This window comes from Leptodactylus fuscus, chromosome 1 (assembly GCF_031893055.1).
Source record: "Leptodactylus fuscus isolate aLepFus1 chromosome 1, aLepFus1.hap2, whole genome shotgun sequence".
Classification (NCBI taxonomy): domain Eukaryota; kingdom Metazoa; phylum Chordata; class Amphibia; order Anura; family Leptodactylidae; genus Leptodactylus; species Leptodactylus fuscus.
In genome coordinates this window covers 200,476,885-200,600,541 of record NC_134265.1, presented here as the reverse complement: position 1 = coordinate 200,600,541, position 123,657 = coordinate 200,476,885, and the positions used below count along the sequence as shown (strand labels likewise).

General features: G+C 42.2%; 4 protein-coding genes and 1 pseudogene across 6 annotated transcripts in view; 1 reads left to right on the top strand and 4 right to left on the bottom strand.

The window, feature by feature from the left end:
• Positions 1-7,616: 7,616 nt before the first annotated feature.
• FAM32A (family with sequence similarity 32 member A) lies at positions 7,617-13,640 on the bottom strand. Its single transcript, XM_075264390.1, has 4 exons — positions 13,455-13,640; positions 11,988-12,129; positions 9,514-9,567; positions 7,617-7,744 (listed from the first exon to the last, which is right to left on the bottom strand). The coding sequence occupies exons 1-4, from the start codon at positions 13,526-13,528 to the stop codon at positions 7,676-7,678; spliced, it is 339 nt and encodes a 112-aa protein (XP_075120491.1). The 5' UTR covers positions 13,529-13,640; the 3' UTR covers positions 7,617-7,675.
• An 11,065-nt stretch (positions 13,641-24,705) lies between these two features.
• Positions 24,706-71,241, top strand: CIB3 (calcium and integrin binding family member 3). The gene is made up of 6 exons (XM_075282395.1): positions 24,706-24,960; positions 29,082-29,116; positions 50,667-50,778; positions 55,631-55,778; positions 58,212-58,407; positions 67,021-71,241. Exons 1-6 carry the CDS (start codon positions 24,910-24,912, stop codon positions 67,040-67,042), a joined length of 564 nt encoding a protein of 187 aa, XP_075138496.1. The 5' UTR covers positions 24,706-24,909; the 3' UTR covers positions 67,043-71,241.
• Positions 37,850-37,968, bottom strand: LOC142190984 (small nucleolar RNA SNORA17; annotated as a pseudogene).
• A 1,388-nt stretch (positions 71,242-72,629) lies between the features above and the next one.
• Positions 72,630-95,741, bottom strand: HSH2D (hematopoietic SH2 domain containing). Of its 2 annotated transcripts, none has more exons than XM_075282282.1 (6): positions 95,704-95,741; positions 79,949-80,085; positions 77,577-77,666; positions 76,391-76,556; positions 74,671-74,937; positions 72,630-73,043 (listed from the first exon to the last, which is right to left on the bottom strand). In XM_075282282.1, exons 2-6 carry the CDS (start codon positions 80,050-80,052, stop codon positions 72,663-72,665), a joined length of 1,008 nt encoding a protein of 335 aa, XP_075138383.1. In that variant the 5' UTR covers positions 80,053-80,085; positions 95,704-95,741; the 3' UTR covers positions 72,630-72,662. The 2 variants fall into 2 exon arrangements, with proteins under 2 accessions (XP_075138383.1, XP_075138375.1); XM_075282274.1 differs by lacking the exon at positions 95,704-95,741 and adding an exon at positions 95,043-95,108.
• Positions 95,742-117,535: 21,794 nt separating this feature from the next.
• RAB8A (RAB8A, member RAS oncogene family) overlaps positions 117,536-123,657 on the bottom strand; it is a 24,912-nt gene continuing 18,790 nt past the window's right edge. For both annotated transcript variants that reach the window (XM_075281899.1, XM_075281907.1), the window contains 2 exons: positions 120,490-120,540; positions 117,536-118,734 (listed from right to left, as the gene is read on the bottom strand). In XM_075281899.1, coding sequence (XP_075138000.1) covers positions 118,642-118,734; positions 120,490-120,540 — 144 coding nt within the window. In that variant the 3' untranslated portion in view covers positions 117,536-118,641. The remainder of the gene's footprint in view (positions 118,735-120,489; positions 120,541-123,657) is intronic.

Below are 123,657 nucleotides of genomic sequence, written 5' to 3'. Positions count from 1 at the left end.
GGATCAGTAAGTAAATAGCATCCATTACCTACTGTAGTTGCTCCAGTAGGTAATGGCCTAGTAAAACAAAAAACATCAGGGACCCGCTGGGCCCCCTAATGTCTTGGGCCCTGTGGTAGCGGGACAATCTAATGTGGATTACTTATCTGTACATTTATCTGTGGAACATCTAACTGAAGAGTTCTGTATCAAGTATTAAAGGGGCTCTATCATTGGGAAAAGTCATTTTTAGCTAAGCACATACTTACATAGCCTTTAAAAAGGCTATTTCACACATAACTTTTGTATATACGGTAAATTGCCTCAAAAGTTTTTAATAAGTCTGTTTTTATTCATATGCTAATTAGCCTTCTCTGTGCATCGGAAGTTCTCACCAGCACTCCTCTCCCTGCTGTATATACAGCACAGGCTGCTGCTGCCTCCTCCTTGCTCTCACACACAGCAGCCTGTGCTGTACATACAGCAGGGAGAGGAGTGCTGGTGAGAACTTCCGGTGCACAGAGAAGGCTAATTAGCATCTGAATAAAAACAGACTTATTCAAAAACTACTGAGGTAATTTACATACAAAATAAGTGTGGTAAGTGTGGAATAGCTTTTCTAAAGGCTATACAAGTATATGCTTAGCTAAAAATGACTTTTCCCAATGATAGAGCCCCTTTAATACTTGATACAGAACTCTTCTACAGATAAATGTATAGGTAAGTAATCCACATTAGCATTTAAGTGATTCGGAAATAATGCAGAAATTGCCAATAATCCACAGAGAATACAGTGGTTGTAGGGGTAAATAATCCCAGACAATACAGTAGTAACATTTCAGTTCTTCGGGTCTTCATCAAACTCTATATCAGTAATGTATGCCTGGAGGTGCAATGTGGAGCAGTGATCTGCTCTTGTAGGTCACCTACTATAAGCATCCAGAATTAGAGTGACGTAAACATCTATCTACACAGGCTTTATAATTCTCCTCACAAAGCGTGTGAGAAAAGGGAGCACTGGTCTGCTATGTCACTTCACTTTTTACTACTGTGAGTGTACATTTCATGGGCTGTTGGACCGAGGACTTATATAGTGAACAAATTGTTGGCGGTTTACTCTGATGGTGTTACATGGACCTGGGTGAGCATACTCTATATCTGGTCTTTTCATGCCCTTCTTTCCATAGATTCTTCCGATGAGTCCTGTTATAGGACAAAACATGATTGGGATAGGGACCTATAGTGTACCATTATAGGGATAGTATTTGAGTATTGCACTTGTTGGGGTGGGAATCAATTCTCTGGGGCCATTATTTAGCAGCATTAAAGAACTTTCTTAACCCTTTCAGTATTTCACATACCTTAACCCCTGGCATTTTTCAAATTTAGATTTTCGTTTTTGACTCCGTCTTCCAAATCCCATAATTTTGGGTTTTTTTCTGTTCACAGAGCCATATGAGGGCTTAATGTTTTTGGAACATTGTACTTTGTAATGGAACCACTTAAAGAGATTCTACCATTAAAATTGATTTTTTTTCTAGTTGACACATAGCCTTTCTTAAGGCTATTCCTATTCTTCTCCTACTTTTAGATGTCTTCTTTGCGCCGCCGTTCGATTGAAATCCCGGTTTTCGTCAGTATGCAAATGAGTTCTTTTGCAGCACTGGGGGCGGGCCCCAGCGCTCAAACAGCACTGGAGGAGTCCCCAAAGCTGCGAGAGAACTCTTTCCAGTGCCGCCTCCATCTTCTTCAGCAACGGTCTCTTCACACGTCTTCTTCCGGCACAGGCGGTCAAACTTCTAGGCCTCAGGCAGAGCCGACTGCGCATGCCCATAGGCCACAAGAAAATGGCCGCTTACTTACTGTGTGAACGGCCATTTTTCTAGTGGCCGCGGGCATGTGCAGTCGGCTCTGCCCGAGGCCTAGAAGTTTGACCACCTGCGCCGGAAGAAGACGTGTGAAGAGGCCGTTCCTGAAGAAGATGGAAGTGTCACTGGAGAGTTCTCTCACAGCATTGGTGACGCCCCCAGTGCTGTTTGAGCGCTGGGGCCCGCCCCCAGTGCTGCAAAAGAACTCATTTGCATACCGACGAAAACCAAGATTTCAACCGAACGGCGGCGCAGAGAAGACATCTAAAGGTAGGAGAAGAATAGCCTTTCTTAAAGCTATTCCTACGTGTCAACGAGAAAAAAATTTGATTTTAATGGTAGAATCCCTTTAATATTCTATACAATCAACTGGGAATCAGAACAGAGTGGAAATGGAGAAAAACTGCAACATTTTTACGGCATTCAATGTGCAGCCAAAATGACATGTCACTTGTATTCTGTGGGTCAGTATGTTACCAACTACCAAATGTATGTAATTTTTAACCTCGTCATATCTCTTCTCCAGAGTCATTAGTTGGGTATTTGTGTTTGATGTGCTCTTGTTGGTATTACATCATATGGTGCGTCATTCAATTTGTACTATCACCAAATGATTGGCTTGTCATATGCAAATTCCCCTCCATCATGTATATATCCTGGTGGGTTCCTATTGTATTTGGATGGTCTTACACCTGTCCCTTATTTATATCTTTATGATTGTATGTCCTAATAAAAATTGAGTACTTTCTTATATACTTTTATGTGCTTTAATGTTTGCTGTTGCATCATTTTAACGTTAAAATAAGAGCAATAACAATTATCACTAGAGATGAACAAATCACCGGAGTTAGACTTACCGGTAACTTTGTTTCCATGAGTTCACCATGACAGCTACACAAGGAGGTTGACCTCTGACCCTCTGTAGGGACAGGAACTGAGAGATTCGTTAAATACATCACTCCCACCACCATACACCAGTGCTTACCAAATTACAGAGGAAAGGTGTTTAAAAATATAAACTACAGCATGCTGTCTTACTTATAAATATTTAACTAGGGAGGGTAATTAGACGCCGTTATGGTAGACTCACAGAAAGAGAGTTACTGGTAAGTCTAACTCCGGCTTTCTATTACATCCACCAAGACAGCTACACAAGGAGATATACCAAATTACAGACTCCTAGGGTGGGACTACCGCCGAAAAGGACCTTACGTCCAAAGGCTAAATCACTTACAGAACCTAAATCTAACCTGTAGTGTTTAGCAAAGGTCAGCGAACTAGCCCAAGTGGCAGCCTCGCATATCTGCTTTATCCGAACAGGCAAACTGAGTAATAACATACACCTTTATCAGAACAGGTAGAATGTATAACAACATACACCTTTATCTGAACAGGCGGACTGTGTAATAATCACATACACCTTTATCTGAACAGGCAGAATGTGTAATAACATACACTATTATCAGAACATGGGAAGAATATGTAAATACATTTCCCAGGATGTAAATAGGAAAACACTGCCTCTGTATGCTGCCCTCTATTGGCATGATGTTCAAGGGATCTGTTTCCAATAGAGGGCAGCATACAGAGGCAGTGTTTTCCTATTTATATCCTGGGAAACATATTTGCATATTATTCACATAATCCCCCACAGTGGAGTGAAAATGGCTTTATAAGACTCCACACACCTACATGGTGGTCTCTCCCTAAGGAGTGACAATATCCCCATAATCTGGTCTACAAGTCTCTCACCTCTGCCAAGTCAGTTCTCCCTAGACTGTGCTGATGAGATCCAATCAGATCAAAACGGCTCCGTCCACAGTTGGGATGATACTGACTTGACAAAATCCCACATCATTGCAATTAAAGGCTTGTTGGAAAGTCAGGCATGATGTTCAAGGGATCTGCTTCCAATAGAGGGCAGCATACAGAGGTAGTGTTTTACTATTTACATCCTGGGAAACATATTTGCATATTCTTCCCATAATCCCCACAGTGGAGCGAAAATGGCTTTATAAGACTCCACACACCTACAGTGTTGGCCAAAAGTATTGGCACCCCTGCAATTCTGTCAGATAATACTCAGCTTCCTCCAGAAAATGATTGCAAGCACAAACTCTTTGGTATTAATATCTTCATTTATTTTCCTTGCAATCAAAAAACACAAAAGAGAATGAAAAAAAAAAGTTAAATCATTCATTATTTTACACAAAACTCCAAAAATGGGCCGGACAAAAGTATTGGCACCCTCAGCCTAATACTTGGTAGCACAACCTTTAGACAAAATAACTGCGAACAACCGCTTCCGGTAACCATCAATGAGTTTCTTACAATGCTCTGCTGGAATTTTAGACCATTCTTCTTTGGCAAACTGCTCCAGGTCCCTGAGATTTGAAGGGGGCCTTCTCCAAACTGCCATTTTGAGATCTCTCCACAGGTGTTCTATGAGATTCAGGTCTGGACTCATTGATGGCCACTCTAGAAGTCTCCAGTGCTTTCTCTCAAACCATTTTCTAGTGTTTTTTGAAGTGTGTTTTGGGTCATTGTCCTGCTGGGAGACCCATGACCTCTGAGGGAGACCCAGCTTTCTCACACTGGGCCCTACATTATGCTGCAAAATTTGTTGGTAGTCTTCAGACTTCATAATGTCTCCCATGTCTGCTTCCAGTTTCATGTCCCCCCCCCCCATCTCTACTTTCAGTGTCATGTACCCCCATGTCTGCTCCCAGTGTCATGTCCCCCCCCCCCCATGTCTTCTTCCAGTTTCATGTCCCCCCATCTCTGCCTCCAGTTTTGTGCCCCAGTGTCATGCTGTTCTCTTTCCTGCTCTTTTATCTGCCTCCAGTTTCTTAGGCTCCTTAGATTATGTCCCCTTTGGATGTGTAACACAAGTAAATAGTTGTACTGACCTTCCCACGCTCGCTCGCTCCACTGACGCCGACACCCGGAGGAGTCTCCGGGGCCAGCAACAGGTTGCTACGACAGCCGGAAGCCTTGCGCTGGCTCCCCGACCTGTCAGTGTTTCGCTTTGATTGCAGACTATGGCAGGTAGACTGCAATTGAAGTGCCTGTTTCATGCAATGCACTGCATAATACCGGCGCCTCTATTGCAGGCTACGCAGCCAAGGTTGCAATAGAAGTGAAAGACTGACAGGCCAGGGAGCCAGCGCAAGGCTTCCGGCTGGCATATCAACCTGACGCCGGCCCCGGAGACGAGACATGGTTGCGCCGACAGATGACGTGTTCAGGGGGAATGTGGCTGATCCCTGGGGACACCGACCTGGGGACAGCACCCCTTCCCCCCGGAGACCACCCCCCTCCCCCAACCCACTGACCTGTTATGTGGTGTGTCGGGTGCAGCAGCCTCCTCTTTAGCCGTCTGCAAAGTGAGTGTGTAGGCGGTGTGGGATAGTTGCGGCGCCGGGACCATGTGGGCTGCCGCCATCTTCCTCACTGTGTCCCTGCTCAATCGGCACACCCACATGCAGCCCCCAACGTATGGTGCCGCAGCCCTGGCTCCATAGCCCGCCCACACCCAGCCATGCACCAATAGGAGGTGCATGGACAGACCAGCGCTGGCGGAATGCCAGCTGCTACAGCCAAGCCGGAAGGTTCTTTGAAGGGTGACGGTGGTGATTTGGGGTGAGTGACCCACATTTAAAGTAGCCCATTTCCTTTTCCTGGGCAGTGTGTGTGTGTGAAATTTCAACAAAATCTATTCAGCCGTTTGGCTGACTCACAAACTTTCACCTTTATAATATTAATAGGATCATTCAGAACTGACATAATGCATCCATTATATACCATTCACCCACGGCGATATGCATGCTATATGCATATATATACCCATCATTATATACTGTTCAACGATATAATGGATGCAGTACTAGTGTAATGCATCCATTATATACCATTCAACAATGGTGTTATGCATGCTATATACATATATATCCATATATACTGTTCAGTAATGGTGATAGACATGCTATACCTATTTATGGTGATCAGTACTCTATCAGTATAAACCATTCAGCAAAGGGGTTTATACCTGTCAAATGAAGCTATACAGGCAGAAATGGAGCTTCTCATCCTAACCCTGTGTAGGGACAGGAAACAATGGAGTATGGTGGTGGAAGTGGTGTATTTAACAAGTGTCTCAGTTCCTGTCAGAGGTCAACCTGCTTGTGTAGCCGTCACGATGGACGTCATGGAATAAAAACCATTTCTGACAAGTGGAAAAGTTCTATTGGTCAGATAACACATTTTCACTCATTGAACATCACAATATAAAATCCCAGTTTTTGGCAGCTTTCAGGTGAGTAACGGTACATAAAAAACACCTAGACTTCCAGTAGATCATCTGATGTAGAATTATGGTTCTCTAACTGCAGTAATGATGAGCCACATGCACTTCTGAGGTTGCGTCCTGAATATGTGAACAAAAATGCACCGATGTTATATCAATCTGAAACCGGCCCTAATTATCACATTAGTTAGAAATACAGATTATAATTATTCATTAGAGTTACAATTTTTATAGAGGGCTGAAAAATTATATTCTTTTGAAAGCTCCTATTTAATTTGCATGCACAAAATCAGTTGGTGAATTTCCATAACACCTGCAACTGTAAAAATATAGTGTGTGCTTGTGATATGTTTGAATTCTTCACATTTTGCAGATTTTTTTTGAAAAGTACATTTTGTTTGCAGGAAGGTGTTGCTTAAGCAGGAACTTTAGTGGCAAATCTTAATTTTGTGCAAATTTTCCTTGTAATCCGTTTGCTGAAAGTTGCATGAAGGTGGTTATATATATGAAACATTAAGGGCTCATTCACATCTGCTCATCACAGTTTCCAGCCATGAGCGCCGATGAGCGTTTTGAGCTCTCCGCAGCAAAATTGGCTTTTTTAAACCAGACACAAAGTCCTGCATGTTCAACTTTGTGTCCAGTTAAAAAAAAAACAAAAACCCCAGAAAACTGTTTCGCTGCGGAGTGCACAAAACGCTCACCGGCGCTCATGGCTGGACACTTTTCAAACCCATTCAAATAAATGGGTTTGAAATATAACTGCAGGTTTCTGTCTCCTGTCCCGTTTCGTGAAGGAAACGGAAACCTGCATAACGAAGGCCAGGATGCAGGTGTGAACCCGGCATAAGTTCTCAAAAAAGTAAGATTTTGGTATCACAGTCAGTTTGTAATGTGCAGTATAGATTTTTAACATTAGTGAATGACATTAAAATATTGCTCGTGTTCTGTATCAGTGTTTTTTTGATAGAACGAGCTTTTGTTGTAGTTGAGGTTTGTAGTATATATACATTGTGTACACCATTATTATTTTTTATGTGTTTTTGCGTGAATGTAAAATTTAATATGAATTTTAATAGGCAAATATATGTTTTAGTACATTTTTTAAATTTATGTTTGTCACAAAGTTACATGAAGGTGGACATGGCTTTTGATAACCCATTGAGACACATGTAATCCTCAGGTTTTTACTTTCAAGAAATAAATGGATTTTTGTACTCATCGTAAAATCCTTTTATCGTTGCATTTATCAATGGCGGACACAGCACCATGTGTATAGACCTGGCCACTAGGAGGCTGACACTGCGTTTTGGTATTCGTTCAGGGGGTCCCCAAGCAGACTCCCTGAATGGAATCCTGAACGCAGATGTGAACCAGGCCTAAGACAAAAGAGAAAAAATAAATAAATTTCACATAAAGCAACAAAACATTTGCAAAAGTTTATTTACACAACAAATTAGTAAAGAAAAGAACATACAGCTCAATAAAAAAGTACAGTTTCATAAATTTACTTTGCATAGTATTATTTGGTCCAGCTGACTTTAGGAATATCATAATGCTCAGTAAGGGTGTCTAAATGTCGATTGAAATCCTGAAAAAAAAAAAATAAAATAAAATTATTTACTTCCAGTATATTAAAAATAGTCTGATAATTAAGTGAAATAACCCATTAAAAGCAGAACAAATTATATATTTTATTAATAATAGTCCAAGTTACTCCCATCCAGAGAACAGAAGGAAACTCACTGAGCAGTGTCCCAACCCTGGCACCCCCACTTATCTCAAAAGCTGGGGAGTTTTGAGTGCCTGGTTGTACATTTATTTGTATAAAGATCGCCAAATGCTTACGCTTCTGTTTCCAACAGTCCCCATTATGAATGGAGCAGCTGTACGACCAGGCACAAAACACATCTAGATGGGTGGCTCAAGGGCAATCAAAACAGGAGATGTACTCCAAAATAATGAGGAAAAAAAAAGCCTTGGCATTAAGCAAGTTTTTATTTGGATGGACACCCCATTCATAGGCAGCATAATATCAGGAGAGATCATCTTTACAGGATGACAAACTTTTCTTAATTTGCAGAAAATCCTGACAATTTACACTAGGTTCACACTAGCACTCAAGTTTCCATTCTTGGGGACCACTTGGGGACCCGTAAAACAGAAACTCTACCTGCTTAAAAAACCATTACCCACATGAACCCCATAAGTTATAATGGGGTCCGTGGGTTTCCGTCGGAAATTGGTGGAGAGAAAAGTCCTGTGTGAATAGTTTAAGCGGAAAGAGAGACAGAGTCCCTGAACAGTCACAAACGCTAGTTTCACCGTAGCCTTACATGACTTAAAGAAAATGGACATTTTCTGTTTGCATTGATTAGTCAATTCCCTTTTTTTAGGGAGAATTCACACATGGTGAATTTCTTGCACAAGTTTCTCCAACTGAAAATCAGGAGAATTCACACATGGTGAATTTCTTGCACAAGTTTCTCCAACTGAAAATCAGTTTTATACATCTCCATTTTAATTTCATTCTGGAGACAAGCATGTGAATTTTTGGAAGCCCCATTCAAATGAATTGTACAATCACATGAATTTGTGCAACAAGTCTTAAACATTTGAACTGACCTTTAGGCCCCTTGCAGACAACCGTGATGTGGGTCAGTGTGCTATCCGTGTATTTCACAGATAGCACACTGACCCATTCTTTTCTATGGGCCCGTGCACACAACTGTGACTTTCACAATCCCGTGTGCTGGCTGACAGTCCAGGCTGCATCAGATCCGGTTCCATTTTGCGGCCCATGCTTTCATGGCTCCTATTCATTTAAAGAAAGGAGCCGCAGAAGCACGGACCATGCGGCACAGGGGGACATCCCCATGTCCCACCTATGCAGCCCGTTCTTTTAATTCAAGGCAGCCCGCTGCAGCACAGTCACTTGCAACGAGCCTTAGGAGGCTACAGCCCCATCTTGCTGCTTTTTAAAGTCAAAGCCAGGATTGGTTTGAGAAGAAAATAGAAGCAGAAGTTTTTCTTATGCATTTCCCATTCCATTTGTATCCACACTCAAAATTCCACAGCAAAATCTGCACCAAAAGAAAAATAAAAAAAATAAAAGCTCCTTTTCCGCAATATGGGACATTAGGGTATGTCTGAAGGGGCAAAAAAAATACTCATTGGTTAAGACTCTTCCTTCTGCAAAGTTTGTATTTTGTGGTTTGTATGCAGAAACAGATTTGTGGAGACAGACGATGTGCCTCATTTTCCATGCCAAGTACTTAAAAAAAAACAAACACATACACTACAAGACACATGCACCCTCTGACACAAATTTGTATTCAATTGAATTAACATGGTACTAACCTCAACTCTCTGTTTGTGTGTTTTTGAAGCCTTCTTCAAGATTCTTTCCATTTGCTAAAATAAAAAACACATAACAGTCATTATTTCATCACAAGCAATGTGACTTTAATCAAAATACTAAGTTACTAAATGAAGGCCTTTTCTCCCATGGTTAGTTTCTCATGATCCATTGTGCCAAGGATAATAGATTAAGATTAAGATTAATTTGCAAATCCAAAAAAGAATAATCAACAAAACATAACTTTTAATGCATGCCGATAAAAACACATGAACCAATAAATATTTAATAAATAATTAGAAATGGCTTCAACAGGTGAACAAACAATTCCATTGAACCAACAAAATTGAGACTCGGCGGTCTCCAAGAAATAAAACCACGTCACTCACCAATTTGTTGACATCAAGTGCGTAGGATCCGTTGTTATGTGGTTCAAGAATTGTAATCACAATAGGATAAGAAAGTGATTATGATATATCACTTGTAATTGATTATTCTTTTTTGGATTTGCATGATCCATTGTGCCCCCCACAACCCCTAGCTATCCTAATTATACCTCCCGATTGAAGGGGATAATCCATGGCAGTATAATTTTAGATTTGGTCAGTCTCTGATGTTAGTATATGGTCTATACTCCTAGAGAATGGGCCAATTGATACATTATAGAATTGCGATTATCGGGTAGTTACATGTTCAACATGAGTTAGCTTAGGGTCCCAGAGTAATTAGTTAATAATCTTAATTACTTACAGGTAGTGTTACATCTCCCCAAATACATAGCCACAATATAATATAATCATATTATATATATATATATATATATATATATATATATATATATATATAAATATAATCATATCAATATAATAAAATCAAATAACTCTGGGTTATCACCCTCCAAGAGAGAAGTGTCTTTTCAATTAAAATCAATGAAGTAATATAACTGTTGGACGGTTCTGATTTCTTGCCAGGCTAAACCCCCTTATGATTATTATTGTTTATTTATTTAATTCCATGGTGCTTTACATTTGGGGGTTACATACAGTACACAAATTATACAGGTAGATATAAAACTAACAGCGATTATTCAGTTAAGACCACTGTCTATGGTCTTTTCAACTATTTTGTATTGATTTTTATTGATATCCTTTTTTAATCATACCTCAAATTTATTGGATGTTCAAAGTTTAGAAGTGTAAGGCTGCATGCACACAGAGTTACGCCGGGCTTGTAAAAATACTCATTCACGGCCGTACACGGGAGCGCAGTGGACGGCTCCCAAACACTTTCCATTCACTTCAATGGGAGCGCTCGTAACGCCGGCGTTAGAAACCCCCATAAAGCACCTTGTTTTCAAAACAGCATTTAGGAAGTTTGTTAACCCTTTGAGGCCAAGGGCCCATGTAGCAGGCCCAGATGAATGGACCTAATCAGGAGGGAGTCTTGAGCCGCAGACCCCGCGGGCCAATCCACAGCAAGATCGAGCAGGACGCTTCTTTTCCTCTGTGTGCACTGACCCATAAAGGCCTTTCCCACAGTATTTTTCACAGAAACTTTGATTGTTTGATAAACAGGACAGTATGAAGTATCCCAATATAGACTGCCTTTACCATGAAAGATTATTTATTATAACTAGAGATCTAATATAAATACAGATAAAAAAATATGTACAGCATGTATATACATTACACAGGTTAGTACAGAGGACTTAGGGTATATTCACACGACGAAAAATGGATTCCACGTGTGAACATACCATGCGGCTAGCTGCGACGGAATGCAGGGCATGGCATCCTGTCGCGGAATTCTGCTCCAGATTAGGCTTGAATGAATGTGCCTAATTGGGAGGGAGTCTCATGCCGCGGCCGAGTCAGCCATGGAATCCACGGCAAGATAGGTCATCTGAAGTCATTGGGAAGCGTTTTGGCAGGCGGATTTTGAGGCGGCTTCCGCGTCAAAATCCTCTGCTAAAAAACTCCATCTGAACTAGCCCTTAAGTAGCCCAAGTACTCCTCCTAGGTTAAGTAAGACTGAATAATACAGTGTCTGACGAGTATAGCCTGGAGGTGGAACTGACCATCTTTAAATATTCTTAGTGTCAGCCTCGTAGTGGCTAGGTCTATACCCATAAGCAAGAAATTTAGATATTCACAAGGGGTTAAAAGAGAAAATGCATCCCATAGATTGTTACACATTTTCTCGAGCACAGAAATGAACCACATGTGGATGTAAACTGCTGTTTGGGCAGTGCACTAAAGGAGCACCAATGAGTATTTGCAAAGCTCCTACAGTTCAATGGAAACGCCATCCCTCACAGAATTTATCAAGGGGTATAATGAACATTTTGACCCTATGGCTGTTTCACAGATTTTATTGTCATTGGAATGTGAAAATGAAAAACGACTTTTTACCAATAAACTGTCCATTTAGCCCCAAATTTTTGAAGTTTGAATTATTGAATGTTCATTTTTCTTACCCTTTTCTCCTGCATCTTTTCAAATGCAATCTGTGCAGGTGTTCTTTTATCTAAACCAGGTTTCTTCTTTTCCTCTTCATTTTTCTTACTGGTCATAATCTGTTGCATCATCTTACTTGCATCTTTATCTTTCTTTTTTTTTCTGAAACACAATAAATAATGATGAAAAGTTTAACAAAGCAAAAAAAATCAGCAAGAATGAACATTTAATGTAGTACTGCATATCTATTCACCTCTACCACCAATTCCACATTGCTAAAATTTACTCCTGAAGTAAAATAGGAGTAACAAAAAGTTTGAATCTTCTGAATAATGTATAAATTCAATGACATGAAGACCTAAGCCTGGCATTACTTCACCACTGGAACTGATCCTGTGTACTGTACTGAAGAGGAAATAGGGTCAGACTGTATGGATGCTGAATAGGGACATGCTCTGCCAATGATCTCTTGAACTGCAAATATAGATAACTAGCATCTGCGACTTCATCTGCAGGGTGTTTGCGTCGATAATCCGCCTATATTTATCAAATTGCTGCCGTTGATGATCCGCCTGCTCTGGCATTTCGGCAGCTGTGAAGCTGTCCTGCTGCTGAACTTGTTCCGGCATCTCAGCAGCTCGCTGAGACACCATATTAATGAGGGTGTTCTTGGCGTTGATGATCCACATGCTCCGACGTTTTGGCAGCTCTCTTCCAGGGGCCCACCCCCAGTGCTGCGAGAGAACTCATTTGCATACCAACAAAAACCGGGATTTCTACGGAACGGCGGTGCGGAGAAGACATCTAAAGGTAGGAGAAGAATAGCCTTTCTTAAGGCTATTCCTACGTATCAACCAGAAAAAAATAATTGTGTTTTAATGACAGATCTAACTTTATATAACTTATTAGTTGGCTTAATTTCTAGAAAATTGGTGCAAAAAACTGCATAAGCTCCCTCTACTTTTTAACAAGCACCACCCAGTTGTCAGACAAGGCACAAGAACCTGTTACAAAGTGGCTATAACACATATCTGCCAGTTTTTTGTTACAAATTACAGCAGAATTCTTGTGCATATTGGTTTATTTGCCCCAGTGTTCCAGTCACAGCAGCTAAAGACACGGGGGTTAGCCAGGACAGAGTGAAAATGAACAGAGGGAATAATCTGGCAGATGTATAACTTTACCAATAGGAGTGTGGTATGGGCAGAGGGCCACATTTATTAGCACTTAGGCGACTTTACTGGTCTAAAATACCCCAAAATGGACACCAGCTCATAGCATGGTCCTACTAAGTGTGCGCCTGCTTCATGAGGAGGAGGAGAGAGGGGTTAGGGGTGAAAAACTACCCTGAGGAAACCCCTTAACACCTGTCAGATTGTCATTGGATTACACCAATCTAAATCCCCCCTCAGCTCTGGAAATACCTGGGGATAGGTAGCGGTAATGGCTGCGTAATAAACGGTATATTACTGGAAACCTTCACTTACTTTTTCCCTGCGCTGACATCGCCGATCCCTTTGAGTCGCAAGGCTCCTTTCTGAGCACTCTCGTACTCCGACATGTCTCTGCCTTCTCCTTCTGTGGCTGCCCTCACTTTACGACTAGTAACGACAAAATTAACAGCTGCTTACCCTTCTCGTGAAAAATCCGTTTACGTCACAAAGTCACGTGACACTACAAAGTCACGAGGTACGGGATCATAAGGAAAGACTACACGTTTCGTTAGCTAGAATCTCACAAAATGGCGCTCTTAGGAAACCGGAAGTGCGTATGTAAACAAAGATGTGTCGAGAACGCACCAAACCGAGGCTGAGCTGCGGATGCTACAGCCGTTGTAAGGATAGGAGCTACGAGCTCCTCAGCGCTAGAAATACACGAGAGAGCATAGACGACTGTTTGTGGGCATGGTTTAAATAATAGAGTCGTCATGTTCATTTAAAGGACCAACTGCCTAGTGATGTGTTTGGACTGACAAATTGTCACCCCAGTACAAGGACAGAGGCATACCACCCATCCTTCAAAAGACCGAAAAAGGGACGAAAAGCGCCCTGTGGAAAATTTAGCTCCACCCACTTCTGTGTTGACCGTCAATTCTCATATAGTTCTCTTTGTGCCCCCACACCGTGTAATGCTCCTGCTGTCCCACATCATAAAGTTCCCCTCCAATTGCCCCCACAGTATAATGTCCCTCTCCATCTGCCCCCACTTAAATGTCCTCCTCCAGCTTCCTCAAGTTTAATGTTCCCCTCCAATTTGTGCCCCGTTTAATGTCCCTCTTCATCTGTCAATCACAGTTTATAGAGGACCTTTCACCTCCTGGGGCACATGCAGTGTAATACACCGCTAGAAAGCCAACAGTGCGCTGAATTTAACGCACTATCGGTTTTCCCGTTCTGTGCCCCTGGTGAAAAGCTATTGGTGCCAGTAGGGTATTTCTGACAGTCAGTCAGGAACGCCATTCCTAACAGTAGAGTCTATTGCGCTGTACTGTAAGAGGGGCGTTCCTTACCGCTCAGTGTCATCCCTGGGGGGTAAGGAATGCTGCCTCTTGATTTGCCCCCCCCCCCCCCAACTTAATGCCTTCACTCTATGTTCCCCAAAGTTTAATGTCCCCCTCCATCTGCTCCCCAAGTCTAAGGGCTAGTTCACACGTGAAAACCGTGTGGCGAATTTTGGTCCGGAAAAAAACGCTTCCTAGTTAGGACACTTTTTTTTGACCTTGAGGAGTTTTTTGGAACATTTTCTAAAGCGGTTTCAAAAACCGCTTCAGAAAACGCCAGGCGGTTTTTCCCTGCCGGGCAGTGAATGGACCTTAATAAATTGTGTTGCGGTTTTTAGTCGCAAAAAAAAAAAAAAAAAAACGCGCCAAAAACCGCAACATACGACACGGTTTCCACCTCCCATTCATTTCTTTTGCCTTCCTGAGGCGCACTCCGCCTCAAGAAAGGTCATGTCGCTTCTTTTTTCCGCTAGCGGCAACATGTCGCTAGCTGAAAAAAGAACGCTAGCGGTTTGTATAGACCACCATTGTGAGGGGGTGGATTATGACGTGGATTCCGCGCCATAATCTGCCCCCTCTGTGCCCGTGTGAACGGGCCCTAATGTCATTTTGCATTTGACTTTCTATATATTTCTGTGTATGTTTCTCCAATGTCGTAAGTTCATTGTTTTTTTTTTCTTTTATAAACTTGTGAAAATTTTATAAAAATTACAGTTGAAAAAAAAAGAAAGAGAAGTGTATAATTTGTCTGAATTGTTATATGTTTACCGGTAAACAGCCGAGAAAAAACTGACAAAAAAAAGAGCTGACATACACGTCCACAACTCCAGAAGAGGCAAGATGTTCGCCTGCTTCGTGGACTTTAAGAAGGCGTTCGACTCAGTATACAGTCTTATTATGGGAAAAAGGAAAAATACTCAGCCCGCCATGGGAGACGATATCATATGGAATTTTCACTCCCGGGTTGATTCCAATTTAAATCATTGGCTTATACTCGAGTCAATAAGTTTTCATAGTTTTTTGTGGTAAAATTAGGGGTCTCGGCTTATATTCGGGTCGGCTTATACTCGAGTATATACGGTACTGTGAAATCGCATCACCGTGGAAATCCAAAGATCTCCAATGGATAACCAAAAGAAGTTAAAACTTTACTTTTATTTAGAAACAGATAAAAATAGTGAAATGCGAATGTAAACAAACAAGGTGCTCCAACAAACTCCCTCTGGGTCAAACCCCTTACAAGGGAGATAGAGGGGAACAAGGGAAATTGTGCCCTAAACACTGTATCTATCTCCCTGATATTTACAAGATATATAGTGCAACCACAAAACTCCACAGCCATAAAATAAATTCACAAGCACCAATACAATAATACCAGCAGCCGGACAGAAAGCCTTCCTGTGAGGCTACTGGCCTAATACCACACCAACACAGGAAAAGACTAAAGCCAAACTATGGGATGGCTGAAAGAGCAGAGTTCACACTACAATTAATGTTCCTACGCTTTTCATCCTGTAAGGATTCATCAGGGGCAACATCAAACAATAACAATTGTCAGTGGTCGCTGACAATTTGGCGGACCTGCCCGCGGTCAGACTGTATCACCGCTGTATTATCTTGACTAACAGCAGTTTTTACTGAAAAGTTAAAATAAAATTAATAAAATAATTATTCAATAACACACCCTTATTACAGGTTATAACCCCACCCCCGACATCACCATACAAAATTAGAATTATTGTAATGGAGAGGAAAAACTATTTTAGGCTAAGGCCCCCCACACTGTGGAAACGCAGCTTCTTTTGTTGCAGATTTTGTTGCGTTTTTTTTTTTTTTTTTTGAGCCAAAGCTAGGAGTGGAATGAGCAGAAGGGAGAAGTATAAGAACTCCCTGTATATTCTCTACTAACATTACCCGTGACTTCATCCGTGCCACCCTCACTCCCTGCACCAATGATCACTTACACAGGCCCACATTCCCCCGCACCCGTCCGCCTTCCCCGCGCATGCGCGGCATCGCCGAGCCAGTTTCTTCACCGTACCGCACCGAAGCCTGCCACTCCCATCCACGCACAGCATCCAGTTCCCGGCCGTGTCACGCAACAATGCCAGTGCTACACATACCAACTCCCCCGGGTGGCCTCACTACCTATTCCCTTCCCCCATCCCCATTCCCCCCTAACGCCCTCCTCCCAAAGCACCCCCCTGGACCCCCTGCCTAACCCCCACCCCCAGAACCCCCCCAAACCACTTCCCCCCTCCCCCCCTGCCTTAAAGTAGCCTATGTTTTCTTCCTGACTAATATGTAGCCCTGTGTGAAATTTCCCAAAAATCTGTTCAGCCGTTTGGCTGTGATTGATCCGCAAACATCCAAACCCACAAACATTCACATTTATAATATTAGTAGGATTCCCTCTTTAGCCATTTTTAGCTTTGGCTAAAAAAAAAAAAACTACAAAAAAAGTGTGTTTCTGCAATGTGGGGCCTCAACCCTTAAAGGGGCTCTATCAGTAAAATCCTGCAGATAGAGCCCCACATATGCGTGCATAGCCTTTAAAAAGGCTATTCAGGCACCGTAAATGTTAAATTAAACTACCCCCCCCCCCCCCCCCGTTTTAAAATAATAACTTAAAAAAGAATGTGATTTACTTACGGAACGTGCACGCTGGGCAGGCATTCAGGGCGTGTCTTCATCTTCCCCGCCTCTTCTTCCTCTGACGTCTTCGGGTCCCGTCCTCCTCCAGCGCTTGCTCGTGGACACTGATAAAAAAATATAGCCCGGGCGCATGCGCAGTAGCCGTAGTAGAAGCCGCGTGCTACTGCGCATGCGCCCGGGCTATTTTTTTTTATCAGTGTCCGCGAGCAAGCGCCGGAGGAGGACGGGACCCGAAGACGTCAGAGGAAGAAGAGGCGGGGAAGAAGAAGACGGCGCACCCTGAATGCCCGCCCAGGGTGCACGTTCCGTAAGTAGAGAACATTCTTATATAAGTTATTATTTTAAAACGGGGGGGTAGTTTAATTTAACTTTTACAGTGCCTGAATAGCATTTTTAAAGGCTATGCACGCATATGTGGGGCTCTATCAGCATGATTTTGCTGATAGAGCCCCTTTAAAAGGTTTTTTAGTACTTTGTGCTATTAAAGTGATTCTACCATTAAACTACTTTTTTTTTCTAATTACCACGTCGGAATAGCCTTAAGAAAGGCTATTCGTCTCCTACCTTTAGACGTGGTCTCCGCCGCGCCATTCCATAGAAATACCGGTTTTAACCGGTATGCAAATGAGCTCTCCGCAGCAATGAGAGCGGGCCCCAGCGCTGAAAGGCCGATGAGCGCATCCCCATTGCTGCCGAGAGCCGGCCGGCGGCCATTTTGGGGTGGACTCTCTATGCTCCTGTATAGAAGCTTACAAGTATACAACATCTGCAAAGTGTTTATATGTTCTCCCCACGTTTGCATGGATTTCCTCCCATTCTACAAAGACATGCTTAAATGAAAAATAATACAAAAAAAGTACATTGTGATCCCTATATGTGGCTCACAATCTACATTTAACCCCCCCCCCAAAAAAAAAAACAAAAAAAAAAAAACGGAACATAGAAAAAAAACGAAAATGTGTCTGATCCTGAACCACAAATCGGTCCAGTACTAAAGTTATTTATGTATTTGGGTGGTATGATTATCTTTCTGAAAAGCAGAGCATTTCCCACTTTGAAAATTGGGTTTTTTTCCCCCAAATTTCCATCCAATTTCCCTTTTTTTTTTTTTTTACAATAAATAAATACAAAATTATTGATCAATGTTTACCACTAACATGAAGTACAATGTGTCCAAGTTATTGCCATATAAAGTGACACATATTTCAGTTTTGAAAAATGAGGCCTTAGGCTGTGTCCTGAAGGGTTTAAAACAAAATGTGCTGAACACAAACTACCATCAGAATTGTATGGGGGTGAGGGATTCTCTTTACATGTCCCACACCTATAAAACATCATGTTAGATGAGAGACAGTCAGAAATCCAAGGCACAAGGATGGCTTCCAAAGCTATCTTTGTGTTTATCATATTTTATGGAATAAGTTGTTTGATCGTGCAGGAAAGTGACTGTAGACAGAACTAGACTACTAGTGATATGGATAGGTTAACATATAAATGGGACTGATGACACTGAGGAGGACATCAATGAGTGTTTTGTGTTCCATGTCTATGTAATGCTAGTCAGGAAAAAGGCATCTGTAAACCAGCTATGGTCTGCTGAGCACCATTAGTCTGACCTCTCCTCATTCCTTCCTGATGTCTGGCATTCTGCTCCTAACCTTTGGTTCACTTTTTCCCTACAATAATGCTATCAATTATTAATGCCCTATGCCATTTGTATTGATGGTCCTTTTGCTTTTTCTTTATTTGAAACATTTGACTAAGGTGTTTAAGGTACTGTGCATTAGGTGAGAGCCCCAAATAAAATCCTTTATTCAGAATATATTTACCTATATTGTTTGATTTCACAGATCTTCCAATAAATTTGAGTCTATGAGGAATATGAGAAAATGCAAGCCCCCGTCCCCGAAAAGCCATGAAAGCAACAGACTTTGCATGCGATTTTTAACATATGTGTTTTTAATGTTAATGTGCCTAAGTTTTTTAATATTTAGTTTTGTATATAGTACATTCAGCGCCTATACCTTAGCGCCCACACGTTGCTGCTGTATTTACTGTATGTATTTGTTAGCTTACTCATTGCAGTCAAAACAAGCAGGCGCCTGCACATTTATTTTAGGAATAGACTACTGACTGCAATAACAATGTCAAGTCCAAAAGAAAATGATCTGGTGAAGTTTATAATTTGAGATGAGGAGTTAATAATGAGACTATGAGAGGGTAGAGGTGTAGGTAGGGGTCCAGCATAGTCCGCTCTGCCCAGAGCGGTATTGTGCATGCCCAAGATTTTCACTTGAACGACACGGCGTAGGAGGCCACTACCCGACCCAATTTCCGGGAAGGAGGAGGAGAGATGGAGCACAAGCATCAAAGGGACGGTTTACAAGGCATGACGCAAGCGGTGCTTGGGGCGCTGGGGGAGCGCAGTGCTCCATGGTGCTCATTTGCATAAGAAAAGTAAGTGTTTTTAGAAGAAATGGTAGGGAGAAAAAAAAGAAGGATCTAATGGTGACTTCTCTCTTCTTATTGTTTTGGACCTTTCTGCAGCATTTGATACTGTTGACCATCAACTCCCCCTCACTATGCTCCACTCAGTCGGCATCAAGGACAGTGCACTATCCTGGTTTTCCTCTTATCTTTCAGACCGCACTTTCAGTGTATCATTTGCGGGCTCTGTTTCTTCCCCTCTTTACCTTGCTGTTGGGGTTACTCAGGGCTCGGTCCTAGACCCCCTGCTCTTCTCTCTCTACACAGCCCCCATTGGACAATCGATAATCAGATTTGGTTTCTGGTCCCATCTTTATGCTGATGACACCCAATTTTACGCATCTTCCCATGACGTCACCCTTGCACTAATACAGAGCACCAGTGACTGTCTGCTGTCTCAAATATCATTTCTTTGCACTATCTGAAACTAGACTGAAGACTGAACTACTACTGTTTCCACCATCTAATAGATCTGTCCCTGATATATCCATCGCAGTCTCAGGCCTTACTATAACTCCTAGGCAGCATACCCGCTGCCTCGGGGTTGTGTATGACTCAGACCTTTCCTTCACTCCCCCATATCCAATCACTCGCACGCTCATGTCATCTCCACCTCAAAAATATCTCCAGAATACGCTCTTTCCTTACCAGAGATACATTAAAGACACTTATTGTCTCTCTAATTTATTCTCGCCTTCACTATTGTAACCCGATTTGTAACTTGCAAATCGGTCTTCCCCTTACTAAACTCTCCCCTCTTCAATCTATTCTGAATGCAGTGGCCAGGCTCATCTATCAGTCTAGACGCTACAGCGATGCCTCTAGTCTGTGCCAGTCACTACACTGGCTGCCTATTCATTATAGAATAAAATATAAAGTTATCACTCTCATCCACAAGGCTCTCCATAATGTTGCACCTCCCTACATTTCCTCCCTCATCTCTGTCTACCGCCCAACCCGTGTTCTCCGCTCACTCAATGACCTAACACTTACATCCTCTATTATCAGAAACTCCCACGCTCGTATACAAGACTTCTCCCGAGCTGCACCACTTCTCTGGAATGCTCTATCCTGGACAATCAGATTAACTCCCAATTTCTACAGCTTCAGGTGCAAACTAAAGACACATCTTTTCAGACAGGCCTATCACAATTCCTAATGTAAACCCTTCTGTACCATAATTAGAATCCCTAAAATGAACCCTTCTTTGTTGCAGCTCCAACATTACCCCATATGATATGATGCCATTTCAGGCTAACTTTATATATCCAGGCACCATCCACATGTTAAAGGACACGACTGGTGACGGCTCATAAAGTTTTATGTTTGTGTAAAGACAGTAACCTCTATTACAAAAGTGTCTGACCTCTGTATAAGCAATGTTATCTCCGATGTCACCCCTACTACCTCTTGTGTCACCCTCTCTACCATATAGATTGTAAGCTCTTGTGAGCAAGGCCCTCAGTCCCATTGTGTGAAGTGACTATCTCTTTGTAATGTTTCTTTTTGTCTCTACTTGAACCCTACAAATTGTACAGTGCTGCGGAATATGTTGGCGCTATATAAATAAATTGTATTATTATTATTATTAATTATTATTAAGGAAAGGTAGGAGTAGAATAGCCCTTTTAAAGGCTATTCCAACGTGTGTTTGGGTAAACATGACTTTTGTCAATGATAGATTCCCTTTAAGTACAACATGTTGCACCTAGTAAAGAGAGAAGGGATATGATTGATTGAAATAGTTGTATCTAGTGTTAACTTCCAAGATTAACTCACCAGCAAGCAGCTGCACCTTGCCTAGTATTTAGCCACTTCCGGACCGCTCATAGACTATATACGTCCGGGAAGTGGTTGCCTAGTTCTGACAGGACGTACCTGTACGTCCAGCCAGAACACAGCAGCTGCACGGAGATCGTCTAGCTGCTTTCACTAGGAGCCGGCTGTAACTTCAGCCGGAGCTCCTAGAGAGATAGCAGGGAAGATTTATTACCTCCTCTGCTATGAGCGCTGTATACACGGCTATGGACACTGCCATAAATCAGCTGCCCTCTGACCCGGCAGACACGTGATCCGCTGGGAGCAGTGTCCTGCCAGAGCTGCGGGGTCCTACAGGACCCAGATCAGCTCTGCATACTGTATATACAGCGTGCAGGAGGCTGGATTCCTCCTGCAACTGAGGCTAAATGTAGCAGCCCCAGTTATAGGAGAAATCAGCCTCAAGTACAAAAAAAAAAAAGTGATCAGATGTCCCCAAAGGTCTCTTATCACCTTATGGGGACACAATCTGGAAAAAAAAAAAAAAAAATATAATAAAAAAGTTTTAAAAAATGTAAATAAAATAATAATAAAAAATAAATAAATAATACGCTAATAAAACCTCGTTATTAAAGGTTATAGCGCCACCCCCGACGACACCATACAAAATAAAAATTACCGTAACGGAGACGAAAAACTATTTTATAAAGTTTTTCGTGACACTTTGTGTTATTAAATAAAAAAAAAAAAATTATAAATTGAAAACCAGACACAATTTTCCTCCTATTTTGTTTATATTTTCCTGGATATAAAAAAAATTAAAACACATTTGAAAATAAAAATAACATAAAAATAAAGCCCAATGCGTCCCCAAAAAAAGACGCAAAAATTAGTTGACTAAGACATACGAGAAAAATTTTACAGACCTCAAAACCGCACATACAAAATAAACCTAAAATGTGTCTGGTCTTGGACCACAAATTGGCCCGGTACTGAAGTAGTTAAGTACAAAGCCAGGGCATTAATCTTAATATTCATCCCTGGTGAAGAAAAAACCTAGCAACACAACTGTGAAATGCCCTGGTTGGGAAGTATGGTTATGGAGGGCATAGAATTGTAGGTGTACATGGGGGTACCTTTTAACTCTTATTCATTTATAGTACACCGTCAAATACAGATCCTCAACTGTAGTTAATTAAGGCTCTAGGGCAGTGGTGGCAAACCTAAGACATTTTGGGTAACACACATTGTCCGATCCAAGTGGCAGGCACAGGGGTGCACCTTCCATGAGACAACCTGAGGTGATGGCCTCAGGTGGCGCCTCATGGTATAAACTTGGAAGGCAGGATTTTCTTTAATCGGCAGCTACATATTATATTATTATTAAGCAGCTGCCGATGTTTACTCACCTGTCCATTTACTGTACTGGCCGCCCTCCTCTGCTTCCTCTAGGCATTGCTACACTTGTGTCATGACACTGACGTACACAGGGAGGCTATGTACAGTGTCCCGCCGTTCTTTAGTGTCAACTACAGTACACCCTGGAGGTGGCAGCGGAGATTGCCCAGGACTGGGGCATGGACAAGTGAGTTAAAATTATCAGTCGCTACTCTGTGTGGGGGGTGGGTCATATACTGTGTGGGGACCATAAATAGAGGGATCATATGCTGTGTGGAGGTACAAAAGGGGGAGGGTCATATACAGTCTGGAGGGCATAAAAAGGGTTCAGATACAGTGTGGGGCCATAAAAAAGATGTGACACAGCACCCGAATTAAGCTAGGTTTTGTTTAAGAATTCTGACACACCGAGCAATAACTGCTCTTGGGCCTAGGATCCAACCTGCCATACTTGTACTCCAGGGTATGCAACACAGAATACTCACAATGTCATCATGCTGTCGTTTTAGTAGGCCAGTTACAAAGATAAAATGTTCGAATCAAACAGGGTTTGTATTAAGGATCAGCAATGGGAGTCTAGTGGGTGGATGGTAAAATTTTTAATAGTTTACGCTTAGTGTACGCTCCGGCATGAGCAGAGCTTGCCGTATACGCCGGCACTCCCCATTCACTTCAATGGGACTGCACGGAGTGAAAGAAGCAGCCCATTCATTTCTATGGGGAGCGCTCGTATCCCCGCTCCCATAGAAATGAATGGAGCTGCTTTAGACGCCGCTTATTCTGAACGTGTTTTACGTTCAGAATAAGCTAGCGTTTACTCAGTGTGAATTCACCCTAACTGCTGGTGTCCGTATGTGGCCTTTCCGCCTGGAAATCATTTTTTTTTTGCACAGACACAAAGTCCTCCATGTACAACTTTGTGTCCATGCCAACAAAAATGGTTCCAGGCGGAAAGGCCGCATACGGACAATGGCGGGTACCATTAAAGGGGCTCCATCAGCAAAATTATGCCGTATGAGCCTCACATATGCCTGAATAGCCTTTAAAAAGGCTATTCAGGCACCACTAATCTTATTTTTAAAGCTCCCCTGTTTTTAAATAATACCCTAAGAACAATTATAAAATGATACTTACCCTTGCACGGTGGGCGGTTCGTGCACTGGTGGACATCATCTTGCTGTCACGCCTTCTTCTTTCTTCTTCCAGTGACGTCCTCCTGTCCTCGCTGTTCCACGCCTTGATCTTCTTTTCTTCCAGCGGGTTGTGTTCAAATCCTGCTTGTGCACAGTATTGCTTCCTACTGCGGCGCCATTTTTGTCGTAGTTCTAAGTTCCCCTTTTAAAATAAGATTAGCGGTGCCTGAATAGCCTTTTTAAAGACAATTCAGGCACATGTGGGGCTCATACGGCATAATTTTGCTGATAGAGTCCCTTTAAGAACCCATTCAAATGAATGGGTATTAAAGCTGACCACTGGCAAGCCGTCCCTTGTCCAGTTTGCCCGTAGTTTAGGACGGAAACCCCTGGGCGGACAATGGCGGTAGTGTGAACGTCCCTTTATATGACATCACATATCCTATTTGAGCAAAAAGTGTCATGCTCCAGTAGCTTAAGACTTCAAAGCTGTTTTTCTCCAAATCTACAAAAGTGACATATATAATAGAAGCATGTTGTTTATCGCTGTAAGGTGCTCTATAATGCAGTTCTAGCAGTTAAATATGCTTAGAAAAGGTGGTAGACTCCTGTTAGAAACATTTCTTTTTGTAAATGTAAACATGTAACTCATTGCCTTATTTGCTTGTAGCTCAGCTTTAGATATAAATGACTTGTTTAGCAGTAGACATGCTAAATGGTGTAATATGAGTATATGTTGGACATGAAACAAGTGGTGTAATTATAGCAGCTTATTTATATGCTCATGAATGATGCTGGATGGAAGCCGTATGTGCCAGACTTCTTTATTCAGATCAAAGATTTGATGAAATGCTCCTATTATGAATCCGAAATGCTGGAAGAATGAGGTGGTGACATGTGATCCTCCCCTGTGCCTGACCCTGATGTTCCTGTAGCTTTTAATATCGCAATATTCAGAGTTGGTATAAAAGCTCGGAAACAAAAGGATGTCAGAGAGAGACACCTACAACCATGGGAAACAAGCAAACAATCTTTACTCCTGAACAGCTTGATACATATCAAGTAAGTTGTAAGTCATTGTCATATTTATTCATATGACAGCCTCTATATAATGTATTGCTGTATTTTGTAGTTTTAGCTCATCTAGATTATGTACACAATAATACAACTCTGCTTTGGGTCTATAGCATAGTAATGCATTGAAACTTGGATTTGTGTGTATTTTGCTCATCTGATTCTGTTCAGCAAAAACAAAAAGACTTTCTGAGCTGTTTTATTGGCAATCTGAATATCTTGATGCAGTAAATAAGATGAACACAAACGCTCTCACAAAAACTGGGTATGTAGAAACGCTTTCACTTTTATATGGGAGTACATCAAATATTTTTTTTCATTTTTTATATTTTCAGTTTTTTATACTTAGTAACCAAAATGCATCCTTGCAGTTTATAAGAGAGAATCTTGTACAAAATGTTAAAATGTTATTGTCATTGTACATTTTATAATATTTATTATCGGCATATGTTTTCTATGGTATGTTAAACTTTTGTGATAACTTAATGGTACAAGTGAAGTCAAGGACTTATGTGTTTGGTTTTAATGTAGTACAAACATACAATGATATGACGACAAGGATATGGTTAGATGAACCTTCATATTTACTATAATCTTCATTTTTAATTCCATTTACAAGTGTTTTTGCTTTTCCAAAAAAAGCTACGAGTTATTACTTAACAATGGGCCAAGATTTACTGTAAATAACTGAGATAAAGGGATCAAGAACTGTAAATAATATGAATTCATTACCTGCTTTAATCCAATCACATATAACCTTACTTGCTTGGCCACCTCTTCTGTAAATACAGAGGACACAGCACATGGACCCATCTAATAAAAAAGTTACACAAGAACTTATTGACTTGACAAACTTTTGTTGTAGAAAGCTATTTAAGGCAGATTTAGAGTTGATGTATTTTGCTACTTTGCAGTACATCTCTGTACACAATTTAATTTACAAGTGCTACGTATAAAATCAGTGTGTACACACTTTCTAGTGAGTATACATAGAACAATTGTTATGTTTTAGCATTTCAAATGTCTACGTTTGAATAATGTTGGCTGTATAGAATGGAAATGTAAAATTTAGGAACTGTTATGCTGTTTTCAGTTATTTTTGAGTTCATTGTTAGTCTGTGTCAATAGGCGGGCTAGCTGCTGCAAGTTGGTTTTTGATGAACGATTCCATTTACCAGTTTGGATATGGATATTCCTGTATTATCGAAGCAGTTAGAGTCAAAGCATAACAGTATTCCAAAGTGCTCTTACAAATGCAAACAATAATTGGAATTATAATAAAATCATACTAGGTTCTGCCACCAACTATCCTGTTTTTTTGTTTGTTTTGTTTGCAACTTTTCGCAATGACTGACTGTAAAACTGGCCACAGTCTACAATTTGGAAGTTAAAGTGCCCACCACATTGAATGAATATCAGCTGAACCTTACAATTTTGGGGATGGGGATTTCTGGCCAGTGTAGTAAGGAATAGCCATGATAGATATCAATACACCTGATCCTTTGTTCTCACAGAATTAGCTGTCTGTCAGCAACTTTTTCCCATATCTCCATACATACATAGTCGACCAGGTGAGCATGTATGTATGGAGAGATGGGAAAAGAGGTGGTGAGTGGAACAAACCATTTAGTCGACAGCAGACTACGGTGTATGGCCACCTTTTGGCTAAGTACAAATCAGCATTTTTGTCCATTGTTGAATAAGAAGAATGGACTGAGAAACTTACATAATAACGGATGCAGACGGAGCACATTTTATCTGCATATGTCATTATTTACTTTAATGTAAAAAACAAGACGGAAGCATAATTCTGTCTGTGAAAAGTAAACAAACAAGACAGGAGAAAATTTCTGTCTTGTTTTTCACATTAGATTGAATGATATCGGACGCAGATAGAATGTATTCTGTCTAGGTCTCTCATTCTCTTAGTTTCTCAGTCCAACACTGGAAGTGAAGACTGCAAGTGCAGACATTTTGGTTGTTACATTTGAATAGATAAAGCAACAATTTCCCGATAAGCTAGTTATATGTAAATCTATAGCCCACCGTTACTAAAATCGCAACTGACACCAATAAGAAAGTGCATTACAAAGCTTGTTTAAAGTTAGCTTTTCTTTGTTTCGCCAGAAATATGTCTTTAGTTAAATCAATTCCCAACAAATGTAAAATGCATAGACTACACGTTCAACTTGTAGCATAGAAATGTATATATCGCAGGCTTAGTTATGAACAATTAAAGTCATAAGACCATTGAGCGTTACCTAAGAGTAGCAGGCAACAGAATTAACTTATACGTTGTTGGACAAGATTCTGGACATAATAGTACATTATGAATGTTGTGAACACTGGGGAAAAGCAAGATGGTGCTGAAACTAAGCAAACTGAAAATGCCTAAGCGGTTATACAGGCCTTATGGTATTGATCTTTATATAGCAACAATGTATTCCGCAGCAGTGTACAATTCATAAAAATATTCCTCAATATTTTTATAGTGTTTGTCATTAGTTGTTTGATTGGTTTGTGATCTGATAACATTTACTCTCATGAGGGGAATCGAACACTTTTCTCCTCCAGTACCCCGCAGTTCTGACGTGGTATATCCTTCATTGTGATCCCACATTAGGGATATAATAGGGACATTTATTGTACAGTCTTATCATGGTTGAAAAGCAATGTCTGACTTTCATTTGTTTATTTTCATAAAATGTTTATGTATTATTACTTTTGTCAGATTCAAGTTATTTCTGTGACCATTGTGGGTTTTTCTTTTATTAAACGAGCGGTAACAACAATTTTGTCCACATGGGTAACTACTTGACTGCCCCTCCTTGGTTATGTGTAGTCTGGTTATTTGTTGCTTTTCAGAGTTGCTGATCAGCTATAGGGTAAGAAAAGGATAGGGACTAAGCTGGTTTACTTGGTTGGAGTTTATCAACCTTCCTATTCCAATTTTTTGGCATCAAAAAGCTGCAAAAATTGGGTGGGAACAGAGCAGGGCTGGACTGAGACATGGTGGGAACTCCATAGCTAGCACACTTTGTATAATATATGTCAGAAAGCTGATGTATATGATGCCTAAAATTAACACAAGGTCTTTACTAGATAGATTTCCATATATACTACATTAACAGCCTGAGTCATGCCATATTTATTAAAGGGAGTGAAAGCTTGTGCTTGTGCTAAGGCCTCACGTAGGGAAGCGCAGCTAAAAAACCACGATGTAAACGCATCGCGGTTTTTTCTGCATGGTTTTTCACAGACAGTCCAGCAGGGTTTTCCTCTGCGTATTTTCTGCCACTGTTATCTGAAAAATGCCAGTGTTTCTACAGGTATAATTGACTTGCTGTGATTTTCAAAATGGTGGGTATTTTTGAAAACGCAGCTTTTCTGCTGTAGATTTTTTCTGCAATGTGTGGATAGGATTAGCTAGAGTGCCATCCACTTTGCAGGTACTGTATAGTAAAATGCAGTATTTTCGCAATGTGGGCCCCAGCCTAACTACTTTACCCTGGAATGTCTGTATAACAATTACTCTAAGTTCACACTAGCGCATGCTCTCCAGTGTTTGGGTCTGTCGGGAGGCGGACCGCTAAAACAGCAGTTACACATGGAGGCCAGTGGACCATCATTTTTTAAACTGAAAGCGGCGGAGAAAAAAAAGCAGACACTTAACCGGAGTCTCTAATGGCACAGATGTAAACATAGCCTTAAAAGGGTTATTCATCCTCTATCCATAGAATCTGAGAATGGGGGGATGCTTTATTTCTATTGAGAGAAAGCACTGGAGATATCTGAGTGCAGTACTTTAGCTATTTCCAACACTCCCATTGAAATGGCTTGAGGGGGGTGCCTTTGTGTCCAATGCTGCTATGTGTTTAATGGGGTAAACATACCCTCCCTGTTCTCAGTAATGGTGCGGGTATGACTGCTGAGACCTCTATGGATAGAGGATAAATATTTTTGTCACATAACATCTTTAATATTATAGATGATATACCTATGTTTTCAAAATAATTTATTATTTTATGGGAACCTGTGAACTGTTCTATGTCATTTTCGCTAATTTATAGACCTACCTGTTAAAAGTCATTTTCCAATTTTTATTTCAGGACTGTACTTTCTTTACAAGGAAGGAAATACTCAGGTAAGTCACTAAATTTTAAGAACTATTTTTGTGATTTTAAAAATTGAAAGCAAATCCAATGTCTATTAGATTATTTTTGGATCTCCTGAACATATGGTCTCTGGATGTGTTTGTGGAACATTGAAATCCCATCATTACCCGTGACCAGTGCATTGCTATGTCAGCTAAATATAGTGGGGCAGATTTGCTAAGTCTGGCGTTTCGTACATCTGATGTATTAGGCTCCATTCCCATGGAGTAACGCGCCGCTCATTCTGACACGTGTCAAAGTGAGGCGCTTCAAAACAGATCCCATTGACTTCAATGGGTGCCGGTTTACGCGCGCTACCCATTGAACTCAATGGGAGGCTTTTTTACCTATTGCTTTCAATGTGATACGTAGCAGGATGAATCACAAAATGAAGTTCAACTATTATTTCCAAATTTATATTTCATATTGAGGTAATTATCCCAAAGTTAAGTGAAAAAAAATTGTAACTAAAAAACACTATAAGGTACTTAGGATGTTAGTATTATTAAACCCCAAAAAAGCAATAAGTGACAATTAAGGTTGCACTTTAATCCCTTCCTACACGGGGACTGATAGTTTTAATTGCTTCCGGACCTCCTAGATGTATATAGAGATCCTTGCAAGGAAAAGCAGTTACATAAAAGAGTGCAGCTACAGAAACGAGGATCAGAAATTAACCAAATTCCCGATCAATGTGTACACAGTGCTTAATGAGTGTTTTGTACACACCTATGGGAGCTACACATATGCCAAAAATACGTATTATCTTTACTGGCTTAATACATATAATTTTGACATTCCAGTCCTAGGTGGGAGGTTCCACGTTCCAGGAAGTATGTGGAGTAAGGGGTCCATAAAATGTCATGGGACACATGATCTCTTTGTCAGATCTCTTTGTTATTCTATGGAGCCACATCTAGTGTGAGACTGGTCCATTTTTTTTATGCCATGATGCAACAGCAGACTTAAAACGGGTCTTTTCTTTATTATTCCTTTTTGTTGTACATTATTTGTATCAATATGTCTTTTTTATTACATTTTTTAATGTTAAGCAATGAACTTTTTGTGAACATTAAATCTAAAATTTAACAAGATTGGCCTTTGGCTCTAAACGTCCCAACAAGTCCGAAGAGAGTATCACTTAACGTTTTTATCTGCTACTTTTACGTGGTTTGGGTAGATTGTTGCTTCGGTTACCATACAAAGGTGAGGGGTGGAGACTGTTTCTGTATTTGTGTGGTTGTAGAAGGTCACTTCGCTCCTGTGTAGCCTGGTGTGCTTGTTGAGCGTGGGCTGGAGTGAAGCGGAGTCTCATTTATGATCACTTGTGTCTTTCTGGTGAATAAGGTTTATGGGTATATGAGTGGATATATCCCAGATCACTGATAGGTACCTTATCACATCTTGCAACAGCCCAGGTTAAAAGGGGGCTTAAACTTTCCTACACTTAGAGCCTATAACATAATGGCATTGAAATGGATTGGATATATCACTTTACACATTTTATAGATTACATTGTGGACCAGAGATTCAGCCCCCGCGTGGCTCTAGGTAATTTTTTGCAGCCACAACATCATCATGCTCCTGGCATATCCAGAGCTAACCCGCTCATAATATCTGCATGGTAAACATAGCATAAAGGCCACATAGTGCTCCTTCCTTTCTGAGTCCTGCTGTGTTCCCAAACTACAGTTTATGACATGTATGACACTATTGTACCCAGGATACCCCACTTAATGTCATATGTGGGTATAAACTTGTGTTTGGGCATAGCCAGGTACAGGGCAGCAGCGATATTTGGTTTTGGAGCATAGTTTCATTTGTGCACACCATGCCATGGCTTTTGCAGAGCACCTGGAATGCCAGTAAAGTGTAATGTCCCTTACGCATGACTCCATTTTGGAAACTGAACCCATTAAAGAATTTATCCAGGGATGTTGTATTTTACCACCCACATGTTGAATTATTTATTTTTCAGAAATTAATGTGCAGCTGATAAAAATATAAAAAGACAATTTCCTTTTTTTCAGAAATATGTCATTTCAGTACACAATATGTTGTGCCCAGCTTGTGTCAAAGACAAACACTCCAAATGCTGTTTTACCCAAGATAACCCACTTCTCAGATTTTGGAGTGTGTACGTCTCTGCTGACATAAGCTGGGTGCAACATATTGAGTACTGAAATAGCATACCTCTGGAAAAATTGCAATTTTAACTTTTCAATTTTCTGGAAACTAAACTAACGCAACAGACTCTCCGCTCCTCCCTTTCGCCAATTTTTTCCCAATTTTGTAATTCTCATCCTGATCTATACCTATCCTGGTTGGAGCATGGTCAGCTTTCTTCCTTTTTAAGGAAGTTATCCCTCCCACCCCGACTCTCCCTGCCCTCTCTGGCTTTGGAGTCTGCCCTCGAGTGCCCAAACCCTCCTCAACACGTGTTGTCCGTGCTGTATGACTCCCTCCTTAATGAGGCCACTGTGGAGCTCCCCTCCTATGTGGCTGCTTGGAACTCTGACCTCTCTTTGAGTCTGCAGCCTGCTGACTGGGATAAATGTTTTCTGCTGTCTCACTTGCTGGCTCTGCCCTGTAGTGTGCAGGAGAGGAGTTTTCAGATCCTTCCATGTTCGAATTCCTCCATAAGTTTCTCCTTATTCAGAGGATGGAAGCCCTGGTTGTGGAGGACTCTCCCGACCCCTCCAGGTTTGAGCGCCTCTGGCGGCCCTGAGTGCTATTCCAGGAGTCTTCCGACTACTCTGCTTCCGTCTCCTAAGCTATAGCGCAAAGGCCCCTCGTCTCTTACTCTTTTCTCCCCACCCCTTCCTTTTGGTCTCTCCTCTTTTTCTCTTGTACTGTCTCTTCTTTTATGTTTGCTCCTGTTGTTTGGTCTTCGTGTTTGTCCCCCTGCGTTTTTGTCTGTTATTCTCTTTCCTCCCCTTCCGTGGCAGTAGCTTGGGGTCGGCTTTCTCCAGCCTAGTTTTCTTTTCACTTTGCCTAGGTGATGTGCATATGCTGTAATGATATACCGGCTAGGGGTTTTCCCCTTGTCTGTCTCTATTGTTTGTGGCCTGTGAGCCCTGTTCATTGATTCTTTTGTTTATTTGTATTTTACGTTATTGAAAAACCTTTAATAAAAACTGATTATATATAAACTAACACAACACTCAAAAATTATGCCCCTTGATAAATTGTGTGTGTGATGTAGTTTACAAAAAGGGGTCAGGTCTTGGGGAATTCCACTTTACTGACATATCTGGATCTCTACAAAAGCAACATGGTGTGCAAAAACCAGGCACTCTTAATCTACAATCCTAAAGCCAAAAATCATGGCATTCCTTCCCTTCCGAGCCCTGTTTTGTGCCCAAACGGCACTTTATGCCCACATGTACAACTTTTTGTATTCAGGATAATGCACCAAGAGGAGCACATTATTCTGAGGACACAAAGTTAACACAACATATAGGACATTAAAATGGCATATGTCTTTAAAAATTTCAATTTGCACATTCATTTATGGGAAGCATAATGGCACCTTAATATGAATCTGCCCTCCAAAAGGTATAGTGGCCACTGTACTGGTACTTTAAGGCTGAGTTCACGCAGAGTTTTTGGTCAGGAATTTGGTTAGGAATCCGCCTCAAAAACAGCCTCCAAAAAAGCCTCCCAATAGAACTCTATTGGGAGTCTTTTTTTGGAGGCTGATTTTGTGGCGGATTCCTGACCAAAAAACTCCATGTGAACTCAGCCTAAGGGTAAATTCAAATCAAGTTTTTTGGATCGGCCTCCGCCTCAGGTTCCAATCCAAAAGCCAGGTAGCTGCGACTGAAAGCTGGTGCACTGCACCAGCATCCATCCATGCAGTCCGCTCCAGATTAGACCCAATGAATGGGCCTAGTCTGGAGGACGGAGTGTCTTCAGGCCAAATCGCAAGGTGACTCGGCCTCAAGAATGAGAATATTGCTTCTCCGGCTCCCGGAAAAAACTCCTGAGCCGTCTTTTTGGGCAGGATTTTGAGGCAGATACGGCCTCAAAATTCTGACCAAAAAACTCAGTGTGAACTTGGCCTAAGGGCTCTACAAATAAAACATGGCACCCTAAAACTATTCTTACAAAATCTGCACCCCAAAGGCCAAAAAGCACTCTCGCCTTTCTCAGATTCGTCATGTACCCATGCAACAGTTTGTGACCACACATTTGGTTTTTCCATGTTCAGCAACATTTGCTCTTTAATTCCTTCCCAACATTCTCCATACTATTTTGGCGGATGCCGGGTCTTTAAAGATGGCGTCCACTGTGCTGCAGAGTGACTGCCATAGCTACTGGGTTGTACACTGAATAAAAAATTCCAGCTCACCCTGTCATGAAGTATCGTCCTGGGCTGCACGGATTGAAGACGGACTTGAATCCCCAGTGATCACAGAACAGAAAAGCAAGAAAAATCCAGCGTCCACCAGGCGAATAACTAAAAATTAACTTTTATTAATCCATGTTAAAAACCATCATAGGATGTCCAAGACTTTATGCAGATGATACAGCATTGAAACAGCTACGTGTTGTCATGCCAAGAGGAAAGGACGGCCTGCTAGTCCCGAAACGTGTAGCTGTTTCAATGCTGTATCAACTGCATAAAGTATTGGACATCCTATGATGGTTTTTTAACATGGATTAATAAAAATTAATTTTTATTTATTCGCCTGGTGGATGCTGGATTCTTCTTGCTTTTCTGTTCTGTGATAGCTACTGGGTCTCCACTGTAATATACCGCAGAAACCCAAAGCAAATGTCCTTGATCAGAGTTCACTATGATCGCTGGCATTGCATTGCTATGTGGCCCCACAAGAACCATCCAGCTCCTGACAGCCGGAAGCCTTATGAAGGCTCCCAGGCCTGTTTAATTATTATTATTTATTATTATTATTATTATTGTTTATTTATATAGCACCATTAATTCCATGGTGCTTTACATTTGGGGGTTTACATACAATACACAAAATATACAGGTAGATATAATACTAACAGTGATCGGCTGGTACAGTGTGGTAGAGGGCCCTGCCCGTGAGGGCTTACAATCTATGTGGGAAGGGGGGTAGAGACAGAAGGAGAGGGGGAGACTGTACAGATGGCAGTGAGGTGATAGTGTTATTGGAGGTTGTAGGCCTACCTGAATAGGTGAGTCTTCAGGGCCTTCTTGAAGCCTGTGATTGTGGGGGTCAGTCTTATGTGTCGTGGTAAGGAGTTCCAGAGTATGGTGGATGCACGGGAGAAATCTTGGAGGCGGCTTTGTGAGGAGTGGATGAGAGCAGAGCGGAGTCGGAGGTCATTGGAGGATCTGAGGTTACGTGTGGGCAGGTAGCGGGAGATTAGTTCAGAGATGTATGGAGGAGACAGGTTGTGGATGGCTTTGTATGTTAACGTTAGTAGCTTGAACTCAATTCACTGGGCTATGGGTAGCCAGTGGAGGGACTGGCAGAGGGGAGCAGCTGATGAGGATCGGGGGGTGAGGTGAATTAAAAGAGCAGCGCAATTTAAGGTGGACTGGAGGGGGGCGAGGGTGTTAGCTGGGAGTCCATGGAGAAGGGTGTTGCAGTAGTCTAAGTGGGAGATTATGAGGGCCTGGACGAGCATCTTGGCAGTTTCCGGGATGAGGAAGGAGCGAATTCGGTGGATGTTCTTGAGCTGGAGGCGACAGGAGGTGTTGAGGGTTTGAATATATGACTTGAAGGATAGGTCAGAGTCCAGGGTTATCGGCATCGGGCCTGTGGGACAGGGGTAAAGGGGGTTCCGTTAACTGTGATAGATGGGTCGGGTGGAGGGGCCATACGGGATGGGGTGAAAATGATGAACTCCGTTTTCTCCATGTTGAGCTTGAGAAAGCGGGAGGAGAGGAAGGAGGCTACGGCCGCTAAACAATCTGGAACTCTGGCCAGCAGGGAGTTAATGTCTGGTCCAGAGATGTAGATTTGGGTGTCGTCGGCATAACAGTGGTACTGGAAACCATGAGATCCTATGAGTTGACCCAGGCCAAGGGTGTAGATGGAGAACAGGAGGGGTCCTAGGACGGTGCCTTGGGGGACACCTACAGAGAGTGGGTGCAGTGAGGAGGTGGTGAGTGAGTAGGAGACACTGAAAGTGCGGTCGGTGAGGTATGAGGAGATCCAGGAAAGGGCCAGGTCTGAGATACCAAGAGATGAGAGAATTTCTAACAGGAAGGAGTGGTCAACTGTGTCAAAGGCAGAGGAGAGGTCAAGGAGGAGGAGGACAGAGTAATGGAGCTTGGCTTTGGCGGTTAGCAGGTCATTAGTGACTTTTGTTAGGGCAGTTTCAGTGGAGTGACGGGATCTGAAGCCTGACTGTAGTCTGTCAAAGAGCAGGTTGGACGAGAGATAGGAGGAGAGTTCGGAGTGGACATGTTGCTCAAGTAGCGTTTAAGGAATATTATTGTTGAGACTGGTCTATAGGTGACTAATAAAATAGCAAAAAATAGTAAAAAAAAAAAAAAGTTTAAAAAATAAAAAAAGTCTAAAAAACGAAAAATATATAACTAAACTAAAATATAACTAAACCAAATAAAACTAAAAAAATATCGTGAAACACCATACACATTAGGTATCCATCTGTCCAAAAACACACGGTCTACAAACTTATACAAATTTTTTTTCCATATGATATGCTGTACGGTAAAAAAAAAAAAATTAAAAGTGCCAAACAGTTGTTTTGGTTTTTTTTGTTTTGCTTTATTCAAAAAATTTGAATAAAGCAATAGACATTCCCCAAAATGGTGTAATTAAAAAGTAGAAAAAGAAAATTGGTTCTCCAGCATGCCTTAAAATATAACTTTTACTTCACTTTTAAAAACATACACAAAAATGGATCCACAACGTAACAAAAGCAAAATAGGTCATATGCTTATGACCTATTTTGCTTTTATTATGTCGTGGATCCATTTTTGTGTATGTTTATAAAAGTAAAGTAAAAGTTGCATTTTAAGGCATGCTGGAGAACCAATTTTCTTTTTCTATATTTGTGTTAGACTCCGTACCACAGTCCGGAGCTCTCTCTGAACAGCCCCTTTGCTCATACCATACAAATTTTTTCTATATTTTAATCATACATATTAGGGAGAGTGTGTGCCTGCATAGGCGTACGGAGACTTACAAGTCAATCCTGCTCCGCTAGGGATTCTGAGTAAAAAATATGCAAATCTATTCTCCAGGATGTAATTAGGAGAACAGTGCCTCTGTATGCTGCCCTCTAGAGGGGAGCCTCCTTAACATCATGCATGACTCAGTTAATAAGCCTACTAACATGATGCAGATTTAATTGCCAAATTAGTATTTCTATTCCAAAAGGAACAGATTCCCAGCTATGTTTTAGGCAATTGAGCTTCACATTGTAACATCTCTGCCTGTTCGGGCCTCTGCGCCACCCTCTGCTCGCATGCTGCGGCGCAGGAGGCGTGTGCAGTTTGATAATCTGTTTAAAGTTTTTAGTTGCACTGTGTGAACACGGCTCTAGTCCTTAATTGGATTTGCACCACACCTGTCTTCTGCCAAGGTTGCCTCTGTTCATTAAGTGTTTGATTTTGTCTTGCCTGTGATTGACAGCTTTCCTTCCTATCAGGTTCAGGCAGGGCCGCCATCAGGAATTTTGGGGCCCCATACAGCCTAAGTGTCTGGGCCCCCCCCCCCCTCCCCTGCCATTTTTGCTTTGCGCGCCGCGGGAAATTTATCCCCACCCACTGTTATGTTGACTCCGCCCACTCATTAATTTTCCATTTGCCCGCACACTGTATAATCCTCCTACAGTCACCCGTAAATTATATGTCCCCCTCCGTCTCTCCCCTAGCTTCATCTGCCCCCAGATTCATGTCCCCTCCATCTCTGCCCCCAGATTCATGTCCCTCCATCTCTGCCCCCAGATTCATGTCCCCCCATCTCCATACCTCCCAACTTTTGAAGAACTAAAAGAGGGACAAAATGTGTTGCGCGCTTAGCGCGCCGCAGCAAATTTAGCCCCGCCCACTTTTGTGTTGACTCCGCCCACTCGTTAATTTTTCATGTGCCCGCACACAGTATAATCCTCCTACAGTCACCCGTAAATTATATGTCCCCCCTCTATCTCTCCCCCAGTTTCATATACACCCTTCATCTGCCCCCAGTTTCATGTCCCTCTTCCATCTCTGCCCCTAGATTCATGTCCCCACATCTCTGCCCCCAGTTTCATGTTCCCTCCATCTCTGCCCCCAGATTCATGTCCCCCCAGATTCATGTCCCCCCTACATCTCTGCCCCCAGATTCATGTCCCCCCAGATTCATGTCCCCCCTCCATCTCTGCCCCCAGATTCATGTCCTCTCTATCTCTGCCCCCAGATTCATGTCCCCACATCTCTGCCCCCAGATTCATGTCCTCTCCATCTCTGCCCCCAGATTCATGTCCCCACAGTGTCATGCCGTCCCCTCCTTCATCTGCCCCAGTGTCATTCCGTCCTCTCTTTCATCTGCCCCCAGATTCATGTCCCCACAGTGTCATGCCGTCCTCTCTTTCATCTGCCCCCAGATTCACGTTCCACCTCCCCATTAAACTTACCTTCTCCTCCGCTCCCTCGACGCTCTCTGCGCGTCTCTCTCGCTGACACATATGCGGCTGAAGTGAGGAGCTGACATGTGTCAGCTCCTTGCCTCGCCGCTGCCACCTCTCTCCCTGACGCTGACATGTATGCGGCTGAAGCGAGGAGCTGACCTTTGACAGCTCCTCACTTCGCCGCTGCCGCCTCTCTAGCTGACACATATGCGGCTGAGCCGGGTTCCGGCTCAGCCTCATATGTGTCACCAAGAGAGGCAGCAGCGGCGAAGTGAGGAGCTGACACAGGTCAGCTCCTCGCTTCAGCCGCATATGTGTCAGCGAGACAGGCGGCAGCGGCGAAGTGAGGAGCTGACCTGTGTCAGCTCCTCGCTTCAGCCGCGTTATGTGCTCAACTCAGATCTGCGTCCTCTGGACGCAGATCTGAGTTGAAACAGGACATATAATGACTGCTGCCGGCGCCAGGGGGCCCGGGCCCCCCCCATTTTAAAATTTGGCCGGGCCCCTGACGCCAGTAGCAGTAGTACTGGCTTATCGGCGGCCCTGGCTTCAGGGCGGGTTCTTCCTCCCCTATTTAGTCTTGGCTCACAGTCACACTGGTGCCGGTTATTGCCTCTAGCTTTCTGGTTTTTCTTGCTGTTATTACTTGTTTTCTAATCCTTGACCTCTGGCTTCCCTACTGACAATTCTTTTGGACTCCGTTTTGGCACCGCATCGCTCTCCTGTTACCGAACCCTGGCTAGCTGACCTCCCTTTGTTGTTGTTCGTCTTGTCTGCGTTTTGTGTTTCACGTATTCAGGGAGGGATTGTCTTCGTGGTTGTCGCCTATTACCTAGAATAGGGTCTGGCAATAGGAAGGGAAAGCGGGGGGCTTCAGCTTAGGGCTCACTGTCCCTTGTGCCCCTCCCTCCAGGGTTCACCAGCAGCTTCTGGGGAATTATCGTCTGCCATTCCCTAACACACATCCTGTTTTTTTACTAATTAAAAAGTACATCAGGCTCCACCAAAAAAGACGCCCTCTGAATCCCTGTATAAGGAAATTTTAAAAAGCTATGGGTTTCAAAATACGGCAACTTTAAGAAAAAAATGTTATTTCTTTTTTTGCAAAGTTTAGGGTTTTTGTTACGGGGTTAAAATGTAAATAAAACTATATAAATTTTATATTGGTGAATGCCGTACAAAGCCTGTAAGAAAGTCAAACAAATGCACTTTTTCTCCGATACTTCCCATTTCTGAATTTTTTTCTCAGCCTTCCAGTACATTGTAAGGCTCCGTTCCCACGGAGTAACACGCTGCACATTCAGACACGTATACACGTGTGAGAGTGTGAGCGCTCAAAACAGATCCCATTTACTTCAATGTGTGCCGGCTTACGGGCGCTACACATTGAAATCAATGGGAGGCTTTTTAAGGTAGGAGAAGAAGAGCCTTTCTTAAGGCTATTCCTACGTGTGAGGCAGAAAAAAAATGGGTTTTAATGATAGGATCCCTTTAAAGCTCCTTGAAGTTATTGCCATATAAAGTGACACATGTCTGTTTTCCAAAATGGGGCCTGGTCTTTCAAGAGGTTGTCCAGGCTGAAATATTATTTTTTAATTAGGCTGGCGGAGGGGAAAAATACATACTCATCCTTCAGTGGTGTTCTCCCAGTGCGGTCTGATCCTGGTGCTCGGCTGTATTCTTTTGCAGAAGTCCTCCCCAGCTGTGACATCCTGGGTACCTTCCTTAGGCCGCTGATTGGCCTCTAGCAGTCACGTGCAGTGGGGACTACTGGCCAGAAGAAAACAAAGGAGCTGCAGGATCGGACCAAGCTGGGAGGCACTAGAGCATCGGGGACAAGTGAGGGGGTGTTCACACTTGCCCCTGGTGTCTAGCGTGTGCATTCCGCCGAGTTTCTGTCTTCAGTCCCGGCGAAACTGGACAGGGGATGGAAATCCGGCGGAATGCACACACTGGACACTGAGCGCAAGTGTTAATGAACCCTTAGGATGAAGACATGCATATCAGCTTCCATGCAGCAATTGCATATTACCAACAAGCCCATACTTCTGTCGTAAACCAATGGGAAAACAAGGTTGTGGATAAAACAAGTATTACCTGCAATACAGCCATTAGGCCAAAGTGTGTGTGAGGAGTGGCTGCCACAAGGTCCGTGACATTAGGGAGTTACATTAGCATGTAACAGGTCCTATTACCAATCCCTGCTCCTGCTCACTGCCGCCTCCACTTCCCCTTCTGCCCTCTAAAGTGCCTCATGCATCCCATATCACTTCACTGGGGTTCCCTGGAGGGAAGATGGGGAAGCGGAAGCAGCCATGAGCAGGAGCTGAGAATGGTAAGCAAGGACACGGGCCCGCATCAAAAGTATACTGCTACTATCAAACTCTGGGGTCTCTTCAGACTCCAGAGTATAATGATCAGAGGTCCAGGGAAGGTGACAAACATAAAAACCAGTGTTATTCACCTCTCCTGTGCTCCAGCGTGAGTCTCTGCAGCTTTCTGGCTTCTGTGGTAACACGGCGATGGCAGTGTGATGGCTTGGGCATGCATGGCTGCCGGTAGCACTGAGCCACTAGTGTTTATTGATGATGTAATACTGGACAGAGACAGAGACTTATTGTGTGCTCAAATCCAACCAAATGCAGCCAAACTGATGCATAATAGAGATGGACAATGGCCCAAAACATAAATCCAAAGCAACCAAGGAGTTTATTAAAGCAAAGAAGCAGAATATTCTTGCATGACCAAGTCAGTCACCTGATCTCAGCCCAATTGAGCAGCATTTCACTTGTTATAGACGAAACTTCAGAAGGAAAGGCCACAAACAGCAACTGAAACCCGCTGCAGTAAAGACCAGGCAGAGCATTAACCAGGAGGAAACACAGCAGCGTCTGGTGATGTCCATGAGGCAGTCACTGCCAACAAAGGGCGAACAACCAAGTATTAGATATTAACATTTTATTTACAATTATTTCATTTGTCCAATGACTTTTGAGCCCCTGAAATGAAGGGATTGTATTTATCTATAGGCTTTAGTTCCTAGCATTTTTATGCAATCATTTTGTTCAACCCATTGAATTAAAGCTGAAAGACTGAACTTCAACAGCATCTGAATGGTGGTTATGTACAGAACCAAAATGAGAAAAATGTTGTCTCTGTCCAAATATATATGGACCTAATGTAGATACTAATTATGTATAGATAGCGTACATATGTTTTTTAAGAGTTGGTACCTTTGTTGCCATCTTAAAGGTCTGGTCAAGAATGAAAGCACTCTTCCTGACTTATTCCCCCATCTGAATTATTATGGTTCTTGATAGTCTAGATTAAGCGTGTTCATCAGCTAAAGTATCAGATGTTGTTTAACTTAATACAAATACATTTGCATTCCCTTTACATTTTTAATGTTGACTAAATTTAATTAAAAGCAAGTAGAGATGAGCGAACAGTGTTCTATCGAACACATGTTCGATCGGATATCAGGGTGTTCGCCATGTTCGAATCGAATCGAACACCACGTGGTAAAGTGCGCCAAAATTCGATTCCCCTCCCACCTTCCCTGGCGCCTTTTTTGCACCAATAACAGCGCAGGGGAGGTGGGACAGGAACTACGACACTGGGGGCATTGAAAAAAATTGGAAAAAGTCATTGGCTGCCGAAATCAGGTGACCTCCATTTTAGACGAATAGTGGATTTCAAATCCGGGTCATATGAGAATGTGAACTTTGTGACTATGAGACAGGGATAGCTGTACAGGCAGGGATAGCTAGGGATAACCTTTATTTAGGGGGGAATGTTATTAAAAATAACTTTTTGGGGCTCTATCGGGTGTGTAATTGTGATTTTTGTGAGATAAACTTTTTCCCATAGGGATGCATTGGCCAGCGCTGATTGGCCGAATTCCGTACTCTGGCCAATCAGTGCTGGCCAATGCATTCTATTAGCTTGATGAAGCAGAGTGTGCACAAGGGTTCAAGCGCACACTCGGCTCTGATGTAGGAGAGCCGAGGGTGCACTTGAACCCTTGTGCACCCTCAGCTCTGCTACATCAGAGCCGAGGGTGCGCTTGAACCCTTGTGCACACTCTGCTTCATCAAGCTAATAGAATGCATTGGCCAGCGCTGATTGGCCAATGTATTCTATTAGCCTGATGAAGTAGAGCTGAATGTGTGTGCTAAGCACACACATTCAGCTCTACTTCATCGGGCTAATAGAATGCATTGGCCAGCGCTGATTGGCCAGAGTACGGAACTCGACCAATCAGCGCTGGCTCTGCTGGAGGAGGCGGAGTCTAAGATCGCTCCACACCAGTCTCCATTCAGGTCCGACCTTAGACTCCGCCTCCTCCGGCAGAGCCAGCGCTGATTGGCCGAAGGCTGGCCAATGCATTCCTATGCGAATGCAGAGACTTAGCAGTGCTGAGTCAGTTTTGCTCAACTACACATCTGATGCACACTCGGCACTGCTACATCTGATGTAGCAGTGCCGAGTGTGCATCAGATGTGTAGTTGAGCAAAACTGACTCAGCACTGCTAAGTCTGCATTCGCATAGGAATGCATTGGCCAGCCTTCGGCCAATCAGCGCTGGCTCTGCCGGAGGAGGCGGAGTCTAAGGTCGGACCTGAATGGAGACTGGTGTGGAGCGATCTTAGACTCCGCCTCCTCCAGCAGAGCCAGCGCTGATTGGCCGAATTCCGTACTCTGGCCAATCAGCACTGGCTAATGCATTGTATTGGCTTGATGAAGCAGTGCTGAATGTGTGTGCTTAGCACACACATTCAGCTCTACTTCATCGGGCTAATAGAATGCATTGGCCAGCGCTGATTGGCCGAATTCCGTACTCTGGCCAATCAGCACTGGCTAATGCATTGTATTGGCGTGATGAAGCAGTGCTGAATGAGTGTGCTTAGCACACACATTCAGCTTTACTTCATCGGGCTAATAGAATGCATTGGCCAATCAGCGCTGGCCAATGCATTCTATTAGCGTGAACTGAGTTTGCACAGGGGTTCTAGTGCACCCTCGGCTCTGCTACATCAGATTGCTACATCTGATGTAGCAGTGCCGAGTGTGCATCAGATGTATAGTTGAGCAAAACTGACTCAGCACTGCTAAGTCTGCATTCGCATAGGAATGCATTGGCCAGCCTTCGGCCAATCAGCGCTGGCTCTGCCGGAGGAGGCGGAGTCTAAGGTCGGACCTGAATGGAGACTGGTGTGGAGCGATCTTAGACTCCGCCTCCTCCAGCAGAGCCAGCGCTGATTGGCCGAATTCCGTACTCTGGCCAATCAGCACTGGCTAATGCATTGTATTGGCTTGATGAAGCAGTGTTGAATGTGTGTGCTTAGCACACACATTCAGCTCTACTTCATCGGGCTAATAGAATGCATTGGCCAGCGCTGATTGGCCGAATTCCGTACTCTGGCCAATCAGCACTGGCTAATGCATTGTATTGGCTTGATGAAGCAGTGCTGAATGTGTGTGCTTAGCACACACATTCAGCTCTACTTCATCGGGCTAATAGAATGCATTGGCCAATCAGCGCTGGCCAATGCATTCTATTAGCGTGAACTGAGTTTGCACAGGGGTTCTAGTGCACCCTCGGCTCTGCTACATCAGATTGCTACATCTGATGTAGCAGTGCCGAGTGTGCATCAGATGTGTAGTTGAGCAAAACTGACTCAGCACTGCTAAGTCTGCATTCGCATAGGAATGCATTGGCCAGCCTTCGGCCAATCAGCGCTGGCTCTGCCGGAGGAGGCGGAGTCTAAGGTCGGACCTGAATGGAGACTGGTGTGGAGCGATCTTAGACTCCGCCTCCTCCAGCAGAGCCAGCGCTGATTGGCCGAATTCCGTACTCTGGCCAATCAGCACTGGCTAATGCATTGTATTGGCTTGATGAAGCAGTGCTGAATGTGTGTGCTTAGCACACACATTCAGCTCTACTTCATCGGGCTAATAGAATGCATTGGCCAATCAGCGCTGGCCAATGCATTCTATTAGCGTGAACTGAGTTTGCACAGGGGTTCTAGTGCACCCTCGGCTCTGCTACATCAGATTGCTACATCTGATGTAGCAGTGCCGAGTGTGCATCAGATGTGTAGTTGAGCAAAACTGACTCAGCACTGCTAAGTCTGCATTCGCATAGGAATGCATTGGCCAGCCTTCGGCCAATCAGCGCTGGCTCTGCCGGAGGAGGCGGAGTCTAAGGTCGGACCTGAATGGAGACTGGTGTGGAGCTATCTTAGACTCCGCCTCCTCCAGCAGAGCCAGCGCTGATTGGTCGAGTTCCGTACTCTGGCCAATCAGCACTGGCCAATGCATTTCTATGGGGAAAAGTTAGCTTGCGAAAATCGCAAACTGACAGGGATTTCCATGAAATAAAGTGACTTTTATGCCCCCAGACATGCTTCCCCTGCTGTCCCAGTGTCATTCCAGGGTGTTGGTATCATTTCCTGGGGTGTCATAGTGGACTTGGTGACCCTCCAGACACGAATTTGGGTTTCCCCCTTAACGAGTTTATGTTCCCCATAGACTATAATGGGGTTCGAAACCCATTCGAACACTCGAACAGTGAGCGGCTGTTCGAATCGAATTTCGAACCTCGAACATTTTAGTGTTCGCTCATCTCTAAAAGCAAGTAATGATAGATTTTGATTAGATCTCATTGGATTCCACTTCTGTTCAGATCCATGAGTATTACAATACTTAAAGGTACTCTCCAGGACTTTGATAGCGAGGAACTATGCTAAGGATAGACTATCAATATTAAATTGGTAAAGTCCAACACCCAGGAACTGCACCAATCAGCTATGTGAAGAATGTGAGGTGCTTGGGTGAGCTCCACTTCCTCTTCTCGGCCACTTCTTCTTCTCAATGACATCATGTGGTCCTTAAAAAAAACCACATTGAAACAAATGGATAAGTATGACATCTGTGAAAAATGTGAACTCCAAATGTATGTCATGTGGCATACCAGGCTAGATCTTATCTAGTAATTGGGAAATACTATTAGGCTACTCTTTTTTTTTTTTTTTAATTTTGTCTTTTATTAATAGAAACGACATATACATACAAAGGCAAATTGAAAATCGAATGATCAATAAAGCGAACATAAGCACAATAGACATAAACACACAAGCGATAATAACAGAATAAGCAAATGCGGAAAATGCGTAAACAATTGAGATGAAATGAACACATTCAGCTACTGTTTTTGTCTGACACATGTCAGCCACTATCATCTTCCTATAATCTTATGTATGTTTGTGTAGGCTAAGCTATAACCTTTTTCACAACCAGTACTAGACAACAACATGTTCTGACGCTCCCTGGAAAGACTATGGCAGGGGCATAACTATCAGGGTAGCAGCAGTAGCAGCTGCCACAGGGCCCGAGACATTAGGGGCCCAGCGACAGCCGCTACTGCTGCAATTTTTTATTTTTAATAGGCCGTTACCGGCTGGAGTTACTCCAGCCGGTAACGGCCCTATTTACTTACCAATCCTGGCAGGGGGCCGAAATCGGTAAGTGACGCCACGGGCCCCACAAACACTATTATTATACTCGGGGGTCTTTTCAGATCGGAGGCCCAGGAGAGGTAATGGAACATAAAAAACAGAGTTACTTACCTCTTTGGGCAGGCTTCGGGCCTACTTCTGTGATGTCCCTTACATCGCATGACCAGGGCCTGCGTCACATGCATAAGGACGCAGGCCCCAGTCATGTGACGTAAGGGACGTCACAGAAGATGGCTGCCATCAGGGGGGAGTGCAGCGGAACATAGGTAAGTAACAACATTTTTTAAGTTTCTATCCCTCGTGGGTCTCCGATTATTATACTTTGGGGTCTAAAAAGACTCCAGAGTATAATAATTGTTCATGGGTGTCCACAATGGGGCAATAATAGTGTGTGCAGGGACCACTATGGGGCGTAATACTGGGTGATGGGGCTACAATGGGGCATAATACTGTGTGCAGGGGCCACTATGGGACGTAACACAAATAATTTTTGTTCTGACAAACTACCTTGCATGGAATTGAGTTGCATAACCTGAATAAAAGTAGTCTATTCAGCCTATTCATGACATTGTCATACAGTTTGGGGGCTGTGTCTTCACAGATCTCCTGTCTCTGTCTTTCTGATTCTGTGTTTGTATGGACTTCCTCCTGGTACTCCGGTTTCCTCCCACACTCCAAAGACATACTGATAGGGAATGTAGATTGTGAGCCCTATATGGGACAGTGACTGACAATTTCTGAAGTAAAAGCACAGCGGAATATGATGGCGCTATGCATGTAAGTATAATAAATAATAATAATAAGGGCTAATTCACACGTGAGTATAAGGGGAGGTTTTTGACAGCGGATTTCGCGTCCAAAACCTCCCCTTATAATGGTGGTCTATGGAGACCGCCGGGCTTCTGTTCTCCGCTAGCGGCGAGCTGCTGCTAGCGGCGAAAAGAAAGGACATGTCCTTCCGCCCCCGGCAGCTCCCTCCTATGTCGGCTCATTCATTTGAGCCGACAGCAGAGGGTTAAGCCGCGACAGCGATGGTCGCGGCGGGCGGGTTTTGACAAGAGAGAGACGTGGCTCGCCGCGTCTCTCTCTCTGTCAAAACCCGCGCGGGCAGTTCACGTGTGAACTAGCCCTAATTCTGCCTGCTCCCCCACCGGTCTCTACTTCCTGTTGCAACAACATGTCCTGACACTGGGACATGTGAACACTGCAGTCAGTAAGTGACACATCCTGTGTTGTAATGTCCCTGCTGCAACAAGAAATAGAGACTGGCAGAGGTATAGGCAGCATTGTAGTAGGAGCGGCACCGACACAGTACCGTATATACTCGAGTATAAGCTGAATTTTTCAGCACAGTTTTTGTGCTGAAAAAGCCCCCCTCGGCTTATACTCGAGTCAAGCAAAAAAAAAAATAAAAAAAAATACAATTTTTTTAAAAATTTTTGGTGGAGAAGGGGGGGGGGGGTCTATGACCAGCTGCAATAGTAATGTATAGAATCTTCCATAAAATAGTGAAAAAAAAAAGAAGCTTTAAAAAAAATATAATAAGAACATAAAGTAAATATAAGTTCTAAATCACTCCTTTCCCTAGAATACATATAAAAGTAGAAAATTACTGTGACACACATACACATTAGGTATCCCTGTGTCTGAAAGTGCCCGGTCTACTGAATATAGGGGATCTGCAGTGCTCCTGTTCTGCCGGGAAGGGGTTAATAGGAGCAATGCAGATACCCTATATTCAGCCAGGCTGAATTCCAAGTGAGGGGAAAAAAAAACCTCAGTCCTCAAGCTCAGGGAAGGGGCAGAGAGACAACCAAAACACCCCCTCCCCTTTCCCAGCATCTACTGCACCCAAAAACTCGACCATTTTAATTTCTGAAATTTTCCAGCAGCTGCTGCATTTCCCCCCCTTGGCTTATACTCAAGTCAATAAGTTTTCCCAGTTTTTTGTGGTAAAATTAGGGGCCTCGGCTTATACTCGGGTCGGCTTATACTTAAGTATATAGGGTACTTAAAGGAGCTCTGTCATTGGCAAAAGTCATTTTTAACTAATCACATCATTGCACACCTACCTTTAGTATGTAAATGGCCTCAGTGGTTTCTGAATAAGTCCGTTTTTATTCATATACTAATTCCAGACAGCACAGGAAGATCCCAGCAGCACTCGTCTCTGCTATTATCTCCTATGTGTGTGTGGAAACAGGAAGCAGAGTCATCAGCAGCAGCCTGTGCTGTATACACCCATAGGAAACAATAGCAAAGAGGGTGCACGATGCATCGTGCACCCAGTCTAATTAGCATATGGATAAAGACGGACTTATTCAGAAACCACTGAGGCAATTTACATACTAAAGGTAGGTATGGAATAGCCTTTCTAAATGCTATGCAAGGATGTAATTAGTTAAAAATTACTTTTCCCAATGATAGTGCCCCTTTAAACATATTTGTTGAACTTACCAGAGATCTCAGTTCTCTTTTCTTATTTTCTTTTTATTTAACGGCAGAAATTTTAAATTTTTGTGTTTTTATTTTTTACTCCCTGCATTGTCTTTTTATGTAGTCATGTATGGGCTTGATTTTTGTGTAACAATAACAAGTAGGGTTGAGCTGATCTTGAGATTTCAAGATCAATTTTAAAATCTGATTTCCGATCATTTTCTAGCCGATCTCGATCATGAAATTTGCTTGATCGCCGATCGGAATCCGATCTTTTCCGATTCCGATCCTCAACCCTAGTCAATGCTGCTCAATGGGAAAAGTTACTTTTAGGGTTGAGCCGATCTTGAGATAACCTCCGATCTCGATCCCGCTGGAAAAGATCGGGTTGGAATTCAGATTGCGATCGTAAAATCTACTCAATCGCCGATCGGAATCCGATCTTTTCCGATCCCAATCGCTCTACCCTAGTAACAAGTTGCACTTCAGAATGATACCATTTATTATTCTGTAAAGGGACTGGGAAGCGGTGAAAGAAAGAGGTGAAATTGAAAAATAAATGTAGTACCACCATTTTTTTTGCGGGTTTTGTTTTTACGGCTTTCCTGTGAGGTAAAAATGTTTCAAGTTTATGAGGTAAAAATGTTTCTTTTTTTTTTTTTCATGTTTTAGTAACTTTACAAAAATTCTAAATTTTGAAGAAAAAAATTCTTTGAATAACCATATTCTGACACCTGTATTTTTTTTTTTATATTTCAGTGTAAGGCCCCCAGTTCACATCTGCGTTCCGGCCATTCTGTTCCCTTCTCCGTATACAAAATATGGATAGAAAAGTATTACAAGCAGCACTTTTCTCTCCACATTTTTCATGCAGAAACCGAGCAGAAACCATTATAGTCTATAAGGTCCGTGGGTTTCCTACTGTAACCACTTTTTTATGCGGATTAGGTTTCAGTTCAGAGGAGTCTCCAGACGGAAACCCATGCACAGATGTGAACCAGGCCTTAGGTTTGTTTTTTTTGTGGGACAATATGTAGTTTTTATTGATACTATGTTTGGGAATTTTGATTTTTTTTTTTTCTCCTATGGCGTTTTACCATATGGGACAAATGTTCTTATATTTTAATAATTTGAGCATTTTCAGACAAAGATGCCTGTGTGTTTATGTTTATTTTTATTTATTATATATTTATATGTGATGTAGGGAAAGGTGAGTGATTTAAACTTTTTGTTTTTTCATATTTTTAAAAACTTTTTTTTTTAAGCCCCCACAACCCCCCCCCCCCCACAAGAGCCTTAAACATACAATCTTCAGATCACTTGTCCCATAAACTGCAATACTACTATGGCAGAATTTCTATGTAACTATTGAAGCCTGTTGTAGGCAGGATTCAGTAGTTACATTACTGTGGCAGACCTGGGAACCTTCAGAAGGCTGAAATAATGGACAGGTCCTGCGATCATGCCACAGGGGAGCCGCCCTGTTACTGATCATATTATAGAAACTGAAGGTAAACGATAAGATGCCATAGTCGCAATGGACCACGGCATCTGAGTGGTTAAATGCCCATAATCATAGTCATCTCTGATAGAGATGAGGGAGTAATATTCGATCGAATACCTCCTCTGCATAGTTAGTGGTGTAATCGGTCAAATAACAAGGGGGTTAAACGCAGTAAAAATTTGATTCCCATCCCACCTTCCATGGCGCTTTTTTACACCAATAACTATGCAAGGGGAGGTATTCAATCGAATACTACTCACTCATGTCTAACCTCTGATCACAGGCTGCCAGGTCCCTGCTGTCTAAAACAAGACAGACCCAGTGGCTAGTGTGTTCACTCTGTTTTGGCACAGACGCCATATGTAGTCACGTGCCTGCTTTTGGAAATACTCTATTCCCTCAATGGTTTTTGCTGCGTTGGTGCTATGATAACATTGAAGTGCTGCCATTACAATCCAGGATACAGACAAAGATGGGGAACCCAAGAAGAGGTGATACAAGAGTTGTTGGGCAATTGTATGATGCCAACTAGTGGCAGAGGGAAAGAATTGTATTATAGAGCTATAACTTTGCAGCCACTTCTAACAGGCACTATATATTCACCTTAGTGGACCCACCAGCTTATCAACCATATAAGAGCTGAACGCTGTAGACCCAAGCATAGTGAAGTGATACTGTAACATCTCTGCCTGTTCGGGCCTCTGCGCCACCCTCTGCTCGTGTGCTGCGGCGCAGGAGGCGCGTGCAGTTTGATAATCTGCGTAAAGTTTTTAGTTGCACTGTGTGAACACGGCTCTAGTCCTTAATTGGATTTGCACCACACCCGTCTTCTGCCTAGGTTGCCTCTGTCCATTTAGTGGTTAATCTGGCCTTGCCCTTTGATTGACAGCCTGCCTTCCTGTGAACTCCATGGGCGGGTTCTTCCTCCCTATTTAGCCTTGGTTCCCATTCACACCAGTGCTTGTTATTGCCGTGCGCATACCTGCTCTTACTGTACCTGTTGCTTATACTATTATACCTGACCTTTGGCTTTTCTCATTGACTATTCTCTTTACTCCGATTTGGCACTGCATCGCTCTCCTGTTACCGAACCCTGGCTAGCTGACCTCCCTTTGTTGTTGTTCGTCTTGTCTGCATTTTGTGTTTCACGTATTCAGGGAGGGTTTGTCCTCGTGGTTGTCGCCTATTACCTAGGATAGGGCCTGGCAATAGGAAGGGAAAGCGAGGGGCTTCAGCTTAGGGCTCACTGTCTCTTGTGCCCCTCCCAGGGTTTAACAGTTCTGGGAATTGCTGTCTTAGCAATTCCATTACAGATACTATATTTCAACTGCTACCTCTGCCCCCCTTCCACAACCTCTTTTATTTTTTTCCTTGGTGTCCTTATACAGAAGTGAACTTGAAATTGAGTGGATGGCAAATATAATACTAACCGGACTAAATGAAGAAACTAAGATAAGTCTTAAACATAAAGGTTCATTCTAAAATTGTGTTTCCTTTAAGGCTTTTCCACAGATACAGAGACTTGGCACCACAACTTGTTCCAGATGACTACACAAATAAACCAGATGTGAGGATTCCTTATGAACTCATAGGCAGCATGCCAGAACTCAAGGTAAAGCATAAAAGAAGGAATAACCGCAAAGGTTGCCAGGTGTCACTCTAATCCAATTCTTCATCCATAATTCATCATGTGCTAATTGGCAGGACTTGGAAGATAATTGATGCCTAACATAATACACAGCAAAGACCAAAGTTCTTCTTTAAGTCCCTCTCAGTTACACATTTTGTACAAACCTGCACTCTGCTTCACCTCACCGAGTGAAACCAGACAAAAATGTCCATTGTTCAAAATTATATACCATCGAAAGTAATAACTGACCTTTCTGAGCACACTTGAGGAAAAAATTCTAAAAAAATAAAACTGATGGTACATAGAATAGCAAATCCTCCAGCACAGGGCAAGCATAGCTGGTATATGTGGAACGCAGACATAGATTTATTAAATGACTAGCATCCACCCGCGGGGCGGGGGGGCTGAACCGCTTATATGTACGCAATCACTGGTGCTTCTGATTGGCGGCGTGCACACGTGCGAACCCCTGCGCGCCCCCGCCTCTCATTGGCCCTCGGGGCACTGCGGTCTCTGTACCTACCTATACATCCCAACATTCGAAGAGCCAAAAGAGGGAGAAAATATGTGCCGTGCGCGCCGCAGGAAACTTAACGCCGCCCACTTTTATGTTGATTCCGCCCATTCTCATGGTTTTTTTTAATGTGCCCCCACACGGTCCCCCCCCCCCTTCATCGGCCCCAGCGTCATGCCATGCTCCCCCTTCATCTGCAGCAGTGTGATGCCGTTCCCCCCCCTGCACCTGCCCCAGTGTCATGCCGTTCCCCCTTCTTATCTGCAGCACTGTCATGCCATTTTCCCACCCCTTCATGTGCCCCAGTGTCATGCTGTTCTCCCTCCTGCTCTTTATCTGCCCCCAGTTTCATAGGCCCCTTACATTATGTCCCCCTGGATGTGTAACACAAAGAAATAGTTGGACTCACCTTCCCATGCTCCCACACCGCTCTCTCCGCTCACTCACTCCACATAGTTGTCGGGTGGATAGCTGGGAGGTATGCGTAGCTGCTCTGCCTCATGTATGCCACGCGCAGCCAGAGCTGCGAGTAGGCGCTATGCTGGCCGGGCTCGGGAGCGGAGAGCGGCCCGTCCACACACTGGCTTGGAGGTATCGGGCTGCGCTGCTTCTCCAAGCAGGCAGCCTGCTCTGCCTGATGTATGCCACACGCAGCCAGAGCTGCAAGTAGGCACCATGCTGGCCGGGCTCGGGAGCGGAGAGTGGCCCGCCCACACACTGCCTTGGACGTATCGGGCCGCGCCACTTCTCCACAGGCGTGCACCAATGGGAGCGTCGTGGACAGAGCAGCGAAGACGCCATGAGAGGCCGTACAATGGAGCCGGAGTATCGTTTCGCCAGTCCCGGTGGGGCTGTCAGGGGAGTACGCACCTCAGAAGGTGGCTTATCATTCCTTCTGGCAAAATATCTAGGTATGTGCGAAATCTCAGCCAAATCCGCACAGGCATTTGGCTGTGATTGAGGAAAAAACATCCAAACACACAAACCCACAAACATCCAAACACACAAACTTTCACATTTATAATATTAGTAGGATCCTTCTCACCACCCATACAGTGCTTGCACAACCCTCAGTGATCCATAAACTGTGACAATCCGTGTCCCCATAAGCACCTTCCTTTTTTTTGGAAAAATGTGCAACACACAGCTGTTTTAAAAACAATGACAGTGAATTAGTCTATTCATATGTCCATTTTTCGATGGACTGTTTTATTTTATCTTTGTCTGTTTTGATCATCACACGGACCCCTTTGAAGTCAATAGGACTGTATTTAAATGAATATCAAAATAGATTAACATCTGATTGACGAGTGTCAAAAACAAGTTGGTTAAAGCAAAAAGACCAATGAAATTCCACTTTTTTTTTAAACTGTCTATTAACAACAGACACAAAACAGATGACACTCCACCATCAAAAACTTAAGTGGATGCCAGACAGAAACAAAACAGCCATAACAAATGGACCATTTCATCTGTCTTTCCTTGCCATGTGTTTTGCATCCATGGGGATCATGAAATGAACAAAAAATAGGACAATCTCTCTCTAAAACCTCCCCCAAAAAACCACTTGTGAATATCCCTATTGAAACTGAAATGGTCATGTGACAGCCGTTACAAGGATAACTTTTACACAGCCAATATTGATGCTGGTGTGAATAAGCCCTAATGCCTAAAGGATAAACTGCTGGCTGTACATGTTATCTTAACCAGTACTATGATTGGGACTGGGAGTGCATGATTAAATAAGTTGTCCAGCCTAATTTTTTATTTTTTTTTTGGCTGGGGGAGGAGAAAAAAAGAAAAAAAAAATACTTATCTGTCCCTATTGCTCCCGTGTCCTCCCAGCGCGGTCCGGTTCTGCTGCTGTAAGTCCTTGCCAGCTGTGACGTCCGATGTCACATAACCATTGAGGCCAATTACAGGCCTAAGGAAAGGACCCAGGGATGTCACAGGTAGTGATGTCCTGTGCCCTTCGCTGAGGCCGCTGATTGGTCTCAGTGGTCAGGTACGGTGCGGACCTCTGCTGGAAGAAAACAACAGAGTTGTAGGAACTGAACTTGCTGGGAGGCACCGGAACACCAGGCACAAGTAAGTATGTTTTGTTTTGTTTTTGTTTTTATAACCTCCTCCAACCTAATTTAAAAAAAATATCCTGGACAACCCCTTTAAGTTATGCAGGCTTCTGTGGTTCAACTGTGGAACAGAGCCAGGCAGGGGAAATTCAGAGAACCTGAAGCTTCCTTCTGACGCTAATTTTCTGCGTGCATCCCAATAGATTCTTGTTGTTGCATAGTATAGTGACCACAAAGATTAGAAGTTGTTGAACTAAAGGTAGCAGGTTGAAGAGCTGAAAAGCTTAGCAGACATATAGTTTTTGAGGAAATGGTTCAGTTGAACTTGTAGCTTGGAATTTTAATCCCCGGATTGAGAGTCGGTGGTCCTATACTATGAATGTATTATAGTACATTATACTGAGTCTTTTCCCACTAAAATATATCAGTTTAGCACCCCTCCCCAAAGCAATCTCAGTGGTAATCTCGCTGTAATAAATTCGATGACAGAACATGAAGTTCATCATCTTTCTGTTACTGCCAGAACGCTGCTGCAATCTTTAGAAGGTCAGAAAATTACTGGACATCAGGAATAAAACATTAACTCCTTAATTACCTTCTAACAGGCATTGCACAGGTATTGCAACACTCAGGAAGGCCAGGGCTGGTATCACGGTAATATATCCGATGTGGCCGGCTTTAAAGGGGGGTCCCTGGGTCCCAAAAGTGCACAAAATTTCCTTTTTGATGTCCCCGATTACCCGCCCCCACGTGATATCTGACAATGACAACAGACAACCAGGCTTCGGGGGTAATCGTTGCTTTTCTTTCTTTTTACTAGCAGGACAAAGTAATACAAATGTACATATGGGGGACTTCTTCACATACAATACAGTAATCTTTGTAGGCAGTGTCCAATTAAGCAGGTGATGGAGCAAGAATGTTTTGGATAATTTAATTAATAGTTGCTTGAGTAGTAAACTTGTATATATTTGTAAAGATGGCCTGTATCCAGGGGGTTCACCCTCAACAACTGGGTACACGTATGTAGAAGAGCAAATACAATTTTTCTTAGCAGCGGGAGATTCTCGATTTCTGCCAGACTAGCTATGGGTTTCTTAACTATAGATTTGTCCCAAAGACTTACTTGGATAGAGATATACGTGTGAGGTCCCAGATGTACGGATAAAACAAGTCCATCAACTTCAGCGCTTGTAAGATTAGAGCTTCAGAGGAAAACACTCTCTGAGAAGGGCCTTGAGGACAGGGAAGAAGACATCTCTGCTTGGTGTACCCTGATAGTGGGAAGCCATTATCCATCCTCCATGTGCTCTGTCTGCTAGCTGTCTCTATACAAAGGGGCCGACAGAAGGTTCCCACCCCCCTCGAGGGGGCTGTAACTCCTCCTCCAGGCCAAATCAAGGGAGCTTGAATGGTCCTGAAGGTCACCTGATTATAATGGACACACCTTCACAGTGACAACTCAAATTACAATGGCAAAGTATAGGCAGGTGTAGTTCACAAAAACATCCACAAGATGGCGCATGCCCTGGAAAAATAGAAATGAAGGAATGCAGGGGGAGGAATCGCTTTACCTTATATGAAAATGTCCATGCTATCTCGGTCTGCAAGGATTATTAGAGGGAATTGGACGAGCAGTACCGGGACATTACAGTATCACTAGCACATCCGCTCAAAATGATGCAGGCCAGGCTTACCCTTGCCAACACTCCTGCTTTTGTTTCATGTCACCATAGTGCTGCTACTGTAGATCACAGCGGTTACCCCACGGCAAGTAAATGGAAGTTATCCTGCTGTGAGTACTCATTGCATCAACCGACGTGATAACTTGCACATTTTAGTTTGTCATGTCTAAGTTTACATAAACTATTACACAGTATTAGTAATTCTGCAAATGCTAAATCACTTGGATGGGTTATTTGAACCTCCAAGGGCTTACCTCCCAAGTCTGGACCTTGAGGTTCAAAAGCTCAGACCCCCATTGATTGTAGGGATAAGAATGTTTCTTTCTTTTTGGATTTCCAGTTTGGTAGTCGTATTGAATTTTTAATACACTTTTACTTACACACTTTCACATATTGCATCATATCTCAGTTTATCTGGCTTTTGTACCTACAATGCAGTGTCACTTGCTGTCTGATGAAAAACATAGCACGTTATGGTATAATACAGCCATATACATTACAGACGTGGTGCAATATATCAATATAATCATTTATATTTGATGAGTTAAACAAATCTATTTCAGGATAATCCCTTCCGCCAAAGGATAGCTGAAGTGTTCTCTGAGGATGGGGATGGAAACATGACTTTGGATGATTTTTTGGATATGTTTTCTGTACTCAGTGAAATGGCTCCACGTGATCTTAAAGCCTACTATGCATTCAAAATATATGGTGAGTTTACTCATAGCTGAGGATGAGTCAGATTGTTGCTCTATATGTTTGTGTTAGCACATTCATTATTCTGGTTTTCCTGTGGCTAACATTAAGTATTCTGCCCCAAATCTATGATTTCTACTTGGATATGTTTTGTTTTATAGAAAACCCACCTCAGCTCCCATATAGGAGATCCTTCAAGAACTACACATAGCTGATCCCAAGCTCTCCGCTACTTCCACCTTCCTTCTTCTAATAAAGATTCACATTGGTCCCTCCCTATGCAGCAATGCAACTGAGCAACAGTCTGTGCTATCACGTTGTCCACAATGTCAGCAGCTTTGAGCACTATGTCAACCCACACTGACCTCAGAGTCCTCCTCCTTCAAGTTCACCAACTAAAGTCCATTTCCCCAGATGGCCAATGCCGTGACCTCCAAAAGAGCCACTGCTAATCACAAAACTAACTAACTTCACACTATTGCATCTTGCAGTATAAAGCTGACTTTGTATTTTCCCAGCTTTATGTTGGTCAATCAGGAGATAAGTAGGTTTCTAGAAGGTGGTAGGCGCTCAATGGTGGCTAGATTACCCCAGCCTTAGTCACTGAGTTTGGGCCTGTTCTAGCAAGTCTGGTATTAACCTTAGTTTAAGCTTTTTGGAAAGCACCTTCAACTTTCCATATTATTAATGGTAGTTAGGGCTACAAGAGGTAGTGCCACGTAATTAAACTCTTTGCTCACAGATTAAGCATTCTTGTAACCGCTGTGTGCTGAACATCTTCACTACTATACCACCAAGGAATCTTTGGTGTTCCTGGCTAAAATGTGGTCTGCATTTACCCAAGAGTGGTTGAAAAAAGGATTTAATGCCAGGGTCGCCACAATGGAAAGCATCAGAGGACTTGAGGAAGGCCAGCCCTCAGCAATTAAATAGGGAAAACAGGTGCAGAGCTGCTTTAACCATAGAACCAATGGTGCACAACCAGGCCCTATGGTAGTGGGGGCCCCCTTGTAACAGAGGGACAGTGCTGCATTTGTTTGCCTGGGGTCCATGCTGTCCCAACTTCATCTTATCAGCATCCTCAGGATGCAAAGACTAGCAAAAAAATACAAGAACAGCCCAACTACCCAGTATATGAAAAATATAAGAAAAGGCACACTTACATGCCCCGGTGGGTGAAAACGCTGGAGCAATAAATGGGTGCACGGGATGTCCTCCCCCGCTGGAAGATTGGAATCCGTAAAGAAGGAACAAAATTCGGGTATTCCCAGCACGAAGCACTCCGCAACGGTTGTTGTTAGTATAAAACTTAACTTTTATTCCGTATCATCATACAGACTAATAAAAAGTGAGCTGCCGCCGTGATGTATAGATGGAAGAGGGTCCGTGTAAGGGCACGGACCCTCTTCCATCTATACATCACGGCGGCAGCTCACTTTTTATTAGTCTGTATGATGATACGGAATAAAAGTTAAGTTTTATACTAACAACAACCGTTGCGGAGTGCTTCGTGCTGGGAATACCCGAATTTTGTTCCTTCTTTACGGATCCTCAGGATGCCAATGAGTTGAAGACAATGGTGAAACAGGGCACCATCTGCCCCCTGCTTCACCACTCATCCTGTTTCTTCTTCAGGAGCGGCAGTCGCAATGTGATGATGTCACTCACATTGCTCCTGCAGCTCCCTGAAGACTACAGACCAGAGAAGGCAGAGGAGTGAGGAGAGGTGAGTATTAGTGTTTTGTTTGTTCTGTAGTGGTCAGTTTGTTTGGTAAGAGAAGAACATAATATTGTTGGGGTAGCTGGAGGGGGACATTAAACTGTACGGACAGCTGGAGGGGAAATATAAAATGTAGGTGCACTTGGAGGGGGACATTATGCTGTGGGGCAGATGGATGGTACATTATGCTGTGAAGACAACTGGAGGGGTGGAATACTGTGTATGGGGGCACAAAAATAAACAAATGTGTGGAGTTATAGTGGAAGTGGGTCGGACTAAACTTACAATTGCATGCATTGTGCACTGCACATTCTATCCCTCTTTAAGCCCTGAGCCACGGAGAGTCATTATATTATATGTATTATACTGTGTGAGGGCTATCAAGGGGCATTATACTATGTGAGGACCATTGAGGGGGCATTGTAATTTGTGCAGATCAGATATTTCTAAGTGGTGGCGATGGGTGGGGCCCACTTATGAAACCTTTGCATTGGGCCCACCAATGTGTTAAAATGGTCCTGGGTTCAGGGTCAGGGATGTTCACGTGAACACGTGATCCTCGAGTCGATGCCAGGCTGGAACCCCTGGGTCCAACCCGAAAAAGCTGCCGGAAACAGCAATGTAAGTTTAAGTCCCCAGACAACCCCTTTAAATCATAAAGTCAAAAATGGTTTTAGAAAATATAACTGCCTTGCTTTCCTTTTGTTTCCACTTTTTTCTATTCTTAGATTTCAATAATGATGATTACATATGCAAATCAGACCTGGAAAAAACACTGAATAAGCTTACCCGGAATGAGTTAACACCAGAGGAAGTATGTCTGGTTTGTGAGAAGGTGATAGATGAGGCTGATGTAGATAACGATGGAAAGCTATCACTGGAAGATTTCCAGCACATGATCGTGAGAGCGCCAGACTTTCTCAGGTATCAGAAATCACGTTCAACATACTGTGCATGCAGTAGTTTAAAAGATTTGTCTGAGATGATGGTAATGCGCACCATGCAATAATTTTATGAAAATAAAACTAAAAAAAAAAAAGAAAATAGCCTACACCTGTTCTTACATGATCACTGTGACCATTATGAACACACAGAGATTCAAGTTGAAACACTTAATACCATGTATAAAGCATTAACCCCTGGCCTGGACCATCAAGGATATCCCTACTAGGGTTGAGCCAATCTTGAGATTTCAAGATAGTTTTTAAAATCTGATTTCCGATCATTTTCCATTCGAATCTGATCCCGATCTCAATTCTGATTCCAATGCAAATCAATGAGATTTTTTTAATAATCGAAGATCAGATTTTAAAAATGATCCTATTCACTACATAGCATGGAGTCTAAAAATTGAATGCTTTAATTGTTAGACTCCACGCTGTGTAGTAAAATCCTCTGGCTACTTAGTCCCCCCTGGTGTCCACTGGTCTGGTACCCGCTGTTCTTGCTGTTAGTGTTACAAACCTAGGAAGAAGGCGGGGCTTGTGTCTTAGGAGAGTGTGGACGGGTACAGGGCGGGGAGGCGAAAAGAGCAGCGAGAACAGCAGGGACCGGACCAGCAGCAGTGCTTCTGTGCAGGTAAGTGTTAGCTACTAGAGATGTTAGCTAGTCTCCCATTAGAATGAATGGATGCAGCCGGCGTGCAGTGTGCCAGCTGCATCCATTCATTCCTATGGGACCTAGCTAACATTGTTAGCTTTTCCCACAATGCTTGACCAGTAGCAAAGCATTGTGGGAAATAACCTCCGACCTCGATCCCGCCTAAATAGATCGGGATCAGAATTCTGATCGCGATTGTGAAATTTACTTGATCACCGATCGGAATCCGATCTTTTCCGATCCCGTTCGCTCAACTCTAATCCCTACTGTACCTAGGGACCTGTCTATAAGATTGGACTTGGAGGTACACTGTCTTTGTGCTGATAACTCAAAATTATGCACAATCCATAATACGCTGCTCAAAAAAATAGGGAACACTCAAATAACACATCCTAGATCTGAATGAATGAAATATTCTCATTGAATCCTTTGTTCTGTACAAAGTTGAATGTGATGGCAACAAAATCACACAAAAATCATCAGTGGAAATCAAATTTATTAACCAATGGAGGTCTGGATTTGGAGTCCCCCAAAAAATTTAAGTGGAAAAACACACTACAGGCTGATCCAACGTTGATGTAATGTCCTTAGAACATGTCAAAATAAGGCTCAGTAGTGTGTGTGGCCTCCACGTGCCTGTATGACCTCCCTACAAGGCCTAGTGAAGTTGCCAATGCTGGTGTTCTGTGTCAAAAGCCAAGCGTCGGGCTCTCATACCATCCTCATGGAGTCAGTTTCTAACTGTTAGTGCAGACACATGCACAATTGTCACCTGCTGGAGATCATTTTGCAGGGCTCTGGCAGTGCTCCTCCTGTTCCTCCTTGCACAAAGGCGGAGATAGCAGTCTTGCTGCTGGGTTGTTGCCCTCCTACGGCCCTCTCCACGTCTTCTTGTGTACTGGCCTGTCTCCTGGTAGCGCCTCCAGCCTCTGGACACTACGCTGACAGACACAGCAAACCTTCTTGCCACAGCTCGCATTGATGTGCCATCTTGGATGAGCTGCACTACCTGAGCCTCTTGTGTGGGTTATAGAGTCCGTCTCACGCTACCACGAGTGTGAAAGCGCAAACAACATTCAAAAGTGACCAAAACCTCAGCCAGAAAGCATTGCTACTGAGATGTGGTCTGTGGTCCCCACCTGCAGAACCATTCCTTTATTGAGTGTGTCTCGATAATTGCCAATAATTTCCATCTGTTGTCTATTCCATTTGCACAACAGCATGTGAAATTGATTGTCAATCAGTGTTACTTGGAGTTACATCGTGCTGCTATAGGGTCCATTCACATGGAGGAAAATGACGCTTTATTTGGGGCTGAATTTTCCACACTGAAAAAAAGCTTCCCATTGATTTCAATGGATTCCGCTAGCTTTTTTTTCCATTGGTGGGAAAAAAAAGGTAGCAGAGCCCATTGAAATCAATGGGAGGCTTTTTTTCAGCCCGGAAAATTCAGCACCAAATAAAGCGCCATTTTCCTCCGTGTGAATGGACCCTAACTGTTCCCTTAATTTTTTTGAGCAGTGTAAGTAACACGCAACATAGTAACATAGTAAATAGTGCAAAATAACATAGAGCTAAATGGTACAAAGCAAGCAGTGGAAGACCAAACAATCTTAAACATGTAATAGCAAAAATACCAATACTATCTCACCTGGGGTGAAGTGTTGGCCAGGCAAGATAGTATCCCACTTCACCCCGACATCGCATCGGCTTTCCAAGATTACTATGAGTCTCTTTATAACCTTCTCCCTCCACATACCCTCAAGCAGAGACCAGATTACCCGATTCCAGCTCTCTCAATATATCACTGACACTGCACTACCCTCCCTAACGGTGGAAGATGCCAGTCTCCTCACAAGAACTGGAACTAGGGATTTCTAACTCCCTGCGGGTAAAAGGCCCAGATGGCTTTACTGCTTGCTTTTACAAGACTCAGTTCTAAGCTAACCGCCTTCTGCGCAAAGCTTTTAACGCCGTATCGGCTGACACTCCCTTCCCCTATTCATTCCTGTATGCACACATCACAATCCTCCTCAAGGAGGGTAAAGATTATCAGCTTTGCCCTAGTTATTGGTCAATCTCTTTGATAAATACTCAGAGAGATCTCATTGCACACTCCCATTCACATCTCTCACTTGGCTTCCTAAATGCCACTGGTTAGATAAGTCTCTCCTCAATCTCCCCTATGTGGCTCATCAGTGCGTATCGCTTGCATCACGCAGCCACATGACTCTTTACCAACGATGAACTGCTGACACCTGGCTCGGGCAGTCCAGACTTCCCTGCGACTCTACACTCCCTCTTTCTCTTCCGGTCCACCGATCGGACTCCTATCATATGATATGATATCATATGATGTGCTGGATAGGTCTACTCTAATTCCGTACACTGATCTGGTAACCCCAGGCAACTATACCTTGACCTCTCACTGGCAATACCTACATCTACTCTACTTTTATGACTCCCTGAAAAAAAAAAAAAATCACAGAATTTGCATAGAGCCCTGACACTGTTTGAACACCTCTGCACTGCCCCCTCCATGCCCCTTCACCCAATCTCAAATATTTACAGCCTATTTTCTGACGCTAGGAATGTCTCTGTGCCAGTCTTTGTTTTTCCCACCAGATGTGTGGCTTTCCGCCTTCCAGTAATTCCATAAATTCTCTATCTCATGTAGAGCTCAGGAGATGAATTACAAAATCTTCTCACGCTGGTACAGAGTTCCTTCTGCTCTTCATGCAAAGTTTCCTTCAGCCTCTAATCACTGCTGGAGGTGTGTTACCGCTCGGGGAACAATGCTACACCTCTGGTGGAACTGTCCCCTACTACATCCCATTTGGCATGAGGTTCGCAGAATAGTACAATTGGTCACCAGTGTTGTCCTAGATGACGACCCAGCCCTACAGTCAAATCTTTGCTGTAAAATTCAGGACACACATGTAAACTGGTTAGTTTTCTGCTGGTGGCGGCCAGATCCCTCATACCCAGACTGTGGAAAACTACAGTCCTATGAAAAAGTTTGGGCACCCCTATTAATTTTAATCATTTTTAGTTCTAAATATTTTGGTATTTGCAACAGCCATTTCAGTTTGATATATCTAATAACTAATGGACACAGTAATATTTCAGGATTGAAATGAGGTTTATTGTACTAACAGAAAATGTGCAATATGCATTAAACCAAAATTTGACCAGTGCAAAAGTATGGGCACCTCAACAGAAAAGTGACATTAATATTTAGTAGATCCTCCTTTTGCAAAGATAACAGCCTCTAGTCGCTTCCTGTAGCTTTTAATCAGTTCCTGGATCCTGGATAAAGGTATTTTGGACAAACAATTCAAGTTCAGTTAAGTTAGATGGTCGCCGAGCATGGACAGCCCGCTTCAAATCATCCCACAGATGTTCAATGATATTCAGGTCTGGGGACTGGGATGGCCATTCCAGAACATTGTAATTGTTCCTCTGTATGAATGCCTGAGTTGATTTGGAGCAGTGTTTTGGATCATTGTCTTGCTGAAATATCCATCCCCGGCGTAACTTCAACTTCGTCACTGATTCTTGAACATTATTCTCAAGAATCTGCTGATACTGAGTGGAATCCATGCGACCCTCAACTTTAACAAGATTCCCGGTGCCGGCATTGACCACACAGCCCCAAAGCATGATGGAACCTCCACCAAATTTTACAGTGGGTAGCAAGTGTTTTTCTTGGAATGCTGTTTCTTTTTGGACGCCATGCATAACGCCTTTTTTTATAACCAAACAACTCAATCTTTGTTTCCAAAATGAAGTTGGCTTCTCCAAATGTGCTTTTGCATACCTCAGGCAACTCTATTTGTGGCGTACGTGCAGAAACGGCTTCTTTCTCATCACTCTCCCATACAGCTTCTCCTTGTGCAAAGTGCGCTGTATTGCTGACTGATGCACAGTGACACCATCTGCAGCAAGATGATGCTGCAGCTCTTTGGAGGTGGTCTGTGGATTGTCCTTGACTGTTCTCACCATTCTTCTTCTCTGCCTTTCCGATATTTTTCTTGGCCTGCCACTTCTGGGCTTAACAAGAACTGTCCCTGTGGTCTTCCATTTCCTTACTATGTTCCTCACAGTGGAAACTGACAGGTTAAATCTCTGAGACAACTTTTTGTATCCTTCCCCTGAACAACTATGTTGAACAATCTTTGTTTTCAGATCATTTGAGAGCGGGCTGTCCATGTTCGGTGACCATCAAACTTAACTGAACTTGAATTGTTTTGTAGAAAGAAATGGTCCAAAATACCTTCATCCAGGATCCAGGAACTGATTAACAGCTACAGGAAGCGACTAGAGGCAAAAGGAGGATGTACTAAATATTACTGGCACTTTTCTGTTGAGGTGCCCATATTTTTGCACCGGTCAAATTTTGGTTTAATGCATATTGCGCATTTTCTGTTAGTACAATAAACCTCATTTCAATCCTGAAATATTACTGTGTCCATCAGTTATTAGATATATCAAACTGAAATGGCTGCTGCAAACACCAAAATATTTAGAACTAAAAATGATTAAGATTAATAGGGGTGCCCAAACTTTTTCATAGGACTGTATGTCTGTCCCAACCCTGTGAACTTGGCTAGAGGAAATTCTTTATATCCGGCATATGGAGAATCTGGTTGCTGAACTCAGGTTGAATGACACCGCCTATCAGTGAGTATGGCTCTTGTGGAACACCTTGTATTAATCTACCTCTTTTCAGTCTTCCTTCTTCCCCACATCTTTTTGACTTTACTCACCCAGCTTTCCTGCCACTCTTTTTACTCTCCAGCCCCAGCCCTGCTCTCTCATTCCCTTTTTTCCCTAACCTTCTTTGCCTCCTGCATTTCTTTAACCACTTCAGTACCGGGCCAATTTGTTTGTGGTCCAGGACCAGACACATTTTAGGTTTATTTTGTATGTGCGGTTTAGAGGGCTGTAACATTTTTCCCATACATCTCATTCAACTAATTTCTGTGTCTTTTTTCGGGGACACATAGGGCTTTATTTTTTTGTTGTTTTTATTTTCGAATGTGTTTTAATTTTTTTTTTAGATCCGGGAAAATATTAACAAAATAGGAGGGAAATTGTGTCTGGTTTTCACTTTTCTTTTTTTTTTTTTTTCATTTAATAACACATAGTGCTACTGAAAAACTTTATGAAATAGTTTTTCCTCTCCATTACAGTAAGTTTTATTTTATATGGTGTCGTTGGGGGTGGGGCTATAACCTTTAATAACAGTGTTTTATTGGTGTATTACTTTACTTATTTTTTCATTATTTTATTTAATTTTTTTTTAAACATTATTAATTTTTTTTAATATATATTAATTTTCATATGGTGTCCCCATAAGGTCATAAGAGACCTTTGGGGACATCTGATCACTTTTTTTCTTTATTAGGGAGGCTGATTTCCCCTGCAACTGGGGCTGGTACATTTAGCCTCAGTTGTAGGAGGAATACAGCCTCCTACACCTTGTATACACAGTAAACAGAGCTGATCTGGGTCCTGTAGGACCCAGCACCTCTTGCAAGACACTGAACCCGGCGGATCAAAGGGCAGCCGCATCATGGCGGCGCCCATAGCTGTGTATACAGCGCTCATTGATACACAGCAATGAAGAAGGCAGGGATGGGAATAAACCTTCCCTGCCATCTCTCTGGGAGCTCCGGCTGAAGTTACAGCCGACTCCCAGTTTCAGCAATTGCATGATCTCATGCAGCTGCTGTGTTCTGACAGGACGTACCGGCACGTCCTGTCAGAACAAGGCAACCACTTCCCGGACTTATATAGTCTATGGGCGGTCCAGAAGTGGTTAAACATCTGGAGCCCCCCTCCCTTACTTCACATAATTTTCCTGTAACGTTATGTGTTCAGTTGTTTACATTTATGTTGCTCTGCACACCAAAGCTTCCGACCCCCTATCTTCTCCTGCCTTAGTGTCTTGCCCTACCAAAGTATTGTACCCTTTCTCATCCTTCCCTGCCTTCCCACACCCCAACCTTGTTATACGTGTTTCCTATTGTATCTTATGAAATGAAAAATTCAATAAAAGTTAAAAAAAACCAAAAAAAACCCACTCACCTCTCCCCAGTCCTCTGGTGTCCCCCTGCTGCTGATCGGTTCAGTGATACTCGGGTTCTTGCTGTGGCAGAAGTCCTCATCTGAGCAATCATAGAAAAGGACCTGGGACGTCACTCCCATCTGTCACTGGTGATGTTGCCAGTACAAGTGACTTGTGCCTCAACCAGACTAGACAACAGCAGGGGACACCAGGGACAGATGAGTGTGTTTTTTTTTCTTTATGTTTCATGTTCCCTGGCCTCCTAATTGCTAGACAAACCCTTTAAGGGCAGACCCCATGCAGCGTAAATGCCACAGAAAATAACGCAGTGTTTTACAGTCCCTGCAAAGTAGATGGGATTCTAGCAAAAAATACTCCAGAACCATCGCATATTTGGAAATCGCAGCATGACGATTATACCTGTGGTAACAAGTAGAGGACCAAAAGACCTATAAAACTTATCTTTTAATATAAATTAAAATAATAAATATTCATGTTAAGACGGTGAAAAAACATCACCAATAATCACTAGATAAAAGAGGAACGGTCTTACCCGAACCTACTGAGAGACACTAGGTTGGTGAAGGATTGGTGTAATTATACTCTATCATCTATGTCCCACAATGACTCCTATCCTAACAAGGACAGTCCCCAGAGCTCTCCCTGTGTCTCCCTATCAAATTAAATCATTTTCCTTCATTCCAACGCGTTTCATGTCCCAGCAAGATGAAGGGGCAATATAGCTCTATAGCCCTACAACCAGCAAGCTCAGTATGGAAACATATGTTTGAGCAGCTTGAAGGGATTTCACTCCCCACTGAACTCATACTTAGAAATCTCCTGAGGATTGCCCAAAGAGGAAATCTCTGCAGACTTTTTGTGAAAAGCACTGTGGGAAACACTGTGATATGTTTCTGCTGCATTTTTTCCTGCAGTGCGTTTTTGCAGCTGCTACATGGAGCCTTAGCCTGTTGCTGCTATTTGAGGTGGATAAACCGTAAGAGTACACATTTCATTTTCACAAATATGATGCACAAGAATTTTATTTTTCTATTACATACATTTATTGCACAAAGACATTGTTAGTTTTTTAATTATAGATATCCATGGTGTTTATTAACCTAAGAGAGTATAAAACAAATCATATAAGAACTGATTTACTAAGTCTCTATTTACATTGATGCTGTGCTCTGTTATATCAGGGTTAGGGTGCATTCACACTGAGTAAATGCTAGCTTATTCTGAACGTAAAACACGTTCAGAATAAGCGGCGTCTAAAGCAGCTCCATTCATTTCTATGGGAGCGGGGATACGAGCGCTCCCCATAGAAATGAATGGGCTGCTTCTTTCACTCCGTGCAGTCCCATTGAAGTGAATGGGGAGTGCCGGCGTGTACGCTCCGGCATGAGCAGAGCTTGCCGTACACGCCGGCACTCCCCATTCACTTCAATGGGACTGCACGGAGTGAAAGAAGCAGCCCATTCATTTCTATGGGGAGCGCTCGTATCCCCGCTCCCATAGAAATGAATGGAGCTGCTTTAGACGCCGCTTATTCTGAACGTGTTTTACGTTCAGAATAAGCTAGCGTTTACTCAGTGTGAATGCACCCTTATGGTGTTTATAATGTCAAGAATAACGTAGTCTACAGTCCTATTCTTGCTCTCCAGCACATCGAAAACCTCATGTTCATATTAGATGTCAGAGATCTATCTGGATATGTTGGGATTCCTTTGAAAACTGATCCATTGTACCTCTCATGGCTTAGAACAGAAGCAATTACAATGCTGTGAACAAAGCCTTAGTATTGACTATGGAATATAAATTGTAAATATAATTGATCCAATGTTCTCTTTTCTTTCCAACAGCACATTTCATATCCGGATTTGAAATCTCCATGCATACAGTTGTACATGTGTCTGCTCTCAATTTTATATTCTTCTTACACATTTAGTGCATTTGTCTGAAGTTTTCCAGTAATACAGCGCTTCTCCAATGTATTTTCTATTAAAATCTCATAATATCATGTACCTGTTTAAGCCACATGCACTAAACATGGTGTTATCTGAGTGAGCGAGCCGTATCCGAGACAACAAGGACATTTTTCACCCATGGACTTACAGTGTTATAAATAAAAAGACTATGCTCACATTTCAGTAAAAGTCTTAAACAATCGCATATAATGAAATTGCTATTCTGTCAAACAATTCAAGATTATTTATATATAATTCAGGTAAAAGCTTCATTGTAGATTTGTATTTAAAAAGGAAATTCCATATTTTCTTTTTGCTATTGTGTTGGGCGCGTTGGTGACCATTTTTGTAATATACTTTATTAACCTATCAAACTTTCTTATTAGTAAAAACCAGTCTGTAACCTTGTCCTTAGCAACCCCCTAACTGAGCTGTTGCTAGAGAAAGTCACATTTGTATTGTTTGTATTGTGAATATGCAAAGTTGAATTTTCCAAAAGGGAAGGCTGGTTACTACAAATGGCTGTATCTCTAGTTCTATACCACCCATTGCTTCTGCTACCACAAGAAAACTGAGACTGAAGTACAAGCTGTAACAAAACTTCAGAACTTGAGATATCACTAGTTAAAAACACACTCAGGAATTTTAACTAGGGTTGAGCCGATCTTGAGATTTCAGGATCGATTTTAAAATCAGATTTCCGATCATTTTCCATTCGAATCCGATCCCGATCTCAATGCAAGTCAATGGGATATTTTTAATAATCGAAGATTGGATTTTAAAAGCGATCCTATTCACTACACAGCGTGGAGTCCAAAAATTGAAGCCTGCATGCTGTGTAGTGATTAAAAAATCCACCAGCTACTTAGTCCCCACCACTTACCTGCAAAGGACTGCTGCTGCTTCCTCTTCCGATGTGTATGCCGCTCCCCAGAGCTCCGGGCCGTTGTTCTCTCCTCTCTCTCTTTGCACACCGGCAGAGCGCTGTGCGCACCCCCACCTCCCAGGCTAGTGTGACTGATCCTGGTAGAAGGCGGGGCTTGTTGTGGCTTAGGAGAATTTGGGCGGGGAAACGTGAGTGCATCAGTCACTCCATGTACCCGCCCACACTCTCCTAAGCCACACTGGCACAGCACTTTGCGGGCATGCGAAGAGAGAGAGGAGAGAACAACGGCCAGGAGCTCCGGGGAGCAGCAGCGGTTCTGTGTAGGTAAGTTGGTTGAGTGATCGGGCTCAGAATTCCGTTCCCAATTTTTTTTAGGCGGGTTCGGAACCCGATCACGATCGTGAAATTTACTCGATCGCTGATCGGGATCCGATCTTTTCCGATCCCGATCGCTCAACCCTAATTTTAACTTAATATGCATTTCATGCTGCAAATAAAATCACATTCTCTACTGTGTTTTCAACTAGTGATATCTCTAATTCTTTTACAGCTAGTAAAACCCATTTTTGGTGCATTGTTATCTGACTCGCCACTTTTCAGAAAGTAAACAGACCAGAGCAGAGATCAAGGTGTGGTCATCTCAGCCTGACAGATTTAGGCTACGACCTGACGTTGCGGAAACGCAGCCTTTTTTTGTTACAGATTTTGTTGCGTTTTTTTTTAGCCAAAGTCAGGACTAGATTAAGCAGAAGTTAGAAGTATAAGCTCTTTCTATATATTTCCGATTCTATCTGTAGCCATTCTTGGCTTTGGCTCAAAAAAATGCAACAAAAAAAGCTGTGTTTCCACAACATGGGGCCTTAGCCTTGCAGGAACTCACTATAGAAAATCATAGCTTAAATTTACTTCAGTCCCTGACTGGTGTAGATTTATTTTCTGGTGCATGGGACCTCCTGTGGTGTTCCAGAGCATCTTAACTCAGGCACATCCGTCACCAGCACGCATAATAAGTAAATTCCCTCTAATCTGAGAACGGCTGTACAATCACTCTAAGTTATGTCTAATTTTAGAAAATCTATTGGAAATACCACCGAATAGCCTATATTGGTTAACTTAATTTTCTAAAATGAGACCACCTATGTAGCACTTAGTGAGTGCGTAGTATGTTACATATATATTTAAAACATACAATTTGTTGAAAATTCCAAAGAAAAAATAATGCAAAATTAATTATATAAAAAACAGATGTACAAAACAGAAGAATGTTTAATAAAACTGTGATAAATAATAACATACCGGTAACTCTATATAAAAAAAAGACTTCTGCTAGTGGGATTTCTAGTCATACATGAGTATGTAACAGTATTATGTGATTGTCTATACCCGAAAATATAATGATCAAAGCTAACTAATCTTCATAGACAGTTTAAACCAGATTCATACTGTCAAGGGGTTTTACAGACAAATCATAAATCCCATGGGGGCCAGAGGTGGGCTAAAATATTCCCGATCCTCAGTTCCTGTATTGGGTTGTCCATTCCATTCTGTGCCAGCACTGCCTAGGCTGGAAGTAGAATGACTCAGGTGACTTCTGCAGCCACTCATTGGTCACATGTTAGATAAAGATGACATCACTGTCAATACATCTTTTGGAGCCCAACCTATGACCTCTGAGGTCAGAAATTGACCTTAACAGTTACATGATCCTCTTCACTTCTGACCCAATCAGTGCCAGCACAGAATAGAGCCAGTGTAGGAGAGTATTGCTTATTTTTTTTATTGAAATTTTTTTTAAGTTTCATTTTTAGTCTGTCTTTTCCATTCGGATAGACTCCAGACTTTGGCTTAGGCTAAGACCACACATTGTGGAAATGCAGCTAAAAAACAGTGTGGGGAAAAAAACAACCGAAAAAAGGGCAGCAAAAACACTTGAATTTTTCACAGCTTTTCCATTGCATTTTTCACTTTAACCTTCCCCATGCCATAAATGTCTAATGGAAAAATGTAGCACTTCCGAGGGTAAAATTAACATGCTGTATTTCCACAACACACGGCCTAAGCCTCAAAAAAATAGAGGAGGAAATTAACAAATTTTTATTTTCATGTATTACATTATATTTCTAGAGCAAAAACACATTAATAAAAGTACTTCTTGGAGACATTCTGTAACAAAATGGTGGAAAGCCCCCTCAAAGACCTTACCATTCCTGACTTTGCATACACTACACTCTGCTGGGAACTGGGAAAGTTTCTAAAATGTCCAGAAATTTATATATATATATATATATATATATATATATATATATATATATATATATATATATATATATATATATATAGTAAATCCCCATACACTGCTGATAATGCACCTGATATTATATTTATACTGTATTAATACGTAAAAAATATTGTACAAAGTGCTGTATATAATTTAAGAATGCTAACAATTACACTATGCTTGTTCTAGTAAAGTTTAACAAGTATGGGTTGTAAAACTAGGGTGTTGTTTGGAGTACTTCTAAAGCTGGCCATATACTTTAGATTGTTTTTTTTTTTTTTTTTTTTTTTTTTTTTAATTTCTATTTGAGGTTTGATTTATATTAATTTAGTACAGTTTATTTCCACTTTTACAGTTTTATATCCAGATTTTTTAAAGATGTCGTGAGAGCAGGTAATTTTAGGTTATTTATAATAGGGATTTTATTGGATAAAAAATTGTAACTGTATTCTTGATATCTATAGAATGTCTTAGATTTTTTTTTAGTGAGTTGCTCTATACAATTTACATAATATATTTGTTTTTCTTTGTTTTTATTCTTTTTAAAGCTGTGGCCCCAAGTTGCGGAAACGTACCTTTTTTTCATTGCATATTTTGCAGCAGTTTTTTGAGCCAAAAGCAAGGTGTAGCTAAAAAAGGAATGGTAAATATATAGGAAGCGCTTTTATCTCTCCCTTTTGCTCAATCCACTCCTGACTTTGGCTCAAAAAATAATCAAAATCAGCAACAAAAAATGATTTGTTTACACAACGTGGGGTCTCAGCCCATTCAAACTGGTCTCCATAGGACCTATAGAAGCCACAAACAGCTTCAGTGACATATGAAATGGTTGTAGGAGAAATTTCTGGTATCATCAAGCTGCAAAATCCAATTTTATATCTTTTTCCAGCAAATTTGATGTGTAAGTAGATGAAAATGTAATTTATTTTGGTAACTTTTTAAAATAAAGATGTGTGCACAGAAAAATCTGAATTGTTTGTATGACCGATCAGAGCAATATATACATTGATACTATGTGTCAGGAAAAATCTGGAGAGGGAAAGTATATCTAGAATTAAAGGGGTATTCCCATCTGCACATTTATAGCTATATCCACAGGATAGGTCATAAATGGCTGATGTAGTGACGGTGAAGGGAGAGATTGCTGCACATGCATTGGTCTCTCCCTTCATCGGTCTCTCCCTTCTCTTCATTGGTCTCATCCTTCATTGGTCTCTCCCTTCACAATATATTCCTGTGTCAGTACATAACATTACATTATGGTAGTATTTCACGGTTCCTGGATACAGGATAACTTCTTTTTAGGCTGGAAAAAATGAAAAAAACAAAAACAAAACATACTTGCCTGTCCCTGGAGTTCTGGTGCCTCCCAGCGCAGCTCCAGTCATGTTGATACATTGTCTTCTTATGGAGCAGCAGGACCGGACCACGCTGGCAGACCCCAGAGCACCAGGGAGAGGTGAGTATGTTCACCTGTTTCATCCTCCCTGGCATAAAATTTCAAAAATAAATAAATAGGGGACCTTTTCGTTTTGTGGATAACAACACAATGATTGCTGTACATCCTAGTGTATTTTCTGTGTACTACCTGTGCCTGATCCATGCACTATCCATGAGACATCCGTGTGTCATCTGTCCTGTATTCTTTATTTTTTTAGCACCTTGCAGTGAATCTATGAACAGCAGCAGCACATGGATGACATTGACCCATAGACTTGAGTGGCTGAGATGAGTAGAGAGGGTACATATCACAATTTTTTTTTTTCCAGTGTCAATTGACTATAATGGGTCCATGTGTTATCTGATGTTTTTCACAGATAGCACATGGTTTATGCCTGTGTATGGATCCATGATACAGTGCATATAGCCTGCTGTGGGCATCATACCTTACCTTCACACTTCTCCAATTTTATGTGAAGGAATCTACAAGAAACATTGGTGTTGTGTTCTAATGCATCTATTATTATGGAGGTATTCCACCGTAGAAGTGTTGTTTGTTTTGAGGGGAGGGTACAGTATCTCACACAGACTTTATAGTTCCCAACTTTTTTAGACTTAGCACCCCTGGAAAAAAAATTTCCTCAGGGCACTACTAACAAATAATTTTTACCAAAAGATATAAAACATCCTAAGAACACAGATGATGTTGTAAGAAGGCATGCAGTCATCTTCCTAGCCAGAGTATTGCAGCGACCTGGCAGATTTCTAAGGTTTCTGTAATATAGTCAACTAGGGTCTTCTTTTGCTACAGGACAGGGTACAAGGACAAGCTTTTCTGTAAATTTGAACCATTACTTTAATAAAATATATCAATTTAAATATAAATGGTATCCCCGGACAGATTAGGTGTTTAACTTTAGTCCACTATCCTCTTTAGGAAAACCCTGGTGCAAAAGGGGGTGGTGCTCTGTATTCTTCTGGAACACTTGGCTGATGGTATCTCTGTGGTGGAGGTGATGAGGAGTTCTTCTGTACTGGTTGTCCAAAACGTCCAAAACTGTCCCTAACATTTTTCATTTGTGCAGCCATTGTGTTTTCCATTTTCTTCAAATCCTGAGACAATTCTCCTTCTTTCACGAAAGCCACTGCTTTGTTTATTGCAGTTTTACAAGCTCTCAAAGGTTTCTTTGGAGAGTTGCTCAGTTTTTCTCCATTTTTAGTGGACCAATTTGTGCTGTGAGATGTGTTTTCACATGGTAAATCTATACTTTGTGACTTTGTTACAGATCTGTTCCCAACAGGATTCGCAGGGACCTGCAAACAGGAAGTGCAAAAGGCTTTCATGTTTACTGTACAAACTGACGTCAAATGATATTTGAGACCCTGCTTCCTATTATCAATTCATCTATTCCAGTTTTCTGGCAAATGTGTGACAATGTGGCACATCTTTGATGAAAGCCCCTCAGTACTGATGATGACATCTAAATGATGTCTTAATGTCAGCACCCTCATTGGTACCCCCCATGATGCATTGCAATGTCACCTTCACAAGTAAATGTATAGGTCTTTATCAGAGGCACTTTTATTTTGCACACAATATTACATTACAATGCAGACACATACCTTCCAGTATCATGAGCCGTTATTTCCCAGCAATTGATATTCCCCTGTCCCAATACTGCAACAGTGACTGTAGCACACAAGGACTGTCAGCTCATAGGGCTTACTGAATGTATCAGAACAGAGGAGTGGGGTGTAACCAGTCCTGCTTAGGGTTGCTTCACGCTAGCGGTTGTATTCCATCCGGAAGGAGTCCGCATGGACACCCCCCAGACAGAATACAATCACAATTGCAAGCGATGTGCTGTCAAAGCGCACAAACCCCATCATTCGCGGCAAGCCCATTATAGTCTATGGTGTCCGTGTACTTTGACAGTACATCGCTTGCAATTGCGATTGTATTCCATCTGGGGGGGTCCATGCGAACTTCTTCCAGACAGAATACAACCGCCAGTATGAACCAACCCTTAATCTTGCTCTATGTGCTATTTAGAGACAATGTGGCTGCAATGTGGGCCAGACTTCAATGGTGAGATCATGCGTTTTGTAACAACATGATCTGAAATGAAACATTGTTTTAAGGGAATTTCAATAAGTTACCCGCTGATGGAATTAATAGGCTCATGTTTCTAAGCTCTAGTGTACAGCATTGTGAATGCTTGGTAGGGGTGTTTAAAACTATTTATTATTAGTCTGCAATCCCATATGGTCATTTTCCTTGAACAGATGATGGCTGACACCACATAACTTGCTATGGGCAACTGCCTCATTTTACTTTACATCTACTTCATTTGTTTTCCCATTTTTCAGCATATATTACAGTTTTCAGCCATAACTCTTGAAGAGGAGTGGCTGCTAGGTGATCTTCCTGACTTTGGTAGAATCCTTGCACCCACACTTTATAACTGGATAACACCGGCTACTTTATATAGTTTTGTATGTAATAAAACGTCATTTTACTTGACATTTACTACGAGTGTGTGCTGTGGATTTCTTCCACTGGCAGAATAAAGGTAATATGTTATTTATGATGCCTAGTGCACCATTCAAAACTTAAAATACAAATTAAAAAAATGGCAAAACTGATTTTATTTTGCCATCTTGCAAAGATAGAGTTGATAAAATTTGATCAATAAACTAAATGTTTCTGAAAATGGGGCAACAGAAAATAATTCATTTCAAAATGGCTGCACTTAGGTTGAATGTGGAGTGGGACAAAGGTCTTGAAGAACTTTACATCATGAGACAACCCCTTTAAGTATCAAACTAGGTCATACCCTTTCCTAATTCAGAGTGGCATATGAACCGCCAGTCTTAAACATCTACCCCAGTGTTCTCAAGTGTTAACACAACCTATGTTCATGAACATGCATTTACTTACAGTGTTGTTTGTCTTTGGCAGTTCTGTAGGCAGTAAAGGGTAAAGCTTGTTTATTGGGGTGGGATTGCAAAGTGGTGGTGTTATTTGGGAATTGAAGGAAATGGAAGTCTGCAGTCCTCTTGGTGGCACAGGTGGGATGTTGGTATCCACAGACAGTGAGGGAGATGAGGTAGTGTCCATGGTAGAATGTCCTGAATTGTGGAATGGTGTTGGCAATGTTGATCTGTTTTCGAATAATTCCTGATAATCCGTATCAGATGTTGTTTTCTGTAACAGATCAGACAATGAATTGCATCAAGATAGCTAGATCACTAGGCTGCTATGCTGTCATTCCCTTATTTTCATTGTACACTGATCAGAAAATAAACAAAGGTGGGAACAAAATAATAATACAAAAGCAATATATAAACTTTTCATTTTTCTTTTTTTTTCCTATTATGTCAGTGAGTACCTTGTCTTCATGTATTATTGGGGTTAATAATGACTAAGGCTAAGCTCACATCTGCTCTGGAGTCTCTGCTGCAACTAGAGACTGCACCATAGAAACTGCCAAAGAATCGGCGGAGAGAAAAGTCCTGCACAGACGACTGGTTTCAGTATGAAAACAGCGGATGCCCGGTCCACCCTATTAGGCCAACCCTATTATAGTCAATTGACCCGAAGGACAGAGAGACCAACACAGATGTGAACTTAGCCTAATTATTTCAAGAGAGGATTACACTGAGATGCCCAATATACTGACTAAGGGTCCATTCACACAGTTTTTTGGTGCTGATTTTGGTCCTGAATCTGTGTCAGAATCCAAGTGGAAAAAACGCCTCCCCATAGAGTTCTATAGGTTTCCCTAGCTTTTTTTCCCACTGGCAGAAAAAAAGCTTCCTTCAGGTGGATTCCACCTGCAGAAACCAACGCAGTCAATGGGAGGCAGAAAATCCACGTGGAATTGGCAAAATCCGCATGGAAAAACCGCTAGCGGTTTTTTCAAGGTCCATACACTGTGCTGGAGGAAAAAAAAACATTTCCTAATTCCTGAAGCAGATTTTTTTCCTCATCAAAATCCTTGCCAAAAAACTGTGTGAATGGACCCTGTGTGAATGCTTTTTACAGCTAAAGCTCCAAATTCTACCTAGCTGTAGCTTTGGATAAAGAAAAGACACACAGTAACTGCTTATGGCTACTTATAGCAGATGTTGGGAAGTAACAAGAGATTTTTAACATACTTCACATAGCAAAGGTATTTTCTTAATTTTTTTTTAAGTTAAAACTAAAAAAGGGATCATGTGTCTTTATTTTAATACTTCAGTCAATCATGATGGATACAAATTGAAAGTATTCCATCTATATCTGTCATAGGGAAACTGTTTATTCTATTTTTCTGATACTGATAAACTGATAAACTGATGACAGGTCAGGCCAGTGCAAAGAGCAATGTGGACTATGCCTCAATGTTTTGTGCCTGTCAAGCTTTTCTATCCCTCACCTATCAGAAGAACAGAAGTTCCCATGTCCCACATGCATCAATTAAAAGCAACCTCATTCCTTTTAATGTACATGTCCAGTGTTGTCATATTATACAAGCTTCTGAAGAGACCATGCAATCTACAATATTTTATACAGTAACAGAAGCAAGCACAGTACTTGAAAAATTATTTAAAAATCTCTACTAACAAACTATGACTATGAGATATACTTTCATGTCAAAATTGAGGTTGACACATACCTGTCCACATGGTTGAGTTAACAGTTCATTATAAGGGTAGATAGGATACTGTATGTGAAATTTCACCAGGTCCTCTAATGTATTGTGGATTTTTGTATCTCCTGAAAGTACACATTGTTGATCTTTCAGAACATCGATCATGAAATGTCTGTAGCGGTCCAAAGTCCTACAAATAAGATAATACGGTAATGACATTATTAACCCACACACCTTTTTGAATATTAAAATATTATTTGTCCTATAAATACATTGAAAAAAAAAATTCTGAAACATCAATGAAGTAACACCAACTATTTCCATCCTTCAATAGCCTTCACTCCAGAAGTTCTGCCCCACTTGGGATGTTTTCTTAAGCCCCCGCTGGTCAGTAATAATGGTCAGTAAGAATTTTTTCGCTTACCCATGATGTTGGTGTGACAATGGTGAGTATTCACAAACGTGCCGCCCCGCCCTCCCAACGCGCGTTTCGGCGTATCGCCTTCGTCAGGAGATGTGTAAGTCAATCCATCCCCTTTTATGCAAGGTTTCTGATTTTCATGTTTCTTTTTTTGGCCGGGTAGCCGTGATTGAAAGCCGGTGCACTGCACCGGCATCCAGCGGTGCACTCTGCTCCAGATTAGGCCCAATGAATGGGCCTAGTCCAGTGGAGGGAGTTTCTTCAGGCCAAACCGCGAGGCGACTCTGCCTGAAGAATGAACATCTCGCTTCTTTTTCTGGGAGCTGGAACAAACAGCTCCTGGAAAAAAAGACCTGAGCGGCTCCCATCGATTTCAATGGGAGCCGTCTTTTTGGTCAGGGATTTGAGGCCAATACGGCCTCAAAACCCTGACCAAAAAACTCTGTATGAACTTACCCTAAGGGTCAGTGCACACTGAGTTTTTTGGTGCTGATTTTGATGCTGAATCTGCCTTCCAATCAGCCTCTAAAAACGTCTCCCAAAAGGATTCTATTGGGAGGCTTTTTTTGGAGGCTGATTTTGAGGCGGATTCAGCCTCAAATTCAGCACCAAAAACCTCCGTGTGCACTGACCCTAAGTCTTAAACGTAGTATTGCTGAAGACAAGACATTGTCCACAGCAGTCACATGATGTTGAAGTGGGACTGACTGCTTACACAGGAATTCATTTCTTTATTATATAGCGGTCCATACATTCTAGATTAGGTTTTAATTCTTAGTGCCACATTACCTGTAGGATAAGCTGTATCCAATTCTGCTTTCACTAACTCTAATAAGAAAACATCCTGTTGTCTTGTTCTTCAGCAACTCTTCTGCTTCTCTATAATAAGAACAAAGAGATTTTTATGTGTTTTAATAAAGCAAAAACTTCATTCTTAACTTGCATTATAAGGAAGCACATTGGTGTTTTTCCATTCATTATGTACCCCATATATAATTCAGTACCCATTACTTTATTTAGTTATTCCTCTGTCTGTATCCTTTCCTCTGCTAAGTCATATGCCTTTCACTAGGACCTGATAAGATGTACAGAAGTGATAAAGTCGTCCTGTCTGATGGACTGTTCCATAAAGGTGGAGATAAAACCTTCTGTCACTAAAACTAAAGAGCACACCCATCGCACTGCAGTAATGAAGGAGCCTTCCTAACTATGTATTTATGGTCTTTTAGATTATTTGGGTGAATATGTAAAGAAATGATAATTCTGCTGCCCCCTGCAGTAGTGATAGTACAGTCCTCTGCTGAGGCATCATTCATAGCCAAGATACAGTCTGATGAGGAGCCAAGGAGAAGCTGGACTGCAGGAATATGATGACTGTATACATGTACGAAGTCTAGAGTATGACAGGTGAGAGGTGCAAGAATGGAAAAAAGGGGTTTTGCTGGAGTTCTTCTTTAAAGAGCGACTTTCATGTACTTGGACATTGAATTCAGCGTATCTTCGGTATGTGTGTGGTGCCAGAGATATTGGTGCTGTTAGTTTCAGTATCACTATCCCTGCATTGTTAGAAGAGCTGGCCTTATAGTTCAGCATCTTCACTGCACTGTAAGGAGCACCCCTGACAGCCCTGACAGTTCTCTTCCATAGATTTCAGTCATTCCTCACAGCCCAGTGATGACGCTGAGCTGAGAGGCCGGCCCTTCTGACAGTAAAGAGATATTGATGCTGAAACTAACAGCACCAAATACATACTGGGAAGGCTGACAGTGCACTGAATTCAGAGTACGATCAGCTTTGTAGTGGTGTATAACTAATGTCACAGGACATAAAGTCCTTTTTAATTGAAAGTGTTTTTAGGGCTTCTTGAAACAACAGTTTTTTCCTTTATTGACTTCAATGGGAATAATCATGGTGTGAAGAAATGTGCGTAAATCCGGATATAAAAACAATAAGCTAGAGTTACCAATATCCTCCTCACTCCTAGTCCTGCGTAATGAATACAGTGGTTGGCTGTAGCAGTCACATGGTGTATATGAGAACACCATTGCAGCACTGATGTAAACAGACAATCTGGAGATGGTAACTATCTGAGCCTATAGACATCAGAGAAACTTGAAAATCTGATGAAAATATTGGTCGAATATTTTTAATGTTCTGAAATAAAATGTCAATACTCAGGAGGTATTTTCTTCATGAATTAATGAACATTAGTAATATGGAAAGTGACTCAATCTCTCCACAGCTTTCATTGTAAACATGTTTTCATCACAAATTGTCACTTGACTTTTGCAAGTTTCTGTCCAGAGGTAAAATCGGAATTATTGCAGCATTTCTGCAGATATGGGTGGGGATTTATGATGAGGGTTGTACTATGACACACTTCACAAGCACAGAGAAATCAGGTAAGACATGTGCCTTGGGACGTATGACACAATCAATAGTTATGAGCTTAGTCATTCCCACAAAGCGCAAGGACACTGCATCAAGTGACCAAATAAAAACTAGTAAGGGTACGATCACATGCAGGTTTTTCTTTCGTCCCTTAGTCATTATATCGGATGTCAAAACTGATGTAAAAATGTATTAGTTGTTATCAGACTCTATTACAAATTTTTACTCCAAAACCATAAGTTGTCATCAGTTACCATCAGATTTTACCATGTTGGTTCATGAGACATGATGAGCTGCCAAGGCCAATAGAGTTTGGGTAATCAACTATTACTTGGTAATGTTTTGTTGACCAGTGTCCACCATCAAGTAAATCCGAGCTGGAAATGTCCAGTATTCATTGTAGTATTCAGACAAAAAGATGCGTCTGACTATAAGATGAACCCAAGGTTTAGACCAGAAAAATGGGCATTAACTAATGTGGCATTATACTGTGTGTGTGTGTGTGTGTGTGTGTAGGGGACTAATGTGGCATTATACTGTGTGTGTGTGTGTGTGTGTGTGTGTGTGTGTGTGTGTGTGTGTGTGTATAGGTAGGGGACTAATGTGGCATTATACTGTGTGTGTGTGTGTGTGTGTGTGTGTGTGTGTATAGGTAGGGGACTAATGTGGCATTATACTGTGCAGGGGGCATTAAGGAGCATTATACTGTGGCTGGGGATATTAAGGACCATTGTACTTTGTATACTTTTAAATATTGTATAGACACTTACTTTCTCGTGATAACACCATGAAACCATTCAGGAATGCCATACTGTAAAAACCATTCTGACTGTGTTTCGATGAACCATTTCACAGACGGTTTGTTTTCTTCCATTTCTTAATATAAATACTTGGTACCCAGCGCCAGCTAGAAATAAATCAAATCATTCTCATTAACAAAGGATCATAGTTGTTTTCTATAGTTAATACTATTTATATCACCCATACATTTCTCTAGTGAATTTATCCTCACTACATCCACTGAAAGACTGCTCAGAGGATCTTAGTGCTTCTGTGGAAGAATGAAGCATTAGGTTGAAGCCCTACATTGTGGAAATGCAGCTTTTTTTGTTGTAGATTTTGCTGTGGTTTTTTGAGCCAAAGCTAAGAATGGCTACATAAGGAATGGGAAATATATAGGAAGTTCTTATACTTCTACCTTCTGTTCAATCCACTCCTGGCATTGGCTCAAAAAAACCACAGCAAAATCTGCAACAACAAAAAAGCTGCGTTTCCGCAACGTGGGCAAACTTGTATTCACAAAGTGCAGTCATGTTATAAAAATACAAATTGGGTAACCCCTTCAAGAGTATAAGATTATGGTCTACCTTCAGATGGACCAGGTCAGCTCTAACTTTATTTTCCTTTTTGAAAAGTAAAATATTGTTGTCTTCTAATTTAACCTGTTCTGTAGGATATGCTTTCCTAAATCAGCAAATGCAAAGATTTTCAGGCTGCTTTCGTTGAAATACAATGACATAACAGCAACTAGACAAACCTTCGCAAAACTACGGAACATTCCATGCAAAACACTGAGCCAGTTAAGGCCAGGTCCCCACAGGTCGGAAATGCCACACAAAAAAATTGCGGCATTTTACGTCAAGTGCAAAGTGGATGGGATTCTTGTGAATCCCATGCCCATTTTGTGTTAAAACTGCAGAGCGAACACGCTGCAATTTCCAATACCGGTTTGGAAATCGGATGTTTTGGAAATCACAGTATGTCAATTATATCTACGGAAATGCCAGTGGCTTTCCCGTATATATAATTGTAAGAGAAAGTCAGCGGAGGAAAACTCAGCGAACTTTCTGTTTAAAGCGCTGTGGGAAGAACCGTGATGCATTCCTGCTGCGTTTCTTGCCGCAGTGTTCTATAGCTGCAGGTCATCCCGTGGGGCCTTTGCCTTACAATTCAAGTCAAGGTAAGGCTGAGGCCCTACGTTGCGGAAATGCAGCTTCTTTTGTTGCAGATTTTGCTGTGGTTTTTTGAGCCAAAGCCAAGAATGGCTACAAAGGGAATGGGAATATATAGGAAGCTCTATAATGTGACATATCAGACAATAGGAGTGAGGGCCCTTCATTAGGAGAAAGGGGGACACTAGAGGTCGGAGGGCTTGTTTGGGACAATGGTCCAGTCATCTTTTAATAGAATAGGTTATGTAACTGAAGCTGTATGAGCCATCACCAGCCGGTATCTGTGAATAAACAGATACTAAGTGCAAGGAGCGCAGGGTAACTTGTAGATGGAGAGGACAGGATCTGAGGAATAGAGGAGGAAGGATAAAAAGTGTTATTGTTCTACACCTCTGCACACTACACGGTGATTAAATGAACATGTGTATCTATTTCTAAAAAGCAATCAAGTCCAAACCACATTAAGGTTAAGGCCCCACGTGGCGCCCTGCAGCAAAAAAGCGCTGCGGGAAAAACAGTGGTGGCAACACATCATGGTTCTTCCTACAACACTTTGAACAAAAAGTTCTCTGAGGTTTCCTCTGTGGACTTCCTGCTTCAATTATAACTATAGGGAAACTGACGGCGTTTCTGTAGGTATAATTGACATGCAGCGATTTCCAAAACCTCAACAGTTTTGGAAACCACCATTTGTCCGCAGTGCGTTTTTTACTGCAAAGTTGTGACTTATGCCACAGTATTTAGGCCACATGGGACCCGAACCTAATGTGAACCAGGCTTATGGAGGTAATTTCTTAGGTAGCCTCTACCCACAGGATAGGCTAGGCTGGGTTTTAACCATTTAGCAAACTGAGCACATGCTTAGAGCATCATGGGAAGGGTGTGGGCACCATAGAAGGATGGCAATCAACACATTTACATAAATCACAGAAACTGTAAGAACAACTTATTTACTACTAAGCGGCCTGTGCTTTTGTTGCAGTATAAGGTAGAAGTATCAGATCCTCAGTGGGACTAAAACCCACATTATAGTGAATAGATGTGAATGCAGATTGCTGTATTGTATACCACATGATCGTTTATATTATTTATACTTATATTTAGTATAGTTTACTTACTATACACGGGCCATTTTTTTTTTTTTAAATGGTTCAGGCTTTTAAAGGTTTTCATCCCCTAAGGATAGGCGACAACTTGCCGATTGGTAGAGTTCGGTTCACTGGGAACTCCACCACCCTCCACAGGGGTCCCATTTGCCATACTTGAATGGAGCAGCAGCAGGTTGTACATACAAATTGCTGCTCCATTCATTTCAATGTGATTGCAGGAGATGGCACCCAGCTTCCTTTTATGGCATTCCTATAGAATGGAACGGAAGAGGACACAACCATTGCAGTGAATGATGTAGCAGGGCAACAACATCATATTGAATGAATTGCCGTTTTTGTTGTTGTTTTTTTTTTATGAAAAACTAAGCTCTCGTGAGCAGGTCCCTCACATCCTATTGTGTGATATGTTCATTTATTGTCACATTGTAATGTCAAATATTGTCATTTGTGAAGTGCTGCAGAGTATGTTGGCGCTATATAAATAAAATTCTTAAAAGTAATAAACAGGTTACATATTAACCAAAAGGATGTGATCCATAACAGAGTTTCCCTTAAAAAAAAAAAAAAACTACACCAAAAAAAACCTGAACGTGTCCATGCACAGGTTTTCTTCTAATTGTGATGCCTTGTGTGCCATTGAATAATTCAATGTTATTGTGTCTTGTACACGCCTAATGCCTTGATAAAAGGCCTGTACACAATCGAAGTTTACTCAGGTGGATGAGTCACTGTTTTCCTGTTGAACTACCTCACTGAACAAACATGGGTATGGGTAATAATTGAGGCGGAAAAACCGACCTGACAAAAGCAGAAATACATTTTGTTCCTGAGCAGGAGATATGGTACAGAAACTAACGCACAATAACTCGCGCTAACTTTTTATTACCTTATATTTTGTAGAAAGTGAATGATCAGCCTTTCCTTAAAGGGGTATTTCCATGTACATAACTATTTTTAAAATTTGTAGATAATTAAAAGTTAAACATTTTTGCAAATATAAGTAATTAAACATTTTGCAGAGTTTTAAAGATTTTCTCTAAATATCTTGTGGTCACAGTTTGTTGTCTTGATCGGTTGCCAGTGGATATGACCAGGAATGCAGAAACTTTCTAAGGTCTGAAAATCCGCCATGATATCCTCTCATACATGTAGTGTCCCTGCCTGATATCACAGCTACAATAAGAAAATCATTGCTGGGTTCCTGACAAGTCCCAGACCATAGAAAGTTTCTGCATTAGTGGTCGTAATCATTGGCAACCGATCAAGACAACAGACTGTGACCATTAAGATAGTTAGAGAAAATCATTAAACCTCTGCAAAATCTTGCTAGGTGGGGTGGCATAGACACAAAAGTTTCTTTAGTCCAAAACAATGGTAGAGTTTGTTTTCACTCAAAAAAGGTAGTGCAGCAACAAAAGGAAACAATACAGAAATAAATATCTGCCAGGCTAGGCTCTAACTAAACATAGAATAGGTTACCTCACCTAGAATAACAGAAATACAAAAGCCAGTAGAATCATTCAGGACACAGCTCCAAAAATATGACCTCTCTGTTTGTTCTCCAGCCAAGCTCTGCCCACAGTCTGCTGCTGGAGCTGACGTCTTAAGCCTCCTTGATGAGGAGACTCTCAACAGCTGAGTCGCTGGCAGAACATCCCCAAAGTGTGGACTGGAGGGGAGTGGACTGACCGGTCCCACTACCAATCCTACCTGCCATTCCTAAAAATCCAGCCCAGTAACTGGAACTTTGAAATAACCCTCAGCAGACCATAGTTATCTGCTGAGAAATCTTCTTTCTGGAGTTTTCTCATCTCACCTACCTTAGTAGTCTGGGTGTGATGTACACCCCCTCCATTACCTGACCAGCCATCAGCTTACACTACTTATATTTGCAAAAATGTTTAACTTTTAATTATCTACAAATATTAATATGATTATGTTCATGGGAATACCCCTTTAAAGTAACTCACTTTGAGGTTTAATCATCAAAAGTTATTAGTTAATAAGTAAAAACTGGTAAAATAAAACTCCTGAAGCTTCATGTGCAGCAAATGGGTGCAGGAAGGTGACTATTTTGCTATATACTCCTACTACGTTTTGCTCCTACAACAGGAAGTAGCTGCCTTCCTCTCAGCCATAGCAGATGCTAATACTAAAAATAACTGGTATTCACTTTTCCCCAATCCCCCAGGCTCTGGTCTTTACTTCCTTGAGTCTTAACACACAGGAACTGCCCTGAGATCCTTCCTAAGTCATCATTGTGTCATCCATCCCTAAATCATTGTATATGGATGACCAGCTCACCTAGGGATTGAGAACTGAGCAAGTCCAGTTATATACAGGCACCTGGAAGTAAAGACGAACAAAACCAGACCAGTGGGGGACGTGCACCCTAATGTACAGTCTATGAGGTTACAAGTGGTTTTTTTTTTTAATGATTAATTGAAAAGTCGAGCATTAAAGAAGCATTCCAGAATTACTAGTATTACCTTATTTAGTTATTCCTTGTTATCTAAAAATTGATGGTGTTTGCCCCCATTTGGGTCAATTGATCTCAATGTGACCCCTGACAAACAAGGGGTTCTCTCAAGGGGGTCACCAGCTCAGGCAACAGAGCTTTCTGTATGTTCTCCACGGACTGTTATATTTATCCCAATACACCCGCCCCACCCCACCCCCACCTCCCCATATAGCGGTCACCAACTAAGAGGAAGATGAGACTCCACAGACTGTTATACCCCAAACCACCCACCCCACCTCCCATACCCACCACTCACCCACCCGAATCCAACTAACCCCCCCCCACACACACACACACACACACTTTACTAGCTTTGGCAATGCCAAATATCTATTCGGATGTGCCAATAAAGCTTTTTATTTTATTTTATTTTTTTGATTTGTAAGAATCCAACAGTATTGTACCACACTAGCTGTCCATAGGGGACAAAATCTGCCATCACTAGCTACTTCTGATATGACAGTTTGTGTCACACACCTATAATAGTGGAGATCACAGTGCAACCTCCCTAACTTTATATTTTTGGTTTAAAAAAAATTAAAATTCCCAATGTCCCCCTAGCTGCCCGCGTCATGCTGTCATGTGCATCATGGGATTTGATTCTCAAGGGCAAAGAAAAATATAAAAGTTAAGATGGAGTCAGATCTGGAGTGAGGAGAAGCTGGATTGTAGGAATATGAGGGTAGTATACATAATATAAGCCTGAAGAGTGAGAGACATGGGAGGGGGTGCAGAGATTTAAAAAAAAAAAAAAAAAAGTGTTTTGCCTGGAGTGCTCCATTTAAGGGAAGTGACTTTCAATAGTGCCATCAGAGAGATGGAAAGAGAGGAAGTATTTAAACCTGCAAGGCTTTCAATAGAAATCATCTCTCCCCCATTTTCATATACACCCTTCATCTACCCCTAGTTTCATGTCCCCCCTCTATCTCTGTCCCCAGTTTCATGCCGTTCTCCCCCTTTATCTGCCCTCAGTTTCATGTCCCCCCGTCTCTGCCCCAGTATCATGCCGTTCTCCCCCCTTCATCTGCCTCAGTGTCATGCCGTTCTCCCCCCTTCATTTGCCCCAGTGTCATGCCGTTCTCTCCCCCTTCATTTGCCCCAGTGTCATGCCGTTCTCTCCCCCTTCATTTGCCCCAGTGTCATGCCGTTCTACCCCCTTCATCTGCCCCAGTGTCATGCCGTTCTCCCCCCTCCATCTGCCCCAGTGTCATGCCGTTCTCCCCCCTCCATCTGCCCCAGTGTCATGCCGTTCTCCCCCCTCCATCTGCCCCAGTGTCATGCCGTTCTCCCCCCTCCATCTGCCCCAGTGTCATGTCGTTCTCCCCCCTCCATCTGCCCCAGTGTCAAGCCATTCTCCCCCCTTCATCTGTCCCAGTGTCATGCCGTTCTCTCCCCCTTCATTTGCCCCAGTGTCATGCCATTCTCCCCCCCTTCATTTGCCCCAGTGTCATGCCGTTCTCCCCCCCTTCATCTGCCCCAGTGTCATGCCGTTCTCCCCCCCGCCATCTGCCCCAGTGTCATGCCGTTCTCCCCCGCCATCTGCCCCAGTGTCATGCCGTTCTCCCCCCCGCCATCTGCCCCAGTGTCATGCCGTTCTCCCCCCCGCCATCTGCCCCAGTGTCATGCCGTTCTCTCCCCCTTCATTTGCCCCAGTGTCATGCCGTTCTACCCCCTTCATCTGCCCCAGTGTCATGCCGTTCTCCCCCCTCCATCTGCCCCAGTGTCATGTCGTTCTCCCCCCTCCATCTGCCCCAGTGTCATGTCGTTCTCCCCCCTCCATCTGCCCCAGTGTCAAGCCATTCTCCCCCCTTCATCTGTCCCAGTGTCATGCTGTTCTCTCCCCCTTCATTTGCCCCAGTGTCATGCCGTTCTCCCTCCATTCATCTGCCCCAGCGTCATACTGTTCTCTTCCCCTTCATCTGCCCCAGCGTCATACTGTTCTCTCCCCCTTCATCTGCCCCAGTGTCATGCCGTTCTCTCCCCCCCCCTCCCTCATCTGCCCCCAGTTTCATGGGCCCCCTACATTATTTTCCACCTAAATGTTTAACACACAAAAAAAACACACTCACCTTCCCTTGCTCCCCCGCAGCTCTCTCCCTCATACACATATTGTAGGCGCGATGTGACGTCATCACATCGCGGCTACAAATGCCGGAGCTCAGCGTTAAAGCAGGAGCCGACAGCTCCTGCTTTAAATGCCTATGTATTCAGCTCATCGGCGTCCGTAGGGACATGCTGACCGGGACCATTATGTTAGGTGGCCGGCCCTGGATCCGCCCCTGCAGTCACCAGCCTGTTGAAGAATACAGAAAGTGAGAAGACGACACAGCAGTCAAACTGGTGAGAGAGAAGAATAGAAAAACCCCTTTAAAAAGGCTGAAGGATCTGTGAGAAGAACAGGACCTTCAGCCAGTGAGCAATTCAGCTAGAATCTGAAATCTGCACAAGAGGCAAGTGCCTACAAAAATATACTGATAGCTCTCTTTCAAGCTCTACGGTATTTGTGGAGTCGTATGTTGTGCTTCTCTGTAGCGTTTGTTGCTTTTAGTTTATTCAACCTATTAGCAACCTATACAGATAGTGAAAAAACATGTTCAGTTTTCAAATAGCCCAAACTACTAATCCTTCAATTTCAGATCTGAACTGGTAATCTGGAGGTTAAATTTATTTATGCTTCTAGTTTGAGCCCTGAAGTGGTCATGTCTGTTGTCTGAATTTATTTGCTTTTTAATTATCAGGAGAAGTTGATCTTACACTAGCATACAGTTTTCCATACTTTGGGTTTGCTTGGGGATCTGAAAGAAGGAAACCCTGTCCGCTTAAAAGTCATTACATGCAGAAACCCCCAGACCCTATAGGCTATAATGGGGTACACCTGGTCTCTGACGAAAATGGCAGAGAGAAAAGTCTTCCTTGTAGGTAATGTATGAATAAGGCTTGACCTACATGGCGACTTTCTGTCATGTGACTGATTAATCTTAACTATGGAGCTACAGCTGAAGGACATGGTGATATGAGTTGCATAGGGATGGCAGCTATTTCCTTCATTTCCAGAAGTAACAACAACATAACTACATAATGCAGCGTGAGAAGATCCCCCTGAATGTTATTTCATGAAGGATACAAGTATTTACTAACACAGATATGTTGGCTACTGGATGTTTTGTTTAAAAAGCTGCACTCCCATGATTGAGGATTGTGATATTGAGCTCCACTTCCTCTTTTCAAGCAGTGACAGCATGGACATTGGTCACACGGCCATACTGCAGCTCATTCCTATTCAAATTAATATAAGTGAGCAACAATAGCAAGCACACTTGAGCCACTTTTATTCTATTTACAGGAAACCATATAATCCAACATATCATGAATAAAAATAGGTCATCCACCATCCATCCGACACTCGAGTTTTGCTGTAACAGCTTTTTCTAGGGCATGAGGTTTTCCTTGTAAGTAGAATAAAGGTGCCCTGTGGCCCAATATTTCGCTATTGGTTGTGCACCTTCATTCTCTGTTGCAGAGAGTCTATTTGGTGTGATCTTTGAAAATAGAAGGCTGTAAAAGGACTGGACTCCGATTTTTCTCACCATATACAATCTCATTAGACCTCTAGGGCACGTAAGAGGTAAAAAGGAGTCTATTACCTTCCTTAACCCCTTCAAGCTGCCACCATAGTGCTGTAGGTGCAGTGACATTCTTACATATAATATCTTCATTATGTTTTACAGTCTCTTGGATGCCAAAAAATAGATGTTTTCTGTTATTTATTTACAGAGGTTGTTAAAGGCATACATTTTATTTTTTAGGGGGAGTTGTAAAAAAAAAAAAAAAAAAAATCATACTCCTCAATACTCCCTGCGCAGACTGGTCCTAATGCTCAGCTGTCTCCTTGAAGATAAACTAATTTTCGCCTTATAGCACTAATATTTTATCCCCTCCGCGTTCCTGTCCTCATAGCTTTTTACATTTTATTGCAATATAGCTTTAAGAGATCTTGTATTTTGTGGGTACATATCATGTGCTGACTAAATTCATTTTTGAGAGGAGGGCAGCAATTTTGCAACTGTTTTTTAAAATATTTTATTATGCCACAAACAGTGCGGTATAAATAATATGATAAAGTGCTTATCCAGCTTCCAAAAATTATCTCCAAATACTTGTGTAACCATCCCACCCCACAAACGTAGAGAGTGAGAGCAAGCAGATGAATTATGGGAAATGTAGTTTGTCTACAGATAATTTTTGGAAGCTGGGTAACCACTTTATGTTGTTTTATGGTCACTACAATTACCAAATGTATGCAGTTTTTGTTATACTTTACTACTTTTTCAGATTATTTTTTTTTTGCGAAAATAATTTTAAATTTGTCTTTTGCCATATTCCAAGAATTATAACATGTTTATTTTTCCAGTGAGAACCTTTTTTTTGTGGAAAATAAAAAGGTGACTTTTTGATCAGTTTTTATTATTTTTGTTTTTGAGAGGTGAGATGATTTTCATTAACAAGGGTATAAAAAAATTTGTAAAACCACTATGGTCCTGTGGTCATCAATGACCACAGCATCCGTGAGGTTAAATGACCAGACTGTGGAGGCAATAAACATCCTATCTAGGCACAAAACAGGTATTCATCTAATCACTCCAAAATTATTATTGAACTTTCCAAATATCATGGTGTATAATCTGGCTGCACTCATTAAGATTCGAGCCATCTTTAACTCCCTCTGTAAGAGCCAGGTGCATATAAGATCTTGCACTCATTTACACCTGGTTCACATCTGCGTCGGTAATCCGTTCAGAACATGCGGACAGAAAACTAGTTCACAATCTACTTTCCTGTCCGTATGACTTGAGCAGAGACCGTGCGAAAAGCACATGGACCCTATTATAGTCTATAGGGTCTGTGTGCTTTCACTGCACAATATTTGCCAATGCACTCGGTAGTCCGATCAGGAGATCCCCATGCGCACTCCCCAGAACGGATTACCGATAGAGATGTGAACCAAGCCTAAGATGCATAGAGCTGAATTAATAGCCCCACAAGAACACAGAATGGACCTATTTGTGACCTTAATTGTTTCAAATAAGGTCAACCAGAAGCTAATCTATGCCAGTGGTTATGGAGTTGCCCATAAAATCAGCAATACTGGGATTCTGAGGTCACTAATCTGCTTGACTCATTCCCTTGAAGCCCTTCCTGGTCAGTCCAAGACTTTATAGATAGAGATTTGTAAATGTGATGGCCATTTGGTAACATGAGCTTATGGGAAGATAATTCTAGCCATGACCTAAGGATGCTAGTTGCATCTGAAATGTGTCATCTTTTATGGCGCTATTTTCATTCTATAGTTGGTCGCTTTAATGCCTCCAATAAAGTCTCCATATTTTTCCACCTGCTGAGTGCTAGATGAAGTTTCTGCCTTTGCTGTTGTTGGAGTGCCAGGACTGGGCGGGAGTCATGTGCCTTGGCTTGTACTGGAACAACATCACAGCTGGTACCATGTTTTTTGGGTTCTTTTTAGACAGGATTGTCTGAGGCAAACAGACCACCAATTCATGTTTTCCTGGATAAATTATCATTTATAATGAAAATGGAGTCGGTGGAGGCAGTAAGACAAAAGGTACTCCCAACTGTGGGGAAACGAAATATCTCTACTACCCTTAAAGATATGCTCATGTGCTTCCAACCTACAACCCGGTATCAGGAGCAAATTTTTTAGGGGGTCCCCATTGAGACAGTGGGCAATAAGCTGACCACTGGGGGGGTGGGGGGGGATTAGTGTTCCATGTGGGACTCATCCAGTCTGGGAGACGTCTGACAGCTTACAGGTGGATGAATGGACAACAAACTTTTTTCCCACTATTTGCTGAGCTTTACCTCTATCTTACTAGTGCCAATATACTTTGACAGACAAGAACAACAGACAGCCAACACTAGTTTAAATCTAGTTTGTGATACAAAGGGTCTCTAATCTTCATACAGTTTTTATAACGTTATGTTATATTTCAGAAATGCCCTTCTGATTCCTTAGTTTAATCCTCTGCCAATCTTCAGTGGACTCTGCAACAGATTCTCCGGCTCAGATGTGAACGTAACCTTAAGAATGCCATTCTCACACCATAGTCCCCACAATTGACTGACATTGTAGTCCTCAGGCCCAAGAAAAGTTAATATTCTTTTCCTTTTGAATGTGGTATAATCACCACAATTCCACTGACAAGTGTGTGTATATAGGTAGGGTCCACCCACCACAGCCCCATGTTACATTGTGGACCTGCTGTCTCTCAAAGATGTCTGGCCATTCTTACTTAGTCCATTCTAATATCATAGCTCGTCACTTTAGCGAATGCTATGTCATGGACTCCAGTCAATACTAGCAAGATCTTATACTCCATTACCGAGTGACTTATGTATAATTTACTCTGCATTGTGTTTTGTAGTGAATATATAGACCGGTTATAGCTATATGGCTTTATGCCTAGAGATCACTTCATCATATACTATAAGGCAGGGGTCCTCAAACTTTTCAAACAGTGGGCTGGAGGCAGAGCAGGTCGCACAGACATCAGGAGCGGTGCCCTCCAATACATAAAGTGAAGTGCGCTCCATGGCCTGGCACGAGCTCCCCAGGAGCTTCATTATAAATGCACGCCTGCCGGCGTTGTCGGCGGGGCCAGACAGAAGTGCTTGGCGGCCCGCATGAGGCCCCCAGGCCGCAGTTTGAGGACCCCTGCTATAAGGATTAATGCAGATCTGAGAAGGTTGTAAATATATGAATCACAAAAACATTGTTATCCTTAAAACTAAATGCCGTGAATATGATATTACATGACAAGATGGCACCTGTGCCGGGACCTTGGTGAAGGAAATAGTTCAAATTGCAGTCTGAGGAGCCCTGTCCCCCGCCTTGTTGCCCAGAAATAGAAAATCAGCAATATATGGACACAGCTATGATATATCTTTCTGTTGAAGCTAAAAATCATATGTCCATGCTGGCATCTTGTAACCCATTGTTATCTAGGGAAGACAATGGTTCCACTCCAGCTGATTTGAGCTGACTCCCTTTAGCTAAACACAATCGACCCTGGAGTGTCTGATGCCAAAGGTGGATAAGCCTTTCTATCAGGTCAATACAATGTCCAAGGACGGTAAATAGACACTACAAAATTCCCTACACCTGCATGCATCTGGTGGGTGAACTGGACTTTTATCATTGATCTTGTTTGACCCTTATATGGTTCTTGTGAAACTGCAACATAGAAATCAAGTTTATGCACCAGTGGGAAAATAGTGCCTCGGTCAGGTTAAAGGGTAAGTTCACACGATGTAACGTGCCGCGTGATATGGCACGTATACGGTGTGTGAGAGTTTGCGCGCCGTATATGCTCCCATTGATTTCAATGGGAGTTAGGATCATATATGCCGCGTTATTTTGCGGCGGCGTGATTTTGCGGGCGCAAAATCATGGCCGCAAAATAACGCGGCGTATACGATCCTAACTCCCATTGAAATCAATGGGAGCATTTTGAGTACGTCATCTGCCGGCACGTGTATACGTGCCAGATTGCGCTCCACTTTCCTCCGTGTGAACTTACCCTAACAGAGACTCCAGGAGCCTTAACGACTGTGATCAGTGCTTGCAATGATCATGGGCATTGAGCTATGGCAGCCGCTCAGCTCCTGTTGCACCAAACACATAACACACAACACACAAAGTCATTAATAAAATTTACATTTTTCACTACTCTGTCGTGTCCATACCTGATCTTTATAGAGTAAAATATGCCAATCACCTCTCTAGCAATATCCATTACACGGTAAAATAACAGCAACAACCATTATCACTAGAGATGAACATATAAAACACTTCTGACAAGTGGAAAAGTTCCATCAGTCATAACACATCTTCACCCATTGAAAGTCACCATATAAAATCCCAGTTGTTGGCAGTTTTCAGATGGATATAATAGCGGGTGTTTTTTTTTTTTTTTGCACCCACAGTACAAACGAAACTAGAAACTAAACGATCTAGAATTATGGCTCTCTAACACCAGTAAATACCAGTAATAATGATAAACTGCAATAACTTTAAAGGTTACAGCCATAATTTGTGAGCAATAAAGCGGCCATGTTACACCTATTTATCAGGTAGGTACGGAGATTATAATTATTCATTACAGTTACAATTTTTATAGGGGTATGTAAAGTTCTATTCTCATGTAAACCCCTATTTAATTTGCACACACAAAATTGCATTTCTGAGATTTTGGTGTCTCCTTAACACCTGCACATATATATATATATATATATATAGATAGATAGATAGATAGATAGATAGATAGATAGATAGATAGATAGATAGATAGATAGTGTGAATTCCTCACATTTTGCAGTTTTTTTTTTAAAGTACATTTTGTTTGCAGAAAGGGATTGCATGAGCCGCAATTAGAGTTTTTGCGCCGTTTTTGCTTGTAATCTCTATTTGATGCAAAATTGCATAAAGGTTTTTCTATATATGAAATATTAATTATTATATTAACAATATATTAACATTAATATATTGTTATATTAATATATTAACATATTGTTTAGATATTCAATGTTTTATATACAGTATTCTGTACAATTTCCAAAAAGTTAGATTATGGTGTCACAGTTTGCTAGGTGCAGTATAGATTTTTATCTTATTAGTGAATGACAAAAAGATATTGCTTGACTTCTGTATTAGTGTTTTTCTAGTTGAGGTTTGTGGTATATATAAAAATTGTGCACACCTTGATCTATTATTTTTTATGTGACTGTTAGATTGAATATAAGTTTTAGGTACAAATATGAGTGTTAGTGCTTTTTTTTTTTTTTTACAACTAATTATTTGTTTGTCACACAGTTGCATGAAGGTGGATGTGCCTATTGATAACCCATTGAGGCAGGTAATCTTCAGGTTGCCTACTTTCAAGAATTATATAGGGTTTAGGGGTGCAATTGCTTTTCCCGGTGTGTAATCCCTAGATTTTATAGGATGATACTTTTTTTTTTTTTTAAAACATTTCCAGCTTTAAAGCTGAGGCCACACATAGCAGGCTGAAGCAAAAAAAACTCTGCAGGAAAAACTGCAGAGCGTTTCACAGGAAGTCTGCAGAGGCTTCCTATGCAGACTTTCTGCTTCAATTATACCTATTGGGAAACCGCCAGCATTTCTGTAGGTATAATTGATATGCCAACACTGAGATGGTTTTGGAAATCGCAGCATGTCCGCTGCACAGAATTTTTTGCAATGTGTGTTTGAAAGAGACTGTAAAACACCATGGTGTCCAGCTTGTTCTTCCTATTGATTCTTTGGCTGCAACATAAAAGACTACAGCTCACTAGCCTCATTGTGTGTGAAGCTAATCAGCTAGCAAACACGCAGTGGAAACTGTAATGGTTTACATAGGGCCAAAATTTGGAGAGGAATCTAAGGTGGAAGACCTCAAATTCCTCCCCAACAGTGGCGTAACATGAAGATTCTGGGCCCTAATGAAAAATCTGTGCCAGGCCCCCCAACTATAATGTATCACACGAATAAAGTACTGGTCTAATATATAGTGTATATACTGATAAATTATATTTTACTGGTCTCTTCATATTGAGAATAGACTCCTTATGGGACCCCTAAGACTCCTGGATTTGTGTGGAACCGCACCTTCTATACCCCCCTCACGTTACACTCTTGCTCTCCAAATTCTGTCATGTGAACATACCCTTATATTTCTCCTTCCTGCCCAAATCCACTTCTAGCAAACAAGAAAATGCAACAAGTTCTAAATTATGTGCCTCCAGCCTAACGGAGAAAAATGAAAACGAAAACCTTGTGTTTCACTATAAGACTATTATAGTTAAAACTGAACCTAAACTTCAAAATACATGATATTTTTGAATATATTATATTAAAATCTCTGATCCAAGAGTAACAAGCCCTGCATTCAGAATTCGCCACTATATGAGCTTGTTATTTAAGTATTTCTATTGTGAAATGAGGTAACCTTTAGAGATGTGTCGCTAGGGCTACAATGTATCAGCCATACTAAATTAAACCTATATATTTATAGTTAGACTTGCTGATTCATAATATTGTTACTCTTCAACATCGATACAAATACTATACAAACGTACAACTAGACACCAACAACAAAGAACACTTTATAAGTAGGAAATATGACAGCTACGGTAATCTATGTACAACTGTGTATTAGAACCTGGTTTATGTGCTGCTTTCCCTCTACATAAAACTGAGATATCTCACCTTGGAAATGAGTGCGAGCTGTTATTCTGTGAAGGTCTCTGCTAGGTGAGGGAATAGGTTTCTATTCTTGTACCTGTAACTAGAGAAGGCAACTCCTCCTTGAATGATGGTGCACAGGCGTGGCTGGGGGAAAGGTGAAAGTTGCTGTAGTTGAACCTCAGGAGGAGGGTTATATGATGAAGAGGAAATTTTAATGTATTTCAGGTTTGAAATTCCAATGGGCTGAATATAGGCACTTGTTGCAACGTGCCAGAGATGTGAGTTCCGTGTCTTGCACAACATTATAGAAACGTCACTGGAATATAATGTTCTACCTGCCGACATGGGAAGTAACTGCTATAGCGTGCATGCTGTTCAGTACAAGAGCATCATGTGCGTGATCCACCATGCTTTACCAGCATTTTGTATGGATTATTTGAGGCATTACGTCTTTACCCATTAGCTCAGCATTTTGTTTGTGAAACTAGCTATTCTCATTAGTTATTTACAAATAAGCCTCTCCCCTCACTGAAATACATATACATGCTCAGCCTGTTTATGTTCAAGCTGCCGTCAAATGAGCATTCATCTCATATATGTGGGTCGCTTTACACACACACACAAAGAAATAACCTGGGGGGCATGGTTTGCAGCTGATGGCGCTGGACATGTAACTACTTACCTACGTCCGACAGCACAGATTATACAGCCTCATCTGCCTCTGCAAGGGATGGTTTATGGGGGGAAAAGAGTTGCGCTTCCATTCCTAACTCCTCTTCAGCTCCCGGACCACTTCTTACAGCCTTTTTCAACTCTGTGGTGGCATTAATCATCTTCTTTCGGGATGGCCTGCTGTAGGAGTAGCATATCATCCAGTGACAGACAGATTTGACAGGCTGATTGGAAGGGCCAGATCTGTCCTGCGGAGCCCCCTGGACCCAGTGCAGGTGGTGGGTGACAGAAGGATAATGTCCATGGTGAGCCCCATGCTGGAGAATAACTCCTATCCAATGTATGAGACCGTGATAGCACTGGGCAGTACTGTCAGTGAACGACTGCTTCACCCCAAGTGTGAGAAGGAGCACTATCGCAAGTCTTTCCTACCTGCTGCAGTTAGGCTGTACAACAAACACCTGGCTAAGCGTCAATCACTCCATACAGAGAAGTGAAAGATTCCCAAGTTGTGTGATAACTCTCCTACCACACTTTTTTTTTTTTAAATCTTTTTATTTTATCTCAAGTTTCTGTTTTGCCAACCTCTCTCCTTCCCTGCTTATACTTCTAAGCCAGCCAAGGACAGGTCCCGCTCCTTTTTTTTTTTTCTTTGTTTAAAAAACCAGCCTGTCTTGGGCTCGCTGAATAAATAGTGAAAATGCCGCCCCTCCTAGCTGTCATGGATAGAGCCTCACTTCGCCTCATTAGAGGTGTCCCCCTGGTGCCGCCACTGTTGCCCTGATCCTGCAGGATCTATTGAAAATGTTACTGGGTCTAAGAGCTCATCTAAAATTCCACGAAAGACTCTATATCTCAGTTATGTAAGACTGAGGCAGTATCTGGAGCAGTTCAGATCTTTCAAGGGATTTGAAGAATTTTTCATCCTCAGAATAAGATCAGGAGGAGATCAGCAAAGGGTTTTTTCCTGTTGGAAAGAATTCAGAAGTTAATTAGGTCTATCCTATTAGGATGTAGACAAAGGAAAGGCTTCAAAATCCGCTTCAAGGGGAACTAGGGCCTTTGTCATGGACCAAGTCCAAATGAGGATCTCATTTACTCCTGGAAGACTAATTTCTCTTACTAATTTCTCTTTCTTTCAAGTGGTGGATCAACCTAAAAGATGGGAAATTTATGGTCTAACCCGGTTTGGACCCTGTTGACAAAAGATGCATTTCTCATGGAGTGGGAAGCACATCTAGAACTCCAAGTGGCAGGAACTTGGAATGCACAGGAGAGGAGTTCAGAGGTGTGCAGTTAGTCCTCTTCCATTTTGACACCTACCTCAGTGCGAAAGCAGTCAAAGTGAGATTGGACAAGATTACAACTGTCTATATCAACAGACAGAGTGGAACTCGCTCTCTTCCCCTTCTCAGGGAAGTGGTTCTGATTTTGAGTTGGGCAAAGAAGAATGTATCACATCTCTCTATAATTCATATTAGGGATCCCTCAATGTGGTAGCGGATTACTTCAGCTGAGGCTGTCTACTTCCCGGAGAAGGTCACTAAACTCAGAGATTTTTCATCAGATTACCCTGTTGAGGGGCCTTCCGAAGACAGAACTAATGGCCATAAAATTCAAAGCCTCCATATCAGGAGGACATTCCACAATGTTCTATTTTCCATGAAACCAAGGGGAAAAAAAAATCAGGACATAGCAGTGGTAATTGTCATCATACCATTCTGGTCAAAAAGACCATGGTTCTCCCAGCTCCAGGAATGAGCTCAAGTTAAGGAACGTACTGGAGACTTTCCCAGTTCAGAACCTGGTGTCTCAGGTCTCCTTCTCTGACAGCCTGGAGGTTCATTGGTCTTTAATAGAGATGAGCGAACACTAAAATGTTCGAGGTTCGACATTCGATTCGAACAGCCGCTCACTGTTCGAGTGTTCGAATGGGTTTCGAACCCCATTATAGTCTATGGGGAACATAAACTCGTTAAGGGGGAAACCCAAATTCGTGTCTGGAGGGTCACCAAGTCCACTATGACACCCCAGGAAATGATACCAACACCCTGGAATGACACTGGGACAGCAGGGGAAGCATGTCTGGGGGCATAAAAGTCACTTTATTTCATGGAAATCCCTGTCAGTTTGCGATTTTCGCAAGCTAACTTTTCCCCATAGAAATGCATTGGCCAGTGCTGATTGGCCAGAGTACGGAACTCGACCAATCAGCGCTGGCTCTGCTGGAGGAGGCGGAGTCTAAGATCGCTCCACACCAGTCTCCATTCAGGTCCGACCTTAGACTCCGCCTCCTCCGGCAGAGCCAGCGCTGATTGGCCGAAGGCTGGCCAATGCAGAGACTTAGCAGTGCTGAGTCAGTTTTGCTCAACTACACATCTGATGCACACTCGGCACTGCTACATCAGATGTAGCAATCTGATGTAGCAGAGCCGAGGGTGCACTAGAACCCCTGTGCAAACTCAGTTCACGCTAATAGAATGCATTGGCCAGCGCTGATTGGCCAATGCATTCTATTAGCCCGATGAAGTAGAGCTGAATGTGTGTGCTAAGCACACACATTCAGCACTGCTTCATCACGCCAATACAATGCATTAGCCAGTGCTGATTGGCCAGAGTACGGAATTCGGCCAATCAGCGCTGGCTCTGCTGGAGGAGGCGGAGTCTAAGGTCGGACCTGAATGGAGACTGGTGTGGAGCGATCTTAGACTCCGCCTCCTCCAGCAGAGCCAGCGCTGATTGGTCGAGTTCCGTACTCTGGCCAATCAGCGCTGGCCAATGCATTCTATTAGCCCGATGAAGTAGAGCTGAATGTGTGTGCTTAGCACACACATTCAGCTCTACTTCATCAGGCTAATAGAATACATTGGCCAAACAGCGCTGGCCAATGCATTCTATTAGCTTGATGAAGCAGAGTGTGCACAAGGGTTCAAGCGCACCCTCGGCTCTGATGTAGCAGAGCTGAGGGTGCACAAGGGTTCAAGTGCACCCTCGGCTCTCCTACATCAGAGCCGAGGGTGCGCTTGAACCCTTGTGCAGCCTCGGCTCTGCTACATCAGAGCCGAGGGTGCGCTTGAACCCTTGTGCACACTCTGCTTCATCAAGCTAATAGAATGCATTGGCCAGCACTGATTGGCCAGAGTACGGAATTCGGCCAATCAGCGCTGGCCAATGCATCCCTATGGGAAAAAGTTTATCTCACAAAAATCACAATTACACACCCGATAGAGCCCCAAAAAGTTATTTTTAATAACATTCCCCCCTAAATAAAGGTTATCCCTAGCTATCCCTGTTATGTCAGTCCAGGTAGCTGCAACGGGGCTAAGGGATTGCAGTAGGGAATCTCGCCCTGCACTACTCCCACTAGCTAACCCGGTCCCTGCCTCACGGGTGTAGGTCGGCTGTTCTCAGGCTAAGCCTGACCCCGACAGCTCCTCTCTCACTGACACCGTAGGCCTAGAGGGAAGTGGGAGAAGGATTGCCCTATAAGATCTCTAGGGACTGGAGACTAAAGGGGGTCACCCCTAACGAACAAGTGAAGCTGCTACTGACAGGGACTGACAAGGGTGTGCGCTGACTAACAACACAAGCAGCACACAGGAAACATGTAGGAAAGGAATTCCCCAAACCAATATGGGAAGGAACCGTACACTAGGAAACAAACACAGGGAAACTGAGTAGAAATCAAAGGATAAGGCAATTCACTCACACAGTCAATTATACACGGAGGGAGGATTGGTGAACACAGAAGGGAAAACACACAAACCAACTTGTTCACCCAAAACCTCCCAAAAACCGACCACGGAACTTCCTCTATCCAAGATAACCACCTACTCCTCCTGCTAAGGCCTAGCTCTGTAAAAGCGACACTCAGCACAGAACCATGGGAGGCATGGGTTTATATACAGAGTAGAGACCACTCCTCCCAGGTGCAAATGGGAGGACAGACTAATGAACCAGGAAATCAAGCTGCCTACCAACAGCGCGTGCGAGCAAGTCAGAAGGTGTGCACCAATACCCACGACACAAAATACTCCTAACAGGATCCTCCCCTCAAGGAGAAGACTCCGGATTCTCTAGGAGCATCCTTCTTCGGGAACTCCTTGTGGAATTTCTCCACGAGTCTGGGGGCTGACATATCCGACTCCAGAACCCAAGAATTATCTTCAGGACCGTATCCCTTCCATGCCACCAGATACCGTAGCTTCCCCCGAACATATTTGCTATCCAGAACTCGGGATATCTCATACTCCCCGGACTCAGAAACTGGTGGAACTTTAACTGGAGACGTTCCCTTCTTGGCCTTCTTTAACAAGGAGACATGAAACACCCGGTTTATCTTCCACCTTTTAGGTAGTTGCAGCTGCGCCGCCACTTCATTTACCATCTTGATGATCTTAAAAGGACCCACAAACCTGGGACTCAGCTTCTTGCTAGGAACCTTCAACCTGATATTCTTGGTGGACAACCAAACCATCTCACCAGGGAAGAACTGCAACTCCCCTCTCTTCCTATCCGCCTGGACCTTAGCCTGGTGCGACGCCCGCACCAGATTCTCTCGGATACGGGACCATACCCCTTGCAGCTTTTTAGAAAATAGCTCCTCCTCCGGAACTGGGGACGAAATGGAAGAAAATACTCCGAAAACAGGATGTCTACCACCGGAGCAAAAAAAAGGTGTGGTACCTGTGGCGTTGGAATCATGGTTGTTTAAGGAAAATTCTGCCAGGGGAAGAAAGTCAGCCCAATTATTCTGATTCTCTCGAACAAAACACCTCAAAAACTGTTCCACATCCTGATTCTTCCTCTCTGTTTGCCCGTTAGACTCCGGGTGAAACCCGGAGGAAAACGACAGTGTAACTCCCAACCTGCTGCAAAAAGCCCGCCAGAATTTAGCCACAAATTGCGGACCCCTGTCCGAAACGATCTCCTCAGGAAGACCATGCAACCTTACAATTTCTTTAATAAATGACCCTGATAGTGTCTTGGCACATGGCAGCCTGGAAAACGGGATCAAATGGCACATTTTCGTGAAGCGGTCAACGACTACCCAAATGACCGTGAAACCCTTAGACACTGGAAGGCCCGTGATGAAATCCATAGACAGATGAGTCCAAGGTGCCTTAGGAGGTTCTAACGGATGTAGAAGACCGTGGGGACGGGTATGCGACGCCTTGGCTCTTGCACAGACCGAACAATTTTGAACAAACTGCAAGACATCCTTACTCCACCCTGGCCACCAAAAATTCCTAGACACCAATCTCATGGTCTCTGAAACCCCCGGGTGACCAGCAAGAACCGACTCGTGACACTCCCTCAGTAGACTTTGTCGGAGAGTAGTTGGGACAAACAGCTTGTTTCTAGGTATCTTGGAAGGTGCAGCGTGTTGCGCTTCGATCAAGGCTTTCTCCAATTTCGTGCCCAATACTGCTACCACCACTCCATCCCCAAGAATAGTGGCCGGCGCCTCTCGTTCCTCCTCAGTCGACATATACCGGGATAAAGCATCAGCCTTAACATTCTTTGAACCCGGCACATAAGTCACGGTAAAATGGAACCGCGCAAAAAATAGAGCCCATCTGGCCTGCCGTGCATTTAATCTCTTCGCCGACCCAAGATAAACCAAATTCTTGTGGTCAGTAAATACCTGGACTGGCCTTCTGGCCCCCTCCAGGAAATGACGCCAATGTTCGAACGCTAGTTTTATTGCCAGTAGTTCTCTATCTCCGATGTCATAATTCCGTTCAGAGGCAGAGAATTTCTTAGAAAAGAAGGCACAGGGATGCGTACCCTCCTCGAACTCCTGAGAAAGTACTGCTCCCACCCCCACCGAGGAGGCATCCACCTCCACTCGGAAGGCCAACCTCTCATCCGGCTGTCTCAAAATGGGAGCGGAGGAGAATCGCTTCTTCAATTCTTCAAACGCGGCTAGCGCCTCTGGCGACCACTTCGCACAGTCAGCCCCCTTCTTAGTCAAGTCCGAGATGGGTTTCACAACCTCAGAAAATCCCTTAATAAACTGGCGATAATAGTTGGAGAATCCCAAGAACCGTTGGACCGCCTTTAGGTTCTCAGGTCGCGGCCACTCCAAGACTGCCCTGACCTTCTCAGGATCCATCTCGAACCCCTTGTCCGATAGGATATAGCCAAGGAAACATAATTTATTGACCGCGAACACACATTTCTCCAGCTTAGCACTTAATTGGTTAACCCTCAGGAGATTTAAAACCTCTCTCACTCTCTCCCAATGAGTCTCCAAATCCGGGGTGTAAATGAGTATATCGTCCAGATAGACCACAACCCCCCTCCCTATGACGGCACTTAGTACATCATTAATAAAATTCTGAAAAAACGCGGGCGCATTGGTTAGACCGAAAGGCATCACCAGATTCTCAAAGTGTCCTAGGGGTGTGTTAAACGCTGTTTTCCACTCATCCCCCTTCTTGATTCTCAGCAAGTTATACGCCCCACGTAAATCTATTTTACTAAACCAGCGAGCTCCCGTAATCTGGCTGAAAAGATCCGAGATCAACGGGATGGGATAGGGATTCCGCACCGTGATTTTATTAATCTCCCTAAAATCCAAACAAGGGCGCAACCCTCCATCTTTCTTCTTTACAAAGAAAAACCCCACTGCTACTGGGGACTTAGATGGGCGAATATGCCCCACCTCTAGACTCCCCTCAATATACTCTTTGAGCGCCTCCCTCTCCGGAATAGTGAGATTGTACAACCTTGTCTTGGGTAGCACAGCATTTGGTATAAATTTAATCGAGCAATCATAGGTGCGATGTGGTGGTAATGTCTTGGCTGCCCTTTCCTCAAAGACCTCCCTGAACTCACATATTTCTTGAGGCAAATTGTCTATAGACAAAGACATAACGGATATGGGCAGACATCGACCATTACACCCCTGCCCCCAAGAAACTACTGTCTCGGTCTCCCAGTTGATAATAGGGTTATGCTGCTTCAGCCAGGGCCACCCCAAAACTACTTGTGCTGGTAACTTAGACAACAAGAACAAGTCAATCTCTTCCCTGTGGCCACCCACAATAAACTCCAGACCCTCCACCTGTTTGGAGATGACAGATTGCTGTAGAGGGGTCTTATCAATAGCCCACACCGGTATCTGAGACTTCAAGACCAAAGGACTCACCCTTAGTTGCTCGCAAAACTCTGAGTCAATAAGGTTGACTGCCGAACCACAGTCAACCAAAATCCGGCACTTCTGCCCATTTACCCATCCATCAAGGGTCAACCCGGCAGTCTGAGTACAGGAAATATGCACACCTCCCTCCTTAGTAGGTTTTCTCCCCTTACTCTCAATAGACCTGGGGTTATTACCCTCCTTGGCGAACCATTCTCTAGAGGGGCATACCCTTGCTAAATGTCCCATTCCTCCACACACAAAACAGCGTACTGTGCGGGACCCTTCACTCTTGGGTCTAGCACTTCGCACAGTGGCCCCAATCTGCATGGGTTGGTCCCCCGGGTCCTCTCCAAAAACAGAGAATTGAGGAGGGCTAACCCCCCCAGGACTCTTGTCTCCACGCTCCCGGAGGCGCCGTCCAACTCTAATTGCCAGCTGCATGGCCTCATCTAGATCTCCAGGAACAGGGTGAGAAACTAGATGATCTTTAACCTGGTCCGAGAGCCCTGTCTCAAACTGACTAAGTAGAGCGGGGTCATTCCAGTGTACTTCTGCTGCCCACCTACGAAACTCTGTGCAATATTTCTCTATAGCGTGATCCCCTTGCACCACACGTCGTAGGTTATACTCAGCCGTGCGTACCCTGTCTGGGTCGTCATACAGTAACCCCATTGTGGAGAAAAACGCCTCTACAGTTAGTAAGCAAGCTGAGTCGGCTGGTAACGAATGTGCCCAGATGAGGGGATCATCTCTCAATAAAGTAATAATAATCCCAACTCTCTGTACCTCAGAACCGGAGGAAAACGGCCGTAGCCGGAAATACAAAAGACAGTCCTTTTGAAATCGGAAAAAATCTGACCTCTTACCTCGGAAGGGTTCAGGTAAGCTGACTTTTGGCTCCAGAGGCCGACCCACAGGGGCGCTACTCACCTGCCTCTGTATGCCCTCCACCTGAGAGGCTGTGTGTTGAGCCAACTGCTGTACTTGAGATACGCCAGAAGCTTGGATGGCATCCATTCGTAGCTTGATCCCCTCCATCTCAGTGGAGATCTGCTGCACCGCCTGGTACAACTGTTTCAGGTCCGTCATAATGCAAACGAACCTTTTTTTTTTTTTTTTTTTTTTTTACCGGCTGAGTGTACTGTTATGTCAGTCCAGGTAGCTGCAACGGGGCTAAGGGATTGCAGTAGGGAATCTCGCCCTGCACTACTCCCACTAGCTAACCCGGTCCCTGCCTCACGGGTGTAGGTCGGCTGTTCTCAGGCTAAGCCTGACCCCGACAGCTCCTCTCTCACTGACACCGTAGGCCTAGAGGGAAGTGGGAGAAGGATTGCCCTATAAGATCTCTAGGGACTGGAGACTAAAGGGGGTCACCCCTAACGAACAAGTGAAGCTGCTACTGACAGGGACTGACAAGGGTGTGCGCTGACTAACAACACAAGCAGCACACAGGAAACATGTAGGAAAGGAATTCCCCAAACCAATATGGGAAGGAACCGTACACTAGGAAACAAACACAGGGAAACTGAGTAGAAATCAAAGGATAAGGCAATTCACTCACACAGTCAATTATACACGGAGGGAGGATTGGTGAACACAGAAGGGAAAACACACAAACCAACTTGTTCACCCAAAACCTCCCAAAAACCAACCACGGAACTTCCTCTATCCAAGATAACCACCTACTCCTCCTGCTAAGGCCTAGCTCTGTAAAAGCGACACTCAGCACAGAACCATGGGAGGCATGGGTTTATATACAGAGTAGAGACCACTCCTCCCAGGTGCAAATGGGAGGACAGACTAATGAACCAGGAAATCAAGCTGCCTACCAACAGTGCGTGCGAGCAAGTCAGAAGGTGTGCACCAATACCCACGACACAAAATACTCCTAACAATCCCTGCCTGTACAGCTATCCCTGTCTCATAGTCACAAAGTTCACATTCTCATATGACCCGGATTTGAAATCCACTATTCGTCTAAAATGGAGGTCACCTGATTTCGGCAGCCAATGACTTTTTCCAATTTTTTTCAATGCCCCCGGTGTCGTAGTTCCTGTCCCACCTCCCCTGCGCTGTTATTGGTGCAAAAAAGGCGCCAGGGAAGGTGGGAGGGGAATCGAATTTTGGCGCACTTTACCACGCGGTGTTCGATTCGATTCGAACATGGCGAACACCCTGATATCCGATAGAACACTGTTCGCTCATCTCTAGTCTTTAACACACAGGACTCTCGGTGGATGTCCTGAACATTGACTCAATCCAGAGTGGAATCAATGAAGAAAACCTACGCCAGGATCAAGAACATCTATTTGACTTGGTGTTCTAGGAGGGAGATAAATGGTTCTAACCTTTCTATAACTGGCATTCTGCAATTTCTTCAGGACAGTCTAGATAGAGACTTAAGCCCCTCCACATTAAAAGTGCAGACAGCTACTCTATAACCTTGTTTTTGAGACAGCTATCCCAAGATCAGTTAATAGATTCCTGAAGGGAGTTGTGAGATTCAGACCTTCTGTGCTTAATCCCTCAGAGGGACCTAGCTATAGTCTTGAAGGGTCTTTGCAGTCCACCTTTTGAGCCTCTGGCGCATGTGAACTTTAAATTTCTTTCCTGCAATGTGGCGTTTCTTTTAGTGGTGACATCAGCCAAGAGAATATGTGAGCCCCAGGCCTTTTCTGCAGTGAACTATATTTAGACGTTCCAGAGTACAGAGATACCTACCTAAATTCCAGCCTAGGGTTCCTTCCTCCGCCAATATAAATCAGGTAGTCTCTTTACCTGTTTTTATCTGAATCCAACCTGTGAGGAAGAGGAGAAATTTAATTCTCTTGATATCTCAAGATATTTCAAGATTTATTTGGATAGATCTAAAGGGTCTTAAAGCAGCCAAACCCACTCTAGCCAAGTCTATTAAGGAAGCGATTAGACTTCCCTTTGTATCTCAGGAATTAGATCCACCAGAATTTATCTCAGCTCATTCCACGGCTTCTGCCGCCTAGACCGAAAGGAATCTGATCTTTCTGGAACAGATTTGTGGTACAGCATCATTGAACTGGCAGAATATTTATTTTTAAATTGAAGGCTATCTATTGGTTTACTTCAAACACGTAGCAGCCAATATTATACTCCCTGATCCCCACTCCTGTCCAGTCTGGCCTCTGCTTCTTGCTCCAGAGGGCACTGTAGAGTACTTCAGGGTCCGTGCCCTGAAGGCAGAAGGCAAGGCCAGACGCGACCATGTACCAAAGGGAAGAAGCACCACAAGGCAGATTTTGCTGGAATTTTCAGGTGACAGGTCTTATTTGCAGAGCCCGCAAAGTAGCAACAGAATGGAAATCTACCCCTCAAAAAAATGTATCAATGGGTATAGTGAGCATTATTAATATGAGGCCAAAGAAGAAAAAGCTCCCCACAGTTCATTACACAATTTCTCCTGAACACGGCAGTACCCCATATGTGGTCATAAAGTACTGTATGGATACATGGTGGGGCTTGATATATGGTCTTTGGATGGCAAGTTTTGCTAGAATCGTTTTCAGCTGCCATGTAATTTGCAGAGCCCCCAAATGTTTGATTCTACAGCAGTTTCACAGATTTTATTAATATTGGGTCATGAAAATGAAGAATTCATTTTTCCACAAATGAAGTGCCGCTTTAGTCCGAAATTTTTCATTTTAACAAGGGCTTAGTAGAAACTGTGTATCAATTTCCTTCTGAATATAGAAGCCATTAAAGTGTTACTAAACTTTTGGACAACTTTTGATTTTCTGGCAGTATTGGTGTCAATGATAAATTTTGTAATATACTTTAACAAGAAATTCTGGCTACTTACTGTGAAATCCTGCACTTTATTCTTTCCCTTGCTTTTATATTCTGGGATGTTCCCTGTGTATTGTGTAAGGTGCAGAGAGTCATTTCTAGCAGCGATCTCTTTGGTATCATAAAACATAGTAACTTGCAGTGCTATTTCTAGAGATATCAATGGTTGATTACACAGTAAGCATTAGGATATTTATATGCCGCTGCATTCTATTTCATCATTTCACAAAAAGGAGACAAAATTTGCTACTAAAGTGTATTTACAACATTTATTAATCACACAAATGCTGCCAGAAAATCAAAACTAGTGCAAAAGTTTAGTTACGCTTTAAGATTTTGAGGGAAAGAATTTTCTGTTTCCAAGACTGAGGGATGCAGCTTATGCTTTTCTCACAGCTAATCCCCCTCCTTTGCAGAAAACTTATCTATGCAAAGTATTAAAACTTCACCATACGCCATTAAAAACCAGAATCTATATTGGTCACATAATTGCACCTTGTAACGGTGTATTTCTCTGAGCTGGCTCAGATCTATTGTACTAATTTGAACTTCAACACAGATATTTAGAGCGGATTATACTAACAACTCCTAAAGAGCTAGTGCAATGGAAAGTTACAAGAAATTACCTCATTTTGGAAACTGCATCCTTCAAACTATTTATTATCGGGTATAGTGATCAAATATGACCCCAATGATGTCAAAGAAATGCGCAGTAGATATTGCAAAACGAAAATACATTTTTTTATAGGTAATTTCAGTGCCTGATATATCATACCCAGTGTGTGGCACAGAGAAACTTCAGTTATTAGGTTTAAGTTCCTTGTAGAGGCTCTAACGTAGAAATTAAGAAATGCATCCTAAACTATACCCCACAAGGAATTTATCAAGGGGTATGGTGGACATTTGAGTCTAAAAGAAGCTTCCCAAAAGTTAATGGCCAAAATAATATATAGTTTTTTTTAAATACACCATCAGTGCCTACTTTGTACCAAGAGAGACATGCACTTCTAAAAATGTTATGTGGGTTATCCCAGGTGCAAAAAAGTTGTATAAGTGGGCATAAACTGCTGTTTGGGAAGGAGCGTCACAACTTTGGGGTTTTGGAGTGTAGATTTACAAGCACTGGTTATTGAATGCCATGTTGCTCTTGCAGAGCCCCAGAGTTGCCAGTAAAGTGGCTTTCCACAAGAAGTAACCCCATTTTGTAAATTACACCCCTCAATGAATTTAACAAGGGTGTTGCATTAATTTAGTTTCCAGAAACTACATCCCTGAAGGAATTTATCTAGAGCTGTAGTAAATCAAGTTACAAAGTGTTGGACACTATCTTCTAGGAATGAATGCACAGCTAATGGTGAAAAGTTAAAAACTACAATTTTTCCAGAGACATGCCATTTCCGTGCCCAATATTGTGTGCTCAGCTTATGCCAGCACAGATGATTACAGAGCGTTTGTTTCTGACACAAGCTGGGAACAACATATCGTGCACTAAACATCCGTATTTCTGGAACAACTTTCACTATCGGCTGCGCAGTTATGTATTCGAAAATAAATTAATGCAAAATTTATGATTGCTCATTACACCCATAGATAAATTCTTCCTGGAGTCTAGTTTTCCAAATGGGGTCAAGTGTCAGGAGACTCCACTTTACTGGCATTTAAGAGGCTCTGTAATGTAGGCATGGAGTCCAAAAACCAAACTGTCTAAATCTGTGTTCCAAAAACCAAATTGTGTCACTTCCCTTTTATGTGCCCAAACTGTGGTTTATACCCACATAGGACATTGTTACATACACTGCTGTTCTGGCACACAGCAAAAGGGAAAGATAGCTATCATGTGAACTCAGATTAATCTCCAGTCTCTCTATTCTTCTGCTCTACCTCTTCCATAACAAATTACTTTCTCACCCACACCAAAATTGCTCTTTATAGCCTCTACTCCTCTCACAGTGAGGTCATCATGTCTCCATTACCTTCTGCAGAGTTACCAGCAGTAGTTGGTGTAGTTTTCAAAGGACCCAGGGATAATATCCTCACAGTCTCAGATACTAGAAGGTTTATAGTATTAAGAGCATTTCAGTATTTTGCAAAAACAGAAAATAAACTTGGGTACAGGTACTGGGTATATGGGTGCAGTATCAGCAATACCAGATTATGAATCTACTTCCATGACTACTTTGCATAGCTGGAGTGTCGCTTTAAGGAATGTCCACCTGGCCAATCAGGGGTACGGGTATGATACTTATAACTGTAAAACACTGGCTGCATTTCCCGTTATAGGTATACCTCCGGCTACTACAATCTTGCATATTGATCTTATTTGAACCAATTTGTTTGAGGTCTTTACTGCATCACTCCCAACTGCACTATATAATGGTATATATATAATGGTATTCTGCTTAATCACTGTTACTAAATCCTTGCATTGCTTGACTACTTCCCTAAATCACCCCCTATGATAACCCATACCTGGCTCTGCTTCACCACTACCACCAAGTCTCTTGGACTTTGGTTACACTTTACCTGCTAATGCATATCAATACTTGCACTCAATATATGGCCAAATACACCCTTTTGGTCTGTTTCCCTTCCTCTAGACCAGAGGTAGGGAACCTTGGTGCTCCAACTGTTGTGAAACTACAACTCCCAATATGCTCCATTCACTTCCTTGGGAGTTCCAAGAATAGCAGAGCAAGTATGCATGCTGGGAGTTGTAGCTTTGCAAAAGCTGGAGAGTCAAGGTTCCCTACCCCTGCTCTAGAGCTACCAGAACTGCTAGTGACGCCCAAGTCCTGGGTTCAACTGCGTATGTCACCTCTAATCAAAGTTGTGCAAATTGGGGGTGCTATACATGACTGTGCTCTCCTGTGGCTTCATTCCAAGGAATGCATGCTGCAAGACAGAAATTAGTTTGATCAATTCAATAAGTTGAGTCAAGTTTTACTTTAAAATAAGCTTTAATCTGTATTCTTTCCTGAAGTATAGTTGTCATTGTAAACAAAGCAACTTATTACAGATGCCCAGCAAGACGTATCTGATGCATTTATCCTATTCAGTGGAAAAAAATAATAATCATTTCAGAAACACTACAGAAGTCATCATAGTCTGCTGGTCTGAGCTGTGCTTTAGATCTTCACAGAAAGGTTTCATTGTAAACTTCTAATTTGGGAAAGGGACTCTGCATGCCTAAAGTGTTTTATGTAAATCAAAGCAATACTAATGAACAAAAGAAAACTAAATTACACTCAACTAAAGTTAGATCAGTCATGTTGTCTGTAAAACTCAACACATAAGCAGTTATTGCACATAGAGAAAGCAGGATCATTAACAAAAAAAAAAAAAAAAAAAAAAAAAGGGAGGAAGAATGTGATATCAGTTATCTAATGGACTTCCATAGGGTTAAAAAACACATAGTGGAAGGGAAAACAGGCAGCACACACAAGGGCATGGTATCCCAGCCACTTTGTGTGTTTTCACCCTGAGATTAAGGCCTCATGCACACAACCGTAGTTTTTATCCGTAATTGTAGATAGAAATACAGTCCCATTCATTTCTAAGGGCCCAGACACACAACTGCAATTTTTGCAGCTGTGAGTCGGTGCCATATTCAAGAACTGCAAATTACGAGGCGTGTCCTACTTTTGGCCGTATTTGTGGCACAGACCAGTGTAGTGAATCATATAGAATCCATAATTGCGGATTATATGCAAACAAGTTTCTGTGCAGATTATGGATCAGTATTTGTGGACCATAAATCCATTATGGTCTTGTGCAGATGACCTTACACAGTGCTTTTTTTGGTAAAGAACTGCATGCAGTTATCAACTAAATTAGTGAATTGCACATGTAACTATACATCTCACCTATATGGTAGTGACCAATACGCCAGAAATAATCAATGTAATGGTCTGGAACATACAGGTGAGATGTATAGTAACATGTGCTAGGAATTACTGCAAATACTTGCAGTATTTCAGAAAATAAGCACAATGTAAAAACAGCCTTAGGCCGAGTTGTGGAAACACAGCTTTTTTTTTGTTGCAGATTTTGATGCGTTTTTTTGAGCCAAAGTCAGGAGTGGCTTTAGCAGAAGGTAGAAGTATAAGAACTTCCTATATAATTCCATTCCTTTTGTAGCCATTCTTGGCTTTGACTCCAAAAACCGCAACAAAATCTGCAACAAAAAAAAGCTGCGTTTCCACAACGTGGGGCCTTAGCCTTATGGTGGATTATATGTAATGACAGAAAGGTCATATTATGCTACTTGTAAACAAAACAGTGTCTGATCTAATAAAAGCCATCAGAAGGGTAGATTTTCTCCAGTGCTTTACAAAACAATACACAAAAGGAATCTCTCTTTTTTTTCTATAAAGATTCTATCTTGTTTAGCAGGGAGTCGTCTTCAAAATGGACAAAATTTATGATAAGACTTTTTTTTTTCTTGACAAGACTGAAGGTATCAGACTGGACACACCATACAATTTAATAACAGAGTTGAATGGGTAGGTCTGCGGAAGAGAATATACTGTAGGTCCAATCATGATGCAAATCAAAAACTCCTGCACAAGGAGTCTTGTGGCCACCTACTGTATAGGAAATTGCAACACAGCCCCTTTCAAACAGCCCTGTTGAATTTCCCTTAACAGCTGTCTGGAAGCTGCAGGACAAGCTTGATTCTAAGGATTAGTGGGAGTCCTGGATCTTTGACCTCTATGATGGTATATTCCAGCAGTTTGTTATCACCTTCTATTGTGGAAAACCTTCTTTTCATATGCTCTATCAAGGACTCACTCTAGTAGCAAGAGCAGGTAGCTCTAATGGAATCGGTGCATCTCTATTACACAAACACTACCAAAGGGGCACCCTAGAAAGCTTGCAAGCGCCCATTTTCTTTGGCAATAACATTCAATAGCCAGGAGTCCAAGAAGCTGGATCCCTGTAACCAACATCAAAAAGCAGAAGATAGGAAGTTGACCATATCTCTTAAAACTTGAGACACACTAGATTTGAACAATGCTACGAATTTAACATAGATTCTTCTAACAGAAGCACATGTTACAAAGCATAAAAGGAATACTGTATATACTCGAGTATAAGCCAAATATTTAAGCACAGTTTTTGTGCTGCAAAAAGCCCCCCCTCAGCTTATACTTGAGTCAAGCAAAAAGAAAAAAAAAAAAAGTTTTTTTTTTTTTTTGGGGGGGTGGTCTATTACCAGCCACAATAGTAATGTATGCAATCTCCTATAAAATTGTGGAAAAAGAAAAAAAAAGAAAAAAAAGGAGCTTTAAAAAAAAATAAAAGTTCAAAATCCTTCCTTTCCCTAGAATACATATAAAAGTAGAAAATGACTGTGAAACACATACACATTAGGTATCTCTGTGTCTGACAGTGCCCGGTCTACTGAATATAGGGGATCTGCAGTGCTCCTGTTCTGTCGGAAAGGGGTTAATAGGAGCACTGCAGATACCCTATATTCAGCCAGACTGAATTCCACATGGAGGGGGGGGGGGGGGGAACAGTTCTCAAGCTCAGGGAAGGGGCAGACAGACAACCAAAACACCCCCTCCCCTTTCCCAGCAACTACTGCACCCAAAAACCATTTTAATTTTTGAAATTTTCCAGTAGCTGCTTCATTTCCCCCCAAGGCTTATACTCGAGTCAAGTTTTCCCAGTTTTTTTGTGTGGTAAAATTAGGGGGGTTGGCTTATATTCGAGTCGGGTTATACTCAAGTATATACGGTAATCCAACAAAATAAAATGTTAAAATTATTAAAAAGCTATTTGCAACCAGTTCATTCAGAAAATAAATCTGTAAGGCTGGGGTTCACTGTATGGTTGTTAATGTCCGTTGCCATCTTCCGCCATAGGATAACAGAAACGCACATTAACTGTTGCAGAGAACAAATCTTCCATCATGTTTGTTTACTTGTGTAACAGAAGAAAAAGTTGTGAATGAGTCTGTGTCAGTCCTATGCAAGTTAATATCTGTTGCAGTCAGCCGATGATGGAAAAAAGCAACAGACATTAACAAAGGTAACGTGAACCTAACCTAAATGTAATCCTTCTAAAAAAAAAAAAAAAAGCCTAAGGCTTACTCAAAAAACAAAACCCCATAAAAACCAGATGAAAGATTGTTATTCATTTAAGTCTTGCATTTAGTTTATGAGGGTCTGTAAAAAACAACCACAGATAGAAAATAGGGAATGTCTTGACAGTCTGTTAAAATGGACCTTCAAAACAGGCGAATGAATATCAATCAAATCAACGGCCCAGAATTACTTTTGTAGCTACAACTAGACACAATCTAACCAAAATGTGGCATAGAAGCAACAGGTTTATGCCAAAGATTTTTTGACATGTTAGGGTGCATTCACACGGAGTAAACGCCAGCTTATTCTGAACGTAAAACACGTTCAGAATCAGCAGCATATAAAGCAGTTCCATTCATTTCTATGGGAGCCGGCATACGAGTGCTCCCCATACAAATGAATGGGCTGCTTTTTTCACTACGAGCACTCCCATTGAAGTGAATGGAAAGTGTTGGCGTGTACGGCTCGGCATGAGCAGAGCTAGCCGTACACACAGGCACTTTCCATTCACTTCAATGGGAGTGCTCGTAGTGAAAAAAGCAGCCCATTCATTTCTATGGGGAACGCTCGTATGCCGGCTCCCATAGAAATGAATGGAACTGCTTTATACACCGCTGATTCTGAACGTGTTTTACGTTCAGAATAAGCTGGCGTATACTCAGTGTAATGCACCCTTAAATGTGTTGGTGGAGATACTCAGAAAAAGGGGCAAGGCTTAAATATCCCAAAATTGTTACTGGGAAATTTAATAATTTTTATGAGCAATCAAAGTAAGCCAACTAAAAGGTGGTACCCCAGATGTATCATTCAGCATCAGCCACTAAACTAAATCCGATGCATTTTCAGAGTGTCTAAGTTTCCATGGTCTAACTGTTAGTAAATTGGAGACAATGTGTTTTAAAATCGTTGGTTTTTTTTACAGAGTGATATAACAATTTTTGTGGAAGTTTTTCTTCAGTTCGGATTCACTTGTGGCTTTCGTGCAAAAACTATCAAAGGAGACTCCTTGCGTGCAATGGAGAGAAGTAGCAGGGAGGGACTATAGTCCTGTATCTGAGTCAACTGCACAAAGCCAGAAGTCTCTCTCTTCAAACAAGATAATCTTGTGTTTTTATCTTAATACAAGCCGTTTAAATAAAAGGACATGTGCTCATGCTACCAACCTGCTTTCCTCTGTCAACTCTGTCGCTGATCTGGGCTTGATTTGAAGGATAATAACTAGGCCTCATTAATAAGCAAGGATCTTCACTTCATGGCTGGACCTGCAAGGGGTCAGGGGACACAGAGCTTCATAGCATACACATTCTGTTCGCTCACATTAAACTAATATAGACACTGGCACCCTCTGAAGAGGACCTTTCACCATCGCCACCAATCCAAGTTCTTAGCATCTGTTAATAGGCACTGCTCCACTGATTCCTGTGCAATTGGAACAAGTTGTGGATCGTTGTGGAGTATGTTTTACTGTTTAACCTCTATGATGTCAGAAAGGTGGTGTCAGGCAAGGGTGCGTGACTCAGAGCTCCAATCATAGGCAGTCAGAATCACATCCCATGTCTGCTCTTGCCGTACATCACGTTCCTGACAGTACTGAGCCTAAATAGCATATCAGACACCACAACTAACTGCACTGACTACTCGGGAATGGCGAGGCTAGAGAAAAAAAATCCAAGATCTGTGGAGTAGCAGCTATTAATTGATGCAAAAATCTGGACAGTTAATCACCAATTAATCTGTCACTTTGCTGCACACAAGTACTAACAGTACAACACAATACCTATGGTAACAAACAAATGCCACGTTGCAGCACAAAGTACACCACCAGCAGTGCCAAATACCAGCATTCAGCACAGAACACCTCCCAGAAAAGTCAGAAATCACAGTGCACACTCAGGCTGTACTGTCAAGGTTTTGTAGACTCTAATCACAGGTCTTTCAGACTATCTGGCCAAGCTTTGTGGCAAAGTTACCACTGGCAGGGCCCTGCACCTAATCAGCCAGTGAGCCATGCCTGACAGATTGGGAAACACTGCATTGGAGGAAATATACTAAATGTACTACCTGTGATTATCCCAAAACCGTAAGAAAGTCACAGCTTGAGTTACATGAAGCCATTTTCTCATCATTGAAGTTACTCAATGTTTCTTAGCGGAGATTGAGGGATTCTACAGTTGGCAAGTCAGTGCTACAGACAGATAGGCCCATACATCATGCAACACAATGGAATGGAACAGGATGTCACTCTGTGGAGCTCTCTAGAGAAGGATGAAATTATTCAGTCAGTGTTGCGGAATTACAAAAGACTCAGTTACCAAAAACAATGTATGCATATAAGAAAGTGTGCCTTAGAATTTATTTGTGCTCAGTTTTATAACATCCAGGAATTGGTCCATGAATTACGAGCAGAAATTGCCTTACGTGAAGGGCTGTAAATCCACCAAATCCACTCTTTGGTCATACAACATAAACATCATTATGCTCTAAATAAACATATCCCCCATATCTGTCTGATAGGTGAAAGTCCCAGAGGTGGAAACAGCATTGGTCTCAAAGGCTGATCCCCAAGTTGTGTAAATGCAGAATTTTACAGGACCTTCAAAGTGAATGAGATTTGGACTAATCCCATCTACAGACTGCAGAAAAAAAATGCAGCGGAAAAGCTGAGTTTCTGAGCGGTTTTGATAATCGCAGCATGTCAATTATACTTGTGGAAATGCTGGCATTTTCCCTATATGGCCTATAATATGGCCAGAAAACCTCAGTGAAAACGCAATGAAAAACACTGCGGGGAAAAAATGGGATTGGTTTCCGCTACGTTTTTTTGCTGTGTTTCACTACATGGGGCCTTAGCGTAAAAGTGACCCAACAAACCTCTGTGCCTGCTTGCCCTAGCTCTGCCGATCAGGAAATTTAGACTTTCGGCTGGTCAGCTTTAGAGTAACAACTAAGGTCACAGAGTTATGCAGTTACATAGAAAAAAGTGAATGGTAGTCACAGAAATACAGAGAACTACTGTTCACTCTTTCTGAAACATGTGAGACCTGGAAAAACGTAGCTCACGGCAATATGTTATAACTCCCATTCACTTTTATGAGAATTATGAAAACATTGTAGCTCAATGTGCTCAGCTATTTTCTTAACCAATGTGTGGCTTTTAGATAGTGGTTGGGTTTAACATTGGGACTAAAGTGACCTGGGAGGTGGTTTGGGGGGAGTCACTTGTGTAGTACCATCATCTATCAGACTTGTATGGCATAACCACAAGATATGCTATAAATGTCTATTATGGTATAACCCCCTTTAAGAGAATACGTACAAACTAAGCCGTTTTTCAATACAAAAGACATGATAAAAACGTACCATCACGTATTACTCAAGACAGAGGACAGAGTGGTCATTAGTTTCATGCACAGCCAGACATGCTTTACACCTGCATAACATTTCTAGAGAAAAAGGCAAAAACCATTTGCAAAAATAAAGCTTTTAAATATGAACATTGAGGAATGAAAGCCATGACTATTTTTCAGTGGCTGTAAAATTAGAAAAAAAAAAAAAAAAAATAGAATTAAATGACCGGGACATGTAGGATCTCTCCTAAAAACTTAAAAGGGTTAGACTTCCTGAGTTTAGTGGAGAACATTCTTTAGTAGAGAAGTCGCCGTAAAGTCAGATTAAAGAGAAAGGTTGGCATATTTCACAAATAACCAATGTGTGGGTAGATAGCATGGCTGGCCATTTTCAAGCTTATAATTATACGACTATAACATTGGAATATAACCAATAAAAAAGCTACAGAAATCAGTCACCCTGCTCTTTGGAATATAGCTGTGATGTAGCAGGGCAACACATGACAAGATCTGACTTACTGCAGACAACTTTAAGCAAAGTGGTCATTGTGGGGCTAGGAATTCTTGTACAGTCAGTCTGTCATTTAGAATATGCTTTGTAGCAACACAGTAACCCTATATGGACACCTGTATGAAAATTTCATGAATGAACATTGTGGCCTCACCACTATTTGTTGCAGCCGTCTCTCCTACTAGGTCTTGGAATTTCACTAACCACACAACATGGCTTTCACAGCAGACTTGTAGGAAGGACTAGTGAGATTTGCTTTGTGTATTATGAACCTTCACATATGTCTCTAAATGCTTACATTGGCATTACTGGAATTTACCAAATTAGGATAAAAATGACATCAAAGAATATTACCTACTAAAACATATAAAATGACCATGCACTAGTAAATCAGAAGTTACAGTGGTGGCCAAGCTGTCTTAAAGGGATTCTATCATTAAAATGCAATTTTTTCTGGGTACCACGTCGGAATAGCCTTAAGAAAGGCTATTCTTCTCCAGCCTTTAGAGGTCTTCTGCGTGCGGTTGTTTGTTAGAAATCTTGGTTTTCTTTGGTATGCAAATGAATTCTCTCGCAGCACCGCCTCTATCTTCTTCTGGAACGGCCTCTCTTTGCGTCTTCTTCCGGCACTGGCTTCAAACTTCTAGATCTCAGGCCTAGGGCAAGGCTGACTGCGCATGCCCACCGGCCACAAGAATATGGCTGCTTACACAGTATTGTAAACGGCTATTTTCTTGTGGCCGGCAGGCATGTGCAGTCGACTGCCCAAGGAGTATAAGTTTGAAGCAAGCACCAGAAGAGGACGCAAAGAGAGGCCGTTCCTGAAGAAGATGGTAGGAGAAGAATAGCCTTTCTTAAGGCTATTCTGACATGGTACCCAGAAAAAAATTGCATTTTAATGATAGAATCCCTTTAAGGGTTGTAAAGGATTATAAAAAAAAAAGGCTGTTTTCTACTAGAAATAGTTCCACACCTACCCATGGGTTGTGTCCAGTTATGCAGCATACAACACATAACCTATGGACAGAGGCACAATGTGTCTAGACTAAAGCAGCTATGTTTTTCTAATTCCGTACAACCCCTTAAAATTATGGTTTTATTCTACTGCAGTATTCATATTTGGAAAACTGTTGTCCTGTCTTGAGGCAAAACTCTGGTTATCTCTTTTCAGCAACTATTAAGTGGCAAACAGTTTAGAAGTGCAGACTGTCCTCCCATAAAAATGGCAGCTACAACTATACAGAAAAATACCAGTATCTCGGTCAATGAAACTAGCATGATGACTGAACTCTGCTATCATGATAACTTCTCTTTTATAGTTTTGGGTCATTAAATAATCAATTCTTAAATAACTTATAGAAAATGTGATGTATCCATGCTAAAATGTAAACCTTACGACATTTGCAACAGGTAAAAGAATGTAATTAGATTTGGAAGAGCAGAACTAAACACATACATAAATTACACAAGTCGCATGACGTTAAAGCAAAACAAACTGATTTTGGTTTCACCATCAAATCCAACATGGAAGACTCAAACTGGTGGAATGCAAGTGGAAGGTGCACATTTATACATCCACATATGTAAATATTTGTTTCTGTGTTTTACATATATATATCTAATGTATACATTATGTGCATGCTCCAAAATTTAATGGAACACCACATTCTGAGGTCAGTCAGAGACATGGAAGGAGATAAGGCTCTGTTGGAATGTCTGGAATTAGAAACTTTGGGCCTAGGATTTAAAATAAGGAAGATAGTCCGGGTGTTTAACTCCAACACTAGTAATAACATAATAATTAGAATAATAATTGATGAAGAAGATGATGAAGAAATGTACAATCTTAGAACATGTTCCAGAACCGCTAGGTGAAACAGTTACTAAGGTAGACAGAGCTTGTCACTCTTAAGGTAGCCAAATTATGGCAGAGCTGGTGCTTTAAGGATCTAGGTCTGTAATGATGGGATTTCAAATACAGGCACAGTCCAGTTTGATGGAGCAAAGTGCTCCTTTAAGGCAAAGTCCCTCACAGAAGGACACATCGGAAGAAACTGCTCTTCTTTTGCTGTTCTTGGGTAATTTTGACTCCTTGGTTACTGCCTTGGGAACTATTTCCCTCCTGAAAGAAATAGACATGTTAATGTAGGAGATCGCAACACTCAGGTTTTCATAAACATACATAGAAAAAGTGAATTCAGGCTGTTGAGCGAATCCGTGGGTTAAGAGTGTCGATCATACGATCACATAGGGGGACCATTTAGCAGTGAATGGTCTGTCTGCTTAGTGATTGCACCTTTCACTTTAGATTAAAGGGAGTCTATCATTCAGATTTTCCATTTTTAGCTCAGCCTATATTCATGTAGCCTTTAGAAAGGCTATTATAGCCATACCTTCTGCTTCTTGAAATTTGCTGGTGTTGTCCAGAAAAAGCCCTTTTCTTGTTGTGTAAATTAGCCTCATTAGGTCATCAATGTTGATAGTTTAACCATCATGGGCAAAACAGGGTCTTGAGTTGAAGAGTTTTAAACGGTGAGGAAAGTTATTGTTTACAGCATCTTGAAAAAATTACCGGAAAGTCTCCGACTCTTTTAGCCCTTTGAAGAGGCCAGCTAGTTAGGGTCTTAAAGGCTCAGATACTTATTTCAAGTTTTCAATTTTCACCTTTCAAAATTCGTAATTTCAGCCTGTTGACATGGCCATTTGAGAGCTTTTGTTTTTTGCAGTATTTTTTTTTAATTGTAAAGGTTTTCTCACTTATTATTTAAATGATACTTTTTTAAAACTCATTTTATTTATTCATGTAAAACAGTGCCAAAGGGAACTTGAACTTGGGATCTTGTAGTCCCCTGTACTGCAATACATTACACATACATTCCCTAGATTCCTTATGTGTTATAGGGAAACAAAGCCATGGCAGACCCCACAATCTCACTGCGGGAAACCTGAGGGTATGAAGGGGTGTCTCACCCCCCCCAACCACCAAAATGCCATAATAGACATTGATCATGGCATCTGGGACGTTAAGCTGCGGGAGAACCATTTTCCTGACTCCTGCGCCTACTACTGGATTTTGTGCCATTAGACAGCTAAAAATTTTTTTTTTTTTTTTAGAAAACTATCAGGAAGATCTTGATACAAAAAGGTTGTGAATAAAGATTACATTTTATTCATATTAATATTTGCTAAGAGACAATTGCATTTTTTTTTCCGTTGGTCCAGGAAATTCTCCATGTGCTGTGGCAACTCATAGATGAGCTATGGAGAGACTGCTTTGCTTAGATGTATGCCTGGGATAGCCTTTATCAAGGCTAGCTCACTGTGACAAGTTTAAAAAGGAGTTTCTTAAAGACAGACTCCCTTTAAATGTACAAACAGTAAACAAAAACAAAAACAAAAAAAAAAAAAAAAAAAAAAGAGGTATTCCACTTGTTTTTAATCAACCCATAGGAAGGATTAAGATAAACACTATATACTCACCTGTCTGTTCAGCCAGGGATCCAGTGGAGAGTCTCCATTCAGTTTCCTGTTCTACCTGACCTCCCCCCACACGGGAATCTGTCAGCCAGTCGGTGGCTGAGCAGTAATACAGTGATCAATGCTCAGACACTGATTGACTTACAGGCTTTTTTGCAGCAGAAGGTAAGTAAATACCAGAGACCCAAATGGAGACTTCCCACTGGTTTCCTGGCTGAAAAGACAGGTGAGTGAGGGTTATTTTAAACTTCTGTAGGGTTAAAAATACAGGTTCTGTCACAAGAAACATGGTCCAGATAAAAGGATGTATAATAAATTGTTAAGCAGCAATCCTTTCCAGCCCACTCACAATTATATACAAGTGACACCCATCAAGCCTAATACACACACTTTATCTTACCATTTTTTTGTCCATTTTTGCTTTGATGTCCCGCGCCAAAGTCAAAAATGCCTACAACAGAAATGACAATATGAGAATATAAATAATTCACCTCAAACAATGCTAATGCGGCAGTAGAAAGGGAATTTGAGATTTTTGACTGCAGAATTTAGCTTTTATCACAGAAATTCTGTGAGATCACATATGCTGTCCTATCTGTAAAGCTACATTCAGACAGCTGAGGTGCAAAACAGCTACGAAAAAAAGGTCTATTTTTCATGGCACAGAAGGGGCAGCTGTCTCCACTGGTCCCCCATACATTTCAGAATATGGAGGTATCTGTGAAAACTGCCAAAGATAGGACGTAACCTATATTTTGACTGTTTGTTACAACATAATGATCATGTGATTAGCCCCCATTCACTGACAATGAATTTGAAGGAATATTCTCATGAACATAATCATATCTATATTTGTAGATTATTAAAAATTAAAGGGATTCTACTATTAAAACCTGTTTTTTTTTGTGGATAAGACGTCAGAATAGCCTTTAGAACGGCTATTAGTCTCTTACCTTTAGGTGTGGTCTCCGCTGCGCCATTCCTTAGAAATACCGGTTTTAACGGTATGCAAATGAGTTCTCTTGCAGCAATGGGGGCATCCCCACCGCTGCCAGAGAAGTGTCTCCAAGCGCCACCTCCTTCTTTGTCCGCAGCGTCATCTTCAATGTCTTCTTCCGGTGCAGGCTCGTAACTTCTAGGCCTCGGGCAGAGCAAACTGCGCAGGTGCACAGGTCATGGGAAAATGGCCGCACAGTATTGTTAGCGGCCATTTTCCCGTGGCTTGTGCGCCTACGCAGTCTGCTGTGCTACAAGTTACAAGCCTGCGCCGGAAGAAGACAATGAAGATGACGCTGCGGATGAAGAAGGAGGCGCTGTGAGAGAACTCATTTGCATACCGGTAAAAACCGGTATTTCTAAGGAACGGCACAGCGGAGACCACATCTAAAAGGTAAGAGACGAATAGCCTTTCTAAAGGCTATTCCGACGTCTTATCCACAAAAAAAACAGGTTTTAATGGTAGAATCCCTTTAAGCATTTTTCATCTCCTGTCCAGTTCCGCCGGGACAGAAGATGGAAACCCAGCGGAATGTACAAACTGGAAATCGAGTGCAGGTGTGAAAAGACCCTTCCTGTAACCGGGTTATCTCCTCATACATGTAGTGTCCCTGCCTGATAACCTGCCCACAATAAGAAAATCATGGCTGAGTTTTTGACAAGTCCCAAACCATAGAAAGTTTCTGCATTTGTGGTCGTGGTCGTATCCGTTAGAAACCGATCAAGACAACAGATGTCACCACTAACATAGTTAGAGAAAATCTTTAAAACGCTGCAGTTTTTAACTACTTATATTTGCAAAAATGCTCAACTTTTAATTATCTACAAATATATTTATGGTTATGTTTATGGGAATACCCCTTTTAAAACAAATTCCAGAAAGCTGAAAATTAAATTAAACCAAAGATACAGACCATGCCCCTTTGATAAATGCTTCAGCTCTGTATACTCTGAATATAACAGATTACAGACTTTCCTTAGTAACAGTTCAGTTAGAGGGTTGCTAGGGAGAATGTTATAACCTGATTTCTATTAGAAAGGAAGTTAGATCATTTAGTAAAGTATCGTATATACTAGAGTATAAGCCGCATTTTCAGCACAGTTTTTGTGCTGAAAAGCCCCCTCGGCTTATACTTGAGTCAGCAAAAATTATTATTATTATTATTATTATTTATTTTTATTTTTTTTTGGAGGGGGGGGGGGGGTTTGTCTATGACCAGCCGCAATATTAATGTATAGAATCTCCCATAAAATAGTGGGGGGGGGGGGAGGAAGCGTTAAAAAAATAAAAGTTCTAAGTCCCTCCTTTCCCTAGAACACACACAAAAGTAGGAAATTACTGTGACACACATACACATTAGGTATCCCTGTGTCTGAAAGTGCCCGGTCTACTGAATATAGGGTATCTGCAGTGCTCCTGTTCCGTCGGGAAGGGGTTAATAGCAGCACTGCAGATACCCTATATTCAGCCAGACTGAATTCCAAGTGGGGGGAAGAAAAAAAAAACAGTCCTCAAGCTCAGGGAAGGGGCAGGCAGACAACCAAAACACCCCCTCCCCTTCCCCAGCAACTACTGCACCCAAAAAACTCTGACCATTTTAATTTTTGAAATTTTCCAGTAGCTGCTGCATTTCCCCCTCGGCTTATACTCGAGTATATACGGTAGATTATAAAATTGGTCACCAAACAATCCCTGACACAAGTTACACCAAGTACTGAAGATTAGCTCGTCTATAACTAGAACACACCCAATTAACCAGTTTTATTTAATTTATATATAAAAATAGCAATGGATTTTATAAAGAGGCCTCCCAATATAAAACCAAATGAGAGAAGGAAAAAAAAAAATAAAAAAAATTGGGGCAATGGGTTTCATACAACATGTATGCAATGTGGCACTGGTTATGGTACAATACAGATCAACCATGCTGGATGTTGGACAAACGGAGATATTATTACATGTTGAACACCACTGTCTGGTAAGTTGTTCCAAATAATTTTTTGGGATCTCCAAAAACCTAGGGTTCTAGATGATTGTATCCTTTCAAGTCCCGCTAGCATTTTGAAATTCCTGGCTTGTATATTTCTATATAAAGATACAGACACACACAGTCTTGGTCACATTGTTGTCACCCCTGAAATTTTCCAGAAAATTAAGGATTTATGCCAGAAAATTATTTTTTTGTTATACACGAGTATTTCCTTTGTGTTTATTGGAACACCACAAAAAAATAAATAAATAAATAAAGCAAATTGGACATAATTTCACACAAAACTCCAAAAATGGGTTGGACAAAATTGTGTAAGCGGCCTAGAAGTTTGACCGCCCACACCGGAAGAAGACGCGTGAAGAGGCTGTTCCATGAAGATGATGGAGGCTTCGCTGGAGAGTTGTCTTGCAGCATTGGGGACGTTTCCAGTGCTGTTTGAGAACTGAGGACCGCCCTCAGTGCTGCGAGAGAACTCATTTGCATACCGAAGAAAACCGGCATTTCCACCGAACGGCGGCGCGGGCAAGACATCTAAAGGTAGGAGAAGAATAGCCTTCCTTAAGGTTATTCCAACGTATTAG

Coding starts and splice junctions, on each gene's coding strand:
- HSH2D (XM_075282282.1), bottom strand. CDS start 80,052: ATGGAAGAAAACAAACCGTCTGTGAAATGGTTCATCGAAACACAGTCA. Junction 76,557..77,576: donor GGATACAGCTTATCCTACAG/GTAATGTGGCAC, acceptor TCTTATTTGTAG/GACTTTGGACCGCTACAGAC. Junction 73,044..74,670: donor TGCCAAAGACAAACAACACT/GTAAGTAAATGC, acceptor TCCTGTTTGCAG/GTCCCTGCGAATCCTGTTGG.
- CIB3 (XM_075282395.1), top strand. CDS start 24,910: ATGGGAAACAAGCAAACAATCTTTACTCCTGAACAGCTTGATACATAT. Junction 55,779..58,211: donor CTATGCATTCAAAATATATG/GTGAGTTTACTC, acceptor TTCTATTCTTAG/ATTTCAATAATGATGATTAC. Junction 58,408..67,020: donor AGAGCGCCAGACTTTCTCAG/GTATCAGAAATC, acceptor TCTTTCCAACAG/CACATTTCATATCCGGATTT.
- FAM32A (XM_075264390.1), bottom strand. CDS start 13,528: ATGTCGGAGTACGAGAGTGCTCAGAAAGGAGCCTTGCGACTCAAAGGG. Junction 12,130..13,454: donor GATGTCAGCGCAGGGAAAAA/GTAAGTGAAGGT, acceptor ATTGTGTTTCAG/AAAAAAAAAGAAAGATAAAG. Junction 7,745..9,513: donor CACACAAACAGAGAGTTGAG/GTTAGTACCATG, acceptor TTTTTTTTTCAG/GATTTCAATCGACATTTAGA.